At 38.4% G+C, this 144,179-nt stretch overlaps 4 protein-coding genes and 2 long non-coding RNA genes across 10 annotated transcripts in view; 2 read left to right on the top strand and 4 right to left on the bottom strand.

The window, feature by feature from the left end:
• Nucleotides 1-4,178: 4,178 nt before the first annotated feature.
• On the bottom strand, nt 4,179-27,206 carry LOC105438467 (conserved oligomeric Golgi complex subunit 8). The gene is made up of 13 exons (XM_030977518.1): nt 26,960-27,206; nt 15,105-15,176; nt 14,650-14,774; nt 13,877-13,980; nt 13,245-13,416; nt 11,081-11,294; nt 10,394-10,557; nt 8,880-9,079; nt 8,003-8,087; nt 7,138-7,325; nt 6,289-6,457; nt 5,455-5,638; nt 4,179-4,617 (listed from the first exon to the last, which is right to left on the bottom strand). The coding sequence occupies exons 1-13, from the start codon at nt 27,030-27,032 to the stop codon at nt 4,472-4,474; spliced, it is 1,896 nt and encodes a 631-aa protein (XP_030833378.1). The 5' UTR covers nt 27,033-27,206; the 3' UTR covers nt 4,179-4,471.
• Nucleotides 16,191-17,884, bottom strand: LOC115920857. Its single transcript, XR_004062570.1, has 2 exons — nt 17,760-17,884; nt 16,191-16,695 (listed from the first exon to the last, which is right to left on the bottom strand). It is a non-coding gene; the product is annotated as an uncharacterized LOC115920857 (long non-coding RNA).
• Nucleotides 27,207-31,016: 3,810 nt separating the features above from the next.
• Nucleotides 31,017-43,289, bottom strand: LOC591116 (GA-binding protein alpha chain). 4 transcript variants are annotated; one of them, XM_030977521.1, is made up of 12 exons: nt 43,139-43,289; nt 41,103-41,236; nt 40,458-40,590; nt 39,636-39,720; nt 38,856-38,933; nt 38,287-38,424; nt 37,487-37,690; nt 35,620-35,664; nt 35,109-35,234; nt 33,756-33,948; nt 31,814-32,015; nt 31,017-31,539 (listed from the first exon to the last, which is right to left on the bottom strand). In XM_030977521.1, the coding sequence occupies exons 2-11, from the start codon at nt 41,177-41,179 to the stop codon at nt 31,820-31,822; spliced, it is 1,275 nt and encodes a 424-aa protein (XP_030833381.1). In that variant the 5' UTR covers nt 41,180-41,236; nt 43,139-43,289; the 3' UTR covers nt 31,017-31,539; nt 31,814-31,819. The 4 variants fall into 4 exon arrangements, with proteins under 4 accessions (XP_030833381.1, XP_030833380.1, XP_030833382.1 ...); XM_030977520.1 differs by lacking the exon at nt 31,017-31,539 and having other exon boundaries at nt 31,798-32,015; nt 41,103-41,195; XM_030977522.1 differs by lacking the exon at nt 31,017-31,539 and having other exon boundaries at nt 31,798-32,015; nt 38,287-38,418.
• A 2,604-nt stretch (nt 43,290-45,893) lies between these two features.
• Nucleotides 45,894-65,336, top strand: LOC594598 (zinc finger protein 708). 2 transcript variants are annotated; one of them, XM_030977523.1, is made up of 11 exons: nt 45,894-45,976; nt 51,722-51,905; nt 55,129-55,251; nt 55,804-55,917; nt 56,383-56,430; nt 57,650-57,812; nt 58,428-58,600; nt 58,945-59,096; nt 60,308-60,373; nt 62,782-63,832; nt 65,045-65,336. In XM_030977523.1, exons 2-11 carry the CDS (start codon nt 51,743-51,745, stop codon nt 65,059-65,061), a joined length of 2,070 nt encoding a protein of 689 aa, XP_030833383.1. In that variant the 5' UTR covers nt 45,894-45,976; nt 51,722-51,742; the 3' UTR covers nt 65,062-65,336. The 2 variants fall into 2 exon arrangements, with proteins under 2 accessions (XP_030833383.1, XP_030833384.1); XM_030977524.1 differs by lacking the exon at nt 60,308-60,373 and having other exon boundaries at nt 45,954-45,976.
• Nucleotides 65,337-70,925: 5,589 nt separating this feature from the next.
• LOC583735 (cell division cycle-associated protein 7) lies at nt 70,926-91,581 on the top strand. Its single transcript, XM_030977832.1, has 9 exons — nt 70,926-71,078; nt 79,311-79,424; nt 80,109-80,243; nt 80,712-80,903; nt 82,024-82,128; nt 82,521-82,715; nt 83,759-83,908; nt 86,758-86,894; nt 89,928-91,581. The coding sequence occupies exons 1-9, from the start codon at nt 71,061-71,063 to the stop codon at nt 89,941-89,943; spliced, it is 1,062 nt and encodes a 353-aa protein (XP_030833692.1). The 5' UTR covers nt 70,926-71,060; the 3' UTR covers nt 89,944-91,581.
• Nucleotides 91,582-142,509: 50,928 nt separating this feature from the next.
• LOC115920858 overlaps nt 142,510-144,179 on the bottom strand; it is a 3,326-nt gene continuing 1,656 nt past the window's right edge. Inside the window, exons 3-4 of the long non-coding RNA XR_004062571.1 lie at nt 143,285-143,388; nt 142,510-143,051 (exon numbers count right to left, since the gene is read on the bottom strand). This is a non-coding gene — a long non-coding RNA (uncharacterized LOC115920858). The remainder of the gene's footprint in view (nt 143,052-143,284; nt 143,389-144,179) is intronic.

Consider the following 144,179-nt stretch of genomic DNA (forward strand, 5'->3'; position numbering starts at 1 on the left):
ACTGCAGTGAATTCATTGAGGGCTTATGGAGCAAGAAGGTAGTTTAAAGTGTCTATAGTAACACATATGTTAGCAAAGAAAGCTTTCAGTCAGCAGCCAGTTCCACACTGAGCTCTGAAAACCCTGGGACGGCCAAACTCCACAGGTCATCGCCCTCTGCAGACTGGAGAAAATTGGCAAACGCCATTTCCATTGCCTCAAAGTACAGCACTCGGATGAGCCTCAGGTCGCCTGCCTCATTGCCCTCCCCCACAAAAAAAGGGATTGTGGTTTTGAGAAGCTGAGACTTCTGGGCGATTTCCAGCACAATCTCTCAATTCTGGATAAAAAGCAAGGAGAATTGTTTCTTCTCAGGAGGCCAACAAAGCAGAGGGTAGTGGAGGATTTTCTTCCATGCATCCACTGCCTCGGCTTTGTCAGCCTAGGAGAGATGTGGAGGCATGTAAGGAATTGCCGTCACGCCACATCTCCCAATTCCACCGAGCCTGAGGACAACAGCAGTTCCACAATTGCGCAAGCAAGGATGTTGCTCGACGGAGCCTCCTTGAATACCAGCGAGAGGGTATGGCGTGTCATCGTCAGCAGCATGAGAGAGAGGGGGGATGAGCGAACAGTAGATGCAGTACAAAAAGATCCTCTCATCCTCAGATTTGGGGCCATGCTACTTGAAAGGAGGGGGGCAGCCAGAAAAAACGAGATCGGCCAACGCATGAGGCAGCTTGGCCGTCTTGTGGTGTAATCAAGTGAAGTCGCCTGCAGGAAACTTTCACTTGACGAGTGCATTGGAGGGAGGTACTTCGACACAGTTGTTGAAGCAACACGACTGCTTTGCAAACCTCAGGAAGACCAAACGATGAGTGGTGTTACGCTCACGAAGAGCCCATCCCTTGGCATCCACATCGGGCACAGTATTATAAAGTGTTGCCAGATCAAGAGGGGGCAGTGTATCCGGTTGGGGGACACAAGAAAGAAGCAGGATGCTGATAACTTCAAAGAACTGTTTGAGGCAGAGTGGACAGACCTTATAGCAAGCCCTGCCCGCCAAGCCCTCAAAGAGAGGGTCTTCTTCCGTGCATAAGATCTGCCAAGCACGGCATTCACTGAAAAGGCCATTGTGGATGGGACGGCCAAACTGCACACATCATCCTCCTCCACAGACTGGAGGAAACTGGCAAACGCCATTTTCGTTGCTTGTACAGTATTTAATAAGCGACGTGGAGGAGAGGTGGCCCGGATAAGAACCAAGAGTTTCCTTAACTGACAAACCAAGGACGACCACATCCACAAGGACCTAAAGGAAAGCTTGTCTCCAGTCGAGCAGAAGCTGATGGAGAGGTAAGAATTCGAATTGACGCGAAATTGAATAATGCACTCACAGAAGCAGGATGCCGACTACTTCAAGGGACTGTTCGAGGCAGAGTGGACAGACCTTATTGCAAGCCCTGCCCGCCAAGCCATCAAAGAGAGGGTCTTCTTCTGTGCACAAGATCTGCCAAGCACGACAGACTTACAAAGGCTTTTGGCATACACAGAAAAGGCCATTGTGGATGGGACGGCCAAACTCCACACATCATCCTCCTCCACAGACTGGAGGAAACTGGCAAACGCCATTTTCGTTGCTTGTACAGTGTTTAACAAGCGACGTGGAGGAGAGGTGGCCCGGATCAGGACCAAGAGTTTCCTTAACCGACAAACCAAGGATGACCACATCCATAAGGACCTAAAGGAAAGCTTGTCTCCAGTCGAGCAGAAGCTAATGGAGAGGTAAGAATTCAAATTGACGCAAAATTGAATAATGCACTCGCAGTGGCCCAGTAAAATTGCACTTCGGGCCAGCAAAAATGAATGAAAGTCATACTTTGGGGACCCGATTGGGCAAGCAGATTTTTGACTTCACAAAATTGGAAAGATCTTGTTTTCTTTCATGTCATGCTTCATGTAAAATCTCAGGTTTTATCAAGAAAAAGTGATATTTCAAATAGTAAAAAGTTTACTCATAAAAAAAAAGAATTTTTGCCCTGGGGCTAGTAAATTTTTGGGGGGTCCACAAGAAAGGCGAAAGAATACTCAAAACAACCTCAAGAATGGTACAATATTTTTCTTCACAGGCTGAACTTTCAATCCTTTGAGGAAACAGGAGGGGAAGTATGGCTGAAGGTCGGAGGGGATAAGGGAGGTTCCTCCTTCAAGATGATGCTCCAAATCGCCAATGTGTCCCGACCCAACAGTGTACAGAACACCATCATAGTCCTCATCTTCAATGCTGTTGGCAACATATTCAATCTACAGCTGGCTCTACAGGGGTTTTCTGCCAAGGTACTACTAACAACAAAGCATTGATTCACATGCGATGATCATGAGTGTTCGTATCAGGTGCTGGTGCCTGCAACAAGAATCCCATCATGCATTTTGTTTGAGCAGTCCCCATGGGAACAGGTCAGGGTCACTGGGTCGCATTCAGACTTTGTCTGCAAATTAGTAGCTTTTAGTAGTTTGAATTTAATTTTAGGTAATTTTAGGTAATTTGTGCAAAGAAAAGACCTTCATGATCATGAATGTGTATTTGTTTCTCTTATCAGATCCCTCCAAGACTTAATATTTCAACTTGCCAGCCAGTGTAACAAAGAGCTCCTCTCAACCTCAAATCTCGTCAATGTCCAGAGGAGCGATGTCCTTGACGGTGGATTCAGAGAATTAAAAAACAGTGTTTCAACCCTTGTGCCGAGCTGAATGTCCGGCTTGCTACAGAGTTTGGCATAGACAATAGTGGGCCTTCAAGAGAATTCCTCAGTTAGGCACTGACTGAAATCCAACAATCACAGCTTTTCTCTGGCACAGAGTATGCATGAGCAGTGACTTTGGACTGTTGTATGTATATATTTGTTATCTTAGCTGGCGTTAACTGATACATCGGACCACGCCTTTAAGATTGAAGAAGATGCTACAGGAATTGAGAAGAAACTCCTTCTGGTGGAACTATACACTAGGAAATCAAATCTGTTGTTTTATGGAATGCAAGCTACGAGAGATGAAAATATCTACTCAAAATTAAGGAAAGTCTTCATCGATCTTCAAGTCTGCGGCAAAACTAATTTGCATGTGAAAAAGATGACTGTCTGCGGCAAGTCTGCCGCAGGAGTATGCGGCAGGCTCATTTCTTTCCTATGGGTAATCAAGCCAATATTGGGGATAGACTGAAGTTCAAGCGTGTGCTGAAAAGAAGTGTGGAGGTATACTGTTTCAAGTGTGTACAAAATAAACTACTGTACAACATGGCTTTGTGAACATACAGGAACTAAGAGCTTAAAGAGCTAATCAAGCCAATTCGGGCTAGACTCAAGTTCAAGCGTGTGCTGAAAAGAATTGTGGTGGTATACTGTTTCAAGTGTGTACAAAATAAACTACTCTACAACAGGGCATTGTGAACATACAGGAATTAAGAGCTTAAAGAGCTCATCAAGCCAATTCGGGCTAGACTGAAGTTCAAGCGTGTGCTGCAAAAAATTGTGGAGGTACTGTTTCAAGTGTGTACAAAATAAACTACTGTACAACATGGCTTTGTGAACATACAGGAACTAAGAGCTTAAAGAGCTCATCAAGCCGATTGGGGCTGTAGTTCAACGTGTGCTGAAAAGAATTGTGTAGGTACTGTTTCAAAACTAAGCACAATTTCATGCCTCGGCCCATGGTCTACTCCATGACAACTTAGTTAACACCTGTATAGATTAATCTTACGCTAGAAACAGTTAAATATTCGTGATGCCTTTGGTATATATCTGTCTCGTGATAGATACACTGAGGTACAGAAGGTCCATGATGATAGAGCAATATGAAGCATATAGAGTGGTGAAGTGTGACGTCATCAAAACAATATTTTTAGAATTTCTCAATTTCAACTTATTTCAAAAATAATGTCCAAATGTCGAAAACCAATTGAATATGTTAAGGATTGGCTGAGATATGACCATCTGAATAAATACATATCTATAGAATATTATTTTGCTCTTGTTCATAACATTACAAACCAGAGGAAAATAACACTGAGTTCCTATAGGAAAATCTATTTTTATGATGCCACAGCTTCGGTACTTTATTACACTTACATGATTAGACAGAAAAAATAAAAGTCATTTTTTCAAGCATCACAAGAAAATAATGAGCCTAAACTGAAAATGGGATCCGAAGTGAAAAACTGTGGTAATATATTAAAGGCTCAGTTCCAAGCTCTCCAGTCCGCACATTGATCCTGTACATTGGGACCTTACTCTACTGGTCTGACGTCACTACGATTCTGAGCCGATTTAGCTTTTCCTCCCCCAAGGTAGCTTGGCATCCATTAAAATTAAGATTTTATTAATCTTTTACTTTTCAGATCCTTAGTCTTTTAAGTTTTTTTACAAGTTTGAATGTTCAAATCATAATGCTATTGCATAATTCTCCAGTCCAAACATTAATCCTGTACATTCGTGCATCATGTGTTGAGACCTTCCTCTGCCGTCTCTTTCCCTGTTGGTGCCTCTGATGATGCCTCTGTGGATGCCTCTGTTGACGCCTCCGGTCCGTCAGACAGGTCTGTTGTTGCCTCTAACTCTCCTTGGGATCCTTGGGTGAGTTCATCTGAAAAGAAAAATGTATACAGAACACATCAAAAAGTAGTAGTCACACCTGCTTTAGTAACCACCTGTCTACAAAAACCACCTGTCTACAACAAGCACATGTTTTGTTTCCCTTGAAAAAACATTTCTCATTGAAACATGTACTAAAGGAACCTGTCTACAAAGACCACCTGTCTACAACAAGCACATGTGTTGTTTTCCTTGAAAAAAGGTTTCTCATTGAAACATGTACTAAAGGAACCTGTCTACAAAGACCACCTGTCTACAACAAGCACATGTTTTGTTTCCCTTGAAAAAACATTTCTTATTGAAACATGTACTAAAGGAACCTGACTACAAAGATCACCTATCTATAAAGACAATTTTTGTGTATACCTTGGGTGGTCACTGTAGACAGGTTTGACTGTACATGCCATACATCATTGAATACTGGAAAGTGATAAGAAACTTGACATGTGTGCATATTACATTCATCAAAGTAAGAATAAACATTAGCAGTGTCCTAGTATTCAAATTATGCAAGGAAACATGTTTACCTTCTAGACTTCACTGTCAGACACTATTGAGTGACAGACTGACATCTTTGGTTATTTGGTAATAATGACATAAAAGGAGCTGTAACAGGTACATGAGCATTTGTCTACATCAATATCCCACTACTTGTAATGGCCAAAATTAGACTGATTGAATATTTGTGCAGCACAAAACGTATCTCCTTTCAGTAGGTGTGAAAATCAGACTATTACTAAAGTGATTGCAGTCACTTAAGTCGATTCAACAACTAAACAAAAAATTAAGATGAAAAATGAATTTGCAAATGAAACAATTAACAACTTACCATTTTGCTCTACCTGCTCTTCAGCTACCTCAGGAATCACAGGAATCTTACTATCAATCTTTAACTCTTCCCTTTCCTCTTTCTCCTCCTCCTTCTCCTCCACTTTGACGGGTTCCTCCTTCTGTGGTATCAGCAATCGTAATGACTCCACGATCGATGCAACGTCTAGAGATCCCACATGGCCCTGATAATAGGAGACATTCAGAAATAAAATGCTAGTTATTTGTGAATACACTTTTGTCACTAAGAAATTCTCCAAAATGCAAATAGGGTAAAACGGGCCCATAGTGCATCGCGTCATCGACACCCAGGATATTTTTGCAGAGACACTAACTTCTGGTTTATTCATTGCATGCACTGCACGACTGAAGTCACAGTTCCACTACCCATTTCCGTGATGGAGGATAGCGAGATACTTTGGGAAATGACTGTTTCGCAACTGAAAAACTTGCAAATACCACACTTAAAAAAAAAAAAAAAAAAAAAGCAATATGCAATTTTAAGAAGAGCAGCTGTTTGACTGTGAGCATTAGACACGCCATCAACATGCAACATCTAAAAATTTGAATAAAATGACACGTCTTTGAAAGCATTATACATGCCTAAAAAAATTGGTCGAAAAGTTGAGAGAAAAAAAAAAATCAATTTTGATCTTTTCAACTTGTTGCGAAATTGAATATTTCAAAGCTTAATTTCCTTTTTTAATTCTTGGCTTGAAACACAATATGGTTATTGAGCAAAAAGGATGCAAAATGTGCAGAGAGCTGTGAGAGCACCAAAATAACCCCACCCCATTAATAGTTAACATAACATAGTAGATTCACTTCCTCTTACCATCTTTTGTAGTTCAATGGTAGAGAGGCCTAGCGTCTGAGCGATGCTCGATGGTGGAAACAATGAGATCAGACATCGATTGAGGAAAGGGACCATCTGGTTGCTTGCTGACTCACAGAATGAGATGAACTGCTCCTGCTCTCGCTGGTTGAATGTACTCTCCTCCGCTCTGTGAAAGAAAAAAAAAACTGATTTAGCAAGCTATTGGTGTTTGCCTAAAGCTTCTGATCACAGGCTTTAAAGGTATAGACTAGTTTTGGAAACGCCCCCCTCTCAAAAAAGGAATGGAAGCTCTTATTACCAATCATGTGAAAGAATATGTTTTGACTAATACATGATGATACAAATTTTCCCTGAAAAACGACCTACTAATTGATATATTTGGTAAATTATTAAATCTATCCGGACCGGATAGATATCGTGCAAGTGTCACATATACATCTTTCTGTGTACAGTGCTTGTAACTTTGCCAAGACTGGGCCAAATTTCTTATCATTTTGATGATTCCAGAACCTTGCAGTACACACCAATACTTATATGCTAGATGATCAACCTTTTCTGAGCAATTCCACAACGTTTCTTTCACAATGCAATCGCATGACGAGAACTGGTCTTTACCTTTAACTCAAATCTTCTCATGGACAGTTTCTTCTTGGACTAACGAATGGTTTTAAAGACACCACTGAGCTTACCTATGAAAGGCAACAATAGCATGGACTATGGTGTTGAGCGTTTGCTGTAGTGACTGGGACACATGGTGAGCTACTGCTACAGGAGCACACAACCTGAGATCATTCAGTCCCGTTAGTATGCTACAATGTTTGGTTACCTAGACATTACTGAGCTTACCTATGAAAGGCAACAATAGCATGGACTATGGTGTTGAGCGATTGCTGTAGTGACTGAGACACATGGTGAGCTACAGCCACAGGAGCGCACAGCCTGAGATCATTCAGTCCTGTTAGTATGCTATTGGTGTAAGCTGCTAGAGGAGGATGCTCCATCAGAGATGGTGGTGGAATGTTGGCTCCATCACTCTGAGAAGGAAAAGAGGAAAGATGACTTAGATGATTAGTCTGGAAATTGTTTTTGCTTAAAACCCACAGCAGTTCAAAATGTTCTAAAGGTCTAAATGAATCAGATTTTTGTCCTCACATCAGCACAGATTACTTGTATATTAAATGAACTAATGTTTGTGACCATAAACTCTACCAATTTTTTTCAATTTGTACACAAAAATAGTGATTAAAATGCATTGAAATTGTGGTTGTTATTATCATTATTCAAAACCCTACATCAAGAAGATGTTTGTAAAGACTTCTATATAATGTAATATAACTCCCATTTCTTCGAATATCGGATCGCAGGAGGATTGTATACTGTGCGGTGGGCGGAAAAAATATGATATCAGGGGGTCAGTGACACAAAAACGTAACTCCATTTTGGCCATTTTTTGAGAAAAAGTGGTTTAAAGATAGAGGTCCACTTGGGCCTTAAAGAGTTAAGTCTATGTTTCACTAGTCATTGACTTCAATGGGGTGTTGGGTGGAGTTAAGTCTTTGTGTTTCCTGGAAAGTCCAAATTTTTCTGAACATTTTGATATCAGATGCTCATTTTGACAAAATATGGAGTTACGTCTTTGTGTCACTGACCCCTCGATATTGTCTTTTCATGAACCGATCAACTCCAAAGCAAACTAGAAATAGTGACTTACCTGATTGCTTGGAATGGATACCGATGACATCGCAAGGAAAGCTTGTGAAGCGACCGGTGTGTAGGACTGCATATCTTGCTCAAACCTGAAGAAGAATATATAGTAAATGCATTATTCTACACATCTTGATTACATTCATTTATTTTATTTTGCAAATCAAATCACATAAATACAACAATATAACAAACATGAATTGAGACAAAATCAATAGAAAACATATATAAATATTGCAATAGCAGGTGCATCCAGTCAAGCTGCCCGGGTATGGTAAAAGTTAACCTAATAACTATGATCCTTCCCCTCATATGAATAAGGGAAATTTATCTTCCTAGGGTTATTCATAGTTCCGGACTGGATAGATATCGCGTAGTCCCAAATACATCTTTCTATGTACAGTGCTCGTAACTTTACCAAGACTGGGCCAAATTTCTTATTATTTTGATGATTCCAGAACCTTGTAGTACACACCAATACTTATATGCTAGATGATCAATCTTTTCTGGTCGATTCCACACCGTTTCTTTCACAATGCAATCGCATGACCTGGGGGGTGTTTCACAAAGATCCTAAGTCAAACTTATGTTGGACTTAAAAATTATGGAGAGCCATTTGTAGCCTAAAAATAAAATATTTTCATAAGTAAAAATTGAAGTATTTTAGACTTTTCATAAATTCCACATCAAGAACATGAAATCTCCCTGATAATAGAAAGTATGAATCATTTGAATCAACATTGTATGCCTTTTGAAATAACTTTAACAAAATATTTTCAATGATGCTCACAGCTTTCCATAATTTTTAAGTCCAACTTAGAGATAAGTTCAACTTAAGATCTTTGTGAAACACCCCCAGAACTGGTCTATACCTTTAAGCATACCTCTCTGATGCTGATTTCAATGTTGATAGAAAGCTATGCAGTGCAGCTCTCTGGAAGATGGGTGCAAGAAGCCCTCTGAAGTCTGCTCCTACTCGACTGAACGACAACCCAAAGTACATACACTGGCCCAGGAGGGAGTCCAAGCGGTTCCCGATGCCGCGCTCTAAGTCTAGCTCCAGGGTGCGGAGGAACTGGGACACCTGCACGGGGAGGATAACAGGTCAAAGGTCATTTAAAGACGCATTGAACGACAACCCAAAGTACATACACTGGCCCAGGAGGGAGTCCAAGCGGTTCCCGATGCCACGTTCTAAGTCGAGCTCCAGGGTGCGTAGGAACTGGGACACCTAGACGGGGGAGAATAACAGGTCAAAGGTCATTTAAAGACGCATAGTACAGTCAAACCTGTCTATAGCGACCACCCAAGGGAAACACAAAAAGTGGCCTTTGTAGACAGGTGGTCTTTGTGGACAGGTGGTCACTAAAGCAGGTTTGACTGTAGTGGGTTTCATTGGGAATTTGACCCCATTCTGGTTTTTATAACAGTCACCAAGAGTTGACTTCACTTTTACAACAAAAAATGACTGGTGTAATCCACTGTGCCCTATCCTATCACCTTATGGAATTCTCATCATACATACCAAATTTCTCTCACCCTTGAGATTGAGCTATAGGCAAGTTAGGAGTATTATTATCTGGTGGGATTACTGGGTTTGCTGCTTCAGAGATCTTTGCACACATACAAATTAATTAGTAATTCAACTAAATGTAGTGCCAGCGAATTATGATGCAATATACAAGGACACTGACTACTATGTGGCCTTAATTTCTGGTAGGGTCAAGTTTTTAGATCTAGACTAATTAAGAGGGTTACACACACATGCGCACGCACTCATATACGTATAGATAGTTGGAGAGAGAGAGAAACGGACAGAAAAGCTACATAGAGAGTGAAAAGATTTCTTTAAATACGAGAGAGATAGAGAGAGGTGACTGAGTACATATCAAGAGACAGACAGACAGACAAACCGACATAAATTTTTATCCCTTTTTGTGCAACTCATCCCAGAAAGAGATTTAGTACAAACGGATAAACAGACAAACACCAGACAAGTAGACATACAAACACACAGAAAAACAAACAGACAGATAAACAGACTGAAATCAGAGAGACAAACAGAAACAACAGACAAATAAACACACATTTAACCTTCTCATCATCTGTATGATACATCCTTGAAAGAGAGCTCACTCGTTTGTAATCAAGTATAGACAGACAAACACACATTTAAACAAACAAATAAACACTCACACAAGCGGACAAACAAACACACAGACAAACAGAGAGATAAAACAGCATATTTATTCTTCTAAAAAGTTCTCATCATCTATGATCTGTATCACTCATTTCTGATGAGATAGGATCATCAGTACAGACAGACAGATAGACAAACAGAAAAACAGACAGATAGTCAAGACACATACACATCCTTACACACATACAATCTTCTCACCTTTTCTACAACCCATCCCTGGAATAGAGCTGCCTCATTGGTAACAGAGTCATGACTGGCTGATAAGATAGGATCATCATCAGAGAAGATAGCTCGGTATTGTGTTACGATGTCAAACAGGTGGACTCTGCTCGCTTCTATCACCTTCGTGATGTGCTGGTAAGCTGCAGACAATAAAGATAACATGATTTTTATTGTTATACTGTGGCAAGGTCAACTAATATTCACAGATCTATTCGATCAGGTAGCTAAGCCAAGAAATTGCACAAATAGTTTCATCCAGAACGCAATAGACGCAATGTTTATAAATCAAAAGTTCTTACTTAACATATCCGATTGAAAGCGTAGGTAAACATTACGACTAATTGAGATAGTACATGTATTTACCAGATCCAGATCCTAAGAAAGTGCTTCTACCTCTTTGAGATGAAATTATGATTTTTTAAATGATGACGCCTCTCTTCATGCCACTTCATTTCATTATAGAAGTATTTTAAAAATAAATATTGCACTAATAACATGTTTACTAGCTTTACTTTGTTGTTTTATTGTTTTGTATTATCAATCTTACCTTCATTAGAAGGTATGGCAGCTAGTATACACATGAATCATGCATCCCTACCCTGTAGAAAGTTCATCCACGACATAAACACAAACATGAACGCAAACATTATTTGTGAAACCTACCCTCATCTGTTGGTATGGCAGCTAGTATGCCCTGGAACCATGCGTCCCTTGCCTGTAGAAATTTGATCCTAAGCTCCGCCTCTGTGAAGAGATCCATGCGACGCAGGTAACCAATCAGACGCAAGCATGCAGGGAGCTGAATGGCTGAACGCATTTGCTGGATCAACTGGTTTAACATCAGGCGACTAGATGATTGAACTTCTTCAACAATGTCCTTGGAGAGAGGGAGAAACAAAGATTGGGTTATACAGTAGGCTTGCGGGTGCACCATGTGATAGAGAGGGAGGATTGAGGAGTCCTGAAAAGGACTCTCAGTAATCTTTCTTGAGGGTGTGTAGTCCTAAAAAGCACTGTTGGTGTAGTCTTGAAAAAGACTGTTGGTAATCTTCCTTAGCTTATAATTCTAAGGAGAGCTATAGCACCGGTTGGAGAGGATAGGTGGTAGGAGTGGCTCGATGTTTCGAACAGGTTGACTATCCGTCATCAGGAGTAGGGTTGTGTTTGGGTTATCTTGAGTTACTGTGTCGTGGTCAAGTAGATACGTCACTGGACTGTGGATCACGAGGTCCGCGGTTCGAGTCCCGCCGAGGCACTAATGCTTTTGACAAGACATTAATCTACATTTGCCACACTCGACCCAGTTGATGTTAATGGGTACCTGGCAAGGAGCGCTGTACAAGAACCGACTATTAAACAAAAACAGATTATAGCAACTGGAAACTTACAATGAATGTTTAAAGGCAGGGTATTTTACCAACATCACTACCACTGATTTAACCCTTAACACCTTACAGGCATATCCGATTTCGACGAAAATGGTATTAAAATGTGCGTAAGACTTGAGGGAAAAAGTCATGAAACGACCATTCAAAATTCCAAGCGGTTGCGGCGCTATCTCCGAAAATGTTGAGGGTCCCAGGCCCCCCCCCCCCCAGTACAGTAAGGGTTAATGAATTTTCAATTGCGACATCTTTAGGTGAAAGCCTACATAGAGCAAAATAGTTCCAAGTTATGGATGGTAGACAAAATGGGCATTAGAAAGATTGGGAATTAGACCAACTGGTTATTATATAATAATAATAATAATTGTAAATTTATAATGCGCAGTTTCTATATGTATATACTCAACTGCGCATGACATATTGGATATTATTATTACCCCGGCTTTAGCTGTGCTGCCATTATAGCGCTCTAGCATTTCAAGGAATAAATTCCTACCGGGTACCCATTTACTTCACCTGGGTGGAGTGTGGCAAATGTAGATCAATATCTTGCCAAAGGACATTAGTGCGGCGGCGGGACTCGAACCGCGGACCTTGTGATCGACAGTCCGGCGACGTATCCACTCGACCACAACACCTCTATTAGACTAATTAGACAATAGACCAAATGGGTAGTACACTAATTGGACATTAGACCATATGGAAATTAAACAGAATGAATATTAGCCTAAATGGTTATTAGACCAATGATAAGTAGACGAAAGGATTATAAAACCATGTGGATAGTAGACGGGCTGGGTGTAGACCAAACAGCATTAAAGGCATTGTTTAACAATGTTAAATCTGAGATGCATGGCTCTACATGTTATCAGTGTCTGTGACAAGGTGTAAAATTGAAGCCCTAACAAAAATTGTGCTTCAAAATGATCATGAAGTGCCTCAAAAAAGTTAAAATCTTTGATACGCTGGTTTTACCATACTAACTGTAGTGTTATAAAAACTGTTAGGAAAACGAAAAATGAAATTTCGATTTCAATCATAAATATCTTGGTAATCAGACAGGCGATTGGTTTGTAAAAGTCAAGGGATTCCTGACTGACCTAAAGGTTTATAATAATGATTGCAGCACGAAATCTAAATCAAAACCCAGCATTTTGTTTCAGAATCTGAGGCAATATTACCGAGTCACTTTAAACCATTACGCACTGGTGAGAACTTAGACTCCATATACAGGGGTGATAGTGAGCACTAAAAAAAGAAGAGGATTCGGGGAAAAAAATGACATCTAACAACTCCCCCCCCCCCCCCCCCCCTTTTGAGTAAGAAAAGTTGGGAAATAATAGGGAAGAATAGAGAAAATAAGGGGGAAATCGGGGGGGGGGGGGGGAATCGTGTAATCGGGAAACTGATTTAAATTGTTTTTTTATCAGGCCTGCATATACCTTTATAACCGGAATGCCAGCATGTTTCTTCTCCAATCGCTTGACATACGCTGCCAGCTCCAAGGCTTCGTCATAGTAAGCATTCCTGACGCAGGTATCCATGAGCTGAGGTATCTCAAGGATCTCCAACAGCTGGGTGTGCTTGGAAAGCGTCAAGGAATTCATTCTCCGGCTGCAAGACGGAGAGAAAAGAAAGTTGGTGACTGAGCCCAGTAACATACAAAATATGATTCCTTGTATTTTCCCTAACTTACTACATTTTACATCTTACACAGGACGAATCTGTTAAAACTGCACAAAGTAGTTCACCTTATTCAAAATTTGACTTATGAAGTGGAAATGACACGTTTTGCATAGTTTGGTCCAAAAAATTCATATGACTTTCAGAAAATTTGACTTGTGCAACTTTGAATTATGCAGATCGAGTTAGCTGTATTTCTTTGATTAATCCTAAACCCAACCTCTCTCACTATCTATACTCTCATCTATTTATCTATCTATATTCATTCATCTATACAACTATCTATCTATCTCTTGTCATCTCTTTATCTAGGTATCTACAGTACATGTATCTCCTTCTGTTTTTTATTCTTTTGTTTTTCCTTCTTTCTCACTTCTTCCCCTCTTCTTACCTGGAGCTGATTTGCTGTGCTTCCTTCAGGAACTGGTTGCATCCTTCGCTGAAGTCTGGTAATTTGTCTAATAAGTGGTTCAGGTGCTGCTCTACAACTGCAAACTGAAAGGCACAAAAACACGTGTAAACAAAGGTGAGAAAAAAAATCACAATACAGAGATGTGAAACAATTTGTTTTATTACTGTTTGATCTAACAGATGGTCTACTACCCAATAGGTCTATTCCCATATGGTCTACACCCAGCCCATCTACTAACCACATGATCTAATACCTGTAGTCATTTGTATACTCATCATTTGGTCTATTGACCATTTAGGCTCATAGTCATTTGGTCTAATCTCCAATAAGTATACTACCCATTTCGTCTATTGCTCATTTAGTCTAATTTCCAGTTGATCTGATTCCCAGATTGTCTAATGCCCATTTTGCCTACTACCCATATGGTCTAATAATCATTCGATCATGAATAACAATCATCAAGAGAATACAGTAATTGTGTAGTAGATAAACTGGTTGTAGACCAAACGCCAATTCACCTACAATTTACACATATTTTAATCAGGGTAAAAAGAACCCAATAACCAACTGAAAAGTAAGCCAGAGCAAAAGACACAAAGATCCCCCCCCCCCCTCTGTCTCTCTCTTTCTCTCTGTGCATTAAGTTAGCATCGCGATTTCATTAATCATAATTATCATAGTCACATTCATGAAGGACTTCATACTACATTTCTAAGTGAAAAAGTTTACAGAACGTGAATCAAACAGCTTACATCTTCCACTATCTCCCTGGAACAGTCTGCCGTTTCAATGAATGTCTTGTAGTTATCGAATGCTAGCTCTTGAGTCTGTTGAAGGACCTGTGACCTTTCATCTGACAACCTCTCTGGCTCGCGAGCTGAGCAGCATTGGATAAAGAAAAGAGAAAAGGAAGAGAATCAGATCTGGATCATTTCAGTTTAGTTTGTTTTATTATTATCCTTTCGCAGCCTCAGCTGAATTACATGACAATTTACAATCAATTTGAAAATAACATCACATTTCATTTCTAAACAACATATTTCATAACACAATGCAAAGGTATATCCAAAATAGATACTTTACATGTAATATAATTAATATTAGTTAATCTGAAAACATAAATATTTACAGTTTTCTTAGTCTATTTCCAGGAAATTTTATATGGTATTTAAATTTGGTTAATTTAGAAAATGAACAAATGACTTACATAGTTTGTCCACTCCAAACGAGCTGAGCTCCGTCAGGTACAAGGCAAAGTCTGGATTCTCCCGCCATGATTCTAGAGATGGAAAGAAAAAAAAAGAAACAAGAAATAAAAAACATTTCACTTTTGTAATCAATTCAGACATTTTCTAGGTGTTTCTGCTATTCTCCTAGCTAGGTTCAGCTCCCTTGTTGTTTACTAGACCTACATGCTTTCTTAGCAGTCAGTTAAATCGTTCATCATGAAAAATCATCAAACACGATGATAGAGTAAAGGAGGGGGTAAACGACCAGCTCCAGTTTTCGGCTGATCCATTGGACGCAAGGTAAAATCCCTAAAATTTCACAAGTCTTTTGTTTTTTTCCTATTTATTTGTCTTCTTGATCGGATTTCATAACATGTGAAGTAGAATATCATTTTGCATTCTATTATCTCAATCACAAGAAAGAAGGAAAAACATGAAATTTGATGTACAAAAGGCATGGAGAGTTGTCCACAAATGATGTCATCAAATTGAATATCGCCCTCTAGTGACTAGTCCTTTCAAAATGCTTTAACTTCCTTATTCCTTGCCCGATTTTGTTCAAATTTTCACTGATTTTATTCAAATATCTTAAACTTTACAATAAAAGTAACTTGTAAGAAGGTTTTGGTTCCCAGTTGCTAATTACCATATTCATGAATACCTATTAATTAGCATATGGGTCATTCCATCGGGTTGGGTCATAAATTGTGACATGAAGGTTCAAAATTCAGAGTTGTTAAATAATTTGTTTATTGTTATATCCTGTTTTTAACACCCATTCTTCAATAGATTCCACTGGAATTGTGTGTATTCCTTCGCACACTTTCATTTAAAATGAAAAAACAGACACACCAAAAAACCAACGTTACAAGGACATCTTTTTTTACTTGCTCATTTATTTTCTGATCTGAAACTTTGTCACAGTCTGTACTCCACTTTTTTGTGTGTGGAAAACATTTAGATGATGGGAGCAATAGTTTAGAATACTTAAAACTTGAACACAGCAACATTATATCAATTTATAAACATGAAACAAATGAGGAACTAGCAATCTTCATATCATGTTTTTTTCTAAAGGGTAATCTTTTCTCTTGCATAGAAAATCTTGGCTACATTCCATGAAATGTGCCAATTAATTGATGCATGAAACATATTTAATGAGATGATAACACAATTGAAAGGAAACCTGCAAGATTTATGGTCTATATTCACCTCAACACCTCCAGTTACCAACGTTACACGGACATCATGTCCGAGTAACATCAGTATGATATTAGAGTAACTATCCTCTTATACTCATTGAAAAATGACAGACTACATCAAATGTCATCTGAAATATATTTTATCCCTTGATCAGTAAATTAAAAAACAGTATTCATACAAGAGGTATATTGATAGATATCAATGATCAACTTTATATCTTCTTCAAAATAGTGATTAGATTGGAAAGATCTGTTTTCCAGGAAGGTTTCGATGACTGGTCATTTTGCCTGCTCTCTTGATCTCTCTCTGCCGGAGCTGAATCCTCAAGGGAGGCAGAGGAGCCATGAATGAAATGGATGCAGCAATCTAATAAATATGCATGAAAAGAAATAAATAAAAACCAATGAGTACAGAATATTAAATGAGATAAAAATAAACAAAACTGTAAACTGTTTCTGTGATTTTTCATTTCAAACGTGTGTTGTGTTTGCAATTATTGAGTACTTCTATCTAGATCTGTTGTAAAATCAAATTGTAAGAATTAAGGATGGAACAACTAGACAGAGGATTGCAAGATGGATAGGGAGTTCCTCACTTTTGGCTCGTTGCATGCCCAAATAGAAGTAGGTATTATTATTGGTTGTTCATTTTGATTTTTCTTTTAAGTTTAATATTTGTGTTGAATTATAAATTTTTGTTAAAAAATTATAATTGTTATTTATCATTATTTGGAGGGGGAGGGAAGGTAGTGAAGCCCCTTATCCCTCACTTCAACCTTTGGATGAGGGGGGAAGGGGAGCCAGATCAATGATTATTTCATTTATAAAAAAAATTTAAATTAAAAAAAAGGCTCATTACATTATTATGTATCCAATTTTAATTGAATCGGGGGGGGGGGGGGGGGTGCCCTCCCCTTTAACCCATTCTTCTCTATCTCAACCCCAACCCTCAACCCCTTTTTTGCCAAAAAAGTTGTGTATTTCGGGTCTCAGATTGAACTTCCTAACTTGAAGGAAGCAATGTTCAATAACTTGTGTTTTTCGTTAGGCTTAGCCATCATTGTTCAATGACAATTAATGGCACCATATAAATAATATTAATTAATTTAACACTTGTCAGAAAAAATCTGAGGTGTAGGAACATCATGAATATCATTATTTACGGGATTCTTATAACAAAATTCAATTTCTGTTTAAGAAACTAGCTTTTTAAGGGTAAAAGTCCGGCATTGATTTTGCACGTTTCGTTATAACACATATATCAGTATGTGGGACAACAGTAAAATATTCACTCACATGTGATGGTTTGAAAACCGGTTTAAGTTGAAAATAACACAATTTAAAACGGAATTACATTTTTAAAACATGGAATTTCATTGTCCATGATAATAACTCGGGCCATAAAAATAACTTAAAAAACATATTACGTACCAATTTGGGCGCTGACGGGCGAAAATGGCTGCACCACGTTACAAAGACATCTTCACGTTTGTGGTTGCACTGTAGGGGTAGGTCGTCGCAGTCCGGCAAAAAACATGTTCTGCGCATTCGTGAATAACTAGTAGGCATAGAGATATATATCTCTATGCTAGTAGGTCATTTTAACACCGAAAACTGAAGCTAGCGGGCTGGTTTATATCTCAAACACCGTAATTTCACACCTACGTTACCAAATTACGAAGGACATCGCGCCCGATTTTCGCGGTAAATTAATTGTTTTCTTATATTTACCGACCGATTTAATCATCATTCTTTCTACATATGTTCATGAGGGGTTGTACCTTCCTAATAAGATGAAACTTTCTGAGAAAATATCCTGCTAAATTTGTGTAAAATGCTAGAATTACCGCCGTTACGAAAAAAGTGCCTAGGACATTGTTGGTAACGTAGGTATTGTGTTTTTTCAATATGGAATAACTTGCCAATTTTTTGCACATTTCACTTGAGCTTCTCAGACATAGTAGGGGTACTAAAGGTGACATGTTTTAAGTAGAAAACATTGCATTATGATGAACTTTTTTCCAGAAATAAGTTCATGAAAATGACATGTTTTCATGTCACAACTTTCACCCTCAAAATCGCTGAGACATCGGTAGTAAAACTCTCACCAAAAAAAAAAATATGATGAAGAAGTTTCTGTTTTCATGTTTATTTATTCTGTACTACATTACTCTTCAATATAACATACTTCAGGCCTTAAATTTCGTCATTTTTAGGGCAAGGCCAGTTTGGCCTCGAGTACCTCATATTTTTAAGGGCACCAAGGCCAAAATATTTTTAAAAAAAGGGCATCGAGGCCAAAATATTTTACAAAAAGGGCATCGAGTATGAGGCCAAAAAAATTGATTCTATTTTTGTTAGATGTCATGTGTATTTTATGAAACTTGTGCAGGATCAATTTCCCATGACTTTTAGCACCAGCTTCTTCACAGAATGTATAGAGGTCTACGGTACATACAAACAAGCAGGCGCGTAGCCACGGGGGGGGGGGGGGGGGGGGGGGGGGGGGGGGGGTGCCCCCCCTAAAATTTCCAGGATCGGTTTGAAATTTTGTAGACCCCTTTTTGGGGGGGGGGGCACGTGCCCCCCCTAAAATTTCCAGGATCGGTTGAAATTTTGTAGACCCCTTTTTTGACCTCGATCGATTACATGTATGTGCCCCCCCAAACACCAAACTCTGGCTACGCGCCTGCAAACAAGGCGGCGGCCCGCAAGCCTTAGATTTAGCAGCCAGGAGCAAGGGGCAATTTTTTTTTTAAGTTGCCCTTTGCCACGGGGATTTACCAGAGCAAGGGGCAATTTTCCAAAAACAGATAGGCCGCTTATCTAATCATAAGTTCAAAGAGAGTCTAGACTCTACAAAATAATTTCATAATGTGAATAGATCGAACGATCAAATTAATAACTTTTTAATCTTAACAATATGAACAGGAAAGATTGATTAAGAACATCAAACTTGCACATTAAACAGTATTTTAAAGTAACTAAAAATATTGATGAGCAAATGAATAAATAAATTGTCAATTTCACAAACATCGAAAGTCAGAAGGACTTAATTGGCAAGTTTACCGGGCCGGGTATTCCAAATCAAAATCGCACCTCACACACAAACCTTCCGCCACTCTCTCGGTAGTACGAGCAAATTTGAAGAAATTATCTTTTTAACTGTTGTATAGAAAGGTCTACATAGGCCTAACTAATGAAATAAGATGTAAAAATGTCCTTATAGACATTCGACAGCTGAAAGTGACACGCTCAGCTCAGCTCAGTTGCGTAACGTGCATTCACGAAACCAAAATCGGTCCTCGCACACACACCCTCGCCACTTTTGGTGGGAAGCTGTCGGGCTGGAAGTTTGCCAGCGAAACCGATGCACCCTCGGAATTTTACCGGGACTCGAAACGTTCGTCTTGGGAAGCTGGCGGGGTAGCTTTTTGAAGCGAGGTCGGCTGGTGGCAAAATGAGAGTAACTACGATCGAGAACATCGTAGGTGTTCTTAACTTATTAATAAGATAATTCTAAATTCTATTTGAGATAAAATAATAAACTAGGCCTACAAACAAACCTCGACAGATCTCTAATGACTATTTGAATGCTTGTTTATTTCTCCATTTGACGATTTGTTTTCTTGATCCTGGCCTTCGATTTGTAAGTACGTGCGTGCGTCAACAGCATGCACCATATATGCATATCATGCGATCGCATAATATGAACGTACGTACGTACGGTACGTGCGCTAGCGCATTGCCTATATAATAACAAAGGGCGCATTTTCACGGCACTTGCGCCTTATTAAAGCACTAAATACGAAGCTAGAAGAGAGCTCGTGGGCGGCAAACTGTTCGTGATTCGTCTATTTTTACTGTTCTAATAATTTATGGGCGCATTTTCACGGAAAACACTTGCGCCTTGCCGTCTAGTTTTAGATGATTATGGGCGCAATTGGTGGTTTTATGTGCGCAAATTTAAAATAAAAAGGGCACGTCCAGTTGGAAAAAAAAGGGCACGGCCTTTTTGGCCGTGAATATATCTTTTTTTGGGAGGGCACCGCGGCCAGTCATAGGGGCATCGACGGCCTGGCCGTCGATGGCCGTCGATTAATTTAAGGCCTGATACTTTTATTTTTCTAAAAATACATTCAAATTTGAGTAAATAGCTTCTAAACATTCGAACACGTGAAAATGCTGAAAAGACCCAACCCGATGGAATGACCCATATGAACAAAATGCCATTCGTTTGGGTTTGTACAATTTTGTATGCAGTGAGTATTTTATAAATCTGTTTTGTGTGTTCCTACTATGGGGATTGTGCTGCTAATTATTTCAGAACAATATTTTCAGTTATGAGGCTAAAAACAAGTAAAATTATTAATAAATAGAGAATTAGAATCATATTTCCCGTTTTTTTACATATTTACCGGACGCGCATCTTATTTACTGGACGGTATTTACCGGTATTTACTGCCGGTAATTACCGCCACCGGTATTTACCGCCCAACCCTGACAAGGGGAGCACCCGGGAGCTCCGGCGTGGGATACCTGCTCCGCCCACTTGTGCTATAGATCAGCACGGAAACGCACGGCGCACGCGCGCGCTTCCTATCGACTTTGTACATGCGGTCGTAAACTGACTCGCTAGGTCGATAACCGGCTCCAAAACAGTGAAAATTGAAATGAATATTGTCATGGCAATTCGTGATTTTTTTCTGGGATTCTTTTTTTATTTAAATAATAATATTTGCTTCATGATTTGAACAAGAAATGATAAATAGGAAGTAAAGAGTCCAAAAAATAGGATTTTGTCTTAAGTGGCCGAAAACCCCCTCCCTTACTCTACATCCCTTTGGTCACTAGGCCTACTCAAAATACATGAGGAAAACATAATTTGCGGACCTCTACTGCCATAAACTGTGAGCTGCAAAAGGAATTACTCCATCATTCATCAAGCTGACATAGCAGCCATCACTCATCCATGTACGCAGAGCTCAGGGCCCCGTCTTACAAAGAGTTGATATCAATCGCAACTAATTTGCGATTGATATCAATTGCAACTAGAGTAAAGGAGCCGTTTTTCGGCCACTTAAGACAAAATCCTATTTTCTTACAGACACGTGTATGATACTCGATTTTTCAGATTTGGGTAGCGGGACCGCCGATTACATCGCTAAAATGTGATATTTTAGGATATATTTTCCATTGCAAATGTGGTTCTTCAGTGACTCTGGCATGGTATGATATGTGTGGGATATGTGTTATGCTATTATGCGATGTATTTTAAAGGGATTTTATCATGCATCCAACGGATCGGCTGAAAACTGGAGCTGGTCGATTACCCCCTCCTTTACTCTAGATCCGAGATAAGAGACTGCAAACTTGTGATTGATCGGAGGACTTACGATTGATTTAGATTGTAGCGGCTCTTACATTCGCCCTACTTACATTCGCCCTACTTTCACCGTACATTCATGTCTCCAGTATTTTTCCATCACGCTACTTATTTATATTCATTATTCGGGCCACGTGTGTATTTCTTTCCAATCGCGCATCGTGGTTCCGCACTGTTCACCCCGCGTATTTTCAACGCCACGAGGTTTTTCTCCACTCCCGCTTTCACCTTGGTCGAGTCAAGACGTCTCCGCAATTTCCTCTCCAGGCTGTATTCTTCTGTGCCTTTCGTCTTTTCTACGGCACGTCAACTCTTTCTCTGCCGTGTTCATCGGGCTGCAGTCTTCCAGTGGAACAGTTAAATCAATATCCGACATGGCGTTTGATTCTCCGCGGGGAGCTGCCAGTTTCTTCACCGGTAGCCTTTCACCACATGAGCTCGACTCACCGCAGCTCATCTAAACATTCATCTTCAAAGTTCGGCTCATCAATCGAGCGACTCACTGCTCAGCACCACTACTTGCTTTGATGTCTGCATTTTCCACCTTGGCCTCCGACATCAAACGACTCACTGTTTCATCGTCGAGCGTCACTTTCTTCTCTTCTCTTCTCTTCTCGCCTGAGAGCTTCTTCACTATCTTCATCACGGACGTCAGCGTCGAGATTCTTCACGGCTCTTCAGCCACGACAACGAAGCTACATCTCCGCCTCTTCAAGCCTCCGCACATTTCATCGCGTGAGCCCCTTCCTTCGTTCTCAACTCTCTTCATCTTCATTGGACTTTCGACTTCATTTCTACTATTGTCGTAAGCTCTATTTATGTACATCGCATTTATTCACGTTCATTATGTACATCGCATTTATTCATGTTTATTATCATCATTGATCATTATGTAATCTCCGTGCAATATTCACATTTACCATTTATGCATTTTCATTCCGATTCTTCGGCTTGTGCTTGGCTACACTTTGCAAGTGTACGGCCAGCCTCATCAGTACGGCCAGGGTGCTACAAGAATTTTTTTCACCACTTGCCCTGTCGGGCAAGTGGGTTTTCAATTTACTTGCCCAAACAATATTTCCACTTGCCCAAACTTTAAAGCGAAAAAGGACTCTGATCTTGAGACCGCAGTAATAAATTGAAAACGAGACAAAAACATTCATCTGATTTATATGAGCAGCGAGTTTTAAATAATATGTTCACAATCATTAACAGTCATTATGAATAAATATCAACATTTGACTTTTTGTACTTACTAGAAAATCCCTGTTGTTTATTCCATTCCGATTCGCACGTGTTCATTTCCCTAGAATAATGACGTCATATTTGGCGTGATTCAACCAATCGGCAATCAGAGAATAGCAAAGGCCTGTCGGCGCGGCCTGCAGAGCTAGAGAGAGAGAGCGCGAATAAGCTCGCAGCTGGTACGATCGCGCTAGCTGTCTCTAGCTAGCTCACGGCCGGCCGTGCGTGGAGGCGGAGCGGCATTCATGGCTTGAAGTGTCACTGTTGCATGCGCGCTGAGCTAGCTGAGCTGGCTAGCTGTCTGTGAAGTTTTTTCGAAATCGGAACGATCGCTTTTTTGCTTCTGGATTTTGACGACGGGTAAGAAGTTGACGGGTGAATGGTAGAGTTCTTGGACACTAGGAAATTACTGTAAAAGTATCACTTGCCCGAATCGGGCAAGTGATAATTTGATTTACTTGCCCGACGGCTCAATTTGGTTGCCCCGGGACGTCGGGCAAGCGGGTTTGTCGCGCCCTGAGTACCCAATAAACATAACGAAAAGGGAATACTTTCTTTTATGTATTTTATTGTCAGTGCAACCTTGTTTCCTTGTAGCTAAATAAAAATAAGAGTTAGAGTAAAGGAGCCCGTTTTCGGCCACTTAAGACAAAATCCTATTTTTAGGACTCTTTACTATCTATTTATTATCATTTCTTGTTCAAATCATGAAGCAAATATTATTATTATTTAAACAAAAAAAGAATCCCAGAAAAAATCACGAATTGCCATGACAATATTCATTTCAATTTTCACTGTTTTGGAGCCAGTTATCGGCCGAGCGTTTCAGTTTACGGCCGCATGTACAAAGTCAATAGGAAGCGCTCGCGCGCGCCATGCGTTTCCGCGCTGATGTACAGCACATGCGGGCGGAGCAGGTATCCCACGCCAGAGCTCCCTGGTGCTCACCTGGCCGAAGACAGGCACAGCGGTGATCGGAAGTTGGAATCTAGAATTAGACAGAGATATCGTGTGTGCGTCGCGGTGTGCGGCTGCATTGATTTAATACATGCGATGAGATACTTTTGAGCTTGCGACTAGCACAAAATCGGGCTCTAAATCTGAAAAATACTTGAAATAAAGCTCATTTTATGGTACCCATATTTCTTACAGACACGCGTAAGATACTCGATTTTTCAGATTTGGGTAGCGGGACCGGCGATTACATCGCTAAATGTGATATTTTAGGATATATTTTCCATTGCAAATGTGGTTCTTCGGTGACACTGGCATGGTATGGTATGTGTGGGATATGTGTTATGCTATTATGCGATGTATTTTAGAGTGATTTTACCTTGCATCCAACCAATCGGCCGAAAACTGGAGCTGGCCGATTACCGGCTCCTTTACTCTAGACTATGTTTGTGTGACGAGTGAACACGCTTTCAAATATCCATTCACAATACCTCACACTCATATTAGGGTGTCTGATCGCGCACCCGATGTTGTGTGCTAAAATTCTTCCCATAGAGATTACACGCATCCCTATGCAGCCTACGTGCATTGCGCGACCATGCAAAAAAAGTCAATTTTTTTTTTTCAAATCGAGATTCAAACCTTTATCTGTTGTGATCCTGAAGGTGATATCAATGAATGAGGTGTCATATGAAAGAGCAGGTGAATTCCAATATTTCCAAAGGGCGTAGCCCCCGAAATTTTAAAAATATCTTGGTCAAAACAGCAATTTAAACATTGTGTCCTGGCTAACTCTGAGGTTTGTCACTTTTGAGATATGACGCCCCGATCGATAAGTAGTCCCAGTCCTAAGGAACAATTCTATGTGATTATATTTTCGCTAGCCCCCAGGGATCACAACTGATAACAGTTTAAAAAATACCCTTCTCGCTATTTGGTGGATCAGCTAATTAGGGGCGTGCGCTCCGCTCAGTCCAAACCATGGTTACATCGCGTAACATCTCCGCGCACGAACGAAACCCCAAATTCAATTACACATTATAGTGACTGAAATTATGGTTGGCAATTCCCTCGATAAACCCGGAAGTGAATACACGTTATAGTCAATGGCAATATCGCGGAGACATCTCCGCGATATTGCCATTGACTATAACGTGCATTCACTTCCGGGTTTATTGTGCCTCGAACGCCAACCATACTAGTCAATGGCACATGTCGCGGAGACAGCGTAGCTCAAGCTGCAAGTCGCGGATTGGCTTAGCAGCATGCGTACGATATGCATACGCTTGCATATCGCGCGATACAGCTGTTTGGCTAAATTTAGCAAAACAACATCACTCTGCGTGGACGTCTTTTTCGTCGATGTTGACCAAAATGATATGAATATACCAGCGTTTTGGAGGGGCTGTAACTTTTGATAGAAACATCGGTGAGACTTGAAATTTGAAATGTATTATTCTGATAACATTTTATTAGGGTGTCTGAACGATTTTTCAATTTTCAATTTGGGATCGTTTTTCACCATTTTTGTTTGATATTTGAATTAAAAATGTAATCAGATAATACATTTCAAATTTCAAGTCTCGCCGATGTTTCTATCAAAAGATACAGCCCCTTCAAAATGCTGAAATATTCATAGCATTTTGCTCAGAATCGACGAAAAAGACGTACACGCAGAGTTATGTTGTTTTGCTAAATTTAGCCAAACAGCTGTATCGCGCGATATGCAAGCGTATGCATATCGTACGCAAGTTGCTCAGCCAATGCGCGACTTGCAAGCTTGAGCCACGCTGTCTCCGCGATATGTGCCATTGACTAGTATGGGTGGCCGTTCCCCTATAGAACCCCGGAAGTGAATACACGTTGTAGTCAATGGCAATATCGCGATATCCGCGATATTGCCATTGACTACAACGTGTATTCACTTCCGGGTTCTATGGCGAGAATCGGCCACCCATACTTTCATTCACTATAAGCGCACATGTTACGATGTAACCATGGTTTGGACTGAGCGGAGCTCACGCCTCCCTAATTAGCTGATTCCAAAAATGTGGGAAGGGTATTTTCAAACTGTTATAACAAATGATCCCTTGGGGCTAGCGAAAAAAAAGCATCTGGATATTATCCTTACGTCTAGCCCTGCTTAAAGCCGCGGGGGCGCAGCTCAGGAAAGTGGCAAATTTTGGAGCTAGGATGCAAACAACATTTCAATCGCTGTTTTGACCAAGATATTTTTTAGAATTCTGGGGGTGGCCCCCTATGGGGAATATGGAGAAAAACCTGCTCTTTCATATGACACCTCATTTATTGAGTTTCACCTTCAGGATCATTTGTTATAAAGGTTTGAATTTCAAATTTTTTCATAAAATCATTGACCAATTTTGGATGGTCGCGCAATGCACGTAGACCACATAGGGAAGCGTACAATCTCTATGGGAAGGGTTTTAGCACACAACATTGGGGTGCGCGATCAGACACCCTAATTTTATATTCAAATATCAAACAAAAATGGTGAAAAACGATCCCAAGTTGAAAATTGAAAATCGTTCAGACACCCTACTCATATCTCTACAAGATCAATCACAACTCTTTGTAAGACGGGACCCAGAGCTGCCAACCTCCAGAACAGAAAATCGCGCAAACATGCGCACATGTCCATGATTGTTTGAAATTTTGGTGATTCTATTCACACAAAAACAGTTGCAATTTCTATTGATTATCAAAATATCAGCTCATGACAAAACATCAGTTTTCCATGAAAAATTGTCTTCTTAGAATACCGCCATACTGCACAGCACTCGCTCCGATAAACCATATTTACGCAACAACAACCAAAAAACAAGTCACGGGTCCAAATGGTCACAGTTGTGGACAAGCGCCCACACCACAAACACAAAAATAAACGAATGGGGCACTGTACAAATTTACTCCCAAACAAATTACAACACATGGAATCACCGAAACGAAGAAGAAAACACAATTTTTATCCATCATATTTGGTTTCTTAAAGCATATAAAATGGAATGTGTATAAGAAAATACGTTACCAGGGAAAGAATCTTTAAAAACGGCGGTCAAAATAGTTTCGTCTTCCACGTCCACAGAATCAGAGGATGCCATTTTTGTGATCGGTCGTCTGCTCAGCTCTTGTTGTTTTTGTCGGGTTTATTGGCGCTAAATATCAATCGATTTCGATGATTTCCGCCAGGCTTGATGTGAGAGGGCGTCTTGCTCTTTCTTCTGCAGCTCTGTTTCTTTGATTCTGGTATGCCAAATTATGTGAGATAAAGTTTTTTTTTTTTTTTTTTTTTTTTGTAAAAGCTTTTTTGCCTTTATTTAGATTTTCATAATTATACAAATGATAAATAGGAACATCATTGTTCTTACAGTATAATCATAGTAGGCCTACATTGTCTCATACATTAAAAACGGACAAATTAAATAAAATATGTTCCATATATGAGTAGACCTATCCAAGTAATATAATAATAATAATAATAATAAACAATATTTATAAGGCGCTTAATACTGGTGTCTCTAAGCGCACCATATTCTGACTTAACAATTATTTACCAAAACTTATAATAAACAATATATTCAATCAAGTGTACAAATTGTGATACAATTCTGCAATTTGGGAGGGAAAAAATAGATTTTTTCAAAATAAAAAAAGAAAAGGTGACGGTAATACATTTTAATATTTTTTGATACATATTTGTACAAAGGAAGAATTTTTACAGCATAAATATATTTTCTTATGCAAATTAATTAGTTCAATAAAATGTAAGCAACCTGACTGAATAAGGATTTTCTTATAACCAAAAACTAAGTATAAGGTAAGGTGCTTCATAACCCATAAGCAGGGGGTGGTTTAACCGCTCCCCCTCAATTTTTGTTTATGTATGTGTTTTGGAGGAACCCCCCCCCCCCCCCCCCCCCCCCCATTTAAAAAAAAAAAAAAAAACCTACTGAACAAAATATCGGTCGGCTTAATTTTCAATTTCCGGGACAAAAAAAAATTGTGCTCTTAACTTTTTCTCGAGGTAAAGCCCATTTTTCACAATTTTTGGGTGTTTGCCATGCAAATTATACCCCCATTTTTTAATTTTTTTTTTTTTTTAATGGGACCCATGTTTTTTATGAAAAAGAGATCCAGTACAGCGGCATGCACACCCCCTATAAGAGTATGTCTGGGTATACTCCATGTATTACCTGATATGTGTATGTGGTCTTCTTTTTGCTGTTAATTGTAGTGTTTGACATTTACTTCAGAACACAAAAATTGTAGAGGATTGAAAAAGAAGGAAGGATGAGCAGTCACCAGCATGCAATAGCGTATGGCAGGTAAACAAATTTGTTAAAGAGAAAAAATACAAGAGCCCCAAAACCACTCTTATGGCAAAGTAAAGACAAAATACAGGCATACATGTAAAAAGTGAAGGACAGAAAGAAAGAGAGAAAGAAAAAACGTGAGAGAAGAAAATAAAAGAACTGAACATTATTATTAATGTCTAACCTTTCTTGAATTGCTGTTCTTCTTTTTTTCTCCAGCGACAATATGATCATATCGCTTTGTCAAGTTGCATCATTGTAAAGATTAAAGGTAATACAAAGTTTTGGTATGGGGTCATGAATTTGGTTCAAATGAACATATTGGAAGCATATGCGATTCTACAATATTCAGTGATCGTTGTCGCGGTTGAAATTGAGTCAAAAGTTCTGAAATTGTAAATAATAAACTCTTTATGTTGTATAGCTCCCTCACAAGGTCAAGATATTAATTAAGCTATAAAACAATGTTTCTTGACTCAGATCGACCGATTAGCTATTCCCGTTTGGAAACTATATATCACAACTACATATTCTGAGATTTCCATGGTCGCAGCTACCATTGTATGACTGTAGGCGCTATTAGAAATTTATCGAAATTTACCGGGAGCACCGGTAAAATTTTTATATTCAATTTTTCTTGAAAACAGAAGTTTTTAAGGGGCTAAATTTTCTATTGTTTATAATACATCCACAGGGGAATCCAAATATATCAAAATTGTAGAGATTCACTAATCACTATCCACCAAATTTTCAAAATTTCCCAGAACTTTGTAATACCTTTAAAACACCATACAAACATTCATAAAATAACAATCTCAGACATGAGCACTCATTGTTTTCAAAAATGATATATTACACTTTATTACACTATAATACAATTCATTTGTAAAATAAGTAAAGAAATAAAAAACAAGTTTGAGGAATAAATGTCTGTAATCTAGAGTACCATTTCTCAAAATATTGGAGAACACTGGCAGGGTTTATTGGAAATTAATAAGAACAAAAAAAGCTCAAATGAAGTCAAGAAATTGATTTACGTCTCAATAGCAAGGTTAACTTAAGTTAACGTTGTGGTTTTAAACTTCAAAGTTTTTTACCTTGATTTCCTTATCTTTCTGTGCTCATTTCTCAGCCCCTATAAAACTTTACTTCCAAAATCGTTTGGCACATGTCATTTATTTGCAATCTTGAACTTTCAGTGTAATTTTATTGGTTTCTGTGACAATCTATGTTCTATCATTACTAGAATTCATGGTTATCTTTAACAGAGAATGATGCATTAAATTTGATTACTTAAAAAAATGGCCCCTTTCATCAGGATGGTTTTAGCTGATCTATGCATGGATAAAGCACATTGTAATACAGTACCAAAAACTTCTGCATGCACAGAACTTTTGACAAACTTGTGAGCAATCCGATTTGCAATATCCTTATGATTCTTATCACAAAAACAAAATTCTGGTTTGTTTAATATTTTACTATGGTTTGGAGAAGAAAAAAAACAGGTGTGTTGAAAGGGTCAACAAATTTGAAGGTCTTGCACACTTTTCCATGACTTCTTCAGGTTTTCTCCTTCAACAAACTAATAATGCTATATGGTTCTTAAAGGTAAAGACCAGTATTGGAAACGCCCCAATTTCAAAAAATGAAATGGAAGCTCTTATTAGCAATCATGTGAAAGAATATGTTTTGAATAATACATGATGATAAAAATTTCCGGGAAACCGCCTACTAATCGATATATTTGGTAAATTAGTGTATTTATTGATATGTGAGAGATAAAACGCACGTGTCGCGCACGTGTGCGTAGTCCCATATACATCTTTCTGTGTACAGTGCTTGTAACTTTATAAAGACTGGGCCAAATTTCTTATCATTTTGATGATTCCAGAACCTTGCAGTACATCTATGCTAGATTATCAACCTTTTTTGATCGATTTCACACATTTTTTTCACAATGCAATCGCATGACCATAACTGGTCTTTATCTTTAAAGATAAAGTTGAAATCTGGTCATGCAAAAGCATTGTGAAAGAAATGGTGTGGAATTGATCAGAAAAGGTTGATCATCTAGCATATAAGTATTGGTGTGTACTGCAAGGTTCTGGAATCATCAAAGTGATACAAATTTGGCCCAGTCTTGGTAAAGCTACGAGTACTGTACACTGAAAGATGTATATGGGACGAGACAAACATGTGGCATAAAAATCTGTCCAGATTTTTATGATGTTACATGATATGCAATATTTAGAATATTTAGGCATTTGAAGAGCCTTGATTTTCATGGAACATTTTTTATCTGATGTTCTTCCACACTTGCATAATAACAATGATAATGCTCACAAATTATTTCTCACCTCTTCCAAGAACTCAAACTTCTCTTTATAAAGTAGCTTACACAAAACTCACAAGCTTTTCAAGCAACATAAATAATTGGTCCAATTGTTCACTAGAGAATACAACGCTTTATACATTAAACTAGCAGTTTGTTCGACAATACACCTAACAGAAACAGGGTTGCTCTCCGGACAGGAAGATTCACGGATTTGCATCCCGTGCACTCAATATCAATATGATACTCTGCACAATCTGCACCTTCGGCATGTTGTCATTTTTTCTGGCGACATTCTTCCCAAGCTGTATACAAGCAGTAATTTCTTTCATATTGGATGATACAGTCAAACCTGTCTACAGCGACCACCCAAGGGAAACACAAAAAGTGGTCTTTGCAAGACAGGTGGTCTTTGTAGACAGGCTCCTTTAGTACATGTTTCAATGAGAAACCATTTTCAAAAGGAACAAAAAGTGTGGTCCTTGTAGACAGGTGGTCATTTGTAGACAGGTGGTCACTAAAGCAGGTTTGACTGTACAACTAATACTGTGCGTAGGGAGAAAATATGCATTAGATATCACCGCAGTAGGCTTGACAATGTCATCATCCACGTCATAATTCCTCCTGCCTACATATTCCTTCACAGACTTTATACTACAAGCAGTCTGTTCGTGAACATACTGGATAAACCAAGTATTGCTGTGCGGAGGGGAAGAGCGTTTGATATCATTACAGTGCAGTGTCTAGAATACATCATTATCCACGTGTTGTAATGCCTTCTGCATGCCCATATTCGTTTGCAGGCTATACAAAAGCAGGCTGTTCACCCAAAATCCATTCCTATTGCGATGCACTCTGTATCATGACAGAGCCCTGGACTATGTCATCACTCTCGTCGACATTCCCTCACAAGTTTCTTGAGTATCCCATAAGGCTCCGAAGATCACGGACAAAAGTCCATTTCTATCGCTATGCACTCAAATTGTTACATGGCTCTGGATTATGTCATCACCCACACCATGTAATCTAGTTTGTCGAAATTCCTTCACAAGTTGAGTATCCCATAAGGCTCCGAAGATCGCTGACAAAAATCCATTCCTATCACTATGCACTCGATATTGTCACATGGCTCTGAACATTGTCATCACCCGCAAGATGTAATCTAGTTCGTCCACATTCCTTGACAAGCTTATTGAGCAATCCATAAGGCTCCGAAGATCGCAGACAAAGTCCATTCCTATCGCTATGCACTCGATATTGTCACATGGCTCTGGACTATGTCATCACTCACACGATGTAATTTAGTTTGTCGGCATTCCTTGACGAGTTTATCGAGTTCTGCTGCCGTATATCCCATAAGGCTCCGGAGATCACAGACAAACTTATAGACGAACCTCTGACCGTGTACCTTGGCTATCATGTCCCCGTCATAGTAATATCTGAATAGAAAGATAGTATTTGGTAACAATATTAATAACTAGACATATAATACTTGTTTGGAACAAGTATAGGTGGGCTGGTCAACTAACATTTGAGACAAAATAGAGCAAAAATAAGCGACATACTGCTTACAAATTCTTAAAAGACAATATCATGTAGATTCATAACGTGAACTAAATTCACCTTCTATAGGCATAACACGCAAATTATGAAGTTTTTGACATGAGGCCTTTAATCAAAATTTTCACTATGATGACGTCATCAAAATGAAAAATAGTTATTACTGCGCTTGTAAAGAATTGTCTTAGCTACAACATATCGAAATTTTGAAGAAAATCGATCAATATATACAGAGAAACAATTAATTTTCCATAAATATGCTGACGTCATAATATGCAAATTCCTATTTTTAGTTCGAAGGCCATTATGATGATGTCAAAATAATTTTAATAGCCAAAAGAGACTTCAAATCATATTTCCGACTCATTCTCTATCAAAATATGAAAAAATATTGGGGGTCCAGTTCCATCCCAAAGAGCTATAATGGAATTTGTATACATGTAGGCATGTTTTTGCCCATATATGGTATGTATTACAAGAGCTCGCGCGCACAGACATTTATCTTGAATGGACGCTCATCTTTTTCTCAATGGTCATAAAGAGATAAACATGGTATCAAATTGTTCGCAAAAATATGAGAAATATCATGAAAGAAAAAAAATGGCGATTCTATGTTTTGTAATGGTGTTACTTGCGAAAACGCGCGCGCATGCGCGTGTGCGCGATTTTTTATAAAATGCTTAAAATGACTTGAAACGTATGCAAAATAAATTTGAGACGATTTTGAGCATTTAAAAATTTTGCGCGCGCACTGACGCGCGGAGGTACGCGCACGCGCGCGTTATTTGACCTGAAATTGACCGGACGGATATTGACCTCGATCATGATAAATATGAATGAGAAATAACTTTTGGTTATGAAGATATGATCATGAGTTTATTTTCAGAAAATTTCACAAAATGGCGCCTAGATGACATCATCAGTCAAGGTCAAGATTGAAATCCTTACCGCGCTTTGTCCATATGCCTATACATATGTGTGCCAAATTTCAATTTATTTGATTAAGCCATTTTCAAGTTATCTTGCTAACAAAAAAGTGGTAAGAATTAAGAAAAATAAATAATAAAGAATAAATAAAGGCGATTTTAACAAAAATATAAGGTGGTCTGTATTAGATACAGCCCACCTGATAATATGTCTTGTTTACCCAGAGTGACCATATCTATACCGATACTGTACTCCCTGAGGGTCCTGCAATCATTATTACCCCAGCTTAAAAAGAGCTACCATGAAAAGGCGCTAAAGCCTTCCAGGAATTTCTTCTTTCCCAGTAGGGCCGGTACCCATTTACCTCACCTGGGTGGAGTGTGGCAAATGTAGAATAATGTCTTGCCAAAAAGAGCCCTAAAACCTTGGATTTAGAGTCAAATGAATGAACCACTATACCATGACAAATAAATCAATAAATACAAACACTATTAAAAAAAGAAATAAATACATGTACAGAGAAATAATTAAACAAACAAATCAATGAAGGAATGAATGAAGACATAAATCAATTAACAATAATGTAAAAGAGCTATGGTTTTAGATGTTGAATGACCTAATAAGAATCATTAAAAAGATGAAACCAGACTAATATTGGATAGACCACATTGACAGAGAAACCGTTTTCTTACCTTAGCGCTCTGCTAAGCTTCTCATAGTTCATGGATGGTTTGTTCTTCCTCTCACCCCACTTCTGAGCAACAAGCTCCGGATCATTGAGGCGGAACTCACCATTAGTTCCTACCCAAGAGATAAAATCCATTGCGTCCTTGTCCGTTAACAGTTCCAACAAGAACTGCCACAGTTGAATCTGTCCGTTGTTACCTGTAGGCAGAAAATAATAATAATAACGATCATTATTATTTACAATTTCACATAGCACTCCGTCATTACTTATTTTACTGTAAACATAAAGGTTACAATGATTCAGTTCGCTTTTGCTAGCAATGGCTGTGCAGTCTATTGCGAAACAAGGAATTTCCATTATTATTATGTATTTCACGTCACCTGTGCCTGGGGAGGCTAAAAGCGAACTGAATCACTGTAACCCTTGGGTCTCTCCTCCCGGTATAACTGATTGGGATGTGCAGGCGGCCAACAACACCATAATTTTCCCTTACTCTTCATACAAATATTGCAATGGGTTCTTTAATAACGTGCAAAGATGGTGACTCTCCTCTACACTGGGCCTCCATTTAACGTCCTATCCGAAGGACGGAATGTTTTCCACTTTAACATATAGCATGCATCTATAAAACGGGAGGGGCTCGTTAACACACAATGCAGGCTTCAGTCATCCGTCTGGGTTGGATTCAAGCCCACAATCTTTGGTTCCACAGGCAGACGCTTTACCGACTGAGCCAGCTCACCTCCTCAACTGTAGCCTCATCTTAGAACAGTTTAAACAGGAATTTCCACAGCTGAATTCGTCCCTATCTGTTTTGTATTATTTTCATAGTAGATATAGTATGACACACAGAACACAGAGAATGCATAGGAACATTTGTTGCAGCCACATACTTTCATTTGTCCATATCTTTATTTTTTCTTTTCATCTATTTTGATATGGTTTATATGGTTTATTGATAAAAACATACATTCAAAATAGCAGCCAGAGGCTGTAACAAATTGAATTTACAAAAGATTGATACATACCGGTAAAAATAAGAAAAGAAAAGACAGAGAAACAAGAGAAGAGATTGAAACGGATGACTAGAGGATAATAGAAGGAGAACGAGTAACAGAAGGCAACAAGACAAATGTGGTAGAAGATTACAAGGACTGATAAAGACAAGAATAGAGAGAGAGAGGAAGATAGAAAGCATTTCATAAACATAACAAATCATTTCATTTTGCTGTGATTTTTTTAAAGGTGGTCAGCAAAATGTCAGAAGACGACTTTAAGGGTTAACACCTCACTCACAATTCCTGGATTTTGTTTCATTCTTATAATCATACAGTTTCAATCGAGAAACTCAACCTACCTGTCCTGTTTCCCGGGGAGAATTTGTCTTCCGTACTGCTACTCCTTGATACAGCACGAGGGCGCTTGGGCGTGGGCGCTGGTTTGACGGCAGGGGGTGCACCATTCTCCGTTTCCGTGACCGATTCTACAAAATGGAAATACATTTTCTTTTTTTAAATTAAGAACCAAGGTGTAGTTTTTCCATATTGAAAATTCGCTCTCACAACATCATCCACTAGTAAATATAAATGAATAAAGGTTTTTTTTTTTAATACAACTTTTACAATTTTGCCACAACTGAATAGACCACAAAGTTATTTCTAGATTCAATTTTTTTTTAAATATTTGAGTATTTTTAGTTGCTACGTTGCAAAATTGGCTCGTAGTCAAATCGTACAGTGTGCGATGGGCTTAACTCTCCATGCAGACCACTAGAAGTCAATGTGTTCCTATACAAGAATATTTAGCCTTCTTCTTCAGAATGTCATCATCAAGTTAGATATTTGAAAACAAAGAAATATTATTCCTACCTTCTGCTCCGACAGCCATTGCTGTAGCGCCACACTGAGGAACAGCTGAATAATAGTAACAAAGAAAAAAAAACATATACAAATTATTAGAACATAACAATAATATTGGATTCTTATATAGCGCACATATCGACCTTGCAAGGTCCTCAAGGCGCTCCAACATTACCCAGGTATGCTAGGCTGCCGATTTTGACGCTCACAGCATTTAAGGAATTCCTTCCTGCCGGTGCCCACTTAACATGGACATTAACAAGGACATTAGTACCGCGGCGGGACTCAAACCGCGGACCCTGTGATTCACAGTCCAACGACTTATTATTAATATTTGTTTGAAGGGTTTTGTGCCGACCAGAAAAATGATGTATCTTGTGCTTTGCACAAAAGCACGAGGATGGCAATTTAATTTTAAGACAATATCTTGTGGGTGGTGGAAAAGTTGAATTAGAACAATTTTGATGCAGATAAAATTGGTTTAGAGTCTCCAAATTGTCACATGACGTAAAGTCCCCCTTGCTTCTTGCTTAGATGGAGGTATTGGGAGGCTGCCAAGAACCACTGATCCCCAGGTCAACAATGTGGTTTTGCCAGTGATCGTTGCTGGAAGGGAGAAGAGAGATTGACAGATCGCCATAGTAACCCCCATAGTGACCACTGACCTCTAGGTCAATGGTAGTAACCCTAACGTGACTGCACCACTGACCTCAGGACTGCACTGAGTTGTCCACATGTGCGGACGAAGTGTCCCCCTAATAAAAATCCGCGCAGAAATTAGTCCTCATTAAGAAGCTGCATTCCGTTGCATGAGTATTCACTGATAATAAAAGTACATGTTAATATCAATTAAGATATAACAAGCTTCTGACACAAGACAGAAAATCGTTAAATAGTGCAGTGTAAAGAGAACTTTCTTGTTATTATCAATGCGCAGGTGAAGGGGGTGTTTCAAAACCCGAGTTTGAGGACTCATAATTTATGAATGGGGTTTTTCAAAAACCCGAGGACTGTCGCTTCGACTTGGAGAAAAAGACTAGGCCACTATAGACTGAGAAGAAGAAGAAGAAGAAGAAAAAGAAGAAGAAGAAGAAGAAGAAGAAACAGAAGATCGAAGAAGAAGAAGAAGAATTAAGAAGAAGAAATTACAGAAGATCGAAGAAGAAGAAGAAGAAGAAGAAACAGAAGATCGAAGAAGAAGAAGAAAAGCGGCCGCCAACCAGAGAGAGAGAGAGATAGAGAGAAGAGAGAAGAGAGAATTAAAATTTTGGAGAGAGGGGGAGAGAGAGAGAGAGAGAGACACGGACACCCGGGGAATGGATCGAGAGACAGACATAAATAAACATGAGGAGAGAGAGGTGGGAGAGACAGAGAACTAGGGAAGGGAGAGATAGATAGAAAGGAGAGGGGGAGAGAGACTGAAGGAGGCAGCCTGAAAGAAACAGAGTTGGAGAGAGAGAGAGAGAGACGGAAAGTAGCGCGAACTATGTTTGGAAAACAAGTTGATCTGTGGTTAGGCCTCCTCTGCAGCAAGCAAAGAAGGGGGTGTTTCAATACGCGACTTTATGGCCATTTACTCGGGTTTGCGAGCTACGAGGGTCAGACGTAATGAATGAAATGTGGAATTTGAAATCACTATATGTGTGGACAAATTAGAATTTAGTCATTTTTATTCACATTGGTTCATTCAATATTCTTTATTTAAATTATAACTTTGCAGAAGTGGAAATTTCAGGAAAAGCAAGGATTTCAGTAGCTGATAACAAAAACTGACATTTGTCACCAATGACAAGTTCTGTAAAACACCTCCCTGGAATGTGATGGGCTAATTTTGTAACAAATTTGAAGAAAACAAAATGAGAAAATGATGACTCACTTCTCTTGAGAAGTTCAAGATGGGTCCAGAAGAGATCTTCAGATTCTTTTTGAAACCGTTCACAGAATTCTTCTTTTGTGAGAGCGCACATCTCACTCCCCGTCATGACGATGTCTTTCACATGATCCAGAGCTTCGTTTGCAAACTCTCCTGAAGCCCAGATTAACCAGTGTAATGTGTGGTCCTCCGTCCACAGCTCAGGATCTGAATATAACATTTTAAAAAGTGGAAACAGAGTGATTAGATATACTCGCATCTGAGATGATGTCGGTAACAAAATAGCTTTGACTTGAGCTAGATCAAAATATGATAATAGTGATAATACTAATGGTGGCTTCTTATAAAGCATGCCATGACGCTCATTGTGCTCCAAGATTATTACCCAGTTCATAGCTGGTGGCCAAATATGTAGCGCTCTGTCATACCAGACACCCATTTACATCTGGGTGGAGAATGGAAAATGTCCATTGAAGTCTTCCCAAAGAACGTTGATGTCGGGCTAGGATTCAAACCCCAAATCCTAAATTGAGATTAAAGTGAGTGAACCATTATACCACGACACCTCCACAATAATGTAAACGCTGTTATTTTCACGCGATTAATTTTTCGCGCTGAGCGACCCCAAAACATATTACCTCGTTCTTAAATTCGCGTTGCACCAAATTCAGCCTGTTCAGAACACGCATAGGAACTCATGTTTATATTTTTCGCGGGTTCTATAATTCGCGGACACCAACTTTAGCGCAAAATCTGTGAAAATTTGTGAATATTTCTGCGTTTAGAGTACGTCTTGAGCTTACCATACGGGATGTTCAACCTGTCCTGCTCATCTCTGTAGTTACTGCATACGATCCAACGAGTGACCTGTTCTTCCTCTTCTTCCCCTATGGCGCCCTCCACCAGCTTCAAACTCTCATCCTCTATGTCTTCAACTGGAACTTTAAAAAGTTAAATGTTAAAGAACTTGAAATAATTCCTCAATCCAGACTCGCATCTACCAGAAATCGTTTTACAGTGGCTGCATCCAAAGAGTGGAATAAAATCCCTCTTTGATTCAGAGAAATAACTTGTCTTGCTACTTTAAAACATGTACATGTATTATACACAATGCAGGACTGTCACTTTACAGAAAAGTGAATAGTTTATTAGCGATAATTCAAAAACCATTGAGATGAAGATATGAAGTTTTATAAGCTTCGTTAAGAAATGTATGCCAAGTTTCAGAAATGTTTAGTCATTCCATGGCTGAGATTCTAAGGGGGAGGTGGAGTCCTTCTACCCTCCACAACTTACCTTTTTAGAGTTAAATGCCATTACAGCATATTTAAAATCATAAAAAGAATTTGACAAAATAAGAGTTTCTTCTTACCTTCTGTCACCATGGGTACCTCTAGAGTTTCAATGATTGGTTTCACAATGTCAACTATGTTCAGCCGGGGTTTCACACCTGAAATGGATAGAACAAATTTCAAGGATGAGGTGTTTTGGGGAGGAGGCGTGGTCTAGTGGAGAAATCATACGGTCACTCAAAAGTAATCACAATTTATGCGTCGCATCAAATGTGCACACTTTTATCATTGTACCCAGCTCTGGATGACTGTATATGAAAACCATAAGCCTTTCAATCAATGCTTCCAAAATCCTTGGCTTAAGTCTTAAATTTAGGGTTAGATAATTAGCCAGAAGCATCAACTGAATACTGAAGTTGGGTATAAAGTAATTTAGCTAAGTCGAAAGCTGAGTAATATACTACTATTTCTGACTATAGTATTGAATTGAATACTGGCCCAGATGCTGGGTTTAGCTTTTTTTCAGAACATGGTGTAAGAAAGGAAGTTAGATTTTCCTTTTGTGAAACAAATCTTAGACCCAGAGTTGAGTTTAACTGCATCAGTAGAAAACAGGAAGGTTCGTTCAGATATGAATCGTTAAACCTATGTAAAAATCACCAGAGTTTTATTTAAACATGGAAATTACTGCCAACTGCACGCAACAAAAATCCTGCGTGTTTTCACTGAGCTCTGTGTTATAGATACAGAAATGTAAAGGCGTATGGCACTTGCGTCACAAAAAAAGCTGCGGTTTTACTTCATCACATCTGAACGAGGCTTTAGTTTGGTAAAGTTCTACGCTACACTTAGAATCTTACCCTGATTGGAGATGACCTGGACACTGAACTGAACCACTCCTTCCGCAGAGATACCTTGCTCTAATAAACTCTTATCCTCAACCAACTAGGGAGATGAAACAAAAAAAGAATAACAAAATATAATGATTCAAAAAAATAACAATAATAATAATACAATGAAACCTGTCTATAAAGACAACCAAAGGGAGATAAGAAAAGTTGTCTCGTAGGCAGGGGTCTTTATGTACAGGTTCCTTTAATACATGCTTCAATTAGAAACCATTTTCAAAGCGCAAAAAATGTGGCCTTTGTAGACAGATGGTCTTCCTATACAGGTGGTCATTAAAGCAGGTTGACAGTAGAAGTAATAATGAAAATGATACAAATAATAATGATGATAATAATAATAATGGTAATATTGATAATAATAATAATGATAACAATAATTTTACTAAGAATGATAATAATAATGATAAAATAAATAACAATAATAATAATGTTCAATTTGTATAGCGCAAAATAACAACAATTTAATTCTTTATGTGCTTCAAACTTGAAGAACGTAAACCTGGTACAGGAAAAACATAAATGCAAGAGAAGAAAGGTCTTGAGGGCTTTCTTAAAAGTATCACAATAATATTATATTTCTTATTGTTATGGGTAGAGACTGAAATATTACGTCTCTTGGGTTTCCAGGCTTGTAGGCTGTAGCCCAAAAAACAGGTAGGGGTCTTGTAGATTTGGTTTCTCGATTGAAATTATTTGATTATAAGAATGAAACAAAATCAAGAATTTTTGAAAAAACTTATAATTTACGAGCAAGTTGCTCTTAAGTATACTTACAGTAGCAGTGTTTTGAAGGTAGATTTCATGTTCATCAAGCTTGCACTGTAGTCTTTGTCCAAGCATCTTCTTCAGAGTAGATAGAGGTTGAGCAATATCCATCATCTGAGTTATGACATTCTGAGAGGCTAAGCTGAATCATAAGAAATATAATGATTGTGGTATTACTAACGATAAGAATAATAATGATTTAATGAAAATGATACAAAAGTAAAAGTATAATATTAATAATTATAATAACAACAATAGTAATAATAATAATATTAATAATAATAATAATAATAATAATATTAATAACAATAATAATAATAATATTAATAATGATAATAACATTAAAAATAATAAAATTAACAATAATGATAATAATAATAATAAACAGTATTAATAATAATATATAGTATAGTAATTAATAACATTAAAAATAATAAAATTAACAATAATGATAATAATAATAATAAACAGTATTAATAATAATAATAAACAGTATTAATAATAATAATGAAAATAATGATAACAGTAATGACAATAATAATAATTATAATAATAACACAATGAAAACAACAAAAATAACAATAAAGATAATAATAATAATAGTACTAATGTACTAATTATAATACAAATAATAATAAATGCTTTCCATCTTACTTGATTGATTCCACCTTTGCTTTCTTGTTCTTGCCTTTGCCAGCTTCTGAATCACTCTCCATCTCTGCTCTCTTCATCCTGATCCTGGAAGCTCTAGACGATCATCAAATGAAACAAAGATAATTCCTTGATATCTAGATTAGAAAAAATGAAACAAACACTATTAAATTCAATTTGAACTTTATTTTACTTTGTATCAAAAGTACTAACCAAAATTATCAATTCAAAACAACACATTCACAAGCAATACAGTAACAGACATTAGAATTCAACATGCATGGATAAAATACTACAACAGTGGGTAGAAAAGAGAAGTGATTTTCAGGATTTCAGAGGCTTTTTGAAAATTGTGAAATCCTATACAGAAAAAAAAAAAAACTGTCTGCTTGACTTAAAAAAATAAGAGCAATCCGACCCTTGTAATACAGTACATGTAACTTATGGAGACAGACAGGCGGTGACAGTGACATTACTAATTCAGCCAATTCAAAGTGCCCATACGTGTAGCGATCACAACTTTTAAAAATTCATAACGTTCTTATGTTTTGTCAGATGTAATTCAAACTTTCCCATGTCTGCTTTTCTGATTGTTCAAATTCCTTTTTAGAACATGTACTGTAGGTGTCTGTTAAAGTTGGATTTCCCTTTAAGATATTTTGCCTTTTGACCCTTTCCAGACCATGATACAACATCAGGTCAGGCGCGTAGCCAGGGGGGGGCGGTGGGGGCGGTCGCCCCCCCCCCCCCAAAACGTCGGCCAAAAAAAAAAAAGAGAGAGAAAAAAAGAAGAAAGGAAGAGGACGTAGGAAGAAAAAGGATTAAGAGTCGAGAACGGTACAACGAATCGTCTCCTTTCTCTAATAATTTAATGAAACGTCTAAGCTTCCGCGCTTCGCGCGTGAGGGGAGGGGGGGGGGGGGAACTGATTTCAGATAAGGACTAAGAGTCGAGAACGGTACAACAAATCGTCTTCTTTCTCTAATAATTTATGAAACGTCAAAGCTTCCGCGGGAGGGGAGGGGGAAAACTGAATTTAGATAAGGATTAAGAGTCGAGAATGGTACAACGAATCGTCTTCTTTCTTTAATAATCTAATAAAACTTCAGAGCTTCCGCGCTACGCGCGGAGGCAGGGGAACTTGATTCAAACAAAAATTAAGAGTCGAGGACCGTGACGGTACAGCGAATCGTCTTCTTTCTCAAATGAAACGTCAACAGAATTTGAATTTAGATAAGGATTAAGAGTCGAGAATGGTCCAACGAATCGTCTTCATTCTCTTATAATTTGATGAAACCTCAAAGCTTTCGCGCTTCGCGCGGGAGGGAGGAAACTCCCCCCTCCCTGCACCCTCCCCCCCTGATTCGCACGCTTTGCATGCTCACTACCGCCCCCCCTAAAATGAAATCCTGGCTACGCGCTTGTACAACATGCCTCAAGAAATGATTTTTCAGTCACTCAGTCTAAAAGTCCTTACAATTTCTTGTAACTGTTATGTGCCAGAGATCAGAGGTAGATCTATTTTTTTTTTAAAGACATATTATTAATAGAACAGAGCATACAGCATTTTCTCTTTTACGGCACCTTCCAGGCCACTCTCTCTCTCTGAATTCTGAGATTATCTTGTGTCCCGTCTCACTCTCACTCTCACTCAGTGAGTCAGTCTCAATCTCATCATCCTGTCTGTTGACATTTGTTTTGAATTTGACTTGAGTCTTTCCTTTCAAAGTTTCTAGGAATCTTGATTCTTGCATAGAGGGTGATCCAGATTTTATTGTAGTTAATGCAGGAGATCAATTTTAGTTGAGTTAAAATGTCAATATCATAGTTTCAAAATTTGTGTTCCTTCTAAGAATCTAAAGACTAAACCAAAATGACAAGTGTCAGTCAATACAGTAGTCACAGTCAATACAGCAGTCACAGTACAGAAAAATAAACGAGTGGGTCTACATATTTTTATAACGACGCCCAGAACAAAGCAATTCGGACACATACGATGAACTTGAACCATACTGTGACTTAATTTGATTGATACTTACCGATACGAAGGGAAATAAACAGGAATCGAGTGTTTGGTATAAAGTTAGATGAAGTACCCGCTTAATATTTTCAAGTATTACGCTCGAAAAGGGCTTTAAAAACCCAGCTTCCGGTTCCGATGTCAGGGCATCAACTCCGAAATCCGCGTTCGCGATGATCGCGCAATCATGACGTCATGGTGTGGGGGGGGGGGGGGCGGGGGCAGTAGCTACGACTTTTTAGCTCGGGCACTTTACCCGAGCTCATAATATTATCATCGAAGTAAAAATATGAAAAGCTAAAAGATGAACAAAAAAAAGAGAAGTCTAGGTAGCTATAGGTCCCATACTCACAGGCCGCACCTCCCCCCGAAATTTCGCATTTTTCATTTCCAAATGTGAGTAATTAAATGTCAAGATCAAGACTGAACCAACATAAATATATAACAAAAGATCAAGACTGAACCATACGCGACACTATATAAGCGAGGATGCAGATGTTTCCTAATTTCCTTTCCCCCTTTGAGTGTTTGTTTTTGTTTTTTGAAGAGGAAGGGGGGCTCTAATTGTTTTTGCTCCCTCTACAATACCACAACATGGCTTCTTTCCGTGGAAATGTGGCTCGCGGCGTGCAATGATCTACTTGTTTGTTCGAAGTAATAAATTGCCCCCCCCCCCCTTTTCAAGACAAAGACAAGCTAGCGAGAATAACTTCATGAAAATAATTTGAAGTATTATGAGTATATGCCTATAATAGCTTCAATATTATTGTATGTCTCTCGTAGTATGTTGAATACATCTAGTCATCTCATTGGTCGAAATTGTTCGTGATTTTTAGCCATGTCCGCCTACCGGTCAATAGTCTTTTTTAAACATGCCCGTTGCCCCGGGTAACGGGCTGCATGAATAAATTTCTGAGATCCCCATTGCCGTTTACGGGGTCATAGCAGGATGTGGGTCTACTGTCCCATTGAGCCTATAGAAACAGCTATGCCTCTCATAGCAGTGAATATATTTATATTATTAATGCCCTAAAATGCAGTTTAATCTTTCCAAAATCTATATTCTCGCCCCCCCCCCCCCCCCAACAAAAAGTTCGCTATATACACTCCCTCGTATTTTAGTTGATAGAATGTTTCTTATCATTACTTTGCAAATTTGCAGGGAACATTCTCGCTCCTTGAGGGAGCATGCATTTTAGCTGCCTTTCCGGGGCTCGAACCCTATTAGTTTCCAGGCAAGAGATTTAACCACCGGACTACGATACGCGACACACTCTACAAATAATTCGTTTTAGAAAAGACCACGACGAGAACACATTGTGGGTGGGCCCGGTGGGGTGAGGGTTGGAGGATTCTATCACGTTCAAGGGCGTCAATCCCGGAGGGACAAGGGAACACGTCCCCCCCCCCCCCATGATTTTTCATAGGGGGACGCCCCCCCCCCCGGCTTATTCACTGGCTGGCTGATTCACCGCTAAATATTTCCTGACGCGAATTGGGCAAAACAAAAAAAGTTATTGTGTCCCTCCCATGCTCAAGCTCGGCCCGCCCTTGATCATGATTTCAAATTCCCTTTTCTCGTCCCGTTCATTCCACCCTCTTCCTCTCTCTTTCATTTTCTTTGAAATCCTCTTCACCCCCTTGCGAAGGAGAGGGGGTATAGCATTTTCTTTAAAATTAACTGAAATAGATAAAGCAGTATTTTTAATTTTTACTGAAGATATGATGTGGGATTAAACGTTGCCCCTTTTTCTTTTTTCTTCTTCTTCGCATTATTCTACTTTTTTTTTAATTCTTCCTCCTACACTTCTCTTTTTGTTGTTTAATTCTTCTTCTTTTCCTTCTTCTTGTTTTCAATTTTTTATTTCCTTCTTTTCTTTTCACAATCATTTCTTTCACCTTTTTGTAGGCCTCAAAAAGACTTGAAATTTGTATAAAAGATAAGGCGTGCTAGAGCCTAAAAATTCCGCAACTCGATCATTGGCATCGTAGGCTATCGAAGATATTGATAATTGTATAAGGGTATTGGTATTGGCTTTGGTATGATTAGTTTTGGTATTGGAATTGGAATTGGAATTGGCGTGGTTGTTATTTGTATTGGTCGTATAGGCTTATTGCTATAGAGTCAGGTGCGTACGCAGGGGGGGGGGGCCGGGGGAGGGGTGAAACCCCCCCCCCCCTTGAGTCTTTTTTATGTGTATGTTTTGTATATGTTTTATTGGAACCCCCACCCCCAACGGAACAAAATGTCAAATTCTCAATTTCGAGACCAAAAAAAAAGTGTCCTCTTACCTCAATACATCAAATATTCTCAGACTATCAATTTTTATTATGATCATTTTTTTTTTTTAATATCAATAGCATTATTATGATCATCATAATCATCGTACAAAATTTACAGGTTTTTAGATATCAACATTACTATTACTGTTATTGTTTGTTATCATTATTATTATCATTATACTAATAATGGTTATTCTTATAATTAGCATAAGTATTATTATCATCATTCATGACTATTATTGTTTTCCACCGGCCATTAAAAAAAAATTAAAGTAGTTCTCAGGCACTCTCTCAGAGTTCAGTTCCTGTAATTATAGGCCCAAACTCCCGGGCCCAAACTTTGGTCTTTCTTCCTCAAATTCTCCATATCTATTTAATGTTCTGTTCGTTATAGCTAGCCAGTGTAAAGTTTCCCTCTTTTTTTCTTGATAACATTTTTATGAGCGAAAATGGAAATCCAAATTTTGATCAAGACTTTGAAAATACCGCGGATCTAGCGCCATCTTATGACGTCAATGCAAATTAGATTGGGGCTGTGTCCGCTGACGCGTACGTACGTGTCCGTATTTTTCAGGTAACTATTTCTCATAATTTTCCTTTTTAGAGAAATAATTCAACAATTTAGTATCACTATCGTAGACTCACATGAAATGCGGTTTGATTGAGTGTATTTTCATGTCGAATTGGCTATTTTCTAAAGGTTAAATCTTGGTGTTATTTAGACGTGCTCGTCGATGTGTTATGCCAGTGTAGGGTCGTACAGCACACACGAATGCTCGGAAGTGCCATATGTTTTGTACAGGGCGTGCGCCATGATTATCGGCATTTTTCTGGCGTGCCCCCGCCCCGCGGGTGAGGCACGGTTGTACACTATATTACATAGCTGCACGTAAAGCCTATGTACCTTATGCATTGAGTGTGCGAGGAATGTGTGTTGTGTATGCGAGAGTTTGCGTAGCTAGCTGTGCTGTGATACATGTATTGAAACTGAACGGACCGTGGGAAACGGTCATTTGTAAACAAGTATGGCTGTATGCAGGAGCAGATGTAAGCCAGCTCTGTTCAGTAGGGCAGGGAGGCATTATCAAAGTTATTGACAAGTGTCAACTATATCTACATGGAATAATATATCCAGAGTAGACTACTAACTAACCCTACCCACTTGAGTTGAAGTTGAAGTTTGAACATGTTTCTTCAGAATAATGCCAGGGCCCAGGCAATGGATCAACCCTTATTTTGGAATTTGGATGTTGGAATTTTCTCACTTTTGACTTGAGAATTTGAGTTGTTGACAAATGAGGTAGATTCTACACCCCATAATAAGTTTGTCTTTTATGATTATTTTGTTAATAATTATTTTGATTTTGTTATTTGGGAGAGGGGGGGGGGGGTACACAAGGATTTTTTAATTATTTTTTGTATAAATCTCCATTTCGAAATAAAAAATATTTTGACAGTGAATTTACCACCACCCAGGTGTGCCGGAAGCAGTTTGGGATTGGGGGGGGGGGGCAAACATTCCAGGGGGCTAATCTTCCAGGGGCAGTGACGTAACGAGCAAAAACGTTGGGAAGTGGGGGGGGGGGGAGAAGAAAAATCTGCATCACCACCACTCTTACACGTTACATGCAAGCCCCGCGGAACGTTTTGTAAAATGGATTATTAACGATCAGGTAGATTGTAAATTGGTGTGGGGTCCAGGGCATGAGCCCCGCTAGGGGGTCAAGGGGCTGAGCCCCCAGACGCTCAGGGGTTTTAGGCATTAAAATTATGGTCAGATAAGCATATTTAGATACCTTATTTGTGACACTGGCAGGCCACTAATAAGAGGGGAGTGCAGGGAGCAGGGCCCCAGGAAGCTCGGGTTTTTTAGTTATTTAATATCAGTCAGATGAGCATACAGGAGACCGCCTTAGGACCCTTGGTGGGGTCCAGGGGGCAGAGCCCCCTGAAGCTCGGGGGTTTTAGGTATGTAATAACGGTCAGATGAGCATACAGGGAACCACCTTAGGGTCCTTGGTTGGGACCGGGGGCAGAGCCCCCGTAAGCTCTGGGATTTTAGGAATTTGATTACGGTCAGATGAGCATCCAGGGCCCCGCCTTAGGGCCATTGGTGGGGTCCAGGGGGCAGAGCCCCCAGAAGCTTGAGGGTTTATGTATTTAATTACGGTCAGATGGGTTATAAAGGGCCCTTGGTGGGTCACTTATTTTTTCTCTGTAACAAACTTTTTTAAAAAGTGAAGGGGGGCTCGAGCCCCTGAGCCCGGCCGTTCTGCAGACCGTGACACAAAGGCTTGTAAATAAGTATATTTTTCGCCCAACTGTAAATTTGGGAATTTCTAATTTTCAAACAAATTTAATGCATAAAAAGGTATGATAACAAAAAATTGAGAAAAAATATCGGAAAATCATGTCATTTCAGCAACATTTGTAAATCACTGGTATCAAATAAAAAACACCCCCCCCCCCCATCAGTACGCCAGCGTTCAGGAGCTCATGAGATTCTCACTCCTATAGGGCAGGTCCAAGCTATTTGCTTTGTGACGTACGGGACATTCAGAGACTTTAAACAAGAAATAACAATGGATGACATTATTTATATGACTATCTTTTGGTATGAGTCTGTGGCTATTATGGGCTAGTTCATTTGTGGAAAGTTTTAGTTCTGACCAATTCATAAATTAATTTTTAATGTAATTAATGTGCTGCGTGACGTACGGGACCAGAGAATTTCTGACTTTTTCAAAAAAAGTTCGTCATAAAAGTTCTCTGAATTTAGTAAGTTATGAGATTTATGGTAATGATATCTTAATTCATTATGGAATCAAGCATTAATCACAACTATTACCATATTTTTCTGACCTTTCGTTATTATGTAATATACCAAAACATAAATGACTGCATGTGACGTACGGGACACGTGACGTACGGGACAACTTTTCCCTATGGGAAAATGCATTGAAATGAAGAATTTTCGTCAAAATTTGTTAAATGTGAACAATTTCAACTTCAATCAGTGACAATTAGAGTGTTTTAGAACCCAATTAGATCCTCTGACCATCACTTAATATCATCTGTGTTAATCTATGAGGTAAATCAATACAAATATTACTTTAACAAAGAAAACAAATTGAATTAATATTCATACACACTATATTACCATTTTTATTCCATTTACCCATCTATCATGTGCAGTCATGCTTCTTTTCTCATTTCTTTTATCCATTCCATTCAACATTGCAAAATGTTTTCTAATAATAATTAATGAAGAAGATGAACTTGAACTTGAAAACTTTACATGTAATTTAAACTTGTTTGAAACACAGGGGCACACTCGGCACATCATATTTTGTCAAAGAACATTTCTTATGCTTTAAGTGTTTGTGAACAAAGATACATGTACATAAAAAAAAAAGGTCTTTTCTTCTTAGCTTGTTTGAATTACTTGATAGTAATATCATAGAATTTTGAAGGAATTCAAAGATAATGCTGGACATATTGTCTTTTTTTTTATTATATCCTGTTATCACAGATTAGAACCATGTATATGTTGCTGTCATATATTCAAGAATTTTGATGTACATTAATGTAGCCTACATGTTTGTGAAAGATGGATACAAAAATATCAATCTTGAATGTATTTCGTATTAATTAAAACATCTTATTAACACCACTAGATATAAGAAATTAAAACCCTAGAGGTTTGTGTGACCTTTTCCACAATTCAAAAGATTAATTTAAAGCAAAATCAACAAAAATGCATGGGTGTAAAAGTGATAAAAATCTTAAGTGGGTAAGAGTGTGAAATACTCAAAAAGGCTATCCTTCCTTAAAAGTTATAATTTAGTTTTTAGGAGATCATAATTCCCGAGCTAGCTCCATAACATGTACAGTGTATGCTGTAATCCTTTACCATCATATATGACACTTAAATAGAATATCAAAAAACCTCACATGGAGAGCTTGATAGCATACATGTGCTATTCTTACCTGCAGCATCTATGAGTTGTAAAAGCCAGCTTCTGGTGCATCCACTACCATATAATTTCATTAGACTCATTCCAGGAACTAGTACACTATTATGATTTACATATTTAGCATCCTGCCAATGTTGAGGACATCAACTGGCAAAATACCATAGTTGATAATACCAACAATTACATAAAACAACAACAAAAGTACAAACAAGTAAATTCCTAGAAGGGACCCAGTTGGAATGTTCATATATCCCTGTATACAACAAGTTTCCTAACACAGTATATATTCTCCTTTTGGTCATTTCCTTTTTCACATCTCGCATTGGTTTTATACAGGGTTGTCCCGTACGTCACACACTTGTCCCGTACGTCACATTTCTTAATTTGATTATGTAATCAACACAGTATTTTTGAAATTTTTGTTAAACCTATTTTTTGTTAGGTATTCATCTAAATTAGAACTTCCTAGAATATCTTTAAAAAAAAAAATTATTTTCATAATTAAAATTAAACAAATTATGATCAAATTGTGACGTACGGGACATCACACTTTGGAACCTACCTCATTTGCATAATTAATTAATTTTGAAAGTTTTTATATTTTTTTCCTATTTTCTAGCATGACGGTCTTTATGTCCTGAGATATTTAATTTTAAACAAATAATTCAAATGAGATACAAAAATAAAAATGTAATGTCCCGTACGTCACGCTAATTAATACAAATCGAAGTCCGTGACCTTGGCACTCTTCGTATTTTGAAAACTTTAATTTTTTTTTATCAGATTCATAAAATTCATAGTTTCAGCTTTAAAATGAGGTATAATTTGTTAAATATATATAAAGATGAAATTTGACCCCCAGAGGGGACAATAGCTTGGACCTGCCCTATAACAAACAACAGACACGCTTTCCCATTCTCTCACAATATGTCCACGATATGCGCGTATCGCTATTATAAAAACCTCCAATGCTAAATATAGGTAGCATGCGCAATGTTTAGGAAATTTAATTCCAGTTAACTTTCCTTTTCTTTGAATGGAAATTTATATGTCATTTAATTCAGGTTGTTATTATTATTATGTTCTTTTGGGTTAAAATACAAACCATCTTTACTCCTTTACACTGCTTTTTTTTTTTTGAGGGGGGTGTTTTTTTGGGGGGAGGGGGCAAACATGCGTTTCCCCCCCCCCACTTCCGGCGCCTATGCCACCATCATCAGTAGGTACGCCGGTCCGAGAATGAGGATCGTCCGCATAAATGAGGAAAACGCGGACAAAATGCGTCCTAAAAATTAAGGATTGTCCGCATTTTCACAAACATTTTTTTTCTTTGCCTTTGGCACTCTGCAGGTTTCGGGTTCCAATTTATTTTTTTTCCCGATTTTTCCCTATTTTTTCCCAATTTTTCTTACTCAAAAGGGGAGGAATGTTGTTAGATGCCATTTTCCCCCCCGAATTGTCAGATGCCATTTTTTCCCCCGAATTGTCTTCTTTTTTTTTTTTTTACTCAAGGTGGGCGTGGTTTTTAGTGCTCACTGTCACTCCTGCCAAATACTCTTTTTTTTCCCAGCCAAATTTGGCTTGTTTTACCATGTGCCACGATTTGAGAGTTTATGTATTGCCTGCTTTGAATGGCTGCATGATCAAGCAGCGAATTTGTATTCGTTTTTTGGTTCAGATTTACCACGTATTGCCAGTTACACCTATCGAGCCCTGTCCAAACATCTGTAATTAACCCTTTTTTCTTTTTTTTCTTTTTTAATGCCAAAAGTTTTCAAGTTTTGGGCTATCAAATGCTTAAAAAAACATGTATAGCTGGGATTATTTTGTCATTTGAAATTTGATAATATTAGTCTAAGAATAGAGGAAAACATGCGAGCCGACATCTCGGATTTTAGTGACAATGGACAAAAAATGTGCAAACATAATAATCCAAGACTGCGGCTCGCATGTTTTGCCTCTTCAGAGAGTGGACATGTCACCAGACTGCGGATCACAAGGTCTGCGGTTTGAGTCCTGCCACGGTACTAATGTCCTTTGGCAAGTAATTAATCTACGTTTGCCACACTCGACCCAGGTGAGGTACATGTAAATGGGTACCTGGTAGGATTATTCCTTGAAATGCACTGTGCGCTAAAGCTAGGGTAATGTTTCTAATGGAAGTTGAGGATTCACAGATTTTCATCTGACAGGGAACGTGACGCTACCCCTTTCTTTCAGTGTGGAGCACTGGACGGGACTTATGTAATGACCCGATAAGAAGAAGACTTATAATGTGATATCGCTATATAAGAAGGGAATATTATTATTATTATCGTCTTTGTGAATCACTTTTAATCCAGGACATTTGTTGTACACCGGACATGGAAACAGATGTCAATCAGAACCAACCAAGCTCATCTACTATGGCAGACATTGTAAACGTATCGACTGGAGAATCGGTTGACAAGCAGTTACAGAGCAGCGATATTCCTGCTGGAACTACCATCACTGTGGTAGATGCGTCACAGACGTCCGATCTTGGAGGTATGGCATTCATGAAACTAGGCCTTAAAAAAAGATGTTGTATTGCCCTTTGCAACCGATCAAAAAATTGTGAAATCTATGGTGGGATTTTTTTAAAAGGTTTTTTTTTTACCATTTTTTGGAGAGAAAACAAAATATTTAAGCATTCAAAACTGAGAAACATCAGCCCAAAGAGGGAGGAAAAAAAAGGTCTGATCGACCGACCGACCCATGTTTTGGCGTCTTAAGGGCAATACAACATTTTTTTTTTAGTCTGTAGTCCTTGCAAGAGTTCTGTCCCCCAAAAGGTACCCATTACCCCGCCTAGGTTGAGTATTGTGAATGTTGATTAATGTCTTGCCAAAGGACAATGAGTATTACAAAACAATTTTTTGTTTGGGATCCTCCTTATAATGGCCACAATGCACCGAGAATCAAAATCAATAATCCATTGCAAATTTGTAGGTAAATCTGTTTTTGGTTTGGTTTGGTTTAATTCATGACACATGTGAGCAATTTTTTTTCTTCTTCAGACACTAATCTTTTGAAAGTTTGTTCCATGATATTGTGTTGGATGTATTCTTTGTTTTTATTTTTATTTTTTTGTATCTTCATATATTTCTTTGCTGTTATAATAGAGTTAGGATTAGGATAGATGATGAATATGGTGCAGAATATGTCATCCCCAAAACTAATGAAGAAAACAAAAATCCCACAGAATTGGTAGGTGGACCCCCCCCCCCTCTTTCGTGCAAGTATCAAGGATTAAAAGGAAAATGGAGTACATCATAGAGGTGATAATCACATATCAATGTTCAAAGTTAATAGGATCAATCTATTTTTACGAGGCAGGAAATTGGTAATGAGAGAAACAGTGAGAGAGAGTGAGAGAGAGAGAAACAGTGAGAGAGAGAGAGAGAGAGAGAGAAAACCACAAACTTTGCCAAGTGAATAAATTATGACATTGACAAAGACAGGAAGTTCGTGTTTTATAGACAACGAGACAACAAGAACTTTAGGCCGACATATAGTGCTTCGGTACAATTGAAACTAATACTAAAATTTAAACATGTTCCTGTTGAATTTCATACATGAAATCTCTCAAGTATTCCAGGAAAAGGAAATGTCTATTTTGATGGTAAAGCAGCACTTCCTCATTTATACTCTAAATCATGTACAGTTAGCAACTGAATTATTCATACTCCTTGTAAATTTCATGTTTTTTTTTGTAAACTAACAAACAAAAGGTGGATTGGTGAATTATGGCCTTTGTTGAAACTTTTAGATGTAATATTTACTATGTTACATAAATCAATACAAGTCAATTTTTCACATGCTTAAAACATTATAAAACTTGGTAAGGGTGCAACTGCATGTGTGAATTTATAATTTAGTTGTTAATTGTACTTTTTTTTTTATCTGGAGCTTGTTTTATATATATCTATTTTTCTAAAATAGAGATTTATCTTTCATATTTGAATATCTTACAGAGCTTTCCAGAGTGAAATAGCTTGCAGCTTTCATGTAATCCTTCATTTACAGTCAGTCTGATTATATAAAAAAAATTATCAATGGCTTCTTTGTTTGTCATGTACATGTACATGTAAAACTACTGTTGGATCTATTCCAAGTTTGGTAATGTATCCTCCCAGATAAAACGTCTTTGCCAAGGATAGAAATATGTTGTTTATGCTCAATATTATTATTATTTTTTATTTATTTATTTATTTATTTATTTATTTATTTATTTATTTATTTATTTATTTATTTATTTTATTTATTTATATTATTATTATTATTATTTTATTTTTATTTTTTTTTGGGGGGGGGGATTTTTTAAAATAAGGGTTAGGCTTATCAAAAACCTGTTTAATGCGTAGTATGCATACAATAAAAACCACCAGACTGTTCAAACAAATTTTGAAGTTAATTTCTGAAGAAGAAAAAAAGACAATTTTTTTTTCTTTAAAAGGCAAGGTCCACTCCAAAAAAAACTTACTCTCAATAAAAGCAGAAAAATCAGACAACCAATCAAAAGAAGTTTGAGTAACATCCGATTACTAATAAGGAAGTTATACATTTTTGAAAAAGTATAGAACAATGGAAATCACTACACAATTTGCCAATTTGCTTATCAGCTTGTGACGTCATTGCCTCACTATTTATCAATTGCTTTATATATCTTGTTCCTATCAACTTCCCTTTTTATCCCCAAAACTTGATTTCCCCATGCCTTTGCCCAGGTTATATATGATTTGTATCATAATGCGTGCATGACATTTTACAAAATCTTTTATAAACTTTAAAGAATCAATACTTTTTTCTGGATATTGCATATCAATAAGTAATGATTTTCATATAAATAGTTTATGAAAATTCACGATTTAACTGATTTAACTGATTTTTTTTTTCTATATTAATTAGTGTATCCACACAAAAACATATTACTATCAATATAACTTAAATGTAGATGCAGACCTGCCAACCAGTACGATTTAGAAGCAAATACGACAGTACGATTTTCCTCAATGAAATACGATTTTCAAAAAAAAAAAAAAAACGATTTTTTTTTTTTTTTTTTTTTTTTTTTTTTCTTTTTTTTTCTTCCTTTTTCTTCCTTTTTTTTCCTTTTTTTTTTTTTTTGTGTGTGTGTGCCATTTTCAATGGCAAAATGCCCATTCTGTCCTCTAAAGCATCTCATATCGGGAAATTTGGGGATGTTCATTGGTTCATCGAACACACCAGTCATGACGAAATCATGTATATTCTACCAACGATCCATAACAAAATTCCTCCTGTATGTAGGAACTGTAAGAGGCATTGATCCGCGTAACAGTCCGTGTTTATTTTTAAGAATACAACTTTTGTCAGTAAAATACAACTTTTGGGATTAAAGAATACAGTTTTTGAACTGGTTGGCAGGTCTGTAGATGCTGGTATGAGGAAATAACCTTAATTAATAGGGAGAAAATGGGAAATTGATATTATCAATGTAAAGAAAACAGTTGGTGGATAGTGAGGCAATGGTGTTACAGACTCATGAGTGAGTTGCCAATTTGTCTAGTGATTTGCAAAGTTTTTCATGCCATTAAAAATCAATAACTTTTTTTATTAGTAATCCGACTTTGGTCAAACTTTTTTTGATTGGTTTGTCTAATTTTTTGCTTCTATTAAACGTAAGTTATTTTTGGAGTGTACTTGCCCTTTAAGTGTTGTTATCCTTTGCTTGTTTCTATCTTGGCAGGTCTGTTGCAGGCATCCGAGATGATGGAGATCATTACACAGGAGGTGACTACGCTAGCCCAAGCTAACGGAGCGGTAGGAGAAGCTATTACCACTGTAGCACCTATCATGTCACAGAATGGGGGTAAGATCTCGCCCTTCTTGCTAGGGCTTAATTCAAATCATCGGGGGATCATATCATTTTCTTCTATCCTCTTCTCTCATCTCCTTTCTTCTTATCTCCTTTCTTCTTATCTCCTTTCTCTCCTCTCATCTCCTTTCTTCTTATCTTCTCTTCCTTCCTCTTCTATTCTCTTCTCTTTTTTGGTTATCTTCCCTTATCTCATCTCCTTTCCTCTCTTTTATTCTTTTCTTCTTTCTTCTTGTGGATTAATATTTGAAAGAAAAAAAAAGCTTCTGAGTTAATTGATATATTTGTTTAATAACATTGTTCCTCTAGTTGTCCTGCAAGCTTCCGAGCTGATGAAGCAGATCATGGAACAAGTGAATATCAAGCAAGAAGACTTTCCTTTTCTTTTCTATTCTATTCTTTTCATCTCCTTTCTTCTCTTCTCTTCTCTCCTCTCCCTTCTCTCTTCCCTCTTCTTTTCACTTTTTCCTGAAGAATATATTGTTCCTTTAGGTGTCCTCCAAGCCTCTGTGTCAATTAATATTTGTTATTCCATTATTCTTTCAGTTGTCCTGCAAGCTTCCGAGCTGATGAAGCAGATCATGGAACAAGTGAATATCAAGCAAGAAGACGGGGAGGATGCTCCACAGACGGTCTACGCTGAAATCAGACCACCAGATCGTGAGTACTATTACTACTACACTGTACTACTACTACTACTACTTAGTACTACAATTTTATTGATAAAAAGTAATAATAGTAATAGTGACAATGATAACGATAAATAGTATTCATCATGATGAAGATAATAATAATAACATCAGCAATAACAACAACAGTTATATACTTGTAGTTGATAATTATTTTTCAACATTTGTCAAGGTGGTATTTTTAAAGATTATCTCTTTTCGAGCTTTACTCTGACGACCAAGAAAGACCAAGAAATACCAAGAAATACCAAGAAATCTTTAAAATATCAATTGAGTTATTTGTGTTATTGTTGTCTTCAATGTGATATATATCTGTAAAGCGCCTTGAGAGGGCCCGGCAGTCCCGAAATGGGCTGTAAAAGAACAAACTATTATTATTATGTATTGTAGATAGAGTCCTTTGATTGATCAAACTTATTTTTCTTACCAAACGTAGAAATGATGATTGAAGATCCTACCTCTGGACAAGACAAGCAAGGAGGAGGTAGGTATAAGAGAGAAGGAATGGAATCATCCAACATGTGGATAGACCAGGGGGGTATTTCACAGAGACTAACATCGACTTTAAGTTGGACTTAACTATGGCAGGCCGTTCATGCCACTAGTGTCTCTCACCATTGGTCTCTCAATTATGATCTTTAGATTATATTTTTTCTTCAATATTGAATTATCAAAAAAATGTAAATTCTGTAGATTTGTGACCACGATTTGTAAGTCCCTTGAGAGACCGATGTCAGTAGATGGTGAGAGCAAACAGTGGCATGAACGGCCTGCCATAGTTAAGTCCAACTTAAAATTGATCTTGGTCTTTGTGAAACACTCACCAGTTTCGTAATGTAACAGAATTTATTTGTCTTTGTGCTGTGCCTCTATACTGATTATTTCATTCACCTGTTACAATTAAATGTATCTCAATAGTCAGCATGCAAATTGCGTATATATTAGTTGTTGCTAGGTAGGACAAACATTATGGACCAAAATTCACAAAGCAGGTTTGTCGACAAACCTAGGTTTATGTACGTCAAATGAAGCATTTTGACATGTTTTTTACAAACTGACCCCCCCCCCCCCCCCCCCCCCCCAGTAAAAACCTGGTCTGAAGTAGCCCAGTTAAAATAGGGTTAAACCACTTCACAAAGATGTGTGCAATAGGTTTGGTTACATTACGAAAATGGCCTATTCACGTGAGGAGGTTCTATCAGTACAATGGTTTCCAAGCAGAACATATGAATGGAATTTGATCTCCAAAGGTTCTTGAATGTTTGAATACAGGAGTAATCTATCTATCTCCCATATCTTGGAAGCTGATGGGGTGACAACTAAGTGGACCATTAGACACGGGTTCTCCATAACTTTCTGTCTTTCAGATAAAAAAAATACATTGAGGCTCGGGCAAATTAGCCCCTGAAATGCCCAAAAGAGCCCCCGAAAGTCTTAAAAGAGCCCTCAAAAATTTGCATAGAGTTCAATGCAAAATAAATTAAAGAGTGTACTTTCCATGTAAGCAAGCTTGAAAAGTAGCCCCCCCAATTGTTTTACTATTTTTTTCCCTGCTGTCTTCAACTGTTCTAGTTATCTGCTCAAATGAAAATAATAAGCGGTGTGTTATTCATATTGTTGTATTGTATTCATTTTAGGATGATTGGGTATTTATTTAGTTTCTGAGACGATAATGCATTTATCATGTATTTGATTTATTCTAGGATTGGTGAACACGTATGCCATGTATGACGAGGAGGAGGAGAGCGATTCTCATGAGATGGTTCATCAGCAGTCTGATAACATGGGTGGTTCCACCAAGGTACTGCATGTACAGGCTACACAAGAACCAGTAGAAGGAGATCCAAATAGTGTGGAGGCTTCAAGGTAGACATATATACATTTCTATCTCTCTCTATGTCTCTCTCTCTCTCTCTCTATCTCTCTTTGCAGGGCTTAAATTAATCCAAGGCCATGGCCGTGGATGCACCTTTGATTGGCCTCAATGCCCCTCTCATTGACCTTGGAGATTGTGTGTGCCCTTTCCAATTCTTCCTATTTGTGCTGTAATATAGGAATGTGTCCTACAGAAAAGTGGCCTTGCCCTAAAAATGTCTTTGTCAATACCTCTTCATGTCTATCTCTCTCTCTCTATCTCTCTTTCTGTCTATCTCTCTATCGCTCTGTATCTCTCTCACTCTCTCTCTGTCTATAGCTCTCTCTCCACCTCTCTCTCCACCTCTCTCTCTCTATCTCCATCTGCTGTTCACAACTAAATTATTCATGACCCTTTAAAATTTGATGTTTTTTTTCTTCTCGTAACTGAACATGAAAGGTGAACTGGTTTCCTACATGTTTCCTCTCTCTTTCTGTCTGTATCAAAAGAAAAAGAAAAAAAGTAGAATACATCACAATACATTAATATTCTAAATATATAGTAAGAACAAAGTAGAATGTGATGAAATTTTACCTTAACTAATAACATAATTTACCTTCTATTAGGACGTTGACGGTTGTGATCACCAACTTTCCTGACCATCTCAAGACCCAGATCCTCTCCTACAGCTGTATGTCATGCGGGAGTGCATTCAACGAGGTCGTTGACCTCATGTCTCATGTCTGTACTGGTACTGCTCCTCTCATTGCCAATGCCAGCAGTGTGGTAATCAATACAGGTGCGTTTGTTGGTTTAGTTTTATTGTTTATTTCACATTCCATTGTTGTGTTTGTTATTGTGGTTATTATGTAAGGTCACCTTGCATCCTTTCCTATTCCTTCCCCCTCCCCCATCTCTTGTCACCACCTAATCCATCAAATCTCCACTCCCAATTTTTGTTTCCCTTGAAAATGGCTTCTACTTGAAACTTGTACAAAAGAAACCTCTACATAAAAACCACCTGCCTATTAAAAACACTTACCTTGTCTCCACTGGATAGTCTTTATAGACAATTTTCACTGTAATCCTACTTACAAAGTGCCTTTTACAATGTTTTTTATGATTTTTCTTTCTTGTTCACAGGCATGGGAACCAATACGGACATTGACCCCAACAAGACAGTCATCAGCACTGCTGATCTCTACTATAGATGCGACGAATGTCCCAAGAAATTTGTGAAGAAGCATGAACTCGTCAGACATAAAAACGCCCATAAAAAGGGAGAGAGTGCGAGGGTAGGTAGAATTACGGTCTCAAATCTAAGTCCAGGGCCTCATTTCACAAACTTACCAATGGTGATACCTTTGCCATTAATGGTGACTTCCATGGAAACCTTGATTTGATTGGCTGTTGAATGATGTTGCCGTGGTAGTTAATATCGATGGCAAAGTTTACCAGCAGTGGAAACTTGTTTGCAACAGGGCCCAGGGCCCGTATTAAATTCTAAACTTCAGTTTGAAAGATGAGTATTTTACTTGGTCTTCAGCTGAGATAAAATACTTAGCCAATTTTGGTATTCAATTCCAACTTTTGGCTCAGTATTTAACCCTAAATTTAAGACAGCTATCTACCAAACTTGCTGTAAAACTGTCCAGATACATGATTAATATTATATCCAAATTCAAAGTCCATTGCTTTTATAACAGAAAAGTTATAGTGCTCTAAAGTCGACACTTTGATAGAAACCAAAATGAGATCTTGATCCAGGTGATAGTCATGACTTTGCAGTCTGAATCATGAAGACAATGGATGGTGGGGTTCAGAATTTGCACCCCCCCCCCCTTCCCCCCACCGATAATCAGGAAATCACAGAATAATTTAAGACTTAGACAATCTAGGCATTAATGATTAAAGGGACTTGGTAACATTGTTCAGATGAGAGATAGTGGTGCTAAGGTAGTGACTTCAATGGTAGATGTACAATTTAAGATAATTTGAAAATTTGAGTGAAAATGGACCATTATTCATGGTACAAATTGAGAAAAATGATCTGATCGATTCCTTAATTCTCCCAACTATATTATTGCAATTTAATTACATTTTAGGTGAATGGAAATCTCATAAAGCAATAAAATGGCTCTACATTCCATTCCAGACATTTAAGTGTTGACAGATTTTTTTATAGCCTGTTTTATGTTTTTTTTCATGGAAAAACGGTTGGGAAAATTAAAAAATGGTTGGGAGAATTTACTGTTAATCACTGTTAGAGGGTGTCGTACATCGACACCTTCAAAGAAAACCATAGATATCTTCGTGGTTTGAGAATTTGTTCAGGATTTGTTGCATGTCAGAGGGTTAGTACAGTAGAAGGAATATAGTAAGTAACATTCTATACCAAAATTAAGCAATTTTTTCATCAACCTTCAACAATGTTACCAAGTCACTTTAACACTGATTTTTCAAAATTCTATTGTACCATCTTTGGCATCATCTTCTATTGATATAGGGGAGGGAGGAGGACTGGGATGTCACACGGAGCGAAGTGGGTCCAGGTTATGAATCCCATTACCAAGTATGTACATTCAACTGTTTCACGTTATAAATCCTGTCTATTATTTCAATCTAAGTCTTTCATTATTCGGTTGTGTCCTTATTATCGGTGGGGGAGGGGTCACAGAAGAGGAGGCAGATGCAAATTCTGAACCCCACCATCCATTGTCTTCATGATTCAGACTGAAAATCATGACTATCACCTGGATCCAGATCTCATTTTATGTTTCACTTGACAAATAGCCTGCATTATTTCTGAACAGACATAATGTCCTACACAACATACTGCCCCCATTTAAAAATTACTCTTGATTTTAATGAAGGGGCATTGCAATGGAGGGAGCGGGTAGGTTGAAAGTTCTAAACCGCACCATGCACTAAGAACAAGTTTTAGACAGCAAATTGATGTCTGTCACTTGAAATACGACTTATTATATATTATTTGACTTATATCCTAATTTGATTTCTGAGAACACATTATATATCGGTAGCTAGGCTTATTATTACCATAGCAACAGGAACTAACATATAAAACGTTAAAATATGATAATAATAATAATAATAATATTCATTTGTAAAGCGCAATAACTATGTGGATATATTCTATTGCGCTGCAAGAGCTCGTAAATGCTGTGCTATATTCAGTTTTAATTTAAAATTATTTAGTGATGGGGCTTTCCTTATTTCTAGTGGTAATTTATTCCATAATCTAGGGGCAGCACAGAGAAATGACCAGTCCCCTAGGGTTACTTTGGTTTTATATGGGGGTATTTGCAACATAAATGTGTCTTGTGTACTACAAAGGTTACGACCATGAGTTTGAAATTTGATATGCAACAATTCAGTAACGTAACTAGGAGTTTGACCATTTAGAGCTTTGAAGACTATCAAGTTTGCATCATCTGACATCATAATTCCTATCAAATTAGTCATCTGCTCGGTGATAGCATCTCCTCACGATATATATATTTTTTGACAGCCCCTAACAACAAAATTTGTCATTTTGGCTTCTAACAGAGTGTCAACTTTTGGAGCTTTTTATAACTTTTTATGCCTCCGCCACCGAAGGTGGTGCCGGAGGCATCATGTTTTCGGGTTGTCCGTCCGTCCGTCCGTACGTCCGTCCCGTTTGACCGTTATCACAATATCTCAAGAACCATTTAAGATTTAAACTCGGGAATAGTATTTATCACCATAGGAAGACGATCTGATTAGATTTTGGAGTACGTAGGTCAAAGGTCACAGGTCACAGAGGTCAACTTATGAAATTCCTTGTATTGAGTTTGTTAGCGCGATATCTCAAGTACCATTTGAGATTTAAACTTCAAACTTAAGGATAGTATGTATCACCATAGGAAGACGATCTGATTAGATTTTGGAGCACGTATGTCAAAAGGTCAAGGGTCACAGAGGTCAACTTATGAAATTCCATACATTGAGATTGTTATCATGATATCTCAAGAACCACTGGAGATTTAAACTTCAAACTTAGTGATAGTGTGTATCACTATAGGAAAACAATCTGATTACATTTTGGAGCACGTAGGTCAAAGGTCAACTTATGAAATTCCATACATTGAGATTGTTATCATGATATCTCAAGAACCACTGGAGATGTAAAAACTTCAAACTTAAGGATAGTATGTATCACCATAGGAAGACGATCTGAATAGATTTTGGAGCACGTAGGTCAAAGGTCAAGGGTCACAGAGGTCAACTTATGAAATTCCATACATTGAGATTGTTATCATAATATCTCAAGAACCACTGGAGATTTAAACTTCAAACTTAATGATAGTGTGTATCACCATAGGAAGACAATCTGATTAGATTTTGGAGCACGTAGGTCAAAGGTCAAGGGTCACAGAGGTCAACTTATGAAATTCCATACATTGAGATCGTTATCGCGATATCTCAAGAACCACTGGAGAATTTTCACTTCAAACTTAATGATAGTATGTATCACCATATCATAATATCTCAAGAACCACTGGAGATTTAAACTTCAAACTTAATGATAGTGTGTATCACCATAGGAAGACAATCTGATTAGATTTTGGAGCACGTAGGTCAAAGGTCAAGGGTCACAGAGGTCAACTTATGAAATTCCATACATTGAGATTGTTATCATGATATCTCAAGAACCACTGGAGATTTAAACTCCAAACTTGTTTAAATTGCTCTATGGCGGAGGCATCATTTTCGACTGCGCGCAGTCAAAATTCCATCTAGTTTTGTTATAAAAGCATTGGACTTGGAATTTGGATATATAATATCATGTTTCTGGACAGTTTTTCAGCAAGTTATAAGTCAGCATAATCTATTAAATATTGAGGAATAAGTATTTTGGCGCAATTCATATTCTATGGTTTTAACTCAAATTTATGTGAGATTTGACATCTATATTTTTCTTCTTTTGTTTTTGTTTAGTTGAAGCACGAATTAGTAAACAGGGTGGAGCTGATGACACCGACAGAAGAAGAAGATGACTTAGTCGATCAGAACATCATTACCACCGAGAACGGCCAATATCAGTGTGCCGTCTGCCTCAAGTGCTGCAAGCGCAAGTTTGACCTCAAACGCCACCTGTTGACTCACAGTAACATCAGGGAGCGGCCGCACAACTGTCCGCACTGCGACAAGCGATTCCTGACGGCCAGTCACCTTAGGCAGCATCTGAGAGCCCACGCCGGCATCAAACCTTTCGAATGTGAAGAATGCGGGAAAACGTTTGCACGCTCCAGCGAGGTCACGCGGCACAAGGTCGTGCACCAGAGAGGAGGAGTCGCCGGGAACTCTATAGAGAACTCAGTAGAAGAGGACCAGGATGCCATACCAGTGTCCGTGGTCTCTGCGATGGGGTCTCTCAGCTATGAATGCACAGACTGTGCGGAGACATTCCTCAATAAGAAAGACTTACAGCTTCACCTGTTTGAGAAGCACACCTTCCAGTGCAAGCAGTGTGCCACCGTGTTCCCGACCCTCGGAAGCCTGGAGCGCCACATGGCGGAACACCGGGAGGAGGTGTACACCTGCATTGAATGCTCCATGGTGTTTGTTCACAAGAAACAGCTCAAGCAACACAACAAGCAGAAGCATCGGGAAAAGCGACACGGAGAGAGCAGCAGCCGGCACGGGCACAAGCATCGCTGTGACGGGTGCGGGAAGGAGTTCCGCAAGAGCAGCAATCTCAAGAGGCACATGGTGACGCACACGGACCGGGAGAGGCGCCACCAGTGTGAGCTCTGCGAGAAGAGGTTCCTGACCAGTAGTCACCTGAAGGCTCATCACATGCAGAAGCACTCCGAGGAGAGACCCAACCAGTGCGCCTTCTGCGAGAAGAAGTTCGCTCGGAAGCACGACCTGAAGCGGCACATGGCTGTCCACGATGCTGACAGAGAGAGACCATACGAGTGTGAGCATTGTCAAAAGAGATACATCACGGCCAGCCATCTCAGAGATCATCAGGTTGTACACACAGGTATGAGACCCTATAACTGCGACATTTGCGGGCAGTCTTACACCCTACAGAGGGCTCTGTTGCGCCATTTAAAAGATAACCACCAGATTGACTCGTAGAAATCGTCACTGGCCTGTGATCTAGCCCAAGCTATTCATTCATCATGTGTCCCCATACCATACCAAGTAGAATGGAATAAGAGAACTGATCTTAAGAAAATGTTTGATTTTCCTTGATATTTGTTCCGATCTGAGCTGTTTCATGGGTATTGACTTTCATAGACTGCTCTGTTCTTAATCTTTCTTATAATCAGTAATGCATGCCACAAAATATATGGACTTGCCCAGTTATGCATCTCATTTAATGTGAGTTGTAGCATTCCAAATAGTCACTTGATGAGGCCCCCTCCCCTTCTATGTACATACTTCTAATTCCACTTCATGCACTGTACATAGCTTTATCTTAAAATGATTGTATGACTCAACAAACATATGAAAAAAGGCGTTGAGGTGTTTCAACTCAAAAGATTTTGCTTGCAGAATGTTGTATTTCCTAGTACAATGCATCAAGTTGGTGTTGATTTTAATCAGTAGTTTAGTAGGTATATATCTGTAATCTAGATTTACATGTATATTTTGATCTGTAAAGAGCCCAGGGTTCCCAAAGTCATTGAAAAGCCTGGAAAGTCATGGAAGTTGTGAGGTGGGGGCGGGGGCCGTCATAAACATGAAATATTATATATCGCTACATGGTATTTATACGCCGTTTGTACATACATATTTATTATATTAAGACATATTTATCTGGTCATGGAAAAAGACAAAAACAGAAGTCTTGGGAATTCCTGGAATTAGATTCTCCAATCTCTGTAGGAATCCTAATTTCCCCACACTCTATTTAGTGTGTTTATAGTGGGTCTTGATTGATGAGGATTTAAGAGCCTGTATGCACGAGAAACTTGCAAACATTTTAGAATTTGATGTTCTAAACTTATATTGTGGGCTACTCAATTTCATTGACACCTGCTAACTTTAAGTCCCACATTAGGAACATGTGTGTATGCGAGCAAGACATCAGTCTTCATCTAAAGTTGTTTGTTTTTGTGGTCACCTTGTGATGTTGTTGTGCTGTTGGACACATCGTCACACAAATACCAAGCATACATATAAACCCAATGGAATTTTTCACTTGTTTGTTTGTTTGTTTGTGCATGTGGTTGCCAACTCTCTCCAGGTATAAAGGTGCTTTAAAACGGGCGCTGATTCTGCTGTGCCATCATCCACCATCTCACATTGCATGATGCCCTCCACAGCGCCCTCTGGAGTCTGGAAGATGCCATGCCGCAGGCCGGAGGACTCGCTTTGCTGCTTGGTTGATACACCAGTCGGTTGCAGCAGTCTTAAAGAGAAGTTCAGGGGGGTGTCTCACAAAGATCCTAAGTTGAACTTATCTCTAAGTTGGACTTAACAATTATGGAAAGCCGTTAGTATCTTTGAAAATACTTTGTAAAAAATTGTTTTTAAAAGGCATAAAATGTTGATTTAAATCATTCATATTTTCTAGAATCAAGGAGATATTCATGTTCTTGATGAAAAGTCTGAAATACTTTTTTTTGGCTTTTGAATATATTTTATTTTAAAGCTACAAATGGCTCTCCATAATGTTTAAGTCCAACTTAGAGTTAAGTTTGATTTAGAATGTTTGTGAAACAGCCCCCTGTTCTGGGAAAGGTGAAAGATAACTTGTGAGCTTATTCCTGCATTTTGTGTAAGTGTGCCAGAATACCATAGAAAAATTGTCCAGTGAAAATGGTGACTCCTCAAATGCCCTGATTTTAGAAATATAACGAGAAATAGTTTAAATGTTTAGACCAATGTGTCATGCCTCATGTTTATGTAGTCCCATATACACATTTCTGTGAGGAGTACATGTGACTATCAGCAAGATTGAGCCAATTCCTTATCATTTTGATGATTAAAAAAACCTCACAGTATAACTTACTGGCTACTTCATCCACCTTTCCCAATCACTTCCTGACAGTTCTTTGGCAATGTAATAACATATTCACATGATCGGGGACCTGTTTCACAGAGCCTTTTTCCAATGACAAATGACAAAAATCAGTGACAAATCTGCTGATAACCAATCAGAAGCAAGGATTTTACTAGCTCATAACAAAAATGTCATTTGTCACTGATGACAAGTTTTGTGAAATAAGGCCCAGAACTCTTTGTCTAGCCACTTTCACACTTGAAGCCTTCAGGTCATTACATCCTACGGTGAATGCTTCAAAGGGCCAAAACCTGAGCCAAAATGGGTGATAAAATGACTCGCCCTATCTACTCTTGCTTATTAGCAGGCTTGAAGCTTACAAATTTCAACTGCAGCCCCCTAAGTCCCCCCCCCCCCCCATTGAGAGTTTGAAGAGGGGCCCGTTGACACTAAATTTTTTAATCTAGGCTCCATGTGGAAAGAAAGGACTGAAGAGGAAGCCCTGTTTGTTTGAATTCTTGCCAGTGGTTTGGGGTACACAGGTTTACAAGGTGGGCAAAAAGAAAAGAAACAAAAAGTGATATTTTGATTTTCACTGATTTCAATCATGATTTATACAAAAAGATATTTTTTTTTTAATTGATTGGATTTGAGTTAATCCAATCTTGATTTCTTGCAATCAGATGGGAATAAATTTTGACTATTATTTAAATCTGTAACATTTTTAGCTTCTCTTTGAGTTTGCTTTATTGGCAAGCAAAACACCTTCATTCTATGTTATATCTTTTTGATATACAAGATGTAGTACACATGCTTGCTGGTCATTGAGGCTAAGATTACGAAGCACCTTATCAAAATCAGTTCAATATTTATATTGTGTACGCTTACATTCTCGGCATTCATTGCTAACACTTTGTAGTGCTTGTGTCCTTTCTGTTTGATTTGTTTGCTGTGAATGTTAATGTATCTGGATAATTAACCAAGCAGATCAGAGTATTTTCAGGATTAAATGAATCAGCTATTCATCCTCAAATTGGCACCTATTATTTGTATTTTCTACATCGTGATAGCTTAAGAAATATAGATATATACATCAAATGCACAAGTGTGAAACAAGAAATCGCTCATTTTTACATGATAGTGGTTTTATATTTCCCTCTGTGTTGCCAATTTAGAGATTTCAATGATTCAGAGAGTACCATCTTGGCATGTAATTAATATCATACCTAAGAGAAACGCAAGTATCAAAATGAAATTACAAATGGGCTGCTCATGATTATAAACATGTACGTTCTTTAGCTTCACAAATAATTAGAACTTGGCATTGGAGAGATCAGCTTGTACATGTACCTTCATAACAAAAATAACAGGACATATTCTTCATGCCAAGAACTTATATTAGGACACATAGCATAATTTGTGATTGAATGTTTCTTCTGTTTTTATATTAATTTTTATAGTAATGAATTTTAAAGTTAGCTGGCATGTACACATTTGAAAAGCTGATATACTAGATGATGTTTGTCGAGCTGTTTTATATACATTATGTGGTGTGCTATTATTGATGTGATAGAAATATATTAGTTTGTATCAGTACAGATCTTGTCTATCACCTCCGTGGCATGGGCAGGTTTGAGAATTAGAGCGTGTGTGCATCAAGAAATCTCTATAAAAAAAACTTTATTGTGCTCTGCCTTTTCTTTCACAATCGGGACCTTGTTGTATAAATCTTAGTATCGATGGTAACTTTGCCATTAATGGTAGTTTCTCTGTAAACCTAGATTTGATTGGCTGTTGAGTAATGTTGCCATGGTAGTCAATATTAATGGTGAAATAACCATCAGTGGTAAGTTTTATGCAACAGGATCCTGGTACAATTGACCAAAAAAAATGGACAACTCTCTTACCATTTCGGGTGTCAGACCTGGGACCCGTTTCACAAAGCCTTTTTTCAATCACAAATGACAAAAATCAGTGACGATCTGCTAATAACCAATCAGAAGCAAGGATTTCACTACCTGTAGCTTATAACAAAAACTGTCATTTGTCACTTATGACAAATTTCGTGAAATGGGACCCTTGTTTGTAGTTCAAGATTTTGTGTGCATCAGGTGACAAGAGTTGTAAGTCCATGTAGAAAACATACCTTATAAGCACCACTGTGGTTATTTCACCCAATTAAATGAATTAATGCTTGTTTAGATATGGTATGGTAAGCCTTCGCCCACAAAAGACAACCTGCCACTTCTTTTTAACGTGTAAAATGATTGGCAACGGTGCGCAACAAAGAACTTCAACGTATCAACTGAGCTCTGTGTTATACGATGATGAAATGTAAAGCGTTTTATACTTCACATCATCTTACAAAATCAAGCGATTTTGCTGCATCAAATCTGAACGAGCCTAAATGTTGAAATTTCCTTATTCTGTTATTTTTAGTTAATATTACATTTAGCTATCCTGTCGTGGATGAATCGTGATTATATTTATTACTGCATGTATGAGAGTTTAATTATTGTACGGCTGTTTGTATTTGTATTGAAGTGCATTATTGTACCACTGTGAAGCAGAAATTGAAGCATTTTGAAATTTTAAAAATATTTTGTATATCTCCAGTATGTGAGAAACATCTATCTGTAAATTTTGAATTAAGTGTATAGGGCTGTTTGTTGACTATTTGTGTTACACATTGGTTAATTGTGTTTTGGTTGTATTAGTAATAGTGACGTTACCTTTATCGAGTGAGGCACAACTGAACATGTCAAGGATAAGAAATAAAGTGTTTTAGTTTGGATAGAATGCAATTACAATGATTTTCATAATATGATACTACGATTGAAAGCTGGTTAAGGGTTTTGTGAGCGTTTGCTGTTAGTTCATTTTACAACACATATGCGGCTGCTCCCTCATGTAAAACATACATACAGCCAAATTATTCATACCCCTTGGAAATTTTATGTGTATTTTGTGTGTTTGTAACTCAAGAATGAAAGGTGGATTGGTTGGATTAGGGCTTTTGTTGAATAATTTTAGATATAAGCTTTGATATGTCACATTCTCATAAAACTTGGATTGGGACAAAAAAAATTGTCACATACTGAAAAATTACAAAGGGTATGAATAATTTAATTGTTAACTGTAGCTCTACAAGCTGGCGAAGCTATGTGTATTTACATTCATTTCTGACGACTGAGTGACGAGTCATTTTATTACTCGATTATTATGTTTCATTGTAAAGTAGAAATTAATGTTGAAGATTTATCTGTTTTTTCTAAATTTTCTCTATTTATAGAAAATAGGAATTGTTTCAATGTTTGACCATTTTGCCATGTAATATATGTAAATATGTAATAAAAATGAAAGAGGTTAAACAAACAAAGGATGCTAATTTCGGTATATTATACATCAACAAAAGAAAACAAAATTGCATGCCTGTATCTATGTGGATGCACATATTATGTATTACTTGCTATTAATGCTTGTTGAAATAAATCTTATAAAACTAGGATACTTTTGTACATTTTGTTTGATTCAACTGTCATATAGCTCCGTTTAGTCTCATTTCACAATGCCCCCTATCGTCAGAGTCAGCAGCCATACGTGTTAGCCTATAGAATCGTACAAAAAAAAAATCTTTAAAATACGTCTCTATGATAAGAACATTAGAGCCTCAGAGATAAAGGGCTAACAGAGAGAAATAGATCCATTTAAAATTCAATGACCTAACTTTTCCTTGAAACTGGTTTGACATAATTTTTTTCTTTACATCATTGCATCAGTCTTCATCACTTTGCATTTGAACCACTCTGTTCATAATAGGAACCATATTATGTTCGGCAGCTTCAGTTTTTGCAAGTGCTGTACGATTGACCTCGTAGAAAATAAGCAAGAGAGTGATCGAGAGAAGAGAGGATGAGATGGAATATAGAAGCTGGAGACAGAGAATAAGGAGAGAGGAGGGGAAGACGAGGGAGGTAGAGAGACAGATAGAGGGAGAACGGAGGAGGAGGAGAATGTGGAGAAAGAAGAACAAAAAACGAGAACAAGGAGGATAAATTAGCCGAATGGTATGATGAGGGCAACAAATAAGTAATCCATGGTATATTGTAAGTATTATGATTAAGTTTCATGATTAGTAATTACCAGAGTGTGATGACCTAATTTATTGTCCCAACACCCAATCATTACATTTTTTTTTAATTTTAAATTTTGTTCTTCTTCAACGTATATAGGCCGAGATTAAACCTTTGAAACCAAAATTTTGGACAAATAGCCTACTGTAGGAGCCCGAATAATAATATAATTGTTGAATATGATCTTGCATAACAATGAGACATTCACGTGACCTCTGGAAGAATGAAAAAGAAATTAAGGCAGAAGGTAATGAAGGCAAAATAACATTATTTCCTAGTTTCCTAAAAAAACGTATCTATCTTTAATGGTATTTTTGTTAAAAGTGGGACCCATGTTTAAGGATCTTTTGTGAAAAAGTGACACATTAGAGCGGCACACCCCCGTATGTCCTGATATGTGAGTACCCCCCCCCCCCCCTCTTCACCCCTCGATCCTTCGTTTCGTCGACCCTCATAATATCAGTGTTTTTTGTTCAAAAATGAAAATGAATAAGAATCTGATTGTTTTAAGGGTAATAAGACTAATATTAATGTATTTCCAGCCCCCGAAGTAACAAAAGACATACATTATAAGATATAAGCCTCATACAAATTACAATAAGAGAGCATTTGTCTCTATGCAGGAACAAATTTTACTATGTGCATGTACGTAGTATATAGTTCTCGATGTAATTATGTTCCCAGGCAAGCGAGCTAGCAAAATAGGTACCCGCCCATTTCTGCTTGTGTTTGGAATCATCCATTATATCAGGAGGGTCCTCTGTAAAAGTCACGTACATACATGCTACCAAGAATTGTATAAGCTACCTCAAGGCTCTTGCTGGAAACGCAAAAATAAATCATTTTGATTCTACTATGTTGCATTTAATTTTTCAAATTGTTACAATGCAAAAAGAATTATAATTATTCCAACAACAACAATTACTATCCCTAAAATATAAAAATTAAATATTCCGGAAGTTCAATTTCCCGCGAAATGTTTAAAGCCCCGCGAATTTTAATGAGCTGCAAACTTAACTGCGTGGACTGTCAGATCTGTCAGAACAACAAGTCAAGATTGTGAGACAATCTGCCCTTATTTTGGTGTCCTTACCTTGTGCTATCTATACTAGTTTTCCTTGAAGATGGCGCCCAATAAAAAGGTAAATCAGTTTTAAGTATGATCTACTGAAAACAGAATTTATCGTGTAATTTTGTGTAAGCTTGTAAGTTGTTGACTTGTGCTCTTGTTATTGACGTGCGGCAGCGTGCCTGTTGATGGCAAATGTAGGAAACGTGATCCGCGTGTAGACTTGTGACTTCGTCGGCCAGCGCGGTGTCAGGCGGCCGTAGTGTATGCGTAGCAAGTCTTTCCTCTACCGGCCGGGCTCGGGCTCGGGCCCGGTCTGAAACATCTGGTCTCCCCCATAGTACTTGGATCCTGGATTGAATTCCTCCTAATACTCCATAGGCTGATAGGCAGTGATAAGGTCTAGATCTAGTAGAAGAGTTTTGACTGGTGCCTGGATTCTGGAAATCGGTCAAGCATCGATTTATTTCAACCAAGGCAACAGTGTGAAGATTTGATTCAAAACAAGTCAAGATTAGATTATTATTTATATTCAATACTTGCAACCTAACTTCCTAAACATGCAGTAGATCTAGACCTAGATTACAGTTAAATGTTTACTGGGGTGAAAGTTATTTAATTTGCTTACCTTCCACGTGTTCTTGATGATATTTAATGCACTGCCATGCACTGGCACTGGTTTACTTTACAAAAACACTGACCTTATAGGGATTGATATCGTGATAACCGATACCGATACCGATATGATCGGGGGAGGGATCGAGAGAGAAGAAAATGGACGACTGTCTGTAAGATTCCGATTGTTGTTTCTAAGGCCGTTGTCGCCTTAATATTAAAGGTGTTTTAACCCAATTCCTGTCTGAGATCTAATCCTTCCTGTCTGTACATAGTGAACCCCCTTATACTGGCGTAATCGGCAGGGATTTTCTTTGTGCTATGGCTTTTTTGGAAATCTAAGGATTGGGTGAGAAGTTAATTGACACGGTTGTTTCATGCAGTGTGTGACTGTTGCCCCACTTATTGCGCAGGCCTATAGGCCTACTAGTAGGGTGTCTGAACGATTTTTCAATTTTCAATTTGGGATCGTTTTTCACCATTTTTGTTGGATATTGGAATAAAAAATGTAATCAGAATAATACCTTTCAAATTTCAAGACTCACCGATGTTTCTATCAAAAGATACAGCCCCTCAAAAACTGTGCAATATTCATAGCATTTTGGTCAGAATGGACAGAAAAGTGGTTCAGGCAGAGTTATAATTTCTGCTCAAAAGCTGCACAGCTAATGCACAGCACGATATGCAAAGTGTGGAGTAAGGGTATTTTTCAAACTGTTGTAACAAATGATCCCTTGGGACTAGAGAAAAAATAAGTTCATGGATATATTCTTTACAGCTGGCCCAACTTATCCCTCGGGGGAGCAGTTCGTGAAATTGGTAAATCTCCGAGTTACCATGGAAACGATGTTTAAATCGCTGTTTTGAGCAAGATATTTTTAGAATTCCGGGGGTGGCCCCCTATGGGGAATATGGAGAAAAACCTGCTCTTTCATATGACACCACATTTATTGAGTTTCACCTTCAGGATCATTTGTTATAAAGGTTTGAATTTCAAATTTTTCATAAAATCATTGACCAATTTTGCTTGGTCGCGCAATGCATGTAGACCACATAGGGATGTGTGCAATCTCTATGGGAAAGATTTTAGCACACAACATCGGGTGCGCGATCAGACACCCTACTACTAGTGCTTGTTGATTTAGCAGTAGATCTAGGGTCTAGATCTAGGTCTAGACTCTACAGATAGACTAATCAAAGTTAAGGTAGCTATTAAACAAGTAGTCTAGTATAAAAAATGAAATAGAAAAATAAATAAATACATAGGGTCTAGACTAGACTAAAATTAAATAAATAAAAGTTTGATTAAAATAGTAGATTTAGAAGTCTAGACCACTCTCACTAACCATACACCATACACTAAAACACACACGTTCAATAGGTCACTAAATTAAATTTAAACTAGATCTAGACTAGTCTAGTATAATATTCAGTGCTCAATAAAAGATAAAATTAACCATGACAGACCGATCAGCATATCTCGGCAGATTTACAGCTGAGCACATAGCACACTTGTGTGAATTGAATCATATTGATACCAATGCTGTAAAGACCAAGCAAGAGCGGATCTCATGTTTATGTGATTTGCCTAAGCTGGTAGAGGATGAACCAAAAAATACAGATGTGGGTGTGGATGACCTTTTGCGGGTCATGAAGCACCTTGAAGATTCTCATCATCATGAGACTGAGAAACTATGCAAATCCTTACTGTCTGCTGCAATCGGTAGCTCTGCACAAACTGGTCCTCCGTTAAAGGGATTACATCAGCTAAGTAACGATGATGATATGGTGTGCTACCTTAGCACTTTTGAGCGACTAGCCCTGGCAGCAAACAAGCCAAAGAGTGAATGGCCTCGGCTGTTAGAACCATATCTTACTGGAAGAGCTCAGCAGGCATTCCACGCCCTGAGTACTAGAGAACAAAACAACTATGATGATGTTGTCCTGGCCATAAAGAGAAGGTACCACCTCACTCCGGAGGCATACAGAATAAAGTTCAAAAAAGAACATAAGAAGACCAATGAAAGTTATGAAGAATTCGCTAGTCATTTACAAGGTTATTTTTTGAAGTGGGTTGAGATACCCCAGGAGGCAGTAGAGATGCCTGAAGTCTCTAAAGGGCTCAATCTGGTCATGATTGACCAATTCTTAGAGAGAGTACCCGATGAAGTATTGAGGTTAAAGCTAAGGGAGCTACAAGCCACATCTCTCATGGTAGTTGCGCGCAAGGCGGACGAATTAGTAATCCAGAGGGGGGCGAATGCGGGTAACACAACCCCAGGGAGTGATCCCTCCACTCCACGACGGACAGGTGCAGGCAGTAACCCCACGGGACGTAGATCCTTTAATGCTGCCTGCTACCGGTGTGGCCAGCTCGGGCACAGAATTGCCAACTGTCCGGTACCTCCGGGGGCCACAGGGTCGGGTTTCCAGGGAGGACCTCCACAGGGCTTTACTCGAGAACCGTCACCAAGGTGCAATTTCATTGCAAAGGATAGGGGTGATGCTACAATTGCAGATGTTGTCGTTCAGGGTCTAGATGACAGAGTGGTGAAGACCCAAGCCCTGCTGGACTCGGGGTCAGAGGTTTCCCTGGTCACTTTTGAATTGTGTAAGGAGTTAGGGGTTGAGGTTACTCGTGAAACTGAAGGGGTGTTGGGCATGATCAATGAAACCGCCTTAGTGCCTGATGGTATAGCATCCCTGCAAGTGGGTCTAGGAGGCAGCACTGCGACTGAGGTCTTTCATGTGGTTGGTAGGCTCCCAGTACCTGTCCTCCTTGGTGCTGATTTTGCTGAAAAGGTGAAACTTATCATAGATTTTGGCAGTCGTAGTTATAGCACAAGTAGCAATGGGGCCAATGAGCGGCCAGTTAAGTTCTCGTTGAATGGAGGGCAGGAGATGTCACATGTTGAAGAAGAAGTCGATGTTCATCTCCAAGCTGAGGATGAGATGAAGAAACTTGATCTAACTGAAGCAGATAGACAGAAATTAGATCAGGTTTTTCAAGACTTCCCAGATGTGTTTAGTGAGGTACCTGGTCATACGAACATGGCTATTCATAGAATTGATGTAGGAGGGGCTTCTCCCATCCGCTCTCACCCGTACAAGGTGAGTCCTGAGAAAAGACAAGCTCTTGATGAAGAGTTGGATAAGCTTCTGGACATGGGGAAGATTGAGCCTTCAGATTCACCTTGGGCCGCTCCTGTAGTGATGGTCCCTAAGAAGAACGGGAAGTACAGGATGTGTGTCGATTACCGAAAATTGAATACAATTACAAAGATTGATGCCTTCCCCATGCCTACAGTGGATGACATTTTGAGCTCTCTGCATGGTGCCTCGGTTTTCTCGTCATTAGATCTGCGCAGTGGATACTGGCAGATGGGTGTTGCAGATGAGGATGAGGAGAAGACTGCTTTTGTTTGTCATAGGGGTCTATTCCACTTCAAGGTCCTTCCTTTTGGTGTGGTAAATGGTCCTGCCAGTTTCCAACGGTTGATGTCCAAGGTGCTTGATGGCCTGATAGGGCGAAATTGCTATGTCTACTTGGACGACATTGTGTGTTTCTCTCCGGATATTGAGCAGCACATCTCTGATCTCCAGGAGATCTTTTGTTGCTTACGACAAGCGGGTCTGACCGTAAATACTGAGAAATGTCAGTTTGCCTGCCAAGAAATGAAATATCTTGGCCATGTTGTCAGCTCAAATGGACTCAAGATGGACCCCGAGAAGGTGTCTACCATTGTTAACTATCCCCAACCTAGGTCGATCAAGGAATTAGAGAGGTTCCTTGGGATGGCCGGATGGTATCAGAAATTCATTCCTAGCTTCTCAGAGGTTGCTGCACCTCTTCATGGATTGAAGAAGAAAGGTGTTCCCTGGAATTGGACTGCTGACTGCACTCGTGCTTTTCAGGCCTTGAAGGAGAGCCTCCTCACTGAGCCAATACTAGGCTACCCTGATGAAGAATCCAGGTTTGCTGTACACACAGATGCCAGCAATGTTGGGGTCGGTGCAGTCCTGATCCAGCAGCAACCGTCTGGGACGAGAACTATCGCCTATGCGAGTCGGTCTTTGTCTGCTGCAGAAAGGAATTATAGTACTACTGAGAAGGAGTGTTTGGCTGTAGTATGGGCCCTAGAGAAATGGCGGCCATATCTGGAAGGTAGAGAGTGTCGTGTAATAACGGACCACCAGGCACTTTGCTGGTTATTTCGGAAGAAGAAGCAAAATGGGCGACTTGCTCGTTGGATTCTGAGGCTTCAGGATTTTCGGTTTCAGGTGATATACAGGCCTGGAAAGCAACATCATGTCCCGGACGCACTATCTAGGATTCCTGAGAAAGGTGTTGCCCCTTTGGTGGGAGTTGTAAACAGGGTTTTGTCGGATCGAGTCTGTGACGGACATGAAAAGGACTTATGTGCAGCCAGTGATTGCATTTCCCCGGATGATGAGTCGGTTAGTTGGGTACAATGTGATGATTGTGATAAGTGGTATCACCAGGTTTGTGTCCATATTGGTTCTCAAGAGGCGGAGGAGGTGGACAAATACTCTTGCCCATCTTGTGTTGGCAAGTCAGAGGCCACGGATGAAGTCGTTCTTCCTTTGGATTTGACAAAGGATTCTGTCCTGAGGGCACAACAGAGTGACCCAGATCTTTTGCCAATCATTCAGATCCTTGAAAAGCAAAAGAATGGTGGTGGGGAGGATCAAGGTCCTGTTCAGAGGTTTTCAGATTTCAGTTTGAAGGGAATGGTGTTGTATAAGAATGAATGTGTAGTTATCCCCAAGGCGCTTCAGAATGCAGTGTTAGTTGAGTGTCATTGCAAGCCAATAGCTGGGCATCTTGGGAGAAAGAAGACACTTCAAAGGTTGAAGTCGATGGGTCTCTGGTGGAGTGGTATGTCGCGGTCTGTAAGAAGCTTTATTCGCAGTTGTAAGGTTTGTCTTCAAACAAAACCTTCTTACCAGAGACGTCAAGGGAAGATGTTGTCTAGTACCTCCACGAGGCCTTGGGAAAAGGTTGGTGTAGATCTCATGGGGCCTTTGCCAAAGTCGTATGCTGGGCATGAGTATATTCTGGTGGCTGTCGACCATTTCTCAAAGTTTGTGGAGATTCTGCCTTTGAAGTCAGCTACCAGCCAGTCGGTTGCAACCACTCTAGTGAGGGAGCTGTTCTGCAGATATGGACCTCCAGGAGCCCTGCTCTCGGATAATGGCCCCCAATTCAGAGGGAAGGTTCTGCGAGCTGTCTGCACAGATTGGGGGATTGAGCAGATCTTCATCACGCCATATCACCCCCAAACGAACTGGGTCGAAAGGGTGAATCGTAACATCAAGGCCATGCTTCAAGCTTACACCGGATCTGACCATCGACAGTGGGATGTTCATCTCGCTGAACTCGCGTTTGCCCTGAACAGCAGTAGTCATGACACACTTGGTGTAGAACCATCAGTAGTTATGTTTGGACGGCGCTTGGCTTCTCCCTTGACTAACCGCCTGCAGACTGAGGGAAACAAAGACATTCCTACGCAAGAAGAAATCGCACACAATCGTCGACGCGCTGTTAGTAGCTCCAAACAATACTACGACCAGAGCCGTGATGAGTGCCGCATCACTGAAGGAAGCCAAGTCATGGTGAAGACTAAACCTCTATCAAATGCGGAAAAGAACTTCTCAGCTAAGCTAGCACCACGATGGACTGGGCCGTTTGTTGTGCAGAAAAAACTAACCCCAGTGAATTTTCTTGTGGTGAACGCTGCCAACAAGAAGATAACTCGCATTGTTCATGTGGACCAATTGAAAGGGTGCTAATTACTTCGAACATAGACTTCGCATGTTGTCAACGCTGTTAAAATTGTCGCTTATTGTAGCATATTGGATCAGGACTGGTTGAAAGTTCGCGACTCACGATTACATTGACTTACCTTTATAGCCGAGTAAGATTGCAGTTTGGTCGAGAGCGGGACTGTCACAGTTGGGCTATTGATCGCGAAACTAAATGGACGCTAAGTTTAATTGATCTGGACTCTTAATATAGATTCTAACAGACTCTTATTTCAACTGATGTTATATGTTTAATGTCAACCATTTATATTGGTGCGTGCCCATGTGCTTTAATTCTGGCTCGTGCAGAATTATGCACTCTTCAGAATTGTTGATGACTATTATAATATTAACATGTCGGATCCTTATCTTTACAGTTAAAGGATAAATACAACCGGTTGGAAATTGTTGAAAATTGGAACTGTATATAAACTTGTGATTCCCTGCGAATTTTCTGTCTTTGCATCTAGTGTTTTTACTTAGAGTTATACATGTACACTGAATTTTTGTGCACATGAAATTGTTATACAGTATGTACACAGAATTTGTGTTTCAAAAGATAAACGAAACAAAAGGACTACCAATTGAGTGTAGTTTATAATTTACACATATACAGATGTTAGTTTTGCTAACGTCCTACACTTTGGTAAACACTATATCTGACCTGACATTGGGTATAACAATATATATATATATATATATATTGTTATATATATTTAAATGTTTTTGCCGGACCTGCTGAACGGATTTAAATTAATAGAGGATACGAAGTATGTTTAGTTGTCATTCATCCTACACTTTAGCCATGCAGGTAGGGATAAATTACAAATTTGTCTAAGGGTTATTTCTTTTAGAAAGAAATCAAACAAAAGAGCACTCAGCTGTGCTGGTGCTGTGTTACTTCTTTTGATTTTTCTTTGAAAAGGTATTCATGGATATGTTTGAACATGTTCAGACGATAATCTGTATTGGACGTTTTTTCTTGTTGGTTTTTGGCATTATGTATTTTGCATCTCTGTTTTAAAGGGGGAAGCTATCCTTTGGGGTGCGGTGTTCGTTATTCTTACAGTGTACATTTTTTGAGTACTGATGGTATCTTGCGCAGACAAGCGAACTGGGTGTATAGATTTACCCTGAACTCAACATAGAAAGAGTCGATAGCGATCACAGCAAATTAAGAGAACTGGTGGTCGTCTGTTTTGTCTGTACGCGCGCTTGGTTGCAATATTGTTGCTTCACATGTATATGTCTCGGGCGAGATTTGGCTTGTTTTATGAGCAGTTTGGAAATGTTTGAATATAATTTGAAAAAACCCCGTAGGGTATTTTTGGTGGGGGAGAGTATAGGGATTGATATCGTGATAACCGATACCGATACCGATATGATCGGGGGAGGGATCGAGAGAGAAGAAAATGGACGACTGTCTGTAAGATTCCGATTGTTGTTTCTAAGGCCGTTGTCGCCTTATTAAAGGTGTTTTAACCCAATTCCTGTCTGAGATCTAATCCTTCCTGTCTGTACATAGTGAACCCCCTTATAACCTCTCACTTCAGAGTTTCAGATCTATTGTAGATCTAGGTTTTGCCGGGAATGCAAATAGGATCTAGATCTACACACGCTGTACACGAAAATAGCTGTTTTCATGCAATTTCATACTTAGATCTAATTACGTTGTGATAAAATATAATGAAAGGCAAGATCTAATTAGTTTAGCATCGAAATTAAGGCGCACGCATTGAGTTTGTTAAATTTAGCAAACTCCCTGCGCTTGCACTCGCACCTACTTTAACTATAATCGCTATCTGCAAGTATATGCTACAACAGTTAATTCCATATGTTCTATACCATCTCCTTGTACATTCAGAACTGCACGGATTTGCCTGCCATGTTCACAGCGGATCTCTTCTGTGGCGAGGCAATCGATGATGAGACTTACGAGGAGCGGAGACGGAAGAATATCAAAGAAAATCAAGCAATGGTATGTAGTTTTGATGCCACACCTGCTCATTCGCATATTTGCCACTCTCCACCCAGATGAAGTAGTTGCCCAGTAGAAAAAGAACTTTTTTTTTGGGGGGGGGGGGGGGGGAGGGGTGTCAAATTTTCCCTTGGGTCGCACCACGCCTTTTTAATTTCTTGGCGAGAGGCCTGTCAGCATTTAAAGCCCACCCGCACACTGCATATTTATGCTCTGAGTCTGACTGCGATCCGATTTTGGACGAATTTAATTGATATGAACAATCAGTCGTGTGTTTATTAAAAACTAAATATCAAAGGATATCAAGTCTTCCTTTTCTTCCTCCTGCTTTTTACCAGGAGTTTGAACTGACACTTTCATGAATTTCATTTTTTTTATAAAGATATATAAATAGAAACATTGTATTAAGCGCATAATAAATGTAATGTATTATTATTATTATTATTCTAAATATATATGAGCTATGATTATATTATGTCCAGGTGCATGTGTAAAAAAACACTTTATTTTGTCATTATGGATTATTATTTTTGTATGCAAATGGGATAGGCCAAGATGATCTAAAAACATAATGAATCTCTTTTTGGTTGCTGTTATTTCACTATAACATGACAAAATCGATTTACTCTACCAGGAATGTAGAGCCATATTATTTCAGATCATTATATTTCTTCTCTATTCCAGCTCACAAAACTTCTTGCAGACATCAAGGACCTGCCGGGGCTTCCAGACTTGCCAATGTTCAGACAAGCTCCTGCGCCCAAGGTAAGTTGTGCGGAAGCTTGTAGAAAACATTCAATCATCTTCCTGTATGCTCAATGATGAATGGTGAAATCAAGTCTTTGCAATTTAAAAAGTGTTGCTAAATTAAGGAGAAAAGAGGCTCATTGAAAAAGAGCCTAGTCATTCCGAATTCTCTCAATGAAATTATATAATGAGGTCTTTTGAAATTATGAAATGTAGGCTCCCCTTGCACCCTTGTCACTGTTTGTTGTGTTTTGGGAGGAAAAAATTGCCACTGAAGTATGAGAAATAAGATTTGATGCTTTCAGTTTGCCCTGTTATTTACTACAAAAAGCAGAAATTAAAAATCAGGAAAGTTTATGTGGTAGGACCTGGAAGTGAACCAATTGTAAATAAAATCATAATTTGTTTCTGGGGATGGGGGCTACTGATATGGTTGTCCAGTTGTCTGGGAGTCAAAGCTCAGAGAAAACTTGTCCTAGAATAAAGTAGAATACGAAGATCTTCCATTCATAATTTCTTTTATACTACTCCTTAAAGAAGCCGGTCAAGCCAGTCAAACCAAGGCGATCCCTTGACACTGAGAGAGCGAGCCCATTAAGGAGGAACCCGTCACGACATGCCAGGTACAGCCCCTCTAAGGACTCCCCTAGCAGCAGGACCAGGCTGTCGTCACGGTTACAACAGAAGCGAGAAGAGGAGGGTGATGATGTCTTCCCCATGATGCCCGGACAGGTAGGGGATGCTGTTCACACACCCACCCTCCCCCCCCCCCCCCCAGATAGGGGACAGTTTTTCTTAGTGTGGCAAGAGTGCCTACATGTATATCTGCACATCACTCTCAACTGCACTTTTCTTGTTTGTTTGTTTGTTTTACATGACTGCAAAGAAAGCATTTGTATGCTTGTAAGTAACCCTGTAAGTTGGGGCTCTGATCGGATCGGAAGATCGGAGCGACACCATCGCACCTTTGATCGGTATCGGATCGGAAGATCGACAAAAAAAATCGGCCTATTTTTATTTAAAATTTTTTTTTTTTTTTAAAGGATTTAAGGATTATAATGCATACCTACATTATAATCCAAGATGGCGGCCCGCATGTTTTGCCTCTGCTCTTAGACCAATATTGTTAAGTTCAAAGTCATGAAAAGGCACTTAATATCAACAAACATCGTCTACAACAACTCCACATGACAAAATAATCCCAGCTATGATGTTTTTTAAAGCATTTGATAGCCAAACACTTGAAAATTTTCGGCATTAAAAAAAAAAAAAAATTCTGCCGATTTTTTTAACGATCATTTTAATTGATCGGCAATCGAAAATTATTATTTGATCACCCCTGATCGGATCGGTATCGGCGTCCGATCCGATGATCGTTTACAGGGTTACTTGTAAGTAAGCACTCAGGGAACTGATGGCTTTAAGCCCTTTCCAAGGGACTTGGTAATGGGGATCAATGCCTTACCAAAGGGCACCAGTGCATTAACTTGGGACCTGGGACCTCCCGGCTATTCATTCTTTTGTATTTAACTGTTTTAATTCCCATTAAATGAAGTTAAAAAAAATTAAAGGAATAAAGCTGCATTAATGGTAGCTTGTGTGCTGCCAGGAGAACTTAAGATAAACTTTTTAAAACTATATTCTCTTTATGTTCTCTTTTCTCATACAGTGTACATGTACTTTAATGCTATCAGTCAAATGTTGCAAGATCCCATGACTTTTTGCATATACTGTACATTCAGTTAAAGATATAAAATTTTGAATAAATAATCTTGTATAAGGTTGTGTATTAGAAAAAGGAAGTATCGGTTCTTACAACTCATCATTCACTTGTGGTTCTGTCTTAACTCAGAAATTGGTCATCAAATTTGGGCCGTCACCAGCCAGTCGTAAACGTCGTTTGTCTGATGGAGAATCAGATGTGGAGAGCAGAGGTGATGAGTTTGAGATCTTTGAGGTAAGATACTGGTATCACAGAAACCTGTCTATAAAGACCAGCCAAGGAAGACAAGAAAAGTGGTCTTTATAGACAGGTGGTCTTTAATACATGTTTCAATGAGAAACCTATTCAAGGGAAACAAACAAATTTGGTCTTTGTAGACAGGTGGTCACTAAAGCAGGTTTGACTATTTCACAGAAACCAAAGCTACTTGTAGGATCACCATCTTGTGTAATGCGATTCTAGTGTATTTAATTGTGCAATTATTCAGAATCATATTGTTTTAGTCATATTATGTGTGGCGTGAAACTGTCCGACAGAAAAAAACAACAAGGGAGCTCATGAAAAGTTTGAAATGGAGTTTAACCTTTTTCTTCAAGTAGTATTTTAATAATTGATTTATTTAACAGGATGAGCTTCCTTTAGAAGAAGAGATTATCATGAAGGATGACGAGGAGAGCGATGAGGAGTATGAGGTGCCGACGCCCACCAAGAAGAGGCGTGGCCCTACTTACAATGCACCACGCCATCCCGATGACATCACAGAAGAAGAACTCAAAATGGTGGCAGACTCTGTGAAGGATAAGAGTTATGACTCAATCTATGTAAGTCAACGTTGTTCTTGATAAGTATTAGGAGATATTATTATCATTGAGCTGTTTGCATAAAATAGTAGCAATTGCTTCAATTTTAAGAAATCGCTTGTCAAGCAAGAGATTAAGCTCAAGCAATTGCTTAAATCTGCAGGCTTAACCTTTGACTTGTGTTCAAAGCATTTGCTTGCCTTCAGCATGAAATTGCTTATGGTTACAACAATAGCGCTGTCACGCCGGTGCAAACACCATTCATGCAAGAATGAAGGCGGGTTTTGTACAGTGTATTCAAGTTGTATGCGTGTAGGGGAGGGGGGGGGGGGGTGCTTTCCGCTGGTATCAGACATCCACTCCATTTATCATTATATTATATTAATCTGTGTGTTAACCACTTCATCTTTTCCTTGTAAAAACATAATGATTTCCAATAGGTCTCGGGAGCAATTTCTTAATTTATTCTACTCCCAGACCTGCCAACCAGTAGGATTTAGTCGTATTCTGTAGGATTTTTTGGAGCAAATACGACAGTACGATTTTCCTTAATAAAATACGATTTTCCACCAAATATAATATCATTTTTTAAAATAATTTTTGTTTGTGTGTGTATGTGTGCCATTTTCAATGGCAAAATGCCCATTCTGTCCTGTTTAGTATCCTACAAGCATCTCACATCGGCAATTTGGGGATGTTCATTGCTTCATTGAACACACCAGTCGTGATGAAATCATGCATATTCAAACAATGATCCATAAAAAAATTATTCCTGTCTGTAGGAACTGTAAGAGGCATTAATCCGCGTAACAGTCTGTGTTTATTTTTCAAAATACAACTTTTGTCAGTAAAATTCAACTTTTGGGATTAAAGAATACAGTTTTTGAACTCCAGAGGTTGGCAGGTCTGTATTCCTGTATACAACTTTAGTTTTCTCTCACGAGCATGAACATAACACGAACGGCCTGATTGGGCAAGAGTTCAAGCATGTATGATGGAACTTGAACAAAAATTAACTGTCATTTATGAAAAATTGATTTTGTCTGTTTTTTTTTCTGTTGTAGGGATCCACCTGCCACCAGTGCCGTCAGAAGACCAATGACATGAAGACCATCTGTCACTCGGCAACCTGTAGTGGGGTCAGGGGTCAATTCTGCGGACCTTGCCTGAGGAATCGCTATGGAGAGGATGCTCGAGAAGCCCTGCTAGATGAGGTGACTAGAAATATGATTACAAATTAAGCAAAAAGGACTTCTTACAAGAATGAATCCATTTTCACTTACTGAACCTAGATGGGGAATATAATAATTCAGTAGTCAATAGGTTACCGTTGACTACTTTATCCTTGAAACTTCTTTAGGAGGTAATTTATTTATTTGTTTATTTAAAATGGTTTATCTCATTAAAAAACATTCATGGCCCGAGAGCCGAATTGCAGTTTCTTTTACAAAGTATACATCAGTCACAAAGTAAAATTACATGTAAAACATTATGCATGGTAACATTATGGTAGTAAAATTGAAATTCTTTTGTACATATAATATATAATTGTGCTTCTATGACACCCGCCTTGGCTACAATTACTCAGCGGCAATTCAGTACATTAATCAAACTTAATCCCTAGCCCGGTTAAGAAACTCACACCGCACTCAACCCAACACCAAGCACAAACCCAGCTCAAAATCCAACAACAAATACAACCCCAACCCGACATCCCACATCCCAGAGCATGTGTCAGGGCACCATTGTTGCACATTATGGCAAATTGCTTGGTAGATATACAGAAATCTGAATTTTATTACCATATTTGCAATAAAATTATATATTGAACTTATACAATACCGGTATATGAAAAGTAAAATGTTTTTTGATATTCAAAAGAATTAAATGTTTTGGTTGGAAAATGCATAGCTAGATGGGTATGGTATGGTTATGGTGTTTTCTTCAATAACAGAAACAGAAACAACAACAGAAACCAAATCAAGGAATTATAAAATCAAATAGATGCTAAAATGATTTAAACAAATTATACATTGTAGGTAAAATGCAGAACATATTGTATTTGGGCCATTTTAGTTAAAGGGATCGTTTAACAATGTTAAATCAGAGATACACGGCCCTACGTGTTATCAGTGTCTGTGATATGGTGTAATATTGAAGCCCTAAAAAATTGCGCTTCAAAATGATCAAGAAGTGCCTCAAAAAAGTAAAAATCTTTGAGTGACCGGTTTTACCATACTCGTTTTCCCCAATAGACTGTAGTGTTATGAAAACCGTCAGGCGAACGGTTTTCAAAATTTGTAATTCCAATCATAAATATCTTGATAATCAGACAGGCGATCGGCTTGTAAAATTCATGGGGTTCCTGACTGACCTAAAGGTTTATAATTATCATTGCATCATGAGCTTAATCCAGAATTTTGTTTCAGAATTTGAGACAAAGTTACCGGATCCCTTTAAAGGTACATGTAGAAGGAAAGAAAAAAGTACAGTTTTTCTTCATTTTATTGCGAAAAGAAACACAAGTTTAGTATCTTGTAAGTGTGGTTCCATGACACTTAAGATTACAAATGAACCCTTCTGGCTGTCAGCAAAGGAAATGGACCACTTTGCAAGAAATTCTTTTGATTTCATGAAGATTTCATAGAAATTATAGTATACAATTGAAATCTTCGAAGAAAAGTTAGCAAACTCCAACAAGTACATGTAATGCTTACAGTAAAACCACAACTCTGAATATATTTACAAAATATATTCCTTGCTCAGCTACTTCTTATAAATCCATAATTTAAATAGAACTGTGACTGAGTGGCCAAGGTTAGGTTCTGACTTGTTAGATTTTCAAGAGGCACTGAACTCAGAAAAGAAGACACCACCCTTTCTAGTTGGCTGTCTGAGAGAGTTTCATCAACATCATCAGATAGGCTAGTATCAGTGAACGAGGCCGACTTAGCTGTTTCTCCAGACATGCCACTGAAACTGTCAGATGTCGGTTCTACCTGTTCTACCTGTACTTTAGCTCCATGCGATTTTGATGGAACATCTCTGGCATCAAGTTTTGCAGATGATGATGTTGATGCTCTTTCCGAGATCACCTTAGACATAGCAATCTTATATTTGTCGCAAGTTTGCGAGTAGTATTTGATCAAATTTTCTGACCTGTGGCTACAGAGGGTCATGTCTCTCGAAGTGAAGCCAGCATGGTCAAGACGAGTGACACTTGTAACTTGTATTGAGTGATTCAAGTAGATTTGACTGAGATTTGCTTCCTTGCTGATGGTTTTCATTGATCTTCACCACCAGGGTGTGTGTGCCGATCAGTGCATTGTCATACCACTGATCTTGTTTCCCAGTTTTGGGTTTCTGTTTTGGGCGTTGCCATAGGAAAAGACAATCGGGATGGACTTTAGCCAAGTTCTTTTATGATTTTGACTGGACACACCTCACATCAGTATCTCTGCGGGCATGCATTTCTCCACCTTGGCTCTTACAGGAATCTGAAGCATGATTTTTGGTGGCTTTGTCAAGTAGAGACAGTCTCTGAGTTTTCATTGTGTAGTATTAGGTCAGTTTTTCTCATATTCCGCAAATTCTCCATACCACGATTTGCTATTTGTAGCATACAGGCAATGAAGTCTCTGCGCTGAAGGCCCTTGGGCTGTGACAAGTCCAAATGTTCATTGATATTATTCTAATTGGAGGGTAATGTTTCACCTCCGCTTTGCCAATTGATTTCAGCTTTATGAGTATGCCTTACTACTAAATGATTTATTGTTTGATTATATATCATGTTACAATGAATTGTATACACTGTCTCTTTGAGGTCCGATGTGTACAAGAGCGTTATGTTTATTTTCTACCAAAGAAATGTAAGACATGTTTTGTATACTTTTATTTTGATCTCCTTGTTCTAGAATGCTCTGCATTAAAACCTTTCAAGTTAAATAAGGGTGTGCGATAATCAAATAATACTATATGGTGGATATCGATGAAGAATATCATGCATTTTTTCTCTCCGTGTCGATGAAGAATATCATGCATTTTTTCTCTCCGTGTTTCTCAGACCTGGACGTGCCCACCATGCCGAGGGAACTGTAATTGCAGCTTCTGTCGCAAGAAGCAAGGACGCAATGCAACGGGTATCCTCATCCATCTCGCAAAGCATAATGGGTACCGTAGCGTCAAGGACTTCCTTGAAAGGTAAGAGGGGTTAGGGGTAGAGTATGAACTTCAATTCAATTTCAATTCCAATTTATTCATGTGTCCAACAAAAAATTACAAATCAATTATAAAAATTTACAACAAATGTAGAAATACATCTTAGAAGCAGAGGGGTCCCAGGGTGCTACAAGAATTTTTTTCACCACTTGCCCTGTCGGGCAAGTGGGTTTTCAATTTACTTGCCCAAACAATATTTCCACTTGCCCAAAACTTTAAAGCGAAAAAGGACTCGAGGTTAAAGCATTTATTATCTCGTAATGATAAGTTAGTGTTTTAGATAGCAAATTAATGCACATACATGTACAGTTTAACTGTACTGAATATTATCTTCGTTTGTTCCCTTTCCTCTTCTTGGAGGTGATGCACGCAAGCCGGGAGATTTTGCTGCTGCCTGTCCTTTCCACGGGCAATCCTCCTCGCCTCCACGCACCGCACATGCCCTCTGCTCGACTCGTGCGCCTGAATGCACTGTTTCCTCAAATTAGCCGTCCCCACGTACATTGCTGCCTTTCTATCGGCGATCGCAGGAAAATCCACACATATACCACATTTCATGGTATTTTCATCACTATTGAATTGTAGCCATGGAAATTCCGTCTTCCATTTCGGAACGAACCCTCGTTGTCTGTTGTGTTCGTAGTTCGCTTTCTTGGCTGGCGGTGCCTCCATGTTTACTAGCACAATCGAGAAAAAACAGCTGATCAACGCACGTGTGTGTCTGTGCAAGCCGCTGTCATTTGGAAACGTAGGCTAATTTTCAGCTGTTAATAATTTGGGTCAACTCTTCCATCAAGAAACGTCATGTAAATAATGGGTAATCAACTATTTTAAATAAAGTACGGACATTTTTATTTCATCATTCACTGCTATAAATATCATGCCAAAATTTGTAAATTCTTACTAAATAATAATATTGAAGATATTTTACGATAAATCTCGGATAAGTATGCGAAAACTAGACTAAACAACGTCGCTAAAACCATGAAAACAAAACAACAACGGCTTATATTCTGGGGGTCTCGATACTATTATCAAAATGACTCGCTCGGTCGGATCTTGAGACCGCAGTAATAAATTGAAAACGAGACAAAAACATTCATCTGATTTATATGAGCAGCGAGTTTTAAATAATATGTTCACAATCATTAACAGTCATTATGAATAAATATCAAACATTTGACTTTTTGTACTTACTAGAAAATCCCTGTTGTTTATTCCATTCCGATTCGCACGTGTTCATTTCCCTAGAATAATGACGTCATATTTGGCGTGATTCAACCAATCGGCAATCAGAGAATAGCAAAGGCCTGTCGGTGCGGCCTGCAGAGCTAGAGAGAGAGAGCGCGAATAAGCTCGCAGCTGGTACGATCGCGCTAGCTGTCTCTAGCTAGCTCACGGCCGGCCGTGCGTGGAGGCGGAGCGGCATTCATGGCTTGAAGTGTCACTGTTGCATGCGCGCTGAGCTAGCTGAGCTGGCTAGCTGTCTGTGAAGTTTTTTCGAAATCGGAACGATCGCTTTTTTGCTTCTGGATTTTGACGACGGGTAAGAAGTTGACGGGTGAATGGTAGAGTTCTTGGACACTAGGAAATTACTGTAAAAGTATCACTTGCCCGAATCGGGCAAGTGATAATTTGATTTACTTGCCCGACGGCTCAATTTGGTTGCCCCGGGACGTCGGGCAAGCGGGTTTGTCGCGCCCTGGGTCCACTAAAAAGCAATACTTGTACAATTGTGAACATCTTAAATGATACTTGGGAATAATGAGTAATTAAATTAACAAGTCCGTGACTACAAAAGGAACTACAAAATAAGGGAAAAAGGGCGATTCCAACAGAGACAAGAACGGGACAAAGATAGAAGAACAGGGTTACAAGAGTAGACAATACCAAAAAAGAAGTGAGAGAAAAAAAAAATTGGTTGTAAGCAGGGCTCCACTTCAACAGGTGCCCAGGACAGATGGGTGCCAAAGGTCTTAGGCCAGAGTTTCAACATTCAAACATTTTACCTAGGGATCATTGCATACAAATTCCAAAAGAGTTCTTATCTGGACCGTACAGGAAAAGTGAGTGTGGAGCCGTGATAAGTCCCAAGGAATGTGATGAATCTAGGCTTGTGTAATTGTGAAAGAGGATAAGAGCAAATTGTTTTATTACATGGTTAGACTTCAATTTTGTGGCATAGAAAGCAGACATATATGTACAGGACTAAAAAAAGAAAACTCTGAAAACTGTCATGATGACAGCTTGATATTTTCCATCATTTAATTTGTGATATTCATCTGTAAAATTACTTGGCATTAAACCCTAGTGCATAATATGACTCCATCAGGTTTGTCTAATCAATGACAGTTGACAAGTGGAGGTGTCGTGGCAGAGTGGTTCATTCACTGGACACTCAATCCAAGGGTTGGGGGTTCAAATCTCAGCTGAGCACTAACAACCTTTGCTAAGACATTGATCCATATTCTGTCACTCTCTGGGGTAATAATAATTGCAAGGCCCTCGAGGAGAACAACATTGAAGCTGATGAGGCTTCCCTGGGTAAACAAGAGTATTATTTATTTTTATTAGAGCAGATTGATTACACAAAGAGAAAGTTAAATTCTAAGAAAGATTAAAAGTATCTTGTTAGCTTTTCTCATTCTTTTCATGTCAGCTGGGAAGAATATCATTGAAGTTATTTCCTCTGAAAAATGATAGCTCTTCAAATGCCCTCATAGTTGAAATCGCTTTAATGTTTAGACCCTCTTGCCCCCCTCCCCTCCCCTCTCTCAATCTTGTTTCTGCCAGCTCTTGTACATGTGTTTCGTACATATACTTCTATTACAAATTATTGTTCATGCATGCTATGTCTTACATGAAATTATTTTTGCCAAATTATTTGTTAGCTGAACAGGCTACTCTAGGTAAAGATGTGATTTGAATGAATAAATAAATAAACAAACTGTATGTTCATTCTTGTCAATGTTGATTAAATCTCTGTTCTGTACTTTTGTATTTCATTCATTACAGTTTTGGACGAAATTGACTTGATCCTCACAACAGTACTACAAGGAAGGTCTTTATTGCAGGAAACAAATATTATTTACCGATCTACAGTCTTTAAGCCTTCCAAGGTAATGAATGGTATGCACAGAGATGCTGAATAGAATGGTAGTTGCCAATTTTGAGTCTGTTAAATCAAGTGCAGAGATTTAGCTTTAAAACCCCATTATCCAAACCCCTATCTTGGCTCATTGCTTAAATCTCCAGAAAGCCTAATGCAGATATTAACTAGCAAAACCACAACGTTTTTCTTACGTTGACATAAAGCATAATACGCTTCACATTTGTGTATGTTATAACACAGAGCCGAGTGAATTCATGTAGCTCCTTTGTTGCTTGTAGAAATAAAACACAGCTTTCTGTTTGTGGAGGCTTACCCCGTCATACCTGAATGGATGGGCCCTAAGTGAAGTAAAAAGGAATGTGTCCTCTTGTCCAATACACACCGGTACACCTCTAAATCCTGGTTCATATCATAAGATAATTTTAATCTCTTGTGAATTCGACCTTAAGATTCCTAGTTGTACATATTGCTATAACTGTTTAATTAAAAATTCTGGAAGCCACTCGGTCTTGTCCTTGCTTTAATGGCTGACACAAGTCCTGGGCCCGGCTGTCTCCGGCTGATGGTACCCGATACAGAGATGCCAACCAGTACGATTAAATCGTATTTACCGGTAGTACGATAATAAGAGTGAAATACGATTTTAAAATCTTAAAATACGATTTTTCATCTTTTTTAATTTAACCAAAACCCCCCCCCCCCCCTCCATAAAAACAGTGAAATCGCATAGAAACATGTACAAGTAAACCCTGCAACCCCAACAAAAGTTTGCTTTAATATTTTCTCATTAAATTTTAATGAAAGAACAACATTTTTCTGAAATTTTACTGGCCCGAGGCTGATGGGCCAGTGGTAGGGTCGAGTTTTCGTGAAAATCTGATTTTTGGGGATACTCGGTCTGTTTTTTTGTGTCAATAGGTTGGCATCTCTGCCGATACCAGCCTTTATCCAGGGATACTGATCCCCACTCTCCATAGGAGAGGCTACAGTCGAGACCTCATTGTTACCTTTGTCTGGACCAATCCGATAAACTCTAGACTTATAGGGGTGGGGGCCAGTTCATTAGTGCAACCTTACTCCATCTTAAAACTTTTTTGGGCAGCCCGGGAATCTTACATTCATTTGGTTTATGATGCTAAATGCTCGCAATCCTTTTTTGTTATTATATTTTAATCTCAGGAAATTATGGAACAACTCTTTAGTAATGAATGGGCTCTTGTAAAGTAACACACTGCCTAATTGTGTTCGATTCCAACCTCTTGTGTTTCATATTAGACCACCTCAAGCAGTGAATATTGGTATTTAAGTTGTCTACCCTGATTTGAATGTAAATATGTTAAATGTTCTACAATGTTTTTTATTCAACTAATATTATGTCAAGATATCATATCAATGTTTGTGTTGATGATACTGTTGCAACATTTTGCAAAACAATTTCATTGAATTGTAAATAATCATACATTACTGCTACTGACAAACGATCTTTTTTACCATTTGCGTAGACAAAATGCTCTTGTGGAAATTTTGTCTACTTTTTATATTAAAAAAGAAATTAAACCAAATGATGTATTTGCTATTTTCTTCAACAGTATCATATCGTAGTTAATTAACTCTGAATGAGCTTTTCATATTGGGCCATTTTCATAATGTAACTCAATTTAATATACGACTTTGCGAATTGCCTCGATACAAACTATTTCATTCACAATTCAAATTAGTTGCTGCTAGGTAGGACAAACTTTATGACTTGCCATAGATAACAACAACAGATGAATGAAACAATTTGTATTGAGCTGCTACGCAAAGACGTATGCATTAAATTACGAAAATGGCCTATTGTACCAACTCACAAGATGAGACGGGTACCTTTTATCAGAAAAGTTTAATGTGGTTGAATTGTTCATAAAAGCATATTGTTCAAAATGTAAACAAATGTTTGATTTCAAAATGTTATGACTCGGTCTGTGGAGAGAGAATTGTCCTCATTTGAATTTCATTGTTTTCTCATTCCTTTTTCTAGACAAATATAATTTTGTTCAGTCTAATGTCGTTCTCCAAGTCAGTTTGATGTTACTACATGTATGTGTCATAGTTTTATATTGTACAGTGCATTTAAATGGTAATAATAACATGCAGCTGCTATTTTGTTGTTGTCGTGATACTCAGATTTGCCAAATTGACTATGGTGATCAAACTTGCATTTTATAGTGCCAAAAGAGTTTGTAATTTCATGGATTTAGAAATGAATTGCATTATTTTGTAATAAATCTTTTTACAGAAAACATAACTGACCTGTGTATTTATATTGTTTTTCCCTGTGTGTCTCATGGGCGATCCTGTGCAATGTGTCCTGTACAAGACATGTCTTTTCTAATACGCATACTTCATCCAAAAATGAATAACCTCTTGGTGTGATCAAATGGTGCTTTCTGGTACCTCTTCCATTTTCCATAGTCACATAGAGAGATTTTTTTTTCGTTTATGGATGAAATATGTGGATTAATCAATGTCCCTAAATTTCATGATGTTTGAAGAAAAAAAAGGAAAAGTGTTAGACTAATTCTAATGCGTTAGTTCTTTACTACACGTTAGCGTTGTCATTGGCTCTGCCTCGAGTCCATTTGGATATCTGGGCTTCGTCTTTATGGAGCTTGTTGTCAACTGTGTATTGCCCCTTTTCCTTTGTAAGAAGTGCCCCTTCCCCTTTTCATGACCACCCCCATTTTAACTCGGATAAGCACTCCTTATATTTCTATATGTGTCCCTTTACCTTCCTAATAAGTGCCCCGTTTCCTAAGGAAAAGTGTCCCCATTAATAAAAGAGCCCCTTCCCCTTCTCATAAATGCCCCTTTTCATCTCTGTTAAATGACCTTTTTTCAGATACGAGAAGTTACTCCTTTTCACTTCAGATAAGTGCCCCCTTCGCCTCCGATAAATGCCCCTTTAAAATCTGATCGGTGCCCATCTTCTTTCAACAAATGCATATTTTCCTTTATTATAAGTGCCCCTTTTCATTCACATAAGTGCCCCTTTTCATGTCTGGTCGTGCGATAAGTTCCCTTTTTCACCTCTGATAATTTCCCTGTTCACAATGATACATGCCCTTTTTCCTTTCTAATACGGGAACTATCCCCTTTTCATAAATGCCCTTTTCGCCGCTTATAAATGCCCATTTCCTATTCTCATGACTGACTTTTTTCATCCCTGGTGAGTGCCTCTTTTTCAAGGCGTAAGAAGTGCCCCATTTTCACCTCTGATAATTCACTCTTTGTACTTTGACGCAATCATGCTCCTTTTCTTTTCTGATAAGTGTCCCCTTTTCCTCTCATCATTAAACGTGCCCCTAATTTCACGCGACTAAGAGCAATTCACCAAAAACTCGCCCGCATTTATGAAGATATACTTATGTTACTTATCAAAAGTCTTTTCAGTCTTCCTTTATGAGAATGTGCTTATAACCTCATCAGCATCGGTTTTTTCCTCTGTATAAGATGTAATTTTTCGCACTGCGACCTCACAAATCTTAATATCTTGTATCAGTGGCGGATCCAGGGGGTTGGGCCCCCCCCCCCTTGAGAAAAAAAATCATGTAAAATCACGCGATTTTTACCTTTTGGGGGGTTGGGCCTGGCGCTCAAGGGGGGAGGGGTATAAATTTTAAAATTTTCGAGGACCAAAAAAAATAAATGTGCTCACCCCCCCCCCCCCCCCCCCCACTGAGCGACTTTTCGGCTGGTTGAGTCGTTGCCGTTGCGATTTAAAAAAAAAAAAAAGTGTGCGCTTACCCCCCCCCCCCCCCCCCCCCCCCCCCCACTGAGCGACTTTTCGGCCGGCGCGATTTTCAAATTTTCGGGAGCAAAAAAAAAAAAAAGTTGGGCCCTCTCCCCTAAGAAATCCTGGATCCGCGCCTGTCTTGTATGGTGTATAAAGTGAAACAAATATTGAAATCATCCCTGATAATGTAGTCACAATGAAGGGGTATATACCAATGTCTAAAAAATGGTATATTTTCGCTTTAAAATTTCCCTTTATAGGTGCCCTTTTTTCTTGGTGCCCCCCCCCCCCCACTTTGGAAGTCGCTCGGCTGCCCCTGCCTGGGCAGTCTCATTTTGGCCAGGATCATGGCACTGACTTCCTCTGGTGATATTGTCTGCCTTTCTACGAGGTATACTCGGCTTGCGTCATCAGTTTCCTGCTTTTTCTTATTGCGGGGAAAGGCAACTGCTTTTTATCATTTCAACACTCACATTGTCGCCTATGAATCGCCTTCCCATCAGTCCTTTGACACCACAGATTGTGTTCTTGGGATTCCTGTGATATCGCAAACAAATTAAATCCTGTGAAGCTTTTGACCCTGACGGGACTTCGCTCAGAATGATGCAGCATGCAATAAAAGACGTACTATAATATCAGTCAACTCCACACTGGTTATAGGTGATGAAGTGCTTATAGAAACGAAGGTGGCTATGAGGAACTTATTCAAATTAGAAAGTTCTTTTGTGAGCCTACGTAAGTTATGCGAGGATCGTATTGAAATTAGATGTTCTTTTGTGGTATAGAGCATTCGACTGCATTGCGAGAGGTCCCGGGTTCGACTCCCGGACGAGCCCCCAAATGTCACGTGCGATAGCTCGCTTGTTAGCTCATTAATCGAATAGATTACTTAACCACCCTGAATAATACTACCAAAGGATTCCAGAAATATAAGTTGAATGTAACATTGCAGCTCCAGGACTGAGAAGACCTGTTTAGTTTTTCTTCAACCAGATCAAAGGGGCGCGTCTCTAGCTTTCAACTGTTCAGGGCAATCACTCGCCGTCGCTACTGATCAACACACGTTCATTCGCCGTTGCAGTCGTCGTATAGTAAAGTATAAACGTTGAATTTACTGGATTATAGTTTTTGATTTCAACTTCATTGAATGCCTGTTTACAGTTACTTATTATTTTTGTAAACGACAATAATATGATGTGTTCTATTTGAGCAAAGAGATTTGTAATATCCTCCTTGATTTGAGCTACATTAAATGTTACATTCAACCTATATTTCTGGAATCCTTTAAAGAGCTAACAAGCGAGCTATATCGCACGTGTCAGTGGCGAAAAACATAAATTCTTTAACCTACCGGTATTCAGATTTCAGGGTTAACCCCCCCCCGCTTAATAATAATAATAATCATAATAATAATAAACCTGGGACAATTGGAAAATTTCATTGTCAAAATAATTCCATAAATTGGGGTAAAAAACAAAATATTCCAACTATATGATCGACATGGTAGTTAAATACTTCCTTAAAGATATATGAAATGGAAGATGCATATCTTGGCTTAAAATATTACTAGGTTTGGGCTAACCCTAATAAGGCTGGGGGGGTGCATTATGCCCCCCTCCATGTTTTTTATGATTGTTCGGGAACGCGTATGGATGGCGCCCCGCCGCTCGCTGACTTTTTTCTTTCGGGTCTTGCGCATCTTTTAAAAGATATGTTTTCGAAAATCGGACCTACGGTTCCAAGGTCACGTGATCTTTTGTCTTTGCATGTCAGCCCGAAAATCGCTCATTTTTTGTGACTTGTGTACAAAACGTATGGAAATTTCATTTTTAAAGTTTAGGTGGTTGTTTTGAGAGTCAAAATAGTTGAATTGTAATAAGAAATGAAATAAAACAACAAAACAATAAAATACATAAGAAATTATCAAAACAAGAGATAAATAAAATGGCTCTTCAAAAAAAAAGTTGTATTATTATTCCAAATGGTAAAATGAATAGTGAAAAGGATTCTTAAATATAAATAATATATGATTTAAGGGTAAAAATGTGATTTAATGACCTTATTTGCATAAAAAAAATGAGTGAATTTTTCAAAAATATTTAAATCATTATATCATTCTGTACACTTCACTTAACATGCGTGCAACTTTTCGCAGATCTTAAGGAGGAGGGGGGGGGGGGGGGGCATGATGCCCCCCGACCGTACTAAAAGGGAAAGGGAAAGGGAAAGGGAATGTCCACCCCCAAAATAAGTTTGTTTCGATAGAGGCAGAATAATAAGAAAATCAGGTGAGTGAAAGTTTGAGCAAATTCTGAATGAAAATAAGAAAGTTATGAATTATTGAAGTTGTGATCAATCAAATACAAATTGGCAACTCTGTGACTTATTATACGAGCTCTCCTTCATTTGCTTTGTGCATAATATTCCATAAAATCATGTTTTCTTCGTTATTGATGACGGAATATATATTTGTTCCTTGCAGGGGGAGTATAGAAACATATTTGCAATTATTATATTTAGGGTGCATGTATGGTTGAAATTTTTCTTGAGGGAAAATGAAAATTTTAGATTTTTTTAGTACTGAGCAAATCGAAGTTGAGCTCGCATGATACGTCATAGAGTTGCCAATTTGTGTTTGATTGATCACAACTTCAAAAATCCTAACTTCCTTATTTTTAATCGGAATTTGCTCAAACTTTCACTGACTTGTTTCTCTCATTTTTCTACTCCTATTAAAACTAACTTAATTTCAGGGTGGACTTCCCCTTTAAGTTAAACAAGTTATTTGGAAGCAATTATTTTTGAATTTGAATTTGATTCGGTTTATTGAAATAAAAGAACATGCAGCTCGGAAGCTGAAATTATTCAATTTACGAAGTCAATACACAACACAATAAACGATCAAAATATGAATGACTAAAACTTACGACTATGATTGAAGGATTTTATTGATAATTATCCATTCTCGCAGTCCAAAGACTGAATTGCAATGGTTACAAAAGTTTACAATGTATATACATGATAAAAGCAATTATACAATAATATATTAAAACAGTCTAGGCAATCAACATTGAAATACAAATAAAAGTGATCAAATAACAATTATAATGGCAACTATCATTAATTTCAATTAATACGCATGAAATTCTTAACTGAAACATTCTAAAAATATACTATTGAAATTAATCATTAAAACCATTACTATTACGAATATGGCATGCCGAAGGGTTGATTTTTTGTCATTGGTAAAACATATTGGAAATCTTGAAATTGGATTTCATGATGCAAGAAATAAAGTGAATCACATTGCAAATTCGCGAAGAATATTGAAATTTGTTGATAATAAAAAAATTAAAATAAACATATTGCACTGGCTAAGTACTAGGTGTTCGGTGTGAATTCAGTAATATTCAAGTATTACTCGTTCTTTAAGATTCAATGCTATTAATATACATTTTAAATCACAATTAGATATGAAATAATTGAAAATATTGATATAAAAATTCAATGATTAAATACCTATTGCACAATATTACTGGCAAATACTCCCCACAAGGAGTGTATTACATTTTATATTACAGCAAAGTGAATATCAGGCATACAAAATTATTGGCATCAGAAAAAATGTTCGTTCAGAGTCCTTACCAAGTAAGGAAGAGTGCTGTGTCTCAGTCTTTCTGTTCGGCATTTAAAGTCTCTCAATCTATCACTGTGTCTCAATCGTCGATTCGTGCTCTGCATCTCTGGAAGCCAGTCGCGAAAGTGCTTGTAGAGCGATTCTGCGAACCTTAGGCACAGATGTTCCCTTCTGTCAGAGAGGGATTGCAGACCTGAAATCTGGAGGGCATGTTCATAGCTGTGGTATCGATCATGAAAAATGAAACAAAATTAAAATCAAATATTACATCAAAATCTAAATATATTACAAACATTAAATCCAAATCTAAATATATTACGAATATTACATCAAAATCTAAATATATTACCAATATTACGTTAAAATTTAAATATATTACAAATATTAAAAACATTAAAAGCCTTCTGTGTCATCAAAAGAGAGAGAGAGAGAGAGAGAGAGAGAGAGAGAGAAAGAGAAAGACGGAACTAGAAAAAGGAATAGAAGGAAGAAGAAAAAAGAAAGAAAAGTTGATCAGGGAATATACGAAAGATTGGAGGACAGAGGACAGAGTAGAACAAGAAAATAGAAAGAGAGAAGAATCTTGAGGAATGTTTTTATCAAAAACGGAAAAAAGAAAAGCGAGCCTCTGCCAAGTGCACCTCAAGTTGAAATATGATTTGAAAAGTAAAAATAAAAGATTAAAAACAAAAAAAAAACTGTTTGAAAATATAATATATCAACGTCATTTTGAAAAATTCGTTAAAGTCAAAAGAGTAAAGTAATGCCAATCCCACAACACATCAAAGTTCAATGCAAATAATTTTGTAACTCAAAAGGATTATATGTAAATTTGAAGAAAAAAAACAGAAAAAGAAAAGAGAAGTCATATTCACTGTTACTATCAAAGCATCAAAGGCCAAATTATGTATTGTGTAAAGAAAGAAGAAAGACAAAAAAGGGAAAAGGTGATAATAGCTGAGGAAAGAGGTAAGACAAGAGAAAGAAAAAAAGAACAAAAAATGAGAACCAAAGAGAAGAGGAAGGAAAAGGGGTTTCACACAAAGCAAGAGTAACATGATATAGGACTGATTGTAACAACCCAATCATTGCAGTTTTACGTGAAATCTTAAAAAAGTACCACAGCTATAAACAGTGAGAGAGATAAATAGATAAATAAATAAATAAATAGTTGATATACTGCATTGCAATGAGAAATTCAAAATGACTGACAGAGAAGGGGTAGTTGATAGCCTATCTCTGCGTTCTACACAAAGGAGAAGCTCATTCCTTCTTAGTTCCAAGGAAGTGAGTGCATACAGGATGAGTTGCTTACTATACGAGAGAACATTGGGGAAAGCCATGGGTGTCGATCCCGGGGGGGATGGGGGGGGGGGGGATATATCCCCCCCCCCCAATATTTCAGGGAAGGAAAAACTGTGATAACGCCATTACGAACGTGTAGATGGCGCACAGTTTTTCCTTCATAATCATTTTGCCTTCGGCGTAGACTAAAAGGGATGAGATTGATTTAGATGACTCCGGCAGCGAATTTTTTTTCCGTACTCGAGAGGGCAAATACCCCATGTGCGCATGCGCATGGACTTATGATTTCTCTGCTACTTCCCATACGAAATGTACATGTATTCGCATGTACTGTGCACGATTCGCGTTCTACGAGTAAACGATGGCATAGTAGTCTTCAAACACAGACTCTGATTTGCCAGTTTGACAAATCAATATGCGTATGTGTCGCGATGTGCTTATTCAAGTCTGTGTAGTTGTATGATTCAGACCCAGTAGTGCATATGGAAATACATTGCAACTTGTATAGAATGGTATAGTAGTCTGCAAGCACAGACGCTAATCTGACAGTTTGACAACATACTAGTAGTGTGCTGAGAAGTACTTTATTCAAGTCTGCGTAGATGTATGATTCAGACCCTACTGGTGCGTGCGTTAGAAATGCATCTCAATGTGTAGAGTGTAGTATAGTAGGGAGGGCTAGAGAGAGAGAGAGAGAGAGAGAAAGAGAGAGAGATATGGAGAGAGAGAGAGAGAGAGAGAGAGAGAGAAAGAGTGTGAGAGAGCAGTGGCACAATACATAGGCCTACCATGGGGTCTGGAATCATTAAACTACACAAACTTGCATAAAATCACTACTCATCAATACACAATATATTATTATGTCCTTGCAGACTACTATACTACACTCTACACATTGAGATGCATTTCTAACGCACGCACCAGTAGGGTCTGAATCATACATCTACGCAGACTTGAATAAAGTACTTCTCAGCACACTACTAGTATGTTGTCAAACTGTCAGATTAGCGTCTGTGCTTGCAGACTACTATACCATTCTATACAAGTTGCAATGTATTTCCATATGCACTACTGGGTCTGAATCATACAACTACACAGACTTGAATAAGCACATCGCGACACATACGCATATTGATTTGTCAAACTGGCAAATCAGAGTCTGTGTTTGAAGACTACTATGCCATCGTTTACTCGTAGAACGCGAATCGTGCACAGTACATGCGAATACATGTACATTTCGTATGGGAAGTAGCAGAGAAATCACAAGTCCACGCGCATGCGCACATGGGGTATTTGCCCTCTCGAGTACGGAAAAAAAATTCGCACTCCGGCAGCGAGAGTTAACACGGCTTGCAAGATTTTCAACATGGATGTCGATTTGACCCATAATTTCCTTAAAAGGGACCATTAAACGGATTATTTCAATCAAGTTAGTAAGTGGAACCGATGTATTATAGCCTAGGCCTAATTTACATTTGGATATACACGAGGTAAAATGACATTTTGGGGGATTTTGGGGGCAAAACGCTACGACCTGAAATGGCCGTGGCGTTATCAAGGGAATGTGTATAGACGGTTTCCGTCTCTAAAGAGAGAGCCGGCCGACCCTACCCCAATAAGAGGCTAACGAACGAAAGAGACGGAAAATTCGGTCTAGATCTAGATCTAGAGAATCTAGTCCAACTCCAAGTAGACTACTGATTTTGTATTGTGACAAAGTGCAGATTTGATTACAAAATCAGACAGTAATTGCATGGACTAGATCTAGATCTAGGCCTAACTTACTGTGATACTCGCAGCTGTCTTAACCCTATGTTAACTGGGGGGGGGGGGGGGGGGGGGGGTGTCAATTTGACGCCCCCTCCCCCATAGTAATTAAGATACTACTACGGAACCGCGGCAGATATAAAGTTTTCCTCTCGTGACTTTTTTCTTTCGAGTCTTAGTTCTTACACATCTTCTAAAACATTTTTTTTTGAAAATGCTCATCAATGCTATGATCATGTTCATTTTTTTAATTCTAAGAATTAACCCCCCCCCCTCATTCACTTTTACAGGAAAATGTAGAGAGACTTGTTGCAGTACCAAATGCTTGCCTTCTTTGAGTATGTGCTTGAAACAAAACTCACTGTGATGCTCCCAGCTGTCTTTACCCTATGTTAACTGGGGGAGGGGGGGGGGGGTCAATTTGACCCCCCTGTAGTAATTTACATGTAGATATAAATTTTTCCTTTCATGACTTTTTTTTCTTTGAGTCTTACGCTTCTTTTAAAACAATTTTTTTTGAAAATGCTCATCAATGCTATGATCATGCTCATTTTTTAATTCTAAGAATTAACCCCCCCTCCCCCCCCCCACTCACTTTTACAGGAAAATGTACAGAGAGACTTGTTGCCGTACCAAATTCTTGCCTTCTTTGAGTATGTGCTTGAAACAAATATGTCCTGGAGAGAACGGACCACCATGCACCGTGAGAGAAGGTAAATATATTTATCTTTGATCTTATAATTTGATCTGTATAGTTTTGTCAAGTAAAAGAAAATTTTGAAATGAGGGAGGTCAAGGCCAAGTTGGAGGGGGATACAAAGGGCTGGTTTGAGAAGATCCTTTCAGGGCGTGTCTATGCAGGCGCGGATCCAGGATTTCTTGGGGGGGGGGGCCAAATTTGAAATCGATTTGAAATTTAGTGTGCTGAAATTTGAAAATCGTGCCAGCTAATATTTCGCTCAAAGGGGGGGGGGGGGGGGGGGGTAGTTGGTACTAATTTCTTTTTCTTTTTTTTTTTTTTTGCTCCCAAAAATTTGAAAATCGCGCCGGTCGATAAATTGCTCATTGGGGTGGGGTAGTGAGCACTAATTTTTTTTTTTTTTTTTTGTCTATGTGCCAGTATGCATCAACAAGTATAGTCGTCTACAAACAAGTTGCTGTAGTGTTTATTCAAAGCGTATTTTATTTTCAATTATATCTCTTTTTAGAATTAACATTTGTAGCTCATGTAGAAAGGGGGAGGGGAATCCAATACATGGAAAGGAATGACAAGCAAAAAGAATACATAATTGACCTTCAAATTTTGCTAAAAAAGTAAACATTGAAGAAAACTAAAATATTAAATAATGCTATTTCTTTTGGGGTTTTCTTACATATATTGTCAATATTTATTGAAATGTTTATAATCTTTTCCAGGAATTGAGAAGGACAGCTTCCTGTCAAGAGATCATGTGGTGCCTTGAGGTTCCAGTCTTGAATTTCTGCCCTTTACCTCAAAGCAATGGCCTCTTGTAGGAGCAAAGCACAATGGACTGGTAATTCATAATAAATATTACATGTTGTTTAACCAATCTGGGAAAGAAATAGAGATAATACCAATTAAAAGATGTATGCGATTTTTACGACATTGGCAATTGTTAACTGGTTAAGCTGTAACACAAAATGAATTCTTAACCTTAATTCTGGATCTATTGCAAAACATAAATGTATTAAAATATTGCCAGACTCAAAGTTAGGTAACCCTAAATCCCTTTCTACATACTGGTGTTGATTAAAGTTGATATTTCATTACACCCTTACTTCAAGTTCTAAAATTTCTGCAAAAACATACCCTGCTGTTCACTTTATAATTATTATTTTACACTGCTTTCATGAACATGCCATAAAAATGAATTCATTGTATGTCTCTATACAAACAGGTGCCTGTACATGCAAGTCAGAAGCTCATGATGATATGGTAGACACAACGAGGACCTTGCTGTCTAAAGCTCAGAGGCCAGATGACAGAGCCTGAAGTACATGTAAGTTGCCCAATAGAAGAGTATGAAATTTCAGTTGCAATCGTCAACCAACCCATCCCACTTTCACAATATATTCTTTAGTGATTAAGAAAGGCTACAGAAAATGATTTAATCTCCTTTAAAAATATAGGAATTTTTTGTTGATGATTTTTTTTTTTTTTTTGGGGGGGGGGGGGGGGGGGGTTGTCAGCCTAGCAACACAAGGCCCTATTATCGCATATGGCTATATCCTTTATTTAGTTGCCCCAGAAGTGTAATAAATAACAAATATGTTTGTTTACTGGTACAAAAGAAAGAAAAGCATGAAAAAAAAGCATGAAGAAAAAGGAATGTACTCTTGTCAAGCAAACAGTATGTTAATGATAATAATAATAATAATAGTGTAAACTTATAGAGCGCACACACCGTATAGGGGCTCTCATGGCTCTAGCTCAGCAACAGTTCTCTTTAATACAAGTAAAGTAAATGTTTATTTGATAATTATACTATCAGAAACTCTAAAACAATTTTGCAACATTATATAAAACTAATAGCCTTCTGAAGATTACTAGAAGAAGTAGAAAGAAAAAAAAGGGAGAAGAATACACTGCTGATGTCAGCTTTACATCTTAAAGTGCTTGTACAATATTTGAACATATTTTTTTCTTCTTTCAACTAATCTTTTTTCATCAACAGCCAGCTTGTCAGAATTGGTTACAAAGATGCAAGTGCACTTGTCTTCAGTAGTGGCTAAAGAGGAGCAGTCAGCAGAAGGAGCGTGCAACTCCAAAACAATGTGGATACCTCTCTCAAGTTCATCTCTAATCAGACACATGGCTCTCCAGGAATCAAGATTTGACACTGGAGGTAGAGGAGTCTGTGACCCTCCTGACTGTGGACTACTTGCATTATACATGTACTAAATTAATGGATTGAAGCACTACTGCACAAAACTCGACCAGTCATGCTTGAACAAATTGTAATAAACACTTGGTGAAGCATTGATTTATGTAACTGGTATTAGCCTTAAGGTACAGTTAAGCTTCTACATTTGATTAAAAAACCTCAAGAACCTCAAGCTGCAACCCCCCTCTGCTCTTCTGTAAACCCTTCGAGCAAGGGATTAAATGAATTAAAATCCAAACTTAATTACTAATGAATTGATCTGTTAATTATTGTCATCATTTCAGGATAGTTCTTTGTGTGGAGATCAGTGAATGGATATTTCCATGTAAAATGCAAGTGAGGTGTCTATCTTCACTGGACATGAAGGCTGGTTTTCAAAGAGAGAAGCAAGATAGATTGATGTGAACTTAATGACATAGGGAATGTTTCCCAGTATTGTCGGATTGAGGTTTGAATGGCATGGATGTTGAATAATGTGAAGTTAGTGAAAATAATGGCAGAATATACTGAATTTGTACACCAGCCAATGGGAAATTAAAAAAATTGCTTTATTTGAACACTTTTGTACACGGGTATATGGGAAAACAAAGCAATAACAACACTTACCGCACCTCGAGGAGCTGCTGTAAATGTAACTGTTGATATGACTTAAACTAAAATTCCTGGCTGTGGGATGACTTAATGCAGGGGCAAGTTGGTCCACGAGACAGAGTAGGCCAGCCCTTGTGAACCTGTACTTCCTCCAGATTTCGTTGTCGGACCTATCCAGAGGGTCTACTCTGTCTCGGAAGATGCGTTCCCTCCGTAATTGCCTTCCGGCCTCTTCCTGCAGGACTATCACTATGACTGCCATCTTTGATTGTAACTTACCACTTGATAAAAATTCAGCGGAAAGTTTCGATCAATTATAAGAGATCCGCCGGATTTTCCGCTTGATTTCAAGCGGAACTTTCTTTATAATACGGGTTATCAAACTTCCGCTTGATTTAAAAAGATCCGCTGAATTTGTCAAAGATCCGCTGGATTTGTCAAAGTTCCGCTTGATTTATTAAACTTCCGCTTGATCATGAATCTTTATAATACGGGTTATCAAACTTCCGCTTGATTTAAAGAGATCCGCTGGATTTATCCAACTTCCGCTGGATTTATCCAACTTAGGCTTGATTATAAATCTTTATAATACGCGGCCCTGTTCATTCAAGCGTGAACACATACCACACAAAAATGGTACCAAATGATTTGGGATAAAACACTCTTTCATAAGAGGTATAATAATTTACTGTTCATACATGATTTTAAAACTAATTAGCAATTTTCTAGGTGTAAACTTTTTTTTTGACTCACACGTTATTTTCACTGATTCGTTGTTACTCGATGTGAACTTGCTTAACACTCGTAATATACTCGCATTACCCGTAACAAGCTCGCGCTGCGCTCTTCATAACTCGTAGCAACTCGCTACCTTATGAAGAGTGCAGCGCGAGCTTGTTACGAGTAATGCGTATATATTATGAGTGTAAGTGAGTTCACCTCGAGTTACAATTGTGAAGATCAGTGAAAATTGTGAACATGTTCCAAATTTTTGGAACTGCTCGCGACTTCAAGGAGAGTCATGGAATATTGTACAGAGTTACGCCGAGCCATACCGAGTTGTCGCGAGTTATCCCGAGTTACAAGAAGAGCTTTCGCGAGTTATTGCGAGGCAACTCACCACAACTCGCCTTAACTAGCTAATACAATTCGGCATAAGTGGGAGCCCTGCTTTATGCTTTTATGATGTCTTCACTATGCCCATCTTTTGCCTCTTCTACCCCCCTCTCTCTCTCTCTCTCTCTCTCTCTCTCTCTCATTCTTTTTGCGTTTTGGAGGGGGTCACCACTCCTATTGCCCACGCATTTTTTGTTATATCTGTGGAATTTTAACGTTAGTATTCAAATTATGCGAGGAAACCTGTTTACTTTCTTGACTTCACTTCCATACACTATTGAGTGACTGACCGACTTCTTCTTTTTTTTCTTTGTTAATAACATGTATAAACAGAGCTGTAAAGGGTACATGAGCATTTTGTCTGCATCAATAACCCACTTCTTGTGATGACCAAAATTAAACTGATTGAATCTTTGCGCAGCACAAAATGTACGACCATTCGTTTAACACAAGAGTGTGAACATCAGACTATTTACTTTAGTGATTCCAGTGACTAAAGTCGATTCGACAACTAACGGTCATTATCCCCCTCCAAAAAGAGCCCTTTCGTTTTGAGGGCAGTTCTAAATTAGCGTTATCTTTCAAATGCCTGTGGAATTTAGCCTTTTCATTGGTTGGCCTGGGACATAGTACCTTTAACGCACCAGTAATGAACAAGAAGCTTAAACTAAAAGTGTACCGCTTTCATAATCTGAGAAGAAAGCTGAATGACGTTGTGTAGACAGAAGTGACAATTGTGTATATCTGCGGATACCGTGTGACAAACCTTCCGTCTGTAGTAACATAGGACTGCAGATCAGACCCCCAGTGGAATTACGATTCAAAGCAACCACTCGTTCTTGTTCATATAAACACAAAAATAGCCAAACATTCTTTGCTACATGAAGATATTTATTATATGTAAACTTCATTCACACTTGTACATGATTAATTAGCGGTGATCGACAAATGACCAATTAAGACGAGAAGAAAACAAATATGAAAAAGTGATCTAAATAACCTAAATAACATACATGTACTACTCCATAAGACTTAGTGGGTCATATACAATGCTAACAATGACGATATTCTTCTTAAAATGCAAATAAAATTAGTATAAGCATATTCATATATGGATTTATTGTCCAAACTTTTGCAGAACACTGACAAGTTCAAATACTAATCAATGGTATAACGTATTTACAGTATAATGAGCAAAAGAAAAAAAAGAACTCTCATACAAAGAACATGACACATACTACTCCATAAGACTTAGTGGGCCATAGTGCTAGCAATATAATGACAACATTTGTCTAAAAATACCTAAGAAATGAGTATAAACATATCTATGTAACTATGTATTTATTGTCCAAACTCTTGCAGAACAATCCTAAGTTCAAATGCTAATCAATGGAATAAGGTAATTACAGTATAATGAACTAATGGAATAAAGCAAGAGAACGAAAAACCCTCATACAAAGTACTTGACACACACTATTTATACTCCATAATAGTACGCCATAACCAAACATTCAGGAAAATGGCAGCGGAAAATTTTACTTTCTTCGGAGGTCGATTCAATTTAAGCCTGGCTATATATATGGGGGTCCGTATGCGAGGGCGGGGGGGGGGGGGGCTGCACTCAGTTGATAAAACCTCCATACTTTCTACCCATACATTATTAGCCATATATATGTCTCAAAATTACTATTTTATGTATCTTTTCATCATTATAATGTCCAAGTATTCATTTTGTTTTCCACTGAGCAATCTATGGCAGAGTTCGTCTCCATTGCTAATTATGGCAATTATTCATGCCAAATTGAGAGACTTATTTTGTATTGCTGCCTACACTTTTTGCAAAGTCATATTTTTGTATGTATTTTATGTGTGATTGGTTATGTAAATTTGAAAGAAAACATCACATACTATCAACATAATTTGGGGTACATTATATTGTAACATATAAATGCGGTGGAATGTAATGTAATTATCAGGGGTGAAAGGGGGCACTTGTCAAAAGTGAAAAAGAGGCGCTTCTCGAAGTTCTCGTACCTGAGGGGCACTTACTAGAGATTAAAAAGGGCACTTATTTGAACGGAAAATAGACACTTATTGCAAAGAAAAATGAGAACTTGCAGAAGGAAAAAGGGCACGTGTCAGAATAAAAGGGGGACTAATCAGAGGTGTAAAGGGGGAGGGGCCCTTTACAATGTAATAGGGGAACTTGTCAAGAAAAAGGGGTACTTCTTACAAAGTTGAACGGGCATTTTTCCTATATAAAACGGGCATATTTGGGGAACTTGAACAAATAGAGGGGGCGCTGCGCTCCCCTGCCCCCGGGAGCGCTACCATTTTTGGTTGTACATTCATGTAAAAACGGATCGATATCAGGGGCATTAGACAGTCGTGCTTCAGATATTCCTGGTCGTACATGATAATCGTTACCACACCTTTTTAGAATACATAACCTCTTTTTTTTTTACGTCGTGATAGAACTAAAACAAGCAAAACAACAATTAAACACGTTAAACCAAACATGGTGTACATTATTTTGAACACCACTCTAAATTCCTCTGGGGAGATTGTCCTACCATTGAACGTCGGCATAGGATTACATGCTGCGGGCACATTCTCTGTGTCGGATATAGTATTTTCATGTTCAACTGGTGGACATGGATTTAAACTATTCATGTTTATTTGTGTTGCTGGGTCCCATTTATAGTCAGTGCAGTGACACATTCCCTTTGTTGCCTCAAAAGTAGACGCGCAGCAAAAAATACGAGCCATCTTCATCACCCAAAGTGTCTGCACCAAAGTGGTTTCGTTCTGACGAGGCGCTGTCCATGGTGGGACCCTATGCCTATTTTGGTAACACTCGATTAGTCCAGGTTCTGTACCTATTGATGCAAAGCATTCTATCAAACCCCATACCTCATCACTGGTATCAATGCGTAAGCTTTTTTGCCTACATGTTGCCTTACCAGGTGGATAATGTACAGTTACGCCTATTTTCTGTCTACGTTCTTCAAGAATTCTGCCATTTATTAACATGTCACACAAAAATACACCTTCGTCTTCTTTCCTCACTTCAGAGATTATTACTTCAACTTCAATTATATAATTAGGCACACTTTCCCTTACTTCCACACTGAATCTCTCTGCCTGACTATCTTTTAGTCCATCAATATCAATTCCATTCGAACTGTTATGCCTGTAAAAGGGAGAATTGTCTCCAATCCTTATGTGTATGTCCACATCATGTACGAAATTAAAGTGAAAAATCAAAGCAGCTGGGTCACCTTTCTTCAAAGTGAGTAGGTTGGATGACGCCACTTGCACGCATGATGCTATTATTCCAGAAAGGAACACGATAACAAGTGTCGAACATGAATATGTAGCCATTATGTATTTTTGTTAACGTTGATATAAAATTGGAATTTTTCTTATTTGGGTATGAGTGCTCTCCTATTTCGAAAATATAATAATAATAATATTGAATATTCATATAGCACACATATCCACCCGGCAAGGTGCTCAAGGCGCTCCGAATATTACCCGGCTCTGGTAGACTGCCGATTTCGGCGCTCACACCATTCAAGAAATTCCTTCCTACCGGTACCCGTTTAAAACCTAGGTGGAGAGTGGCAAATGTAGATTAATGGCTTCCCAAAAGATATTAGTGCCGCGGCGAAACTGTAACCACGGACCCGGTGATCCAAAGTCCTACGAATTATACACTACGACCACAACACCTCTACGATACAACTTTATTACTTACATACAACTTTATTACACATCTTAACAACCTTCCAAATATAAATTAAATGCCTACGCGAAGAAAAAAAAATACTAAAGAAGATAACAACACAATAGGGAAAAACATACAACACAATACGAATATGATACAAACATAGTATGTGCTGTTATATCAGGTATGCCTGGTGAAACAGCGGCACTATGATTCACCTTCGTTAGCAATAGATTTTTAACAGTTGATGGCACGTTTTTACTGGTGGAACGTGACGTGTAATCGTTGCAAGTGTCCACGTTTCTTTTATATTTATCACTTACAGAGCAACAAGAAATATCTGTGTCTTTAGGGATCCAAAATGTTGCTTCAATAACTCGGTCCCCGGTGATATGATGTGGGGCAATTACCGAGGGCTCACGCTTGTCCTGGGAAAAGCAAGAGATCACTGCTTTGGGGTATCCATTTGTCGCATTGCAGTACAGAAGTAAAATATCGCCTAGGTCTATATAAGGATTAGGTGGTACGTCAATCACTGTACAGTAAGCCGATTCTGGAGGATAATAGACTTGGAGAGTATAACTCTGAGAATAATTGGTTTCATGGCATTGGAAAAAAACACCCATACTCCCCTGCATCAGATGAACGAAGACGCCCTAAACCCAAAGTCACTTGAAAATAATCAAATACCCTTCTGATGTCGATGGTTGTTCGTTCTTGTTTTTCTTGAGGAAATCTTTCAGAGGATACATAAGCACCGTTCGTGTTGAACAACTGGTCGCTATAGGAAAGATGGAAAGTGCACGGAATCACAGGTACTAGTGCGATGTAATGTAAAGAAGCGTGCTGTTTTTCGAAGAAAGTTTTTTCGTGACGTACGATATTATTTCGGTCAGGAGGAAGGATTTTGGCACAAATAACTTCCAATATGATTAGAATAAGTATCGCAATTTTCATGGTGACACGTCATGATTCAAATCCGTCGACTGAAAACAAAAAGAAACGACAAAACTCATGAGTTGGGAAAATATTTATCTAAATATGAGAGGTCAATTTTATCAATCAAAGGCCTAACCTATCTTCATATCGAATTAGTTTTAAAGGAAAAGGCACATGCCCCTTAGAACTACAAATGAACAAAATGCATGGTCATGATGACATGTATGATATAATTTGCACAGTATGCAATGTATTTCCTCAGAAAGTGGGAGAAAATAAAAGCACACAGTCCGAATGTTTGACATTACTTTATTCCTGTACTTATTAATTTTCAGTTGTCCAGTTTCGAATATAAGAAAAATCTCACTTGTAGGAAGAAGATAGAATCAGGAACATTCACATTTGAAAATATTATGGTGTTAAACACATAATGAACTGAGCCGCATCACCATCCTTTTGCCTGGTCAGAAAATATTAGGAGTGCATGATCTTTGGGAAATAGAAGTAGTAGAAGTGAGGGTTGGTCTACGTGCATTACTGCAGATGTGTGTTTCGGGTTTATAACTTTATTTGTTTGAATTCCTAATCATGTGATCTGAATGCAATAAAAGTAAATACACACTTTGTCCCATCATCACTGAATTTGTTTTTATACAAAGTATAGTGGTTAATAAAAAAAAATGAAGTCATTAAAATTCATAAAAATTGTTTTTGTACAAAGACAAATAGAAGGCCACTTTAAGGGTAAATAAGACAAATAACACCGTCTATCGGATGAAGGAAGGGGTTAAACCACACGCATGTAGGCATACCCATTTTCTAAACGACGATGGTGCCGCTATATTGCTCGATAACTGTTTTTGAACTTCGATGTTGGGAATCGGGGCATTGCACTACCATTTAATATAGCACAGTTGCCAACACGTCGGGGGAAATCGGCGCAAAATAGTGGAATTTCTTTTATCGACGAACGATCGTATAGGCTCTCAGGAAATCAACATCACTTTAATGTTAATACCCCAATTCTTTTGCCTAGAAATCAGCAGGATTCGATGGTTTAACGCAATATTTGGGATAAGTCTGATCAAAATGAATTTCAAAGGAAATCTGGCGTAACAATACTCAGACCCATACACACACGCACACGCCACCATTCAAACAGAAATGGGTTCTTACAGAATTTTTGCTGAATGACAGCTTTGGGTGCAGCCATCATTATCTTTCAAAGAAATTAAGTAATTGCGATCAAATCTTGAGTAGATTGCATCAGCGTCGCGGCGCACCTTCGTGTGCATAAAACCATCGGTGCCCTGGGCCCTGTTTCATAAAACTTGTTATCAATAACAATTAACAAGCTACTGTTATAAGCTACTGAAATCATGGCATCTGAATGGCTGAGAGCAAATTTGTCATAGAAATTTAGCAGTTGTTATAGATAGCAAGTTTTATGACACGGGCCCCTGGTATTCAGACAATACATCATCTCGTATAGTCAGGGAGCCGGGGGGGGGGGGCAACCTAGCCGGAAAGGAAACCAATTTCCATGTGCACAGATGTAAAGATCGCATAGCTCCATATAACACATTGACCGTCTGACATGTTCTAAGTGGTGGGTGTGGCCAGGGGACGCCCCCCCCCCTGCCAAAAGGCAAGACTTTTGACGACAAAATAGTATTTTGTAAATAATAGTTGAAGGAAACCTTGAACCATCAGAAAGAAAGAAAATGAAAGAAAATGAAATTATCTACATTTTGATACCTATTTCAACAAAATTAGGATTAATTAACATCGCAAATTTAAGTAAAAACATGATTTCGGGTGATTATTTTTGCTTAATATTGCATTTTATCAACAAATATTATTTTTCTTATATCAAAATCGGAGAAGTGAATTTTCATTACTTTCCAGGATTTTCCTTATGTACAAAGATAATCTCTTGTGCGAGGGAGAGGTTTACATGTCTTTTCAATAAAAAATTCATCATCATGTGTATTAACTTTATGCATACCTGTTTAGTGTGTTTACATCGAGTTTTTAAGATAACTTTTAACTAAAACCTGTAATCACCATGTTTTGGGGGTATCAAAAGATGGATAATTAAAATACCTTTATCCTGATATCAATTTCAATGCGTGATGTAGTGTGTGAAATATAAATTTGAGCCAAAAAAGGTGCTTAATTATTGTAGATATTCCTCTGATTTTGGCCAGTATCTCGGTATATATACTGGACAAAGTGATATACATTTAGTAGTGCAGAAAGTTCAAAGGATTTGGAGCGCTGAGTGCAATTGATATAAAGTTCTTCTACTGTACTCTGGGATATTTCAGGAAATGTGGACATTGGCAGTTGCCTCCCCCACCCGCTCCCTTCCAGCCGTTTGCCATAATCTTGCCCATGCCCAAGAAAAGTTAGTGCATCGATCAACATAAATATAATATCACTAGCAGGACCTGCGGAAATCCGCGGGATTCTAGGGGGGTGGTATAAATAGATACATAAATTGAAACCATCAAGAATTGTATTTTCAAATTAGAGGAAACCATAAGTTACCACCCAACTTTATTTGCCATTTTGAGGACACCATAAGTTCCCGATCCATCCTAGTTATTCTTTAAGCCCCCTTCCCACTGGATATGCGTAGAGTTGCGTAGTGTGGCGTACCGACTACGCAGAAATTAGGCTGCGTATTAATTAAAAAGATATTGCTTCAACGAAGTCCCTGCGTAGGCTGGCGTGCGATGACGTATGGTTACATATCCTGTGCATAGGCACCGCGTAACTTTGGGGTATGCGATTGGCGTATCTACACGTACGAATGCGTATAACAGGCCTAGGGTTGCGTACGTTTACGTAGGCCTGGCATACAGGTTTGTTTACGATTGCTTAATGTGTGCGCAAGCTTTTACTGCTTCGTCGAACTGGCGTAAAGCGTGCTGTTGAGTAGGCATGGCGCACAGTAGCGTAGTTTTGCGAAGAATTGCGTAAAAAGGCGTACTTTTTGGGTCAAGTGTCTACGCCGAAAGTACGCAAAAAATAGACATGTCGGCGTAGTCGGTACGCAACACTACGCAACTCTGCATATGGCCCGGTGTGAAAGTGGCTTCAGATAACGAAAGTATTCACACATAGCTTCATTACTATCATGGCCGTGTATCAAAAACTGTTAAGACGACCTCAATTGATTCACATTTCAAACACCACTGTACAAAACTCAATTGATTTTACTCATAATCGGTACTTAAGTGACAGTTGATGACACCTAAATATGAGTCTTCTGTCAAACTCGCCGATCAGCACCTTAAACCCGTGGACCCCACGCTCATTAACACTCAACTCGCTTCGCTTGCTACGATCTACCTGATCCCCCCTCACTTAAAAAAAAACGTTTTGCGGGGCCTGCATATAACATGTAAGATGCAGATATTTTTCTCCCCCCCCCCAAAAAAAAAACGATTTTATGGTACTTCAGCCTGCACGCTGTTGTGTTCACGTGTACTTCATTGGATGGATAGATATATAGTCGTATGGATGGATAGACATATAGTCGTATAGTTGTACGAATATTGGCATGTTTGTCCCCCCATAGTCTCTTCGACTCTAGCTCACTCAATCAAAGTTCGTAAAGCAGCGCAGCTGCAGTTGCATGCACTACTCACTGTATACGTACGTACGTACGTGTGTTAACTCACGACAGCTTGCAACTAAACTGTCATTCACGATGATTTTCTCTGATTTTCTTGTAAAAACTTTCCTTTAAAAAATGATAATCAAAATTCAGTAAACATCACAAAATAAACTTTGATTTCATACCTCCATTTACGAAAACTATATAAAAATCGAGGCAACCATGATGGAAATAGGTCTCTAAGTTTGGACGTGGACGCGGGAAGCCCCGCATATCTCTCTGGCTTGTGCAGCTACTACAAATCACATCCTATAGCAAGATGCTTAACTCCGAGTAAGCCATACCTGTTGCATCGTGCATTTCATATATTACATTAAAAAATGGATCATCATTTGCCGTGAAGTTCTTTGATACGGATGTAATGTTGAATATGCATGCCGTATCTCTGTCGTCACGCATATCCTGCATTATGCATACCGCGTCTGTTTTCGCCCTGGACATCGACACGGAGGATAACCTCGGGCAGATTATAGCCAATTCCACAGAGTAGACTCTCCCGCGGACGATGGCACCGGGCAGCGTTTTTTTCTTCTGCGGCACAGATTGGGGTTAGGTGCGTGTTAAGCCTATGGGAAAGTTTAGGGTTAGGGTTAGGGTTAGGGTTAGGGTTAAATCAAGACCTCTTTTAAAAAAAAACCCCAATCTGTGCCGCAGAAGAAAATAACGCCACCGGGCACCGGTACCCCAAGGGGAGGGTTCAGGAGGAGATAGCTGCACCAACTTCGGTCACCGATCTCATTAAAAAACAATAGAATACATGGGCTCGCAGCGACGTCATGCCCCAAGCGGAGATTAACCGTATTACTTATAGTGATGATATCGCCATGTTTGGTTTAATGGTTTATATTACCTGACTACTAAGAAAACATGTGTATGCTTGTATGCAACCAATACTCCGCATAATTCCCATCGTGATAAGATTAGAATGACACAAAGTTTTCTCATAAAAAATTCTCGGCTAGGTACCATTAGGTACCAGCTTATAATATTGGTAACACATCACCGTCTACATTAGAGTTCTTTCATGCCCGTTGCATAAATCATATGGTCTTTTTTTTGGACATAGAATAACATTTTTTTTTAATCAGAATAAAATAAAATGCTAACTTGTCGTAGATTGTTTCCTTTGAAACAACGTACGGGTTACAGTTCCACCAGTGACACTGTTATAGACAATCTGTGATTACTTCTGCTTATTGAATTTTAAATTTTGAATTTTAAAGGGCAAGAAGGAAAGAAGAAATTAAGTCAATATGCTAATTGTGCTTAACTGTTAAATCAGCAGTTTTTCAAGTGGAAATCTGCATGTAATACTCTGCAAGTTCAAGCTAGTATATGTGCTACAACTGATCATTTCAAGCGTACTATGTACCATATACGATCTAACTCAAATAGGCACAATATTTCTGGCAAATTATTTGTTACGTAAATGGACATAAATTATGCATAATATGGACATGTTTTAATATTGTTTTATTTTTTCTCAGATCGATTTTCCCTTGATGTTGAAAACATGATGTGTTGCGTTGTGATATTTTCTTTAGAAATAAAATTGTTAAAGGCTTTGCATAAAACATTTGGTTGGACATCGTTTTGTTATTTTTTTTTTTTTTTGGGGGGGGGGGGCAATTACCGAGGTCTCACGCTTGTCCTGGGAAAAGCAAGAGATCACTGCTTTGGGGTATCCATTTGTCGCATTGCAGTACAGAAGTAAAATATCGCCTAGGTCTATATAAGGATTAGGTGGTACGTCAATCACTGTACAGTAAGCCGATTCTGGAGGATAATAGACTTGGAGAGTATAACTCTGAGAATAATTGGTTTCATGGCATTGGAAAAAACACCCATACTCCTCTGCATCAGATGAATGAAGACGCTCTAAACCCAAAGTCACTTAAAAATAATCAAATACCCTTTTGATGTCGATGGTTGTTCGTTCTTGTTTTTCTTGAGGAAATCTTTCAGAGGATACACCGTTCGCGCTATAGGAAAGTTGGAAAGTGCACGGAATCACAGGTACTAGTGCGATGTAATGTAAGGAAGCGTGCTCTTTTTCAAAGAAAGTTTTTTCGTGACGTACGATATTATTTCGGTCAGGAGGAAGGATTTTGGCATAAATAACTTCCAATATGGTTAGAATAAGTATCGCAATTTTCATGGTGACACGTCATGATTCAATTCCGTCGACTGAAAACAAAAAGAAACGACAAAACTCACCAGTTGGGAAATTATTTATCTAAAAATGAGAGGTCAATTTTATCAATCAAAGGCCTAACCTATCTTCATATCGAATTAGTTTTAAAGGAAAAGGCACATGCCCCTTAGAACTACAAATGAACAAAATGCATGGTCATGATGAAATGTTGCACAGTATGCAATGTATTTCCCTAATAAGTGGGAGAAAATAAAAGCACAAAGTCTTAATGTTAGACATTATTTTATTCCCGTACTTATTAATTTTCAGTTGTCCAGTTTCGAATATAAGAAAAATCTCACCTGTAGTAAGAAGATAGAATCAGGAACATTCACATTTGAAAATATTATGGTGTTAAACACATAATGAACTGAGCCGCATCACCATCCTTTTGCCTGGTCAGAAAATATTAGGAGTGCATGATCTTTGGGAAATAGAAGTAGTAGAAGTGAGGGTTGGTCTACGTGCATTACTGCAGATGTGTGTTTCGGGTTTATAACTTTATTTGTTTGAATTCCTAATCATGTGATCTGAATGCAATAAAAGTAAATACACACTTTGTCCCATCATCACTGAATTTGTTTTCATACAAAGTATAGTGGTTAATAAAAAAATAAGTCATCATAAATCATACAAATTATGAGAATTATATTTGTATAAATGCAAACAAAATGCCACTTTAAAGATACTATGTCCCTTTTGCAGCCAACCTCCAATTCTGTAGAACTTTGCAGGAATTATGAATTTGTCATGTATGTCCTACCTGTGAAATTTAAACATTAGCAGTGTCCTAATATTCAAATTATGCAAGGAAACTCGTTTACTTGCTAGACTTCACTGTCAGACACTATTGAGTGACTCACTGGCTTTTTTCTTCTTTGGTAATAACATACATAAAATGAGCTGTAAAGGATTTGTCTACATCAATAACCCACTTCTTGTAATGGCCAAACTTAAACTGATTGAATCTTTGCGCAGCATAAAACGAACGACCATGCGTTACAATGGTCTGAAAATCAAGACTATTACTTATTGGCTCTATAGCTCCTAAGTCGATTTGACAACTAATATTCGTTATTTTCAAGCCCCATTTTTTTTAAGGGGAGTTCTAAATTAGTATTATCTTTCAAATGCCATTGGAATTTAACCCATTCATTTGTTTTGCCTGCAAAAGGGACATATTACCTTTAAAGAGTGTAGGGGTAACCCATCCTTTGAAAAGTGGATAAAATATACGAATAACACCGTCTAACGGACGGAGGGAGGGGGAGGAGGTTGAATCACACGCGTGTTTCAATTTGCTCAGCAACGATGGTGCCGCTATATTGCTCGATAATTGTTTATGTACCTCGATGTTGGGCAATCATCCCCCGGAAAATTACCCCCGGAAAACTACCCCCAAAGTACAATTACCCCCTGGAATATTACCTCCCGGGGAATCACCCCCGAGGACAACTACCCCCAAGGACAATTACCCCTGGAAAATTACCCTCCGAAAAATTACCCTCCGAAAAATTACAATTGCCCCCGAGGACAATTATCCCCCGAGGACAATTACCCCCCGAGGACAACTACCCCCGTTGACAATCAGGATTCAATAGCGAAAGATGATCCGACACATTGAGGGATGGCTACGAGCCCATAAGATCCCCTGCATGAACCCATATTCGTTCAAATACTATAGCACGTTGTCTTCCTCATTACTACACATTTCCCTTTTATTATAATTTATGCAACGCCAGTGTGGTTGCTGATTTCCACGAAGGATGTAAGTTTTAGGTAATTGTCCAGCGCTTTTCAAAATGCATGGGGGGGGGGGGGGGGGTAAGGGGTAAGAGGACCCTTTTTTTTTGCAAGAGATCACTGCTTTGGAGTATCCATTTGTCGCATTGCAGTACAGAAGTAAAATATCGCCTAGGTCTATATAAGGATTAGGTGGTACGTCAATCACTGTACAGTAAGCCGATTCTGGAGGATAATAGACTTGGAGAGTATAACTCTGAGAATAATTGGTTTCATGGCATTGAAAAAAACACCCATACTCCTCTGCATCAGATGAATGAAGACGCTCTAAACCCAAAGTCACAAGGGGGGGGGGGGGGAGGGTGGTCCCGAAATTTGAAAATTTAACATTTTGCTCCGTTGGGGGGGGGGGGGGTAGGGTCAGCTTTTATTAGGTCAGCCAGGGGAATTTTTTTTCTCCAAAGGGGGGGGGGGAGGTTTACACACAGAAAAATACCAAAGGGGGGGGGGGGGGTTAACCCCCCATACCCCCCCCCCCCCTGTGTACGCGCCTGCTTCAGCATGACAACAGAAATAATAGATAACGTGAAGAAAACCTTAATTATGGATCATGGCATGGACGAGAGCCCATTATACAAACAATGACAAATACACGATCAGCTGATTAAAAAAGTTACAGAGGATGCATAAAGGAAATCTTACATCCTAATTTCTTTGTTGTGCCATTGATGGTGTGAGAAGCTGTAACGCGTACTCATCTGCGCGCAATGTACTGTTCAGTTTCTAAGAAATGTAATTTCTGTTCTTTACTTGGTAGCAAAGCTACAGGGGAATTAGGCAACCTCCACCCCCCATATCGAATTGAATAATTTGAAAAGACTGAAATGAACTTCATAAATAACAAAGAAAATGAAGGTTTATGTAATTTTCTGTAAATAGTAATTTGGAGAGAAGCTTGCGTTATACGTCACAGTGTTATAAATTCCTCGGGGGTGATTGTCATTGGGGGGTTATTGTCCTCGAAGGGGGAGGGGTAGTTGTCCTCGGGGTCGTTTTCCTGGGGGATAGTTGTCATCGAGGGTAATAATAATAATAATAATAATAATAACGTTTTATTTACCCAGGGTAGCCACTTCAGTTATGAAACTGCTCTTCCAGCGGGCCCTGCATAACATAATATGTTATTACTACCCTTCTTCAATCTAATTACTGAGCGCCTAGCTAGAAGGCAGAAGGTCTCATTGTTATAAGTCTTTGGTATGACTCGGCCGGGGTTCGAACTCACGACCTCCCGTTCATGAGACGGGCGCTCTAACCACTGAGCCACCATGCCCAGTAGTGTCCATGGGGGGTAATTGTCCTCGGGGGTAGTTGTCCTGGGGGGGGGGGGGGTAATTGTCATCGGGGGGGGGGTAATTGTCCTCGGGGGTAATTATCCGCGGGGGTAGTTGTCCTCGGGGGGTAATTTTCCGGGTGTTAATTTTCCGGGGTAATTTTCCTTGGGGGGGGGGGGGGGGGGTAATTCTCCGGGGGGGGGGGGAGTAATTTTCCGGGGGTTAATCGTCCTACGGGGGTAGTTTTCCGGGGGGTAATTGCCCGGGGGGTGATTGCCCAGGGGGTAATTGTCCTGATACGCGATGTTGGGTATTGGGACACAGTTGTCAACACGTCGGGGAAAATTGGCGCATAGTAGAGGAATTTTTTATTGGCGAATGATAGTATAGGCTCTCAGGAAATTAATATCGTACAATGTTAATATCCAAACGTTTTTGCCTATAGATCTCAGCAGGGTGCGATGGCTTAACCCAATATTTGGGATAAGTTAAAACAAAAAAGAATATTTCGACGGAAATCTGGCGTTACAATACACACCAACATATACGCACACGCCCTTACCCCTCCCCACAATTTTTATTTAAAAATGGGTTCTTACAGATATTTGCTGTGTGACAGCTTCGGGCGCAGCCATTATTATCTGTACAAGTAATTAAGTGATATAGATCAGATCTTAAAGCCCCACTGTCCTACTTGTAGCTACTTATTCCCTCTATATGGAAAACTTCTCCAATCGGTCCCTGTTGGTCCCCCATGATCCTCTATTTCTTATGTTATTTGAGAGCTGAGTTAATGAGATAGCCACCTGTCAATGACCTCGCTGTGTGGTCTAAATCCCTCCTTGCCAAACTAGTGGAGATAAGCTTTAAGTAGATTGCATCGGCGTCGCGGCGCTTAAACACCATCGATGCCGATTTGTTTGGATCTGTGCCCTGGAATTCAGACAATACATCATCTCGTATACTGCAATAGCGAGGTGGCTCCGTTGCAATTTTGCAACATTGATGACAAAAAATACATTGCAAAGCGAAACATTCCTCATGGGATTCAGCATGAAATAAAAGTCTCCAAATGTTTCCTCGGTTGCTTGTCTCACTTAGACAATTTAGAGTTGAGTAAGAGTAAGAGTAAGAGACACGACAACGCGCCTTAGCCGTATCAGAATCAAAGAGCTTCCTTAACGCTGATATTCTAAGCAAATAAATGTCCCTTAATTTGGTACCTACGGCAAGCATATGTTATTTATAAGTTTTTCAACTACATAGTATATCACCAACAAATTCTGGCTACTCGAAATCCTTTATTGAAATGTCGAAAATATCCGCCTCTCTTTCCATAGAAAATCAGTCACGGCGCTGGTCTACTATATATGACATCACGTCCAGGAAAGAGTATATTCACGTACCCGGATGTTCCATAGAAAGCATGTGCAGAGAAATACGATTTTCTGCTTATTTTGTTTCAAAGGCTGAAAAGTTTAATAAATCATTATTCTATGTACAATTCTTTACCTTCCCCTAATATTTCATAGTATTAATATCAATTCCCCTTTTAAAAATTATGACATATACATGCCAACGATGTGCTTTTAGTAGATATTTTCATCATGTAATTTTTGTTTTGGTGTTGAAATCGGCCCAGTCACGGAGTGAACAGTAGCTGTCTGGTAAGTGGACCGTACCATACCCATGCACAGTTCATTACCATACAGCGATCTCCCAATGGTTTCTTCTTCCTTTTTCCCATGTCTTTCGCCTTCCTTGGCCCTGACGATCCTTCATCTTCTTCCATGCTGTGCATTTTGCGATCTACCAATTCTGACACCGGTAGTCACTGAGGAGCAGGTCTTTGTTAGTTTTTTTTTTAAAGCTGGTAACGTCGCTTTCATTCTCTTGCAATCACGAGCAAGCCGCGCCTACAGCAGCGGCCTGGTCTTTCCTCCCGATTCTGCTCGCTCCACGAAAGTTCGTGCAAGAGCCGCATCACTCGCTGATAAATATCGTTCGATCACTAGACGTTGTCAAAATATTATAGAGGAAGCGCGCTTGCATGATCTCGTTCAAGTTTGATATTTTACAACATAAAATATTTAACTGGTACTGTATCCTTTTTTGAGGCAGTCACACACATCTAAGTACTATCATATTTCTTGCCTATTCGTTTTACAAAACTGCTCCTGTACCTTATCTGATATGATAACAAGATAATGCATCCGCCTATTCATACGTGCATGATTTAACCTTGTTTCCCAAGCAGTAAACTCGTCTTAAATCTCTACCAAATAGGTGAATATGAGGATATAAAAAGAAATCAGCGACTATAAAATGTTGCTTCGTTATTCTTCATTCAAATGAAAACAGAAAATCCATCAAATATACTCATTAACAACAAATCTAAGCTCTGACAGGATAGCATTTACGTAAGGATATCACTGCCAGTCAACTCTCACTGAGCCCATGAGTCCCGTTCGTGACGTCACGGATAGAGGCCCGACTCTACATGCACTTCCGGGTTTCAGACTTAGATAGTTTGGTAGAGTTTACTCGCATAAATTCACCATTCTTAACTTGTTTTTGTCAGTTGGACAACATTTAGTGTTATGCTGGGGGTTAAAAGATTTCTATTGATGTAATTATCTCAATATTTGGGAATTTCTTAGAATATCAACTTTAAAGCAGTGGACATAACACTGTACGAAACTTTAATTACTTATATGAAAATTGCTTAATTAAATCACCCATTGTACAAATATTTGTTAAAGTTCAAAATGTATGTTTTATTGACGCAGATAATGCATTTAATACAATTGGGTATCAAAATGGAATTCAGGCTTCAACCGACCTTAAATTTTATAAAGCACTATAGACTTTCACAGACCAATTTGGTAAAATGTATGCATGAAAAGAAATTAAGTCAACATCAGTTTGCATGTTATAGTATTATGTGTACCAGCGAAGAATGTTAAAAATATAGCACTCTTTGCAGTTCGTGGTTTTGTGATTAAATTGTTCTCCTTAATACCGAAGATTTACTTAAGTCCTCAACATACCGATGTCGTCGTTTGTTTATGGACAATTTCTTTCTTGTTTCTTACTTTTAAACCTAACGAGAACTAACGATCCAAACGAGAAATTTGTTAGCATGCTTAGAAGTCAGTAACAAATTTGCGGATATGACATCCGAAACGAAACTGACAATCTATATCAATAAAACTTGTATCTTATTTTAAAAACAAAATATGAACGTTTTTTGTTTTTGTTCTTGCTTGACGAAAAAAAAAGTCCTGTTAATCTATTTCGTTCATCTTATTATGTCTGCATTAAGATAAACATATACATTGTAATATAACATGAAATACATTTGTTGTTCTAACTTATTTTTGGAGATGAATTAAAACGCTCTATACATCACACTAGCTTTGAATTATAGTTTTGGGAAGGAGCTCCGCTCTTATGGTCTGATTTGTTTCTTCTTCGGATAATACATCACTTCTACCACTGTTGAGCTTTCATTTCAACAGATATGACCGGACTCTTATTTTCATGATCTATATCATTAACAAAATATGCAAGTTATCCTCATCACTTCGTAAACTTATTTGCTGATGATAGTAATGCATTTATTTCTCATCATAATCTTTGCATTTATTGAACAAAAAATGAATGATGCAGGATTAGGTGGTTTAGAAGCACTTGGGTATCATTACATATATGAAAAGACACATTAAATGTTTATACATTTTTTACGAATCACCCATACATAAACATTATCATTACAACATCTCTTTGATTTTTGTTGTTGTCGATAACACGAAGAAAAGAAAGGCGTGCAAAGTCTTTAGGCGTTACTGTCGATGACAAGGTGAAATTGAATTTGCATTTTGCCAATGTTGTTACATGTACTTCTGTGTCACTTGGAATTGGAGTACTGTACATTGAAATTACTTCTATATTCCTCGATGTATAGAAATTATGTACACAGATACTAATACTGGATGTCTCCATCAAGATTTAAATATGAAACGACGATCCATTCATGTATGTACATTGTATACGTGCATGTATATAATATTTAAATGATTATCATAGATTTATGAAAAATCATCATGTATTACGAATCCTTCGAGTTAAAAAGTTAAAAAGTTAAGTTAAAATAAAAAAAAGTTGAGTTAAAATATAATATTCAAACGTCAATAATTGACGTTTGAACGTTGTTTTTTAGTTTTAGTGAGGCTATTTTCATCTTTTAAATTCATTTGGCTGGTTAAATTGGTTGAAGATCTAACAAACTGCTACCGTAGTGCCGTAGACGAGTACAGCCAGCGACGTGCACAGGTGGGAGGACTGCTGATATCTTCACTACATTCAGCAGTTGCTTCCCCTACTGGCAACACGCCTAGCCAGCGCGTCAGTATATGGCAAAAAACCCTCATAACAATTATGGAAAGAAAACTTGAAGGAGGCCGTAAAGCCCATGGCCGTAACGGGCGCAACACTCAGAGTTGCAAATTGACCAGTAAACGCATTGAAGAGGATTCTTTTGATGATTTTTTGCAGTCAAAGCCATAAGGAAGCTGTAAGATGGAGGGATGCAATAAAACTGGCCAAATGGAAAAATCTGAACTTAATATTTGTACATACAATGTTAGAACCTTGGGAACCGAGGGAAGTGTAGAAAGTTTGTTGGAAGAACTACAGGGATTAAATTGGGACGTAATATGGCTTGCTGAAACGAAGAGACAAGGAGAAGGATGGACAGAACTTAAAGGAGGCACATTGCTCCACAACAGGGGAAAAACAGAGGATGACAAAAATGCAAAAGGAATTGGATTCCTAATCCATAACAAAATTAATGGACTATGTAAAAGAAGTTAAAAGCTATTCAAACAGGGTAGCTGCCATGAAAATACGATTGACGGGAAAGGATGTGCATCATACAAGTTTATGCGCCTACAAGTGCTAATGATGATATAACAGTGGAGGAATTCTATGAAGATAACAATAAGGCCATTACAGACAAATCGGGTACCTATACTGTTGTTATGGGTGACTTCAATGCGAAAATCGGACAACGTGAAAAGGGGGACGAAAATATCATGGGATCATTCAGCTACGGAGAAAGAAACAGGATAGGTGAATGGGTGATAGAATTTGCAATGGAACATAAACTTAAAGTGACCAATACATACTTTAAGAAACACAAGAGTCATTACTGGACCTGTGAGAGTCCAAATGGTGTTACTAAAAACCAGATAGATTTCATACTTAGTAACCAGCAAGGGATAGTCAAGAACTGTGAAGTCATCACCAATATAGATGTTGCAAGTAATCATAGAATGGTCAGAGTCAATATAAGCATCAACAAGAAACTAGCCAGGCTTAGATTCATTCAAAATAAAAGTAAGACACGGATTAACATCATGAAGCTGAAGGAAAAGAAATAAGAATTCCAAATAAAGCTTCACAACCGCTTTGATGGATTAGAGTTGGAGGATATGGACATTGATGAGCGATGCGATATGGTGACATCAGCAATGCTAGAAGAAGCCAAATCTGTAGCCCCAACTGAGAAAAGAAAGATAGTAAGATCGGAAGAGGACAAAGAAATAGAGGAACTAGATCAAAGAAGAAAGGAACTACGATTGAAAGAATCCTAGACAACAACAGTAAAGTGGAGTATGCAGAAATAGTAAAATTGGTGAAAAAGAAACGACGCCAAAGGAACAGACGAAAAACTTGCATAGAAATATGCGCTGATTTCTTCCAGGAACTATATGGTTCAACGAAAAACGACAGAAGGATCATATAGATATCCCATCCAGAAACTCAAACAGACCACCAATACTAAAGAGAGAAGTTGAGGAAGCTTTAAACAGTATGAAGGACAACAAGGCACCGGGAAATGACGAAATAACAAGTGATATTATCAAACAAGGACGGGAGGAGACAATTACACAGTTACTGAAACTATTCAACCAGATATTGGAAAAGCAACAAATTCCAACCACTTGAAAGAGGCGAAAATAATTCTTTTATACAAGAAAGGTAACAAAGCTGATGTAAAAAAACGATCGTCCAATCAGCCTTCTTTCTCATTTGTACAAGATCTTCACCAAAGTAATCCAAAATAGAATCAAAGATATATTGGACACAAATCAACCCAGAGAACAAGCAGGGTTTAGAGCTAGATTCTCAACAACAGACCACCTACAAGCTATAAATCAACTCATTGAGAAGGCAAATGAGTACCAACTTCAACTATGCCTCGGATTTGTAGACTACCAGAAGGCGTTTGATTCCATCGAACACACATAGACATGTTTGATGCCCTACGAAAGATGAATATTGAAGAAGGGTATGTGAGCATCCTGGAAGATATTTACACCAACGCAGTAGCCAGAATTCACATTGATAATGATGTATCAAGGGAGGTCAAGATCCAGAGGGGAGTCCGCCAGGGAGACACACTATATCCAAAGATATTCACAGCCACTATAGAGGAAGTATTTAAACATTGATGGGGAAACACCTACGGCCCGGCCCCCCCCTTGAGAAAAAAATCATGTAAAAACACGTGATTTTTACCTTTTTGGGGGTTGCCCCCCCCCCCCCCCTGGCGCTCAAGGGGAGGGGTGCACATTTTAAAATTTTCGAGGACTAAAAGAAAAAAAAATGTGCTCACTACTCCCCCCACTGAGCGAATTTTCGATCGGCGCGATTTTCAAATTTTCGGGAGCAAAAAAAAAAAAGTTGGGCCCCCTCCCCTTAGAAATCCTGGAATCGCGCCTGGGGAGAGCAAACGTATTGGCCTAACTATGCACAAAGAGAAAACTAAATATATGACTAATTATATACCTCACTAAAGAAATCCAGCCATCTGATTGGTCGAAATTGCATTCATAAACTTTAACTATTTCTGTAAAATTCCCAGTAACCATGGTCAAAACAGTTCTAAAATCCCAGTAACCATGGTTACTGGGAAATTAGTTCAGTCTCCATGGTTATCCCATAGGTTTACATGTTTAAAAATGTTTTGAGCTAACGAGGATACCGTACGTGTACGAAGAATTGGTCGGTATTTTCATACAAGACAAGACAATTCCAAACAAGACAAAAATGGCTAAAGAAACTGTCCCAAGATTTCAACTTATCAAATGCAAGACTCGCTGACAGCAAGAACAACAAAAAAGGTACGTGAAATTATCCATAAACATGTTCGTTTAGTTGCTGAAAATGGAGTACCAGCATAGACGTAGACGAAAATAGATCTAGTTGTCAGGGTGTCTGATCGCGCACCCGATGTTGTGTGCTATATTCTTCCCATAGAGATTACACGCAATGCAGTCTCTATGCAGTCTACGTGCATTGCGCGACCATGCAAAAAAGTTTTTTTTTTCAATTCGAGATTCAAACCTTTATCTGTTGTGATCCTGAAGGTGATACTCAATAAGTGAGGTGTCATATGAAAGCGCAGGTTCTTCTCTCTATTCCCCACAGGGCCGGCCCACCCCCAAAATTGTAAAAATATCTTGCTTAGACTAGAATCTAGATCTAGTCTACTCTCAAAGATACACTCATAAAAAACAACCGTGCAGATAAACTAGAAAAAGGCCAAGGTGGTGTCATTAGTTGACTCTTTTGTTTTCAGCATATAAAAGTATTAATGACTGCTTTAATATTCGAGAAATAGTTGTTTTTATACGCTCTCGGGAAGGTTACAATTGGACTATTGCCCTCGGCACGCCTCGGGGCAATAGCACAATTTTAACCTTCCCTTGAGCGTATAAAAACAACTATTTCTCTCAAAGCAGTCATTAATACCATACTATGCCACAGATGAAAATATTCGAGATAGAAGGTCGAACGTTAGAGAGAGTGAGCAGCAGTGGCGTACGCAGGATTTTTTTTCAAGGGGGGGTTTTAAAATCAAAGGGGGGGGGGGGGTAACAAAAACATACATAAAACATACACATAAAAAAAACTCGAGGGGGGGGGTGAAAAACCAAAACCACCCCCCCCTGCGTACGCGCCTGGTGAGCAGTAACAAGTATATGGGACAAACTTTGAAAATGGAAGACACCACAAAAGAAGAATTTATGATGAGAGTAAAAGCAAGATGGATGAACTTTGGAAGATACAAAGACATGTTGACCGATGAAAACATACCCATGTCACTAAGAAGAAGAATGTTCAACCAATGCATTTTAACAACTATGACATATGGATCAGAAACATGGTCATTGACAACGGATCTAGAATAGAAGCTTGTGACTACTCAACGAGCTATGGAGAGAAAGATGTCGCATTTATCTCTGCGAGACAAAATCAATCACAAAGTCATTCGCCAAAAAACAAAGGTTAAAGACATCATGGAGAAAGTCAGAGAATCCAAGTGGAGATGGGCTGGGCATGTAGCAAGACAATAGATGGACAAATCGTTTAATAGAATGGCAACCAAGGATGGGAAAGAGAAGAAGAGGAAGGCAGAAGAGAAGATGGAGAGATGACTTAATATCATACATGGGAACGGCCGCTTGGACTAGGACAGTTAGAGACAGAAGAGAATGTAAATGTTATGAGGGCTTTGTCCAACGTCTGGATGAACCATAGCCTGATAGATAGATAGATAGATTATAATTGTTATTATTATTGTCATTTTGCTCTAACACGATTTCCATAATAAACAGGACTTATACACTGCGTATTTAATCTTGATTATACGGTTAAAGCTTTTGTCTCTGGGACTGCAAGGTAAAAATGGATGTCTCTTTTCGTTCAAGTAGGTTAGCTTATATTAACAAGATATATTTGTGATAAGCAATCTTAAAACAGCAAATTCATCGGTCACACACGTTACGATTTTCCCCGTTGTATTTGCATATTAACAACTAATTGGTTACTTAGTACAGTAACAAACAAGAGCATTTGATCTTAATTAACTCAAGATAATTTCAATTGCCAGACTCTCTTCTAGTGCTGTTACTGTCGTATGAATCACTGGAATATGTCGAGCTTACTGTTGTTGAGCTTATGGAACGCTTGGAGTTAAAGATCTGGGAATCATATAACTCGATCATCGTGTTGTCTCCTTCGCCAATCAACATAGGTTGAGGTATTTCGTAGTCAGGCTCGGTGAGTGTGTCTTCACTTTGTTCCGAAAATTGATTTGATTGCAATGTTTCTTTGTGAATAATGCTTGTGAATTTTTGCAGCTCTTGAAGGTCACTGAGCGCGATGTTCCTTTGAGGTTGCTTCAAATACATATGTAATACTACTACAACAACGGTGAACAAGCATGTTATCAGAAGGAATGCGGCTATCACTGCTCCTATGGTGATTGTGAAGGAATGATTCTTAGTAGGTTGATTGGGTGGATAATTAATTCCTGCATCAATAAAACTTGCCACAGTAGTGTTATATCCAGCAACGGCATTGGTAATATCATCCAAAGCGCCGATAGTAGCTCTTCTAAAGGGTGTTGTATCCTGGTTATTTGGGGTAAAACTGTTAGTATTGGATTCTTCAGATAATGTTTCAATACTACCAAGATAATACCCATAATCTTTGCTCGTGATGTTGCCAAGTTGACCACTATTCTTCAACTTTTCTGCGCTTATACCAACACTTTCAAAGCTGATGTTGTCATCCTTTGGCGTTCTTGTTGACTTTGGTGTTTCATTGATGACAATCGGCCCGATCGAGCATGATATCTCTTGAACAGGAAAGACAGACGGGAAAGACAATGCACATGTGAGAGTTTTGTTGTGAAATTCCTGACTTACTTCGAATGATTTACGAAGATCTTGTTTGTTACCGCGTGACGTTCGAAAGCTCGATGCAATGGTGACATTGTCTAAATACCATTTCACCACCATCGCAGGGTCCAAGTAAGAAACATTACACCAGGCACGTATTAATTCTTTCTCGTCGAAAACCAAGTGGTCTTTCGGTCCACATTGTAATTCATCTTCTTTGGGAAAATACTGTATATGTAACGTTCCTATGTTAGAATAGCAGGTGTGCAGGTTATATTGATCATCAAAAGCATATAACACACAATGATGCGATTGTTCGCTTCTTCCAACATGGATGATTGTCAAAGTAGAGGCCATAGCTTGAGAAGTTTCATTGAAAGAAGATGCAATTTTCCGGTCATACAATGTCGGATTAACGTACCAAGTAATGCGGTCGGTATCTTCGTTAAAATTTGAGACGACGCAAGTAAAGGTTGCATTGTCGCCTTCCTTCACTGTAACACTGATTGGATCAGTGACAAATCTTTTGGGGTTATTGCTAGAACATATTGATGATACTCCGTGGATAAGAAATATAACGTGTAGTGTAGATAGAGCAGCCATATCTTTGTGGCATTTGTTGCGACTCGTGCTGATGTGTGTTTTTACTGAAATAATAACGTTCTGTGATTTGTTGTTGCATTTAATGTGGACCTACCTAACCACCAGTTCAGTACTTTTGATTTTTTGGATTTGCAACTACCCCATTTTGAAGTTCTTTTGCTTTTAAATCGTTAATCAACTTGAACTGTGTTATTGCTAGGACCAAGGATTATTGAGCCTACTAATCGCACAGATTGACACGACATATATAAAGCTTCTTAGCCATAGCCTGACATTTCTACACTTGAGGAAGATCAATTCATGTTGCGATTCCTACTTAACGTCACAGGCTATATGATGGATTGGGACAAAATATACTTCCGATGATTCTTGAGATAAGAGCTCTTTAACAGTGTTGGTACGAAATCCTTATTTTAGTTGTTCATTTAGATATTCTATTGAGAAGAGAGGAGAACCCCACGACATGACATATCTACACTTGAGGAGGATAAATTTATGTTGCGATTCCTACTTAATGTCACAGGCTATATGATTGATTGGGACACATTGGAGCAACGTATACTTCCGTTGATTCGTTTGATAAGAGCTCATTAACAGTGTTTGTATGAAGCCTTTATTCTATTTGTTTATTATTTAGATATACTTTAGAGAAAAGAATGGAACCCCATGCATGAACGACACGATCTAATAATCAGTATCTATGTGAAAGGAAATGAGAGAATAGTGGATGCGTAGCTTAGATCAAAGTTACCCATTACTGTCCTCCAATTTAGGAGGACATAGATACTTATACATTTATATATACATTATATATTTTTATATTTTTGCAATGACGAATATCGTCATTGCCTTGTTTTCGTTCACATTCTGCCCCATTAATATGTTTTCCGTCTTTTCGTCAGGAAATCGCATTCGTTTTGCACGTAGTACTTGTTATCACTAGTTATGCCCTTTCCTCATGTCCGTTTCCTTTCAAATTTCATACGCATAATCTCTAGCATCTCTGCAAGGTCAATACATTCTTTGATTTTTGAAACTACTCATGCATAACCGTCCAGGCGCCATTTTGTCTGTTTCTGGTCCGTTTTAAAGCCTTTCTTACTTCCTTCCTATATCCACTATCCTAGATCCTACAGAGTTCTAACAAAGTCCTCTAAACATTCCAAGATATGTTCTTTCATCAGCGACGTGTAACCTGACCCAAAATGCCATCTTCGCACTGCAGATTAAAATTTCAAACCGATTCCGTCAAAAATCAGCCATGCTGAATTTAACGCTCCAATGAATATGCAAAAAATAGATAGCGCCCTCTAAAGTTCTGGGAATTGGATTTTTTTCTGTGGCCGTATCTCCATCGTTTCCTGCCAAACTCGTACCCTTTTTTGGATTTAGATACTTGAAGATATGCCCTTTCCAGCCAAGTACAAAATTATATACCCTAACCATGACCAAATTTGAGAAAATTGCCCTCCAAATTCGCCATTTCCAAGAAAATTGCGAAATAACTTCAACTTGCTCTAAAAATGACAATCCTTATACTACGTGAATGGAACTTGGCATTCACATGTATCCAGGCACGTGACAACCTTTTGCTAAATTTGGTAAGATTTGATCACGTCAGAGCAAAATTATTGCCCAAAATGATGAATTTTGTATGCATTACGTAACAGCCCGTTAAATGCACGCGATACTATCATTGCACGCAGATGCCAATGGTGCCAAACTGACCACAATGAAGTGTTCTTTCAAATGGTACCACTAATACGTTATATGTATCACAAAAATATGTGAGTAAATTGCGTTTGAACAAGGGTCACTATATAAATTCTGCTGAGTTTCCGTCAAGTTATAACACGTATCGGCTAAGACGTCATTTTTCAGACTGCTTTCGCCCCCTTCTCGCCCTTTTTTCCTTGAAATTTGGCAGTAATATTCGAGTTAAAGATCAGTGCGCCTCGAAGCTCGATTTTTGAAAATCGTCAAGGGGGCCAGTTAAGACGCCATTTTATACTCTGCATGGATGTGTTTAGTATGGGCGGCTGTTTGTGTCACAGCACGCTTGACCACGCGTTCATCATGCACCAAATGCAAATGCCATTGGTTTTGCATGCAGTGCTTTTTTTAGGTCCCTTTCTCTATTCCAATTTCATTCAAACTTCGTATCTAGCATTCATTAAAGGTCACTGATTTCTTCGTTCTTCGGAATCCCTCATACGTGACCGTCCAGGTGCCATTTCTTCCGTTCCGGGCCGTTTTAGTGGCCTTCCTTTCGCCCTCCCTATCTCAACTATCACAAAAGCTACATAATTAATTGTTACAAATTGCTCTGGATAGTCCGAGAAAAGCTTTTTCGTTTGAAACGTAGAAACACGTGCGTCATTGCACGCATATCGTTGTGACACGATTGCATGTCTAGTCTTTATTATTATTTTTTATGCTAGAGCGCTATTTATTTTGGCAGCTGACCTGTAGCCGGGGAATAATGTTTATTCGCCATGACGGTCACTACGTCACGGAGATAAGCACTATATTTAGTGACCATTATCATTTGTACTACTTTTATCATTATTATAATCACTACTATCATAATCATTATTATTATCATTATTATCATTATTATCATCATTATTATTATAAGTAGTAGCAGTAGTAGTAGTATTAGTATTAGTATTACTATTATATTACTGTTACTATTGTTATTATCATTATTATCATTATTATTATAGTTACTATTATTATCAATGACATTTGATCATAGACTCTTGTGGTGATAAAATATACAGAGATTATGAGATTAATCTAGATTTAATAGCGACATCAAATACCCAAGTGTGTCTTTAGCCCTCGTTCAAAAAGTCAATAATAAACCCTAAAATGGTGTAAGTACAAATGTAATAAGCCAGTTCACGGTTGCAGTCTGAGCATGAGCAGATAAAGGTCATTGCAGAACAAATTTTGAAATACACGGAGACGCAATACTGGATGCGTGCTCATGAAAGTTATGTGATCATTATTCATTCATGCACATTCAGTGCACTCCATGATACACAGGTGGAAGTATTCTTTGGAAAGGGGAAACAACAGCTATCTATATATCGCTGTAGGAGTGATTATTTCAAAATGTCCAAAGTGGGACGTCTTCATGTTTTGAAGATCTGTGGATATTCGGGGTCATTGCAGTGATGTGCTAACTGTGAACTGGTCTATTAGTATCTGAAGGAAACGCGACGGCTCAATGAAGAGCAGTGGTCTCCAAACAGGGAGGTCCTGGGTTCGAAACCAAGTCGATGCGCTAGTGTCCTTGGGTAAGGCTTTAATACCAGTTTCATCAGAGAGGACTTTGTAAAAAACGCAGTGCCTACGGATTTACAGTACCACTGATTGTCGGTGATTTCTGGGATGCGAAGGGTATTTACTGCACCATAAGCGGCGGGTTCCTTTCATTGTTCTCAGCCTGTACTATCTCACTGTATGCCCAACGAAACTTGCGACGGATAGTCAATGTTCGAAACGTCGAGCCACTCCCGCCACATATCCTCTCCAATCGGCGCTATAGTTCTCCTTGGAACTATAAGCTAAGAAAGATAACCAACAGTCTTTTTAAAGACTACACCAACAGTCCTTTTCAGGACTACACTCACTCAAGAAAGCTTACCGAGAGTCCTTTTCAGGACTCCTCGATCCCCTCTCTCTCACATGGTGCATCCGCAAGCCTACTGTATAAACAAATATTTGTAGTTTACCATTTTCAACTTGTATTTGAAATACAACCTTTGGGTTGCAAAAGAAATATGTAATGAATAAAGATTGTATGGGATGTGCTTGAATAACATTATACTCCACCCCCCTCTCGCTCTCTCTCTCTCTCTCAGACACAGAAACAAGCTCATTTTAAAAGGCCAGTGTGAATACAAATTATTTAAACATGGTTAAAGAATTTGAATAACAATTAGTATGAAAACAGTTTCTTAACCGCAATTATTTTTACCATATTTAAAAAAGAAGCATTATTATGCTTTTCAAATTTAGCATAGATGGGTCCTAAATTGAGCCAAAATATTTTGTTCTTCTTTACTTCATGATAGCTGACATAATCGCCTCTTCACTATGCCAACAAAACGCTGTGGTTTTGAATGCTGTCTATTAACTTACTATCCCTTAATTATTTATTAAAGAAATGTTTTTTCGTGCAATTGCCCGGGAGTTTGTGGGTAGCTACTAAATTCATCATAGACCTGTAATTACTGTGATTATCAAGTGTACCTCAACAAAAAAATCCCTCATTCTGTTTGAAGACAGCATGTCATCCATAAAGACATAATTATCAGTTCGGTCATATGAACTCGTGTTGTTGAAAAATAAGACGAAGGGGGAAACTGTCACTCAGTGTTACGGTCATTTTAAATTTCATCATAAACTAGAGTGTTATCGGTGGTTGGATGGCTATTTCTCCTCCGTTCATACTTCATTAACGTTTTACCTCATTTGCATTATCGTGATTATTTTCGTGTTCCTTCAAATTGAAAGGATTTTAGCGGACACTTTTTTTTTTGGTAGTCCAAAAAAAAATCGTAACGACTCAGCCAACCGAAAAGTCGCTCAGTGGGGGGGGGGGGGGGGGGGGGGGGGGGGGTAAGCGGACACTTTTTTTTTTTTTTTTTTGGTCTAGAAATTTGAAAATTTGACTTTTTTTTTTCGTTGGGGGGGGGGGGGGTAAGGTCATTTTACGTTAGCCGTGGGCATAATTGTTTTTTTTTTTTTAATCAAAAAAACACAAAAAAACAAAGGGGAGGCGGGGGGTTTGAACCCCCCAACCCCCCCCCCCCCCCTGCGTACGCCCCTGGTGTATGGTCGGCTTAGCCATTCACAAATTACAACTTTGTTTTAAGGCCCGGTCACACAGAGGTGACGCGTGGGGGACGCACGGCCAGCGCATTGGAAATTTGCAATTTGAGCCAGTGCATTGTTGTTCGCTAGGCGTGCGTCATCATTCGTTACTCGTTCGTCGAGCGCGCTGGACCCACGCTATGCATTCGTCGTCATTCGCTGTGTGCGTCGGGATTTTTTGAGCATGCTCAAAAGTGTGCGCGGAGCTCGACGCATGAATGTACACGCCAAAGGCACGCCAGACATGCGTGGAGCGCGCTAGACTAGCGCCAGACATACGCGGAGCACACGCCCTGTATACGCACAGCGCGCTAGCTACACATCGTGCATTTTGTGTCAGCTCGCTAGCTTTTCCAAAAGTATGACAAAAGTTAGGCAAAAGGACTTTTCCGATTTCCAATGCGCTGGCCGTGCGTCGTAGAACGCGGTGCATGCGTGGACCATTCGTCCAGCGCGCTAGCAACGCGCTGTGCATTCGTGGAAGTTGTTATCATGTGCGCTCTGTGTACGGTCTGTGTGCGCACTGTATGCGCCATGTATGCGCCCTGTATGCGCTCAGCGCGCTAGCAACACGCTATGCATTTGGTGTCAGCTCGCTGTAGCTTTGACAAAAGTTGGGCGCACGACAACGCACTGGCCAAAATTGCAAATTTCCAATGCGCTGGCCGTGCGTTCCCCATGCGTCCCCTCTGTGTGACCGGGCCTTAAACAATCTCTTAAATGAATTGACAGAGGAAGCCGTTCTCAACGAAATTATCTAGCTTATTCCATTCAAATATGGAAGAAACAATTGGGCTTTACTTATAACAATCAGTGTGAAATCTAGGCACACGTAAACATCCACTGTCTTTTTGCCTTGTTTGATGCTCATGAATATCATTAGGATTGATTAAGCCTACCTGAAGGTAAGAAGGTGCTAAGTTATGGACGCATTTATATATCATCATAACGCGACTCAACTCAAACCGCTTGTCTAGTGTCATCCATTTAAGACTTGTGAACAAATCAGCCGTCGGGTTCTAGGACAATTACCCCCTGGGCAATCACCTCCCGGAATATTACCCCCGGAAAACTACACCCAAAGGACAATTACCCCTGGAATATTACCCCCCGGAGAATCACCCCCGAGGACAACTACACCCCAAGGACAATTACCCCCTGGAAAATTACCCTCCGAAAAATTACCCCCCCCGAGGACAATTGCCCCCCCCGAGGACAATTACCCCCCGAGGACAATTACCCCCGGGAACAACTACCCCCCGAGGACAATTACCCCTAGGACAATTACCCCCCGAGGACAATTAGCCCCCGATGACAACTACCCCCCCCCCCCCGATGACAATTACCCCTACTTGACAATCAGGATTCAATAGCGAAAGATGATCCGACACATTGAGGGATGGCTACGAGCCCATAAGATCCCCTGCATGAACCCATATTCGTTCAAATACTATAGCATGTTGTCTTCCTTATTACTACACATTTCCCTTGTATTATAATTTATGCAACGCCAGTGCGGTTGCTGATTTGAATTTTGAATTTGAATTTATTAACAACAACAACATAACACAATGTTACAAAATGTATTCAAGTGGGTAACAAAAATAACATGTTGTATACATATCCATGTACATGGGTTACAAAGAAAAAGAAAATATCTATAGTTGAACCATACAAATTAAGTTAATCATATATCATGTCATATCAAACCTGTGAATTAACTATAACTTAATAATATGTAGAGATTTGTGGCTGGAATTGAAATTCACAGAGTTCCAATAACGTATAAGTGATTCAAATAAAGGATATTTTTAATCTTAAAAAGTAACTTAAAAAATGTTGTTAAAGGGAGAACCAAAAGTTAGCACGAGTGCTAGTCGGCATTGGTTCTCCGAATATCTAAAACTGTATGCAAAGTCATATTAACATTTTCCTAATATCATATTATTTGTTCCTTATGATTCATCTCTGCTAAGGAGTTTAATTCTTATATTTATGGGCAAATTATTCCACAGCTTTGCTCCAATGAAAGAAATTGAAAAAGTCCCACGTGTCTTACTACATTTAGGCAATCGTAGCATTAAATGTTCTCTCCCTCTTGTTCTATACATGTGATTCATTAAAACAAAGTAATCCATCAACGAATGTGGTAGATGTCCTTTTTGCAGATCATATACAAATGTCGATACTGAATGCTCGAACAGATTATGCACATCTAATACCTGTAGACGTACGAACAGTGCCTTCGAACTTGTTCTAAATGGGGAAAATGTTATCACACGCATGGCCATTTTCTGTGCCAATAGTATGCAATTTAAATGACTTTTATAGCAACTTCCCCAAACTTCAATACCATAAAGTATGTGCGGTTGGATAAAGGATTTATACAAGAGCATGAGAATGTGCTTAGGCACATAGTGCCTCAACTTACACAGCAGTCCAATCTTCCTCCGTATACACTTATTAACGTTCTGAATTTGCTCCTTCCACATCAAGGTTTTATCAATTTGAATTCCTACGAAAGATGCTACACTGACTCTATCTATCACTGTATCACTGAGTTTTAAAATACCCCTAATTTCACATGATTGCCTTTGTCCCTTAATGAGCATATAATTTGTTTTCTTTAAGTTTATTGTCAACTTGTTAACAAAACACCATTTTTGTACTTCCAAAAATTTGATATTTACTTTATTCATATCTATTTCTTTCTGTCTTTTATCAAAAGTATGAAAAAGGTTTGAATCATCAGCAAATAATCTAAATTCAAAATATTTAGTAGAAGATGGTAAATCATTAATATATAATAGAAACAAAGTGGGCCCGAGGACTGAACCTTGAGGGACACCATATGTTATCCTTCTCCTACTTGATACTATTTCCTTGTAGCATAAGACTTGCGATCGATTTGAAAGGTAACTTTGAAACCATTGTAATACTATGCCTCGTATACCGTAATTTTTAACTTTCCTAAAAGGATTTCGTGATCAATAGTATCGAATGCTTTCTTAAAATCTATAAAAATACCTAGCGTTGGTTTACCTTTATCCATTGATTTTATAAGTGTATTTACAAGATTTATCAATGATAACTTCGTACTATATCGCTTGCGAAAACCGTACTGATGTTCATACAAAATCTTGTTAGATTCTAAGAAATTCATTAGACGCCCATTAGCTAATTTCTCAAAGACTTTTGCAATGACCGGTAGAACAGAAATGGGCCTGTAATTTCCAGGGTCGGTCTTTGGTCCTTTTTTGTATAAAGGAGTCACTTTTGCCGTCTTCAATGCATCTGGGAACTCTCCCTTTTCTAATGACAAATTGAATATGTACGTCAGTGGCGCAACAATATAGGGTATCGCATCCTTAATTAATCTTACTGGCAATTTGTCATATCCATGGGATTTCTTAGCATCGAGAGCATTTAGATTATCAAAAACTTCCGTTTCTTTTATGGGTTTCCAAAAGAAGGATTTGTCATTTCTTCTAGCTAAATAGTTTTCGAAATCAAGATTAACAGTTGGAATTTTCTTTGCTAATGTTGATCCAATAGAAACAAAATAATTATTAAGTTCATTAGCTATGCCCTCATCTGAAGACACAACTTTATTCGTTCCCTCATCACAAATAACTAACTGTTCAATCTTTGTTTTCTTATTTTTATCATTTCTACTAATTAATTCTTTGATAATTCCCCAGGTCTTCCTCATATTATTTCTATTTTCGCTAAAGGACTCGCTATAATACATTCTTTTAGCATTCTTTATAATAGTTACTAACATATTTCTATATTTCTTGTATTCATTTCCATACTCTTCATTAAAATTTGATGACCTATATTTTTTTATACAGACTATGCTTCTTCCTGATAGATTTTACAATACCTGTTGATATCCAAGGCTTTTTTGGTGTAGATCTTTTCTTTGAACTGCTGAATGTCACATTAGGTGCATGTTTATCACACACATTTACAAACATATCATAAAAATTCTCATAAGCTACATTCACATTTCCATTTCTATAAATATGCTGCCAATTCAGTTTTGACAAATTTTCTTGAAATAGACAGACGTTGTACTTTCTATAAGATCGAGTAACCTTCCTCACAAAGGAGCTCTTTCCTGAACCATTTCGACCTTTAAAAATCACAAAAATTGGAAAATGATCCGAAACATCAGTTTCAATAACGCCTGAATGAATGGGGTAATTATGAACATTAGTATACACATGATCAATGAGAGACGAAGTCAAATTGGTCATCCTGGTTGGCGACGAAATTATCTGTTGCATTCCTGTAGATTCTATTGCGCTCAAAAAATCAGATATCTTTGGCGTACCTGTTAGTGAAAGATCAATATTGTAATCACCTATTAAAACTACATTTGCTCTACCAATATTTATATTTTCTAGTACACCAAGTAAGCCATTTAGAAACTCATCAATGTTCGTATTTGGTTTCCTATAAATCACACCGATCACAAAGTTATCAATATTATTCTTAGACACTTTTAACCACAAGCTTTCTGCATGAGCAACGTTAAATTCAAGTATTTCATAATTCACTTGTTTGTGAAAGTATGCTCCTGCTCCACCTCCTCTCTCATTCCCCTGGCGACAGTTAACCTCCAAAACATAATCTGTTAATGGGAATGTGTCTACACTAGTAACATTCCAAACTTCTGAAAGGGCAATAATATCAAATTTGTGCTTTATAGAATGATCATACAGTAGGTGCAATTCATTAATGTTTTTATTTAATGATCTAATATTTACATGAGTGATACTAAATGAATTTTCAAATACGTTTTGCAATGTACCGTCAAAGTCACTTGGACTAGTATTGTATGAGGATACATCAAATGTATATTCTTCATCATTATTAATATCTATCATTATTCAAAAATAATAAAGAAGTCGGTTTAACTGTATAAAGAGTATATTTAGCCTAGGCTAGGAAGTGGAGCTTGAAGTCTCCGTAGTCAATGTCATCCAGACCCAGGTCAAAAAGATCATCTGGGCTCTTGACAACCTTGAACTCTCCATTGTTCATTTTGCAGGAAATGTTCCCATACCTGCTTGTGGTAGATTTTACATTTGGTACAACCTTCGCCCTCATCAGTAGTGCATGGCGCATTGCACTTAGGTCTTCATTTATATAAACACCTTTCATTGTCTCCTTTCCTTTTAGATTGAAACGCGCACTGTACAATTTGTCCCTCTTCCTTCTGGATTGAAATCGCACGACGGTTTGCCTGCTCTTTCCTCCTTCTCTCTTTTTTCCAAGGCGATGGCACGCTGAAATGTCCTCCGAACGGATATCCACTCCAGCCTCCTTTGCAACTGATTTCACACTGTTGATCAGCTGATCCTCAGTCTCCTCCTCCTGAGATTCTGGCAGACCAGTAAGGCGGAGGTTATCCCTCCTCATCTCCTGCTGCATCTCATCCTGCTTAATTGAATTGGATTCGCAGGAGATGAGGGTTCAAATTTGCTTTAATAGTAGAGAAAAATGCCTCCTTCACAGCATCAATGATTTTTGGCAATGCAGCTTTAATAGCTGCATCCACGGCCTTGGAAATGATTAGTGAGATTTGACTGTCTCCAGCCATACTCTCGCTTAGCTGCTCAGACAGCCCATGATCGAGCTGTGTGTTGATGCTGCCCCCATCAGCTGTCATGCCCCTCGCTTCTTGTACCGCCTCGTCAATGCCCAAATGGGCAATAAAAGGCTGCCTCTTTGATGGCTCCTGGCCTTGTGGTGTAGGTAGAAATTTTCCTGGCATATTTTTCTTCTTGTTGTTACGCATTCTGAGATTTCGATGCATGGTTGTACAATACAGATTGAATAGATGGGACTGCAAACAAGTTTTGTTATCCAAAGCTATGGGAAGCGTTTACTACTTCTGGATATCCTATGGTTTCCTGTAATGTTTAGGATAAACCATCTCCTCTATAGTGATCAGCAAAGCGTCTATTTTACAAACACAATAACATGGAGAGTAATGCAATTCTGCAAAATATCAAATATTAAGCAAATCCTCAGAGCACATCCTCATGCAGAGCTGGTTCTATAATACTTAAATACATTTTACATTTCCACGAAGGATGTAAGTTTTAGGTAATTGTCCAGCGCTTTTCAAATTGCATAGAAATACATTTCTCTGGAGCAGCGTTATTTTAACTTTTGTTAGTCACGGTACCCTCTTCAGAAATGAAAAGTTTTTTCCCAAATCCCAAAGTCTTTACAGACAATTAATTTTGCTTGACTCTGGAACTCGTCAAGTGCTATGCACACACGTATGGGCACATTTAAGAATAAAAAGGAGAAGACATTTTCAAACTGGTAAAAAATTAGTGTGTAATCCACACACTAGAAACGATTTAAAGTACTGTATGCGGGCACCTTGCCGCCGAATGTACATAAATAAAAAGTGATATATTCGGGAATGACCTTGCTACACTAATACGAGGATATTCGGGCCTCTCGTTGCCCTTATTTGCCTTGCTGTCAATATATTGTCAGCGAGCGAGGAAAGAAGACACTTTAGTATCTTCGAATTTGTATTTTCTCATGTAATTACATATTGTAACCGTTTCTGATATTTGATTTTTTTTTTACAAAATCAACGTTTTCCAAATCATTCTCTTGCGGTACCCCGGTTGAAAAACGTTGTGCTAGAGTTACAAAATCAAACTAGATTTGTAATACTTGTTTGGAACAAGTATAGGTGGGCTGATCCAACAAAAAATTGAGACAAAATGAAGGGTACATTTGAGATAGCTTTTTGTCTCAGCTACAACATACTCGAAGTTCAGCGTAAATGAAGCTAAAACGAAGTAGATATTGCTCGCGAAAGACGGGAATGTAGAATCAAGTTTTGAGAAAAAGTCATGTCCCATAGAGAATACACGCAAAATGTGAAAAATTGACATGCCTCCTTTAATGGCTAAAATACGCCATGATGCCTTTGTCAAAATGAAAAATCATGGCAACTGGATTTGTTGAGAATTGTCTCAGCTAGAACATATCAAAATTTTAAAGAAAATCGATCAATTTTTACAAAGATACAATCAATTTTCCAAAAATATGCTGACGTCATAATATGCAAATTGAAATTTTGAGTTCGGAGGCCATTATGATGACGTCATGAGTTAATTGAGGGTCAAATGAGACATGAAATCATATCTCCGATTCATACTCAATCAAAATATGAAAAAAATTGGGGTCACCTTGCATCCTAAAGAGCTACAATGGATTTTGCATAGGCATGTTTTTGCCCATATATGCTATGTATTACAAGAGCTCGCGCGCACGGAAATTTATGTTTAACGGTCGATCATTCCGTCATTAATAGTCATAATGGGTGGTATTCTCGAAAGCGGCCTAAGTTAAACCTGGCCTAAGTTAAACCGTGGTTTAGTTAGGCCAGGCTTAACTTAGGCCGCTGACCTAAGTCATTTTCATTTCTCGAAAGGTGGCCTAACTGATCCATGGTTTAAACCTGGCCTAACTTAGTCCATGGATTATTCACCATGGTTACGGATTCTGCACATGCTCAGTACCAGAGCTGCGACGTCACAATGCACTAAGACAATGGATGCGCGCAGTGTGGAGAGGATGCATCACCTCGACAACTTGAGCAATATGACGTCACAATGCACTAAGACAATGGGCTAAGACAATGGATGCGCGCAGTATGGAGAGGATGCATCACCTTGACAACTTGAGCAATATGACGTCCAGGGGCGCGGAGCGACTTCCAAAGCGGGGGGCAGCAATAACAAAAAGGGCACTTGCTGGAATTGTATCGTAGTTAAAAGGACAATTATCAGAGGTGAAAAGGGTCACATATCACACCTGAAAAGGGGCATTGAACATATTTTAATAGGGGCACTTATGAGAATGAAAAAGAGGCACTTATAATAAAGGAAATGTGCATTTGTTGAAGGAAAAGGGGCACCGATAATTGTGTTAATAGGGGCACCTCTCAAATTTAAATAGGGCAATTATCAGAGGTGAAGGGCACTTCTCAAAAGTGAAAAGGGGCACTTATTGCAAAGGAAAATGGAAACTTGTCAAAGGAAAAGGGGTATGTCAAAATTAAAGGGGCACTTATCAGAGCTGAAAAGGGGAAGGGGCACTTTTCCTATGGAAAAAGGGGCACTTCTTACAAAGTTAAAAGGGAACTTTGCTATATAAAAAAAGGGGCATTTGAAAAAGGGGCACTGTACCCCCCCCCCAAACTCTTTCTCCCTATCTCCATCTCTCTCTCTCTCTCTCTCTTTCACACACACACTATCTCACATCATTGTTTATTTCTCTCACCATTAAATTGTTCTTTCTCATTTGGTTCCCTTTCTCTTTTACTCTATCTCTCTCTCTCGCTCGCTCTGTGTTCTCTCACTGTTCTATTTCAAGACTTTTTCCATGTATAATTCAATGAACCCAACAGTATGCACACTTAAAATCAAAAGATATGAAAGAAATATTGTATATAACATATCAACAATTATGTTCAATTTATTTATTTTTCTTAAAACAGAAAAGATTGTAATTCAAGATGAATACGATTATAAAATTGAAGGTCAAATATTAAGCTCCAATAGCCTCATAATATGCTACTTGAAATTATTAGAATTCAAAGTTATGTATTTGTTACATTACTTTTTCCCATTTTTTAAAAACAAAGCATAGTCTACTTTTGAGCCGTCTTTCTTTTGCAGGGAATCTGTTATATCATGACTTGCACTATATTATAAAACACATTATAAAACATGATTTCTTAAATGACTCAAAAATCACAATTTTTCCAGTGAAACAATGAACATCTGATGTACATAAAAACATCCTTATGAGTGATGGTTGCTTTGGGGTTCACACACACAACAAGGACATATCAGGCTTTTTATCAATGGTTGCTTGTTTGTTACCATAGCTTCATGTTATGAAGATCATAATACAAAGGTTTTGATCTCCATGCAGTCACAGTTACAGCAGATAGAGTCTGGTTCATTGAAGAGGCTAAGTAGAACTTCATAGTCCTTGCAAGTATGTCTGTTGAATAAAAAGAGAAACAAAATGAAAGGAAGCACATTGAAACCTATTTCTGTTAAACATTAAAAAGGTCTTGCATGTACATTGTGACCAAAGTGGACTTACATGCACATTGTGGTAAAAGTGGAGTGCATAATCAATTACTTGAAAGTATTGATGGAAAAATGTGAATGAACAAATGCCCTCCTTGAAGTACCTGGGCATACAAACAACAACTTATTCGTACAGCCTACCTGTCAGAAATTCAGCAGGTCAGTAGTTCTCCTTCCTCTCTCTGAATTTGTCTCAATTATCAGGGAATTTGCCTTCATTTAGTTTACTGAAGAAGAACATCATCCTGAAACAAAAATAAAAAGGTTTAGACCTCATTAAAATATCAAAGATCTACTCCATTGATAATTGGTCTTAGTTATAGTGTCAATCATATTCTAACTTTAAAAAAATAAATAAGGCGCCTTTCATGTAGGCAGTGACTAGGCACCCCCTCCCCACTCAGTTACTAGTAATCATTGATTTACAGAATGACTACAGGTATCTCTTTTAAAGTCAAGAACAAACATACACATTCTTGCAGTACTATCTCATAAATGTGCTTGCACCCAGTTGTACTTGCCATGTCATGGCCTAAGAAAGCCCTAAGTAGTTAAAGTCTATAGCCAAGTTAGTCCCTTTCCTAAAATCAAGTCTAGAGGTCTACATCTTTAATACTTTAGATAACCAGCGGACAGTTGACCTAACCTAGATGTAAACGCAGCCTGGGTTGTAGATTTTACAAGGCCCTAATCGTTAGAGCCCAACTTTTCCATTTTAGTTCAATCTAACATTAGACCAAAGATTGTCTTATTGTTTATGTTATCTCCGAAAATGAGCTTCGTGAAAGGGGAAAAAGTAAAATGAAAATTTACTGCACTGTACTGTACTGCAGTCTGTAGGTCGTTAAGTCTTATATGGTCTAGAATTGTTAGTGGTAGGTTTGAATTTTCTTCTGACCCAAATTTGAAAGTAGTTAATCAACTGTTGATTATTTGTGTCTTATTTTCAGAGATATATCCGCCCAAAAGTCTAGGCCAAGCTGTCATTGTCAGGAGTGACTGGTAGCCATGGCAATCGAGCTGAAAATATTAGCTC

The sequence above is a fragment of the Strongylocentrotus purpuratus genome, unplaced genomic scaffold, assembly GCF_000002235.5.
Source record: "Strongylocentrotus purpuratus isolate Spur 01 unplaced genomic scaffold, Spur_5.0 spur5_scaffold_1, whole genome shotgun sequence".
Lineage (NCBI taxonomy): Eukaryota > Metazoa > Echinodermata > Echinoidea > Camarodonta > Strongylocentrotidae > Strongylocentrotus > Strongylocentrotus purpuratus.

Coding starts and splice junctions, on each gene's coding strand:
- LOC594598 (XM_030977523.1), top strand. CDS start 51,743: ATGGAAACAGATGTCAATCAGAACCAACCAAGCTCATCTACTATGGCA. Junction 55,252..55,803: donor TATCATGTCACAGAATGGGG/GTAAGATCTCGC, acceptor TTATTCTTTCAG/TTGTCCTGCAAGCTTCCGAG. Junction 60,374..62,781: donor GTTATGAATCCCATTACCAA/GTATGTACATTC, acceptor GTTTTTGTTTAG/TTGAAGCACGAATTAGTAAA.
- LOC105438467 (XM_030977518.1), bottom strand. CDS start 27,032: ATGGCATCCTCTGATTCTGTGGACGTGGAAGACGAAACTATTTTGACC. Junction 10,558..11,080: donor TGCCATACCAACAGATGAGG/GTAGGTTTCACA, acceptor TATTGTCTGCAG/CTTACCAGCACATCACGAAG. Junction 8,088..8,879: donor TTGAAATCAGCATCAGAGAG/GTATGCTTAAAG, acceptor ATTCTTCTTCAG/GTTTGAGCAAGATATGCAGT.
- LOC583735 (XM_030977832.1), top strand. Junction 79,425..80,108: donor TCAAAGAAAATCAAGCAATG/GTATGTAGTTTT, acceptor TCTCTATTCCAG/CTCACAAAACTTCTTGCAGA. Junction 80,244..80,711: donor TCATCTTCCTGTATGCTCAA/TGATGAATGGTG, acceptor TCCTTAAAGAAG/CCGGTCAAGCCAGTCAAACC.
- LOC591116 (XM_030977521.1), bottom strand. CDS start 41,179: ATGAAGAGAGCAGAGATGGAGAGTGATTCAGAAGCTGGCAAAGGCAAG. Junction 38,934..39,635: donor CCAGGTCATCTCCAATCAGG/GTAAGATTCTAA, acceptor TATCCATTTCAG/GTGTGAAACCCCGGCTGAAC. Junction 37,691..38,286: donor CAGGTTGAACATCCCGTATG/GTAAGCTCAAGA, acceptor TGTTATATTCAG/ATCCTGAGCTGTGGACGGAG.